At 35.0% G+C, this 142,911-nt stretch overlaps 14 protein-coding genes and 1 long non-coding RNA gene across 30 annotated transcripts; 7 read left to right on the top strand and 8 right to left on the bottom strand.

Annotated features, from left to right (window-relative positions):
• The first annotated feature begins 2,370 nt into the window (after window positions 1-2,370).
• On the top strand, window positions 2,371-12,089 carry LOC132313633 (uncharacterized). Of its 10 annotated transcripts, none has more exons than XM_059812499.1 (10): window positions 2,372-2,756; window positions 3,185-3,248; window positions 5,647-5,707; window positions 6,067-6,900; window positions 6,989-7,283; window positions 7,582-7,791; window positions 7,960-8,133; window positions 10,239-10,439; window positions 10,531-10,644; window positions 11,477-12,089. In XM_059812499.1, coding segments are annotated over exons 3-10 (2,166 nt in total). In that variant the 5' UTR covers window positions 2,372-2,756; window positions 3,185-3,248; window positions 5,647-5,705; the 3' UTR covers window positions 11,813-12,089. The 10 variants fall into 10 exon arrangements, with proteins under 10 accessions (XP_059668478.1, XP_059668479.1, XP_059668476.1 ...); XM_059812502.1 differs by lacking the exon at window positions 3,185-3,248 and adding an exon at window positions 5,795-5,816; XM_059812495.1 differs by having other exon boundaries at window positions 2,371-2,756; window positions 5,647-6,900.
• A 976-nt stretch (window positions 12,090-13,065) lies between these two features.
• On the top strand, window positions 13,066-17,767 carry LOC132313636 (uncharacterized). The gene is made up of 5 exons (XM_059812505.1): window positions 13,066-13,968; window positions 15,510-15,594; window positions 15,705-15,874; window positions 16,584-16,858; window positions 17,467-17,767. Exons 1-5 carry the CDS (start codon window positions 13,593-13,595, stop codon window positions 17,641-17,643), a joined length of 1,083 nt encoding a protein of 360 aa, XP_059668488.1. The 5' UTR covers window positions 13,066-13,592; the 3' UTR covers window positions 17,644-17,767.
• Window positions 17,768-18,352: 585 nt separating this feature from the next.
• LOC132314758 (bZIP transcription factor TGA10-like) lies at window positions 18,353-32,935 on the bottom strand. The gene is made up of 13 exons (XM_059813580.1): window positions 32,787-32,935; window positions 32,195-32,440; window positions 31,913-32,007; window positions 31,239-31,315; window positions 31,006-31,131; window positions 30,784-30,852; window positions 30,426-30,485; window positions 30,235-30,312; window positions 30,054-30,129; window positions 29,665-29,936; window positions 28,496-28,738; window positions 27,459-27,598; window positions 18,353-18,395 (listed from the first exon to the last, which is right to left on the bottom strand). The coding sequence occupies exons 1-13, from the start codon at window positions 32,933-32,935 to the stop codon at window positions 18,353-18,355; spliced, it is 1,674 nt and encodes a 557-aa protein (XP_059669563.1).
• Window positions 19,037-26,416, bottom strand: LOC132313637 (uncharacterized). The gene is made up of 2 exons (XR_009483449.1): window positions 25,489-26,416; window positions 19,037-20,095 (listed from the first exon to the last, which is right to left on the bottom strand). It is a non-coding gene; the product is annotated as an uncharacterized LOC132313637 (long non-coding RNA).
• On the top strand, window positions 20,665-23,895 carry LOC132313635 (FT-interacting protein 1-like). Its single transcript, XM_059812504.1, has 2 exons — window positions 20,665-20,947; window positions 21,204-23,895. The coding sequence occupies exon 2, from the start codon at window positions 21,383-21,385 to the stop codon at window positions 23,786-23,788; it is 2,406 nt and encodes an 801-aa protein (XP_059668487.1). The 5' UTR covers window positions 20,665-20,947; window positions 21,204-21,382; the 3' UTR covers window positions 23,789-23,895.
• Window positions 32,936-40,859: 7,924 nt separating the features above from the next.
• On the top strand, window positions 40,860-52,503 carry LOC132313638 (uncharacterized). Of its 2 annotated transcripts, XM_059812506.1 has the most exons (9): window positions 40,862-41,457; window positions 42,485-42,625; window positions 45,112-45,492; window positions 47,611-47,715; window positions 48,474-48,614; window positions 50,783-50,986; window positions 51,275-51,367; window positions 51,529-51,640; window positions 51,822-52,503. In XM_059812506.1, the coding sequence occupies exons 1-9, from the start codon at window positions 40,969-40,971 to the stop codon at window positions 51,863-51,865; spliced, it is 1,710 nt and encodes a 569-aa protein (XP_059668489.1). In that variant the 5' UTR covers window positions 40,862-40,968; the 3' UTR covers window positions 51,866-52,503. The 2 variants fall into 2 exon arrangements, with proteins under 2 accessions (XP_059668490.1, XP_059668489.1); XM_059812507.1 differs by lacking the exon at window positions 48,474-48,614 and having other exon boundaries at window positions 40,860-41,457.
• A 1,634-nt stretch (window positions 52,504-54,137) lies between these two features.
• Window positions 54,138-59,172, bottom strand: LOC132313642 (outer envelope pore protein 16-3, chloroplastic/mitochondrial). The gene is made up of 3 exons (XM_059812512.1): window positions 59,022-59,172; window positions 57,606-57,959; window positions 54,138-54,502 (listed from the first exon to the last, which is right to left on the bottom strand). The coding sequence occupies exons 2-3, from the start codon at window positions 57,934-57,936 to the stop codon at window positions 54,354-54,356; spliced, it is 480 nt and encodes a 159-aa protein (XP_059668495.1). The 5' UTR covers window positions 57,937-57,959; window positions 59,022-59,172; the 3' UTR covers window positions 54,138-54,353.
• Window positions 59,173-60,454: 1,282 nt separating this feature from the next.
• Window positions 60,455-66,529, top strand: LOC132313639 (CDK5RAP3-like protein). The gene is made up of 10 exons (XM_059812509.1): window positions 60,455-60,593; window positions 60,727-60,861; window positions 62,811-62,905; window positions 63,004-63,098; window positions 63,214-63,349; window positions 63,456-63,608; window positions 63,762-64,292; window positions 64,514-64,722; window positions 65,283-65,415; window positions 66,009-66,529. Exons 1-10 carry the CDS (start codon window positions 60,533-60,535, stop codon window positions 66,138-66,140), a joined length of 1,680 nt encoding a protein of 559 aa, XP_059668492.1. The 5' UTR covers window positions 60,455-60,532; the 3' UTR covers window positions 66,141-66,529.
• Window positions 66,530-67,346: 817 nt separating this feature from the next.
• Window positions 67,347-70,743, top strand: LOC132313641 (uncharacterized). The gene is made up of 4 exons (XM_059812511.1): window positions 67,347-67,682; window positions 67,793-68,323; window positions 69,806-69,871; window positions 70,120-70,743. The coding sequence occupies exons 1-4, from the start codon at window positions 67,440-67,442 to the stop codon at window positions 70,177-70,179; spliced, it is 900 nt and encodes a 299-aa protein (XP_059668494.1). The 5' UTR covers window positions 67,347-67,439; the 3' UTR covers window positions 70,180-70,743.
• A 551-nt stretch (window positions 70,744-71,294) lies between these two features.
• Window positions 71,295-75,287, bottom strand: LOC132313640 (squamosa promoter-binding-like protein 9). The gene is made up of 3 exons (XM_059812510.1): window positions 74,749-75,287; window positions 72,258-72,397; window positions 71,295-72,113 (listed from the first exon to the last, which is right to left on the bottom strand). Exons 1-3 carry the CDS (start codon window positions 75,084-75,086, stop codon window positions 71,542-71,544), a joined length of 1,050 nt encoding a protein of 349 aa, XP_059668493.1. The 5' UTR covers window positions 75,087-75,287; the 3' UTR covers window positions 71,295-71,541.
• A 6,980-nt stretch (window positions 75,288-82,267) lies between these two features.
• Window positions 82,268-84,108, bottom strand: LOC132313643 (protein HEAT INTOLERANT 4). The gene is made up of 2 exons (XM_059812513.1): window positions 83,783-84,108; window positions 82,268-83,047 (listed from the first exon to the last, which is right to left on the bottom strand). The coding sequence occupies exon 2, from the start codon at window positions 83,001-83,003 to the stop codon at window positions 82,566-82,568; it is 438 nt and encodes a 145-aa protein (XP_059668496.1). The 5' UTR covers window positions 83,004-83,047; window positions 83,783-84,108; the 3' UTR covers window positions 82,268-82,565.
• Window positions 84,109-87,876: 3,768 nt separating this feature from the next.
• On the bottom strand, window positions 87,877-95,998 carry LOC132313644 (UBP1-associated protein 2A-like). Its single transcript, XM_059812514.1, has 6 exons — window positions 95,801-95,998; window positions 91,763-91,883; window positions 91,440-91,583; window positions 89,730-89,926; window positions 89,510-89,585; window positions 87,877-88,380 (listed from the first exon to the last, which is right to left on the bottom strand). The coding sequence occupies exons 1-6, from the start codon at window positions 95,935-95,937 to the stop codon at window positions 88,036-88,038; spliced, it is 1,020 nt and encodes a 339-aa protein (XP_059668497.1). The 5' UTR covers window positions 95,938-95,998; the 3' UTR covers window positions 87,877-88,035.
• Window positions 95,999-116,967: 20,969 nt separating this feature from the next.
• LOC132313645 (myb family transcription factor PHL5-like) lies at window positions 116,968-120,227 on the bottom strand. Of its 2 annotated transcripts, none has more exons than XM_059812515.1 (7): window positions 119,429-120,227; window positions 119,146-119,341; window positions 118,993-119,069; window positions 118,856-118,895; window positions 118,185-118,239; window positions 117,937-118,009; window positions 116,968-117,593 (listed from the first exon to the last, which is right to left on the bottom strand). In XM_059812515.1, the coding sequence occupies exons 1-7, from the start codon at window positions 120,062-120,064 to the stop codon at window positions 117,384-117,386; spliced, it is 1,287 nt and encodes a 428-aa protein (XP_059668498.1). In that variant the 5' UTR covers window positions 120,065-120,227; the 3' UTR covers window positions 116,968-117,383. The 2 variants fall into 2 exon arrangements, with proteins under 2 accessions (XP_059668498.1, XP_059668499.1); XM_059812516.1 differs by having other exon boundaries at window positions 117,937-118,006; window positions 119,429-120,224.
• Window positions 120,228-129,033: 8,806 nt separating this feature from the next.
• On the bottom strand, window positions 129,034-130,873 carry LOC132315100 (myb family transcription factor PHL5-like). The gene is made up of 4 exons (XM_059813858.1): window positions 130,500-130,873; window positions 130,347-130,390; window positions 129,766-129,839; window positions 129,034-129,411 (listed from the first exon to the last, which is right to left on the bottom strand). Exons 2-4 carry the CDS (start codon window positions 130,363-130,365, stop codon window positions 129,274-129,276), a joined length of 231 nt encoding a protein of 76 aa, XP_059669841.1. The 5' UTR covers window positions 130,366-130,390; window positions 130,500-130,873; the 3' UTR covers window positions 129,034-129,273.
• Window positions 130,874-138,486: 7,613 nt separating this feature from the next.
• Window positions 138,487-142,563, top strand: LOC132313647 (uncharacterized). Of its 5 annotated transcripts, none has more exons than XM_059812517.1 (4): window positions 138,487-141,798; window positions 141,887-141,967; window positions 142,059-142,120; window positions 142,218-142,563. In XM_059812517.1, exon 1 carries the CDS (start codon window positions 139,557-139,559, stop codon window positions 140,805-140,807), a length of 1,251 nt encoding a protein of 416 aa, XP_059668500.1. In that variant the 5' UTR covers window positions 138,487-139,556; the 3' UTR covers window positions 140,808-141,798; window positions 141,887-141,967; window positions 142,059-142,120; window positions 142,218-142,563. The 5 variants fall into 5 exon arrangements, with proteins under 5 accessions (XP_059668500.1, XP_059668503.1, XP_059668502.1 ...); XM_059812520.1 differs by having other exon boundaries at window positions 138,487-141,787; XM_059812519.1 differs by lacking the exon at window positions 142,059-142,120 and having other exon boundaries at window positions 138,487-138,664; window positions 139,576-141,798.
• The last annotated feature ends 348 nt before the right edge of the window (window positions 142,564-142,911 follow it).

The following is a 142,911-nucleotide window of genomic DNA, read 5'->3' on the forward strand; positions in this document are numbered from 1 at the left end:
GTTTCAAATTTTCAATCAATCGGATTAGACATTAAATTGATTGGCAAAGAAAGTAACATGTTAAAAATTAATAAATAAATTATTTTTATTAAATTTTAATATTTATTTATTTCGTAAATATTTTATGACAAATATTTTACATTCAAACAAACTAATTTAACAACTAACCTTAGATGAGTAGTGAACGGAGTCATAATTTTTTTTTTAGAGGCATATCGTAGACTAAATACGTATAAAATATATATAGACATTGATATTTTTTAAAACTGAGTCGTGATACTTAGACAATAAATTTAGACCCATTTGTTAGGCAAAATATATATGGCACAGAAAGACAAATAATATTTAGCAATGGATCATGCTGTCTCATTACAAAGCTAATTTCTAATTTTATTTTCGATCCTCTAACTGTTGGTCTTCTATTAAAAATTTAATTCCTTCTTTAATTATCTCCATTTTATTTTCTATAAATATCTCTGCATTAACTGTTAGGAATTTAATTCCTTCTTTAATTATCTTCAATTTTTTCTCCATAAACATTTCATATTTTGTCCGTGTAGACTTAAGAAAGGAAAAAAAAAAAAAACTTATGAGCTACTTATGCGTTTGATAGGTTTAATTGATTGTAAAATAAGAGATATTATCAAATAGAGTAAAGATAATACAAATATATGCAGATGATTTTATTAACATTCAGACTTCATTAACATCCATTTTCTACCATACAATTTAATTTTTTATTAAGATGATTTTATCATAAAAAATTATACAGAGAGTCTCAACAACCACTTTGGACTCCATTAACATTCATTCTCTATAATACAATTTGATTTTATTAAAATTTTATAATTAGGTATCATCACTAACAATTAATCAAATCTCTCTTTGCAATTACATGAAGGTATATGGTGTGTGAGGTCGGTAAGGAAGGTGGTATGAGATGAGTAGAGAAAAATTGAAGAGAGAGAGAAAAAAGAAAAAAAAAGGGGGGAGAGATTTTGGATAAGAAAAGTTATCACTTTAAATATTGTAACTTGACATATCTACATAAACAGCCACATGAATTAGGTTAGAGAAATTTGTTTATTTTTTCGATGCAAGTATCATTTTTTTTTTTGAAATAAAAAACATTTAAGGAAACATATATAGTAAGAATTTTCAGAAGGGGCATGTTTTACACATTTTCAAAAAACATATACATCTTATAGAAAAATATATATATAAAATAAGGGAAGGAAAAAAAAAAAAATTTCAAGAGGCGTGTGCCCCGGTCCTATACCGGCTAAAATTAGTTTTATATTCTTTCAATAAATTTTGACCATTTTAACATTTAAAAAAATAATAATATTTGATGAGAAATTAGTTGAATTATTATAGATAGAAAATAAGATTCAATTAAATTTGATGGAATGAAAAAATAATGATAGGAATAATTCATTTTGGAAGTAAAAAGGTATAGAAAATTATAAATTTTGATTCCATCATTTACTTGTGGTACACAAGAGTGACACGACATTAGTTGTTGACATGAGTGTATTGCATAAATGTTCATCAAAACACAAATTCAGAGCCAAAAAAAAAAAAAAAAAAAAAATCAAAACTGATAATTACGTATCTCTAATAAATTAAAAACATCCCTGTCCCGTTAATAAAAATCAGTTGGGCCCATTAGATAAAGTTGTTGAATCAAAATCATAACCATGACCAATTGAATGCTTTTGAAGACTTTAAGTACATTTTTCACCCAGCTTGGTATAGTATTACTACTTTATTACAAATGACAGTGATTTAGGTAAAATGCATACACATACAGCACCATCACTTGGAATAGACGTATTGATAATTACAGATTCCGCCAACGGTATAGACTTGATGACTTCCACCTAATACACATATCATATATGTCAAATAAAGATAAAAATATTAAAACATTGTAATTTTTGCTTAAGTTGGAATAAATGTAGGACCATAAGTGACTATTAATGTTTAGTATTCTGATTATTCAATGTTTAATCATTTTGTGAATTTCACAAAGTTTTTTTTTTTTTACCAATTGAATAACGGTTAAATTTTAGTTCTCATCAAACGCGTTTAAACAGTTAACGAACGTTGTATAATGGTACAATTAGTAAAAGACTAAAAATAATGATCGTGGTTTAGGTGGTATGCTTAAAATTAAAATTACTGTAGAAACTAACATTACTCGTGACGCGTAACGTAACCGGCAATTCCCGGTCATTGTCTCTCACCGACAACCACTTCCGGTCACCCCCACACACTCGAACCGTACGTACAGCTAATAATGACGCCCTCAAAATAACCGTTTTAAATGTAATCTTCGAGCACACTGGGAAACTGCCAAAAATATCATACCAATTAGTGAGCAAATACATCTCATTACCATCCCTGTAGAGGGAGAAAAACGCGCTGCTTGTCTAGAGAGAGAAAGTGACTGCTCAAAGCGAAACACACCCTATCAGTGAGATTTACTTTACACAGAGAGAGTGCGTGTTTATATATAGAGTTCGAATTTCGAGGACTGTGACTAGTCTACGGAGAGAGTCCACTCACTGGTGAGACTAGAGAGGAAGGAGAGTGTTTTTATATATATATATGTATAAGTTTGGATTTCGATGAATGTGATTAGATCAGAAGAAACTACGATAAACTTTTGGCTGATTGAAAATGGCGGAACACGAGGCTAGCGTCTGAGGCTTCTTCGATCTTTCGAAATTCCAAGTAGAGGAAAAGCTTTGGTAAGTTCAAGTTCTTTCTATGTATATTGCAGCTTTCCGATGCACTTTTTTTCTTTGTACTATACTCCAGTTATATATATATATATATATATATATTTTCTTTTTTTCTTTGTACTATACTTCATATCTATTTTTGTCGTCGAGTCTTATTTGGTCTTTTTCTTGGCGGTTTTGGTATCTAAGGATCGATAACATGAAATGCATTGTTTTTGGCTTGAAAATTTTATGATCTGGAATCAATTTCATGCCTAATTTGTCGTTTTCTCTAGAATTTTCGTTTTCTTTGCTTGGTTTTGTTCTCAATTTTGTCTCTCTCTCTCTCTCTTGCATACGTGTTCTGTTGCTGATGAATTTCAGGTTCATTTTGTTTATTTATTTTAATTGAGCTCATTAGCAGTTCTATTTTCCATTGATTACTTTGTTAATAGTTGCTTTTGGGGAGATCTGGTTTTTGTTGCCGTTCATTTGGGCCAGCATCAGAAAAGTCTGAAGGTAGGGGCTCTTCTGGTTGAGATTCAGATTTTTCCGTGTGTGAGAGTTTTGAGCTTGAGCTTGAATTTTCTCAAGTGGAATTAGATGCTTGTAGTTGGTTTCATTTATTGGCACGTGACCAGCACTTCAATATATTCATAACTCTATTAATGGTATGCATTGGAGTTACCTCTCAGCGCTTCCCATGTTGGCACCAATTGATATATTCTGTGGTTGGATCTGAGTAAGTGGCTCTGTAATTCTCTAAACCAATTGTTCTTCCATTGAATGGAAGGTCTCTTCTATAGGTTAGAAGGAAAAACTATTTAAATTGTATAAATATGAAATGAGCATAAATCTTTTAGTCGGTTATATATTCTTTTATTCATCTCCTCTTGTTGTACTGAGATATCCCAATTAATTCATTCCATTTGGGTGATTGATAAACTTGGATGGTTCTCTACTCTGTTCTGTTTTGTCTTATTTTTTTGCTATAGACGGTTTATCTTTTGTAATTGTAAAGTCTTAAAGTCTTCCTATATTAACTCGATTACCCATTTTTCTCTTCACATTCAATAACGATTTTTGTCATTCTTGGAAGATCCTTTATTTTCATAGATGGAATTTTGGAATGAAGTAACATACTCTATTTGACTCTCTGAACCCTTATTGAACACCTTTAATGCAAAAGAGTTCTGTATTTCACATTGTGGTGAACAAATTATTGTAGCTACTGGCCTCTCTATGTACCTTAGATGAGAAGAGATGCATTTTTATGCTTGCATGGACTTTTCATGAATTTTTATCGGATATATTAGGACTTTTTATGCTTGCATTGACTTATCATGAAATTTATCAGATATTATAGGACTAGAAGAGCATTTCAACTCTTGTTAAATAAGATTCTTGATTTAGTTAGGAGACAGGCAGTAAAAATTGGTAGAATATCTTTGATCTAGGGCTGTAAATGATTATGAGTTATGAGCCAAGCTCGAAATATTAACGAGCTTGTAACTGAGATTTAACATCGCTAGTGTATCTAGTGGATGATATAGAATGAGCTGATCTAGTCCCCATCTGCTACTTGATTCATCTTTGAAATCCAAGTGCTCATCATGACCTTATTGACCTAGTTCAAAGCTCAATGAAAAAGCTAATAAACTCCAAAATGGAGCGAGCTTGGTTTGTTAACTTCTTATATGTTGAACAAACCTTAAGTCAAGTCAATCTTGATCCAAGCTCGCGTAAACTGATTCGCCTTGAAGTAGTGAGTGAGTGGATTAGAGAGGAGTGTTGGGCACGGAGTGTTGTTATCTAGTTCCATGATTTTTTTATTTTATTTTAAAAAAAGTAGACTACAACACATGGAATGGTTTACCTGAACACATGCGACGAACCCTTGTTAACCAACCATTACATGATTGTGAAATATCCATTTAGTATTTCTTATGTATGCTTGTGATTTTTATTGTTGATTAAAAAGTCCATCATTTTAGCAAAGACCTTCCTTCCTTATTAGAGGTAAGAAACTCGAACAATCCAAGTAGTTAAGAAGATCCCAAGATGGGGATGTCTGTAATCTGTATGTCCATGGAGTTGTTGATATTGTTGAGTATGTGCCCTAAATCTATTACATATTCATGTATCAGTAATCATCCTGGTATTGAGGGGGTTATTGCTTGTCAAAATCATCTATTTGGTCTGGCATTTTTGTTCTCAAGAGTGTATTGGATTTGACTAGAAGTACATTTGGTATTTTCTTGTCATTCTTGCTCCAGATTATCTGTATTCGTTTTGGCACAAGCTTATTGGGTCTTAATGTTTTTTTCCATTTTTTTTTTTTTTTGGGGGGGGGGGGGGGGGGGGGGGGGGGGGGGCCTAAGTTATTGGGTTTTAATCTGCAATTTGAAATTTACATAATGGAAGCCTTCTCATCATCTTGTCCTTTCCATTTGTCATTTTGCTCTCTGAGCTGCATGAACACTCGTTTGTTTCCTGCTTGTGGCTCTTTATTTGTTGATTTTTTTTCCATAGTTGCTACTCATAGTCCCCTCCAAGGAATAGTTGAATTGTTTATTTGTTGATTTTTATCTATGTATTTTAAGGTGTAGTTGATGCTTGATGTGTTTCGGCAGAATTGTTTCAATGTATTGTTATTCTTGATATCACACTAATATGAGTTGAACCTTCAACAACCATGGTCTCTCTAATATGATTTGTACCTTCAACAACCATGGTCTCTTTTACTTACTTTCGGATGTCCGGTCTTTCCTCTATTAGCTTACACAACTATGAAATTGATACCAATTTGTATATGATATGATTAATGATCATTGACCTGCTATTCTGTTTCTGTTATATTTTATTTTTTTGCAGAACAAGCCTCTTTTTGTTGACCCCAAATGATTTTTTATTGCAGATTTATTAATTATATTGACATTTGTTTCGAGGACCAGAGGAAATTGTTCTGCCTGTTGAATGTGAGATTGGCCTCTCCTTCAAGGGCATTTTAAGAATTGTTGATTGTTGCTTTTCTTCCTTATCAAAGAATCTTCGTTTAATTGCAGTTCAAAAGGTGAAATATTTAAGGTATGAAGGATATTGACAAGAAGAAAAATCCAAACAATAATCAAATAAAACGTTCTGGTAGATCTGAAAGAAGAGATCATAAACTTCAACAAGAGGATAAACGCAAAAATTTGAATGCAAAAGAAAGTAAATCTAAAACTTCAAATGCTAAATCAGACTACAGTGTCTTAGTAAGTGATTCAAACACTGGCACAGAGCCCTCTGAAGTTTATCAAAACATGGTTATACATTACGCAGATGATGTCTACAGGTTTGAGGAGGCATCTCAAAATTCAAAAACCCATGAAATGGTTGACAAAGAGACTAAGGATGAAATAAATGATCATTCTAGTGATTCGGAGAAAGAACCTAAACAAGGAAGGGAAGAAGAATCTGAGGCTGAGACGGTAAAAGATTCTGCATCATCTCAAGGGGATTCACAAACAGCTGAGGAAGAGAATAATTCAAGAATTCCCAAAAGGCTTGCAAAAAAGGATTCCTCTGAGCGCCGTCCCCATTCATCAAGAGTGAACTCTGATCGGGGAACAAATAATTCACATATCAAGGCATCACATAACACTCCAAAGAAGGCCTCAAAAATCAATAGTGGGTCCTCTAAAGCAACTGCAAGTAATATACCTGATAACAGCTCAAGAAATATGGAAGTCCCTCCAAAACCTTCATCAGAATCCTCTGAAGGGTTAGATGACAAGCCTCTTGAAGAGGCAAAGGAAGTAGATATTTTGGATGGGGCCTCAACTGGTGCTCGGAGTGTTGGAAGTGACAACGAAACAGCCAATGCGGAAGAAAATGGTGAGCATGAAGACAAGGAAGCTGTAGATCAAAAGATTGAAGAAATGGAAACAAGAATTGGGAAACTTGAAGAGGAGTTGAGAGAAGTTGCTGCTCTTGAAATTTCACTCTATTCTGTGGTACCAGAGCATGGTAGCTCAGCACATAAGGTGCACACTCCTGCCAGGCGCCTTTCTAGACTTTATATTCATGCTTGCAAATATTGGTCTCAAGACAAGCGGGCCACAGTTGCTAGAAACACTGTATCAGGGCTTGTGTTGATTGCCAAGTCTTGTGGCAATGATGTTCCAAGGTAAGAAAAATATCATGACTTTGGGTGGAGGTTTTTGTTTTAGTTTTCTTTTGTTGTACTGATATGTATTTTCTTTCTGTTGATCAAGGTTGACTTTCTGGTTGTCAAACGCTGTTGTACTGAGGGAAATTATCTCTCTAGCATTTGGCAATTCATGTCAATCAAATTCTGTTACAAGGATTTTTGAAGTAAATGGCGGAGAAAAGAAAGACTTAGGGAAACCTTCACTGAAATGGAAGGGTGGTTATGGCAGTAGACAAACAACTAAAAAAGGTTTTATGCAGTTCATTGATGATTGGCAAGAGACGAGAACCTTCACAGCTGCACTCGAGAAAGTTGAATCCTGGATTTTCTCTCGGATAGTCGAGTCAATATGGTGGCAGGTGAACAACATTATAATTTCATTAGATTCAAATAATTAAATGATAAGGCCCACGATGTCGTGGTTAAAATGAAATATGTAGGTATTTAAGATATATAACCCTGATCAATTTATTAACTTCAAAAGTGAAATAAAATTCGAAAAGTTCAATATGCTACAGGTTTATTTAAGGTTAAATCTTCATATAAATTTTTTACTACAGGTTTATGTTAGGTTGAATTTTCACATATAATTTTTACTATGTGTGGCTTGCTGTGATTTCCTTTTTTGTGCTGACTAACTTCTTCTGCTCGGTTCAGACCTTAACTCCTAATATGCAATCTCCGGATGAGGATTTGAATACTAATAAAACCCCTTCGAGGTTACTGGGACCTGCGTTGGGTGATCAGCAGCAAGGCAGCTTTTCTATTAACCTATGGAGAGATGCTTTCCAAGATGCTTTTAAAAGACTTTGTCCTGTTCGAGCAGGGGGGCACGAATGTGGTTGCTTGCCTATTTTGGCAAGAATGGTATGCAATATTCAACTTCTCATCCACTGTTTTCAGCTTCAATTTGTTTTGCATATGGAAGATTAGCTCAATCACCAAAAAAATTCCATATTTTTTTTCTTTTAGCAGGTTATTAGTTCATCACTTTTTTCGTTCTGTTGTTAAATTAAATCTTTTATCTGTAATTAGGTCATGGAACAGTGTGTTACCAGACTTGATGTGGCCATGTTCAATGCTATTCTGCGTGAGTCCGTCCATGAAATCCCAACTGATCCTGTATCAGATCCTATACTCGATTCCAGGGTTTTGCCTATTCCGGCTGGTGATTTGAGCTTCGGATCTGGTGCACAGCTAAAAAATTCTGTATGTAACATACTCAACTTCTGGGCATAAATGAAACATATTCACTTCATTGTCATTAGTCCTCTCATTTTATTAGAAAGCCTAAATGAAATTGTTTCTACTTAATTTGTGAATAATCTAGCCATCTCACCTACGGCTTTTATAGAGGGGGCAGGAAAATATAGTTTCAGTTGAAATGTTGAATTATCAGGTCCTGGAAAGTCATTATGAGGTATGGCTACAAATTCCAGTTGCATTGTTATACATTATACACTATTCATTTTGGACAAAAATGGAGGAAGCAACTCCCAAAAAAAGAAAAATAAAATAAAAAAATCTGCTGGCACATATGAAGAACAAGACTTATTTAGGGGGAAAATTATTCCCTCTGGAACAGTTGGAAAAAAATTAGGCTGCAGATCATGTACGTTGGAGATCATCATTTCCCTCCATTTTACATAGCCAATTGAACCAGAAACTATCAAGTTGGAATGAATTCCAACTTAACAAATGGAGCCTTGTATGAGTTAGGGAAAAAAAATGTCGAATGGGGAATAACTTCTAGATGGTCTTCATTTGTTTCTAGGAAAGTCATTTTGTGCCTAAAATTGAAAGTTATTTTCCTTGCAGTAAAGCAACCATATTATTCGATATGTGTCATTGTCCTTTTAAATTTTGCAAAATCACATCAGAGTTTTCCATTTTCTTTCCCAACATGCAGAGAAGCATATCAACCACTTTAGCTTGTCATTGTTAATGGACTTCATCTCTGTCACATATAGCAGCTAGAGGAAGTATTTTATCATATTTTCCGGTGCACAAACCAATAAGGAGAAATAATTCATCACATCATGCACATGGTTAGACTGTAAAGTGTAAATTGAACACAAATCACCATGCCATGAGTTTCTTCTGCAGGTAGGTTGTTGGGTCTCCTCATGAGCAAGGTATATATTACAGGGGAAGTCCAGCATTTAGTTATTTAGTGCTAGTGTAGTACTATTGTCAAATCAGTTTTACAGTGGTGCAACAGAGCTCCCTTTTGCATGATGTAATAACTTCTACTGAATTATTATTATTCTTGCTTAACTTGCTTCCTAACAATCATCTGTCTTCTTTTTTAGTTTCTTAAATGCTTATACCTTTACATGTTAAAGCAAAATATTTTTTTAGGGAAACAAATTTGTAAAAAAAAAAAAAAAAAGCTTTTTGCCTCCTCTCCTCCCACTTTTAGGAGGAAAGAATATGGTCAAAAGTTAGCTCCCCCACACCAACCCCGGGGAAAAAAAAAAAAAAAAAAAAAAAAAAAAAAAAGGAAAAAAGCTCTTCCAAAGAACTATGGAAATACCATCTTTCCCTCCTCTTCTTTGTCCACTCGTTGGATCTCATATGGTCAAAGTCGTCATACTATGAAATGTAAATTGATAATACATGCACCATGTCGTGAGTTTCTTCAGTAAGGTAGGTGGTTGTTTTCCTCATGAGTGGGGTAGATATGTCCAAGCTCTCTTCGATTTGAAGGATTGAAGAGTCATTCCTGGGTAACCTAAAACTCTTCCCTCCTACTGGTAAAATCAAAAGGAGGCATCTGGATTTTCAAAGATGATATTTGTTCAATTATTGTCTACTATAAGGTACCTGTTCATGCATTAAATGTGGTTTAAAAGAGGGGGCTTTCTCCCCCAGCCTACCCCAAAGATTTTTTTTTTTTTGGGGGGGGGGGGGGGGGGGGGGGGGGGGGAGAAACAGCAACAGGAACAAAGAAATAAGAATCATGGCTCCTAATGGAAGTTCCCCCTTTATTATGTAGCAAATCCAAAAATTTATTCCACACATTCATGCCAATATCCAATCCATACCCATTTAAGTGGCAATGGTTCAGATATGACCCTTCAAATGCGATATTAGAAAAATGGAGAATGAACTCATTACTGTGATGATTTCTGAATACATCATCAATTGTAGGTCTTATCAAACTCAGTAAAAATGTAGAAAAAGTTGGGTGTTCAAAGCTGACCTTGACCAAGATACCCTATGACATTGAAATGATATTGGGATATTGATACTTTTGTATTTGTAGTCATGCGTACAAGTGTTATAACACAAGGAAGCTACTACCTTTGCAGGTTGGCAATTGGTCTAGATGGCTTACTGATCTGTTTGGCATGGATGCTGATGATGCTCTGAAAGAGGGTGAGCACAGCGGGGAGGATGCTGACAAGCAGGGTGGAGATGCTGAACCAAAATGCTTCCATCTTCTTAATGCCCTGAGTGATCTTTTGATGCTTCCAAAAGACATGCTCATTGACCGGTCAATCAGAGCAGAGGTCCACTTGATAATTTCAACACATTTATGTTAAAACACATGGCATTCATGTTCCCTTGGCAATCCTCTGATTTCATTCATCATGTTTGTAGGTATGTCCATCAATTAGTCTTCCGCTGATTAAACGTATACTCTGCAACTTTACTCCAGATGAGTTTTGCCCAGATCCTGTCCCCGGCGCTGTGCTAGAGGCAGTAAATGCTGAGGTATTACCTTTGTTACCTTTCAAACCTCTCTCAACTGTGATAAAAATGTACAATATCATTTCAGCTTTGCACTTATCTTAGTAGGTTCTAGAGCTTTTCAACTTAGGTCACTGTCCACTAGAGGAAAAAAACTTTTGCTGGGAATGTTGGAAATATATGTCAGTTCAGTGATAACATAAAGTATGTCAATTAAGGAAAGCCTTAGATCCCAATAAAGCCACTTGGTGCAAATAAACCCAAATACTAGGTTCAATATAGTCTATCCCTCCCAGCATCCTTGAAGGGTCATTCCACATCTCCATAAAGCAATATCTGGAGCGATATTAAAAATTACTTCTCTTAGAAGAACATGAATGCTTCTGATATTTAGTTTTATCTATGTTTTATCATATTCTCTTAGAAGAATATGATAGGCATCATTTGTTTGATCAAAATGATCTGATCATGTTAGCTTTTCTCAGTGTAGTTCTATTAAGTGTGATCTGTTTTTATGGCAATAGATTCCGATATGTAGTTAGCAATGTGTGTACAGGGTAGAGATGCTTATAGAGGCTCAAATATGCAGAGTTGAAATTTTCCTCATAAATGACATGCTCAATGACATGGTACCAAATAACAACGAATTTTTTTTTTTTTTCGAGGTTCATGCCTAACCTCTATTATTATACTGGCGAAATCTTGTATTATGTAACAGTGAAATAATGAAGAAAATACAAATAATGGCCTTCTGAATGGAAACGTAATAGACTTGTATTAAATATATCCTCATGGAAATTTTAAGATATGGAATACTGCTTTTAAACTCCGAGGTATGTTTTTTCCATTTGTTCAGTGTATTATAGAGCGCAGATTGTCGGGAGTCTCCTCCAGTAGCTTCCCTTATAATGCTGCTCCGGTTGTCTACACCCCTCCTTCACCTTCGGATGTGGCAGAGAAAGTTGCTGATGCAGGAGGGAAATCTCATTTGGCTAGGAATGCATCTGTTATTCAGAGGAAGGGATATACCAGTGATGAAGAACTGGAGGAATTGGATTCTCCTCTAACATCCATCATCGACAAGTTGCCATCATCTCCAACTCTAGCTGCCAATGGAAATGGGAAACACAGGGACCAAACAAGTTACATTGGTGCAAATGCAAGGTATGAACTCCTCCGCGAAGTCTGGTAGCATGAACTCCTTGAAGTATGGTTAGTGTTAGTGCTACTGCCAATTTTATGTATATCAATGGTTTTTGTATGAAAGAAAAAGTGAATAGGAGGTGAAGAATAGTGAAAATTGCAAGGAAAAAAAAATGAGGGACAGTTTTAGCATATTCTCAAATATTGCCCAAAGCTATAAGTTCTCTTGTATATTTTATTGTCTGTATTGACAGTTGAAAAAACTCCATTGCTTGTAATAAATGTATTCTCATTTTCTGAAGGCAGTATGATTTCTTTCTTTCCCACTTCTCTGTCAAACTATCCAAACACTCCATGATTTGCTTATTAGTTAATTATTCAGATATGTGTAAGCGAATGTTTTAGATTCCTAACTCAACGATTTGTTTGTTGAGCTTCAATTAATCACAACCCTTAATTATTATAGGCTTTACCTTGGGTGTTTTGGCCTTCACAAGACGGGTAGATACAACGGAAAATGAGTCGACAGTGGAATGATTTTGTAACGCCGAATGCGCAAGCACAAACATTTGCACTATATTTGCAAAAGTTACCTGACGAAATGTAACATGGTGAAATATATAATTGTTGCATAAGCAATGTAAAGACACGGAAAGAGCACACCATGATCCGGTTCGTTTTCAATGAGCTACATGTCGAGTATTCTCATATCATCAAATTCTGGATCGTGCGTTAATATTTAAACACGCGGTTAACAATTTCGTGGATAATCATATAGAATAATAGAAACAAAGAAATTTTGTTGGGTGAGACTTGGACTCACGACTATGGGTTTAGTTAACGGGCTTAGGCCCAAACGTATAACAATTATTGGTTGAGACGATAATTGTTAAAACATTATTTATCACTTTTTGTTCTTTTTTTTTTTTTTTTTTTTTTTTTTTTTTTTTTTTTTTCAATTACGCATTTACCAAACAATCTTACAAAAACCAAAAGGCATACCACCTCTACAAATATTTAACATAACTATATATAACAAAATATGTAGAATTATTGAAACAATTAGCATAATATATATAAGAGTACTATCTTTGATAAAAATTATTCGTAGAAGTCTTAATATAGTGAATTGGGGGAGTTAATTGTCTGGAAAAAGGATAAAAAAAAAAAAAAATCCTCACAAGTTTAGAGGACTTTATATAATCTTTAAAAGTGACTGTGACACGCAGAAACAAAATCTTATCCTCTATTTTTGGGCCAACCTATCATTGTACTAAAATAATAGTAAAAGGGTTTTCCGAGGTGGCACAATCCACCGTGTCACAGCAGTTTCTTTCTCTTCTCCGCCCACAGTTCTTTTTAATTGGTTTGAGAAATTGAGATGCCAATGCTCTCTCTCTCATGTATATCGACCCTCTTCTATTCGCACACCTACTCTTCTTCTGTTCATCTTTGTAATCATTTTATCCCAGTATTGTAATGATTTTTGAATGTTCATCAATCTTTTTTTTCTTTACCCATGTTTAAATCTTTTAGAGCGACTATGTCTCATCAGATCTAATTGGTCATTGCAAATCAATATTCTTGTCCGCTTCTTTTTTTTGCTACCGTTGAAGAATTCGATCTAATTTTCCTTCTTGGATCATTGGGACTCTGGGTTTTTGTGCACAAATTAGGATTGTCGTTTTTGGGTGAAAATTATATCTCTATACAGCTTTATCTACTATATTCTTATCTGGGTTTCTTTCAACTTGATACAAAAACTGATTGAAAATCCCAATTTTTTTCTGTGATTTTTGGGTGTTTGATTTGGGGTGTCTGTCTGAAATATGGTTACAGTGAATGTTGGGATGCTCCATTATGTGTTGGATCATGTATATGGTGCATTTGTTCACAGAACAAAGATAACTCCGCCATTCTTTTCAAGAGGATGGGGTGGTTCAAAGCTCGATCTATTGGAGAGATTGATCAAGCAGCTATTCCCTGATTTTGAAGGCCAAAGCTGGCCACCCAATTTGGTCCAACCCACCTGGAGAACAGTCTGGGAAACCAAGACTGCTTGTTTGAAAGAAGGTGTTTTTAGGACTCCTTGTGATGAACAGCTTCTCAGTGCATTGCCTCCTGAGAGTCACAATGCTAGGGTTGCTTTCCTCGTCCCTAAATTTGTGCCGCCGCAGAAGATGGCCTGCGTGGTTCATCTTGCAGGTAACACGGTAAATCTTTAGATTATAGCTGCATTGGAAATTGGATTATTTTTGTACTTTCATTTATTTATTTTTTAGATCTGCTATATTGTAAGTCAACTAATTGATAGATAGATACTCAGAATTTGGGCTTTTTACTTACTCTGCATTATCATGGGAATTTGATTGAGGTAGGTGTTTGTATTGTTTGTTCGTGAATTTGTTTCTTAAAAGGAGTTTAATGTTAATTCGTTATATTGTAAATGATCTATTTCTATCTGTTTTATAAGTTGGTGTTTTAGAATATTTAGATTTTCATACAAACGGTTGAAAATTTGAAGTTCGGGATTAATTTTCTGTCTGCAGGTTTTATGTGATAATTTAACTGAGGCGTTCATTTATTATTAGCTTGCTTATTTGCCTGGACAGAAATTCAAATTTTGATGTGTAACATGGTAAAGCATTAGCTTCTACCAGTCTTGATAGATTGTTTCTAAACTAAGGTCTGGATTATCATTCCATAATTATAAAATTGAAGTTCCAACAAAATGAATGTAAGCATTGAAACTTTTATTACCTATTTATTTTCAACAGGGAGCTCAAATGAGTTTATTAGTTTTTGTGTAATTTGTTAGCTTTACTTGTTGGACCTTGGTAGAAAGATGGGGAAATTAGTAAATCTTTAGCATCTCTCCTGTTTGAGAGGTGGATTTATAAATTGGTCGTATTTCGTACCTTTTTTTTGGGAAGACAAAGTTGATTGCCAGTCGATTGTTAGAAAATGAATGACTTACAAATTTTCAGTATAAGTTTATTGTTTCTGGTTTCTCTAGTTTGTAATGAGTCAATGACTTAAACTCAGTCCCTTCATGTTCAGCGTGTTAATTTTTTTCACATAATTGGTGCCTAGAGAATGCATGTTAACTACACTGAGAGCAAGGGTTAACTAAGAATCTAAGATGATCCTTGAAATCAACATGCCATATTGGTAAGTGAGATGTTATGAGTGCTAACATGGGATGAGGTTATTAATAATGATTTTAAAATTTTAAATATAGTAGGTGAACTAGCATGTAGTAGTAAAGTTTCAAGAGAGATAATTTATGTGGCCAACCCCAATTATGCAGGATTAAGGCAAGGATGATGATGATGTTATGAGTGCTAAGTTGTATGACCTAAAACTGAAGGCCATATTCAAATAGATTCCATTTACATAGCTAGGCATTAAAATTTGTTCAATCTATCTCCAATTATGTTTTAGCCCTTTGATGTGTGGAAATTAAATTGTCCCATTGCTTTTTTTTTTTTTAGAATGTTGGGGGCATAATACCTAGTATAAAGGGTAACTTGCATGAGCTCCTACCCAGTCGGAAGCAAAGATTGCTTATAAATGAAAATGAACATGGAGATTGGGAAGCTTTGTAGCAAGATTGATAAATTTTTAAGCATGATAGCTTCTACAACTATTTATTACATCAAATTTGCAATCTCAAGTTTTAAGATATTGCTCTCTACAATGTCAAGCTAAAGCAATTTTGATACAATAAAGAGCTCTTCTTTCAGGCACCGGGGACCATACGTTTGAGCGGAGATTGCGTCTTGGTGGACCATTGTTGAAGGAAAACATAGCAACCATGGTGCTTGAGAGGTGAGGGGCCAATTTTACAATGTTAGCTGCTTTTTCAAGGTCAAAGCAACTTCTAATATACTCCATGTAATCTTTGTGGTTTCTGATTTAAAATTGGATACATTTTGCAGTCCTTTTTACGGACGAAGGCGTCCAGTGCTGCAGCGTGGTTGTAAACTCTTGTGTGTTAGTGACTTGCTGTTATTGGGAAGAGTTACCATTGAAGAGGCTCGTAGTCTTTTGTATTGGTTAGACTCCGAGGCAGGTTTTGGCAAGATGGGTGTTTGCGGACTTAGCATGGGTAAAAACTCAAACCTTCTCCTTGATTGTAAAGGCCAATTAAAAAAAAAATGGAGTTATTTCTGCAACTTGAAATCTGGATTTTACATGCGTGCTTCTCGTTGCTCCAGAAATGGATTTGCTTTAAAAGCTAAACCTATATATATATATATATATGAATTTCAACTCTCAATATTTTCTTCTTGAATGGAATTACAACTTTTCATATATATATTTTTTTCTTAAATGCAATTATTAATGGAGTTAGAATCATGTTCCAATCAGTGAAGCTCATACATATATGACTATTAATTATTTGTTTGGTAAAGTGAAAGACATATGCAACCTTTTAGAAAGAGGGAGGTTGGTTTAAATGGTGCCTCATTTGGCAATGATCTTTGCTAATAGGAGCTCTCTCTCTTGAGCAGTTTTGTGAATTGCATGCCAACATAGGTCTTCGTGGTAGTTTTGTCTAGGTTTGAGTTCTGCTAGATGGTTGTCTTAGATTTTCCCTCTGTTGCTATTCTTTCTTTGGATGGAGTCTCCTCCTCTACATCTATTCTCTTTCCTTGTGATATATATATATATGTATATACTCTTTTGTTAATTAGGGAATAGAAATGGTAAAGATGCAGAAAGTGAAATGTGGATATTTTTGTCATATACAAGCATTTTAACACATGCGCAGAATAAATTTTACTCCCAAAATTTGATGCTTCTATGGTATTTAGGCGGAGTACATGCTGCTATGGTTGGATCTCTGCACCCCACCCCTATTGCTACTCTCCCATTTCTCTCTCCCCACTCTGCTGTTGTGGCATTCTGTGAAGGGATATTAAAGCATGCCACTGCATGGGAGGCATTGAGAGAGGATCTTACCCTGCAGGAGGCTGCAATGACGCTCGAGGAAGTAAAAGAGCGGATGCGAAATGTGTTGTCTCTCACAGATGTCACACGCTTTCCAATTCCCAAAAATCCCCAGGCTGTTATATTTGTTGCTGCTACTGTAAGTACCAGATTACAGTTTATCATAAGAATTTTAATTGGAGAAGAATAATAGTTGTTGGACAGTTTATCTATAACCATTTATACCAAAATTCTATTTTCTTTAATAATTTTGATGCTACCATTATTTCATTATTGTAAAAAAATGCATATTCTTAAAGTTGGTTTGAGTTACACTCCTCAATTCTTCCACACACACAAAACATTTTTTGAACTTAAATTTCACTAACTTCTAACAGTTTTTTATGTAATGCATGGAAAGAAATCGTCCAAATGTTTCTTGGAGAGACCGATTTTCTCTTCTTATATTTAACTTTGTTAATTGTGATTTGTTCTATTAAAGTCTCCTATCTGAGCTTTAGGCTCTCAAAATCATGTGATTTATACTTTATGGACAATGAAGGATCTTTTAAGGGCACTATACTTTTCTCTACATTAAACTCCTATGTTAATTGAGTGAGTGTTTTGCCAGTGTGGACTGGTATTTTGTTGATAAACCAAGTATTTCATTTGGACTCGGATGCGATGTCTGCCCGTTTTCCCTTTATCAAAAATTCTGTTTTGTAACAAAGACTTTATAATTGTTGTTTAACAACAATGTTTTTTCAGGATGATGGATACATCCCAAAACACTCTGTGCTGGAGCTTCAAAGAGCTTGGCCAGGCTCGGAAGTGAGGTGGGTCACTGGCGGGCACGTCTCATCATTCCTCCTCCACAATGGTGAGTTCCGCAAGGCAATTGTCGACGGGCTCAACAGATTACAGTGGAAGGAGTCTCCCTTGTGAAGAAGTGACGCATTAACTCGCTTGGTATTCTTTTTCACCTCTAATTATTTTCACTTCAATCTGTAGAGTGGATTATTGCTGATGTCTCAAAAAAAAAAAAAAAAAAAAAAAAAAAAAAAAACAACCCCAAATAAGAAATGAGAAAAGGGGTTGTGTAACTTTCTGCATGTTCATTCTTTTCTAAACTTGGTTGGCTTTAACGGTAGTTACGGATTCAATTGCTGCAGCTCATAAAATGGTTCACTCATTTTAGCATATATGTTAAGTGAAAGAGCACTTGTATTCTTTATATGGTTTATGCCAAGTGCTCTTAGCATGGAACAGTTAATTTTTTAAGTGCAATAATTAGCATAACGGTATGGTTGCGTTGCTCTGTTGGGACTTGGTTCAAAACAGGAGGAAACAGCCTCCACGTATGTGGAGATGAAACTGCGTTCATCTTACCCTATTTTAGATTCTGCAATGAAGAGAATCTCATGCACTTGACTAAAACATTTTTTAGTTGATATAAACTATGATAAGCTACCTGGCATCTACAGTTACTTTTTTACTTGGTGGAAGTTGATATCAAGTTCATAAGCATGTATAAAAAGAGGGTTTAGGACGTAATCAGTAATTGCTTCATAGAAAGGCTTTTTGCGAAAACAATGGCATTTTGTAAACCATTTTCGAAGTGCTATAGCAGACAATTTCTTCTTTTCCTAATTGCTTAAAATTGCAAGCAAATTGTACTTGCTGATATCAAAGTTTGACTGCACAATCCAAGTTTAATGGCCTAGTATGCTCTCATCTTTTCTCAACAGAAAAATTACCGTCTAAGTTATAATATTCTCTTTTCTCGATAGTTTTTCCATCCATCAGCAAACTAAAATTTGATTCAAACCTTTGGCAATTGGCGCTTATCAAAGAGACGTGACTTACTTGATCGTTTGTACAAGTCTTCCCAAAGCACCCTAGGAGTTTTTTTTCCCCTATTTTGGAAGTTGACATTAAATTGATACAATGTCTTTGAAACTCATATATTTCCTAGTTGTTGATAATTTTACAAATTGAGCAAAAGTGTGTTTATTTATTGGCTCCACAATTCAAAACTTCTTGTCATGCTGTAGTTAGTTTTACTAATTGAATACTTCATTCGTGGGATAAAAAGAAAGAAAGGTGGTTCTTCAAAGATTTGTCTAATTTTCCTTGACATTTTACTATCAATTCAAAGAAAGCCTATAGAGCCACTATCAAAAGCAAAATCGCATTAATAGAAAAAAGTTACTTATAATGACTAATGAGAGTGCTTTAACATGAAATAAAGGAATGAGCAGAAAGAGCAGGGGGGCATTATTGGGTGGGTAACACATCAAACCACTGCACATAAGCAAAACATTATAGGGCGGACGTGGATCACAAATCAATGTTGATATTGTATAATATAGTTGTTGATGGTTGCCACAAAGCAATCATGTCAACATGTTTAACTATGAGAATCTAATTTTGGTCGGTTAAACCTTGGGCAATGAATTTTTTATTTTTATTTTTATTTTACAAGAAGCTTTGGTGCAACTCGCATGCAATGCTAAGACTGCATCTTTTCCAGACCCCGCAATGACCTTGTGCACTGGATTTGCCCTTACTCGGCAAGAAGCTCACACATCCTTCATCTTATGCCATGAGTTCATTGGCTCCATTCTGACTCCTACTAACTGAGAATTTGTAATAGAGAGAATACTTCTGGTATGGCCGACTAAAATCAATCATTTTTTTACAAAAACCACCTAATTGAAAAAATTAACAATAGCCGACATTTCTAATTCATGGCACATTTCATCATTACTCACAGTATCCATAGTAAAGATGCTCTACATATACAAAAGAAAATACTTTTTTCAAAACATCAGAGAAAGTAAATGGGATCCATATTTTTTTTTTCAAGATTTCAAAAAGAAACAAACAATATTTCACTCAAAAAAAAGGTCAGTGATGAACAGTTTGAGCGTGACTCGTTTAGATCTCAAATCATGTCGCTTTGATCTGAACTCAACTTAATTTTGGATATAAAGGAGCGCAAACAATCTTCTACTTCACTAATGTAGACTTGTGTGTAGAAGATTGTTCATGTATGTTTACAAACTTGGGGCTCATATATATGCCCTAGTTTTAAGTGCGGCAAAACATACACAGATTTCTGACCTCATCCATTTGCCATCCTAGAGGAAATTGCATTTCTAAAGAAGCATCTCAGAAAGTTCAGTTTTGGTGAAGAAAGCAGTTTTGACATTTGGAAATTTGATTAAAGGAGAGAATAAAGATGGTGCATGAAGATCAAAAGTGTCTTTATAGGCATGGTCACTTACCCTTAAGCTTTCTGTATTTGCTTTTGCTTTTCTTTAAGCACCACTACAGTTTGCTTTAGCATTTAGTAGTTCCTTTTCTATGCCACCTGCTTTCCTTCACAATAGCTCTGCAGATGAACAAAAAATAAATTAAAAAGAAAAAGGCATGTCTAGACCAAGCAAGATCAAGTTATGTAGTTCAAAGGAAATGACTTGAATACCCTAACTTTAAATGCAAAAATCTACAGAAACAGTAAGGACAGAGGAAGGGAAAAGAGGGTTAAAATAAGTTGTAAAATAAATCCATGAAAGAAAGGAACATAAGAAATCAAAACACAATTGATTTAAAAGTCTGGAAGACTATCTTGTTCTCTGAGATAAGGCATCAATCAACTTTTGCCATAATATGGAATGTTAGGAGCTAAACCACTTGTTTTTTTCTTCTATATTTTCAGGAAAAATACTAAAGGTTGCCTTTTGAGATAATGCGTTTAAACAACGCAAATGACTTTATTCCTGCTATTCCTACTGAAAATAAGTCTTCGAGAACTCTCTTGAGAACAGTTTCCATACTCTAACAAAAACTATTCTCAAAAAACTGAAGCAAAGATAATTGAACCAAATGGACCCACATGTTTCTTTCTGAAAAACTTAACCATTTTTTTTTTTTTTTTTTTCCCATCTGTTTAACATATATGTCACAGTAAGAGTCTCAGGTTTCTCTGGTGTAAACTGGTGGTGGTGGAAGTCCACAATCAACTGCCTTGACACAAAGAAGGATCATCTAGCCTCTTTGAAGAAGACAACTCCGAAAACCAGATATCAAAACTCTTAACTGCACACAGCTACTTCAACCCCATTTGGAATGAGAAGCCCCTCTTCAACCTTGACAAGCCCAAGAGTCTAGAAAACTTTGACATCAAAAAATCTGTGTCTACAACGAGAAAAGATCATTTCCAGGCTGCAGCTTTCTTTAAAAGGTAAGAATTCACAGCTCAAATAGACTACTCAAGAAAAGAAGATAAAGCTTATTAACAAATTCAACTAGAAAATATATATATATATATATATATATATATATATATATATATATTTCCATCTTTTTTCACTTGCATATGTCAAAAGTAGTAATATTGGCTCGACAGTTCTATATCTCACCAAAGTGCAAGCACAAATTTTTTCCATCTTCTACGTGGCCCCTTATAGTTTCTGATGAAATAAATGTTCCTCCAACAGATATACTTGGCTGTTTTTTCAACACTGCTGCATGAGCTTTAGCTGATACTTCAACTGCTAAAGCCCCTACGTCTGAGACCTATTGCTCCTGCAGTAGCTGAAGACATATATTCAAACAGCAAGTTTGACAAATTTCAGTGAAGAGAAGGAAAAAAAAAGGGCCAGAAGTGCATTTAATCATGCACCCAATGAATCAGCAAGGACATGCTAATCCCCAAGACGAGTATAAATTAAAAGACACCAAGCCCCAGCTCGGGGAGCGCTGGCCACATGGAGGAGGAATACGTGGCGTAGGCGGATGGATTACCAGCGAAAGAGTTTCAAGCACTTATGATCTTGTGGAACAGATGTATTATGTATATGTTCGAGTTGTGAAAGCCAAAGATCTTCCACCACACCATCTAAGTGGAAGCTGTGACCCATATGTAAAAGTGAAACTCGGGAATTATAAAGGAGAAACACAGCACTTTGAGAAGAAAACAAACCCCGAGTGGAACCAGGTGTTCGCATTCTCAAAAGAGAAGATTCAGTCCTCAGTTGTTGAGGTTTTTGTCAGAGATAGAGCAGTGGTGACAAGAGATAACTATATAGGGAAGGTGGTCTTCGACATGAATGAAGTGCCAACCAGGGTTCCACCAGACAGCCCTTTGGCTCCTCAGTGGTATAGACTAGAGCACCGCCAGGGGGATCAGAGTAAGGTGAAAGGAGAGATTATGCTTGCAGTATGGATAGGAACGCAAGCTGATGAAGCTTTTCCAGAATCATGGCACTCGGATGCAACTTCAGTCGAAGGAGAAGGTGTGTTCAGTGTCAGATCAAAAGTTTATGTTTCACCAAAACTGTGGTATCTCAGAGTTAATGTGATTGAAGCTCAGGATGTCGAATCACATGACAAAAGCCAACCCCCACAGGTTTTCATAAAGGCTCAAGTTGGAAACCAGATACTTAAGACCAAGACGTGTCCAACTCGAACCACTAACCCATTCTGGAATGAAGATCTAATATTTGTAGCAGCTGAACCTTTTGAGGAACAATTGGTGCTTCTAGTTGAAAATAAATTGAGCGCTTCTAAAGATGAAATTGTTGGGAGAGCAACTTTGCCACTGCACCTCTTTGAGAGACGACTGGATCACCGGCCAGTTCATTCTCGCTGGTTCAATCTTGAAAAATTTGGGTTTGGTGCTCTGGAGGCAGATAAGAGGAAGGAACATAAATTTTCGACCAGGATTCATCTTAGAGTGTGTCTTGAGGGTGCTTACCATGTACTGGATGAATCAACCATGTACATAAGTGACCAACGGCCCACAGCTCGGCAGTTATGGAAGCAGCCAATTGGAATCCTTGAAGTGGGTATCCTAAGTGCACAAGGGCTTCTCCCAATGAAGACAAAGGATGGCCGAGGAAACACATGTGCTTATTGTGTGGCTAAGTATGGACAGAAGTGGGTAAGAACCAGAACCATAGTTGAAAGCTTCAGTCCAAAATGGAACGAGCAATACACTTGGGAAGTTTATGACCCTTGTACAGTGATCACATTGGGAGTTTTTGACAACTGCCACTTGGGATGGAAGGACAAAGCAGCCGCTGGCGGTGGAGCTGGAAGGGACTCAATAATCGGAAAGGTAAGAATCCGGCTATCAAGTCTGGAGACTGATCGAATTTATACACACTCTTACCCACTTCTTGTTCTGCAACCATCTGGACTGAAGAAGATGGGTGAGCTTCAACTAGCCTTTAGATTTACTTGCTTGTCTATGGCGCACATGATATATCTCTATGGCTACCCCTTACTGCCGAAAATGCATTATCTGCATCCTTTTACTGTAAACCAATTAGATAGTTTAAGGTATCAGGCAATGAACATTGTAGCAGTGAGGCTAGGCCGAGCTGAGCCACCACTAAGGAAAGAGGTGGTGGAGTATATGTTGGATGTGGATTCCCATATGTGGAGCATGAGAAGAAGCAAAGCTAACTTTTTTAGAATTGTTTCACTCTTTTCTGGCCTAATCTCTATGAGCAGGTGGCTTGGTGAAGTTTGTCACTGGAAAAACCCAATGACTTCAATTCTATTTCATGTCCTTTTCGTCATATTGATCTGCTATCCCGAACTGATACTCCCAACCATCTTCCTCTACATGTTTCTTATTGGGATATGGAACTATCGGTTCCGGCCAAGGCATCCTCCTCACATGGATCCGAAACTTTCATGGGCAGAAGCAGTTCACTCAGATGAACTAGATGAAGAGTTTGACACATTCCCTACATCTAAACCACAAAATGTAGTGCAAATGAGATATGACAGACTTCGAAGTGTGGCAGGAAGAATTCAAACCGTGGTTGGAGACATGGCAACACAGGGGGAAAGATTTCAGGCTCTGCTTAGCTGGAGAGACCCCAGAGCAACCAGCCTCTTCATAGTTTTCTGCCTTGTTATGGCAGTGGTGCTTTATGTGACACCCTTTAGAATGGTGGCTATGGTTGCAGGCTTATATTTACTTAGGCATCCAAAGTTCAGAAGCAAGATGCCTTCAGTTCCAAGCAATTTCTTCAGGAGATTGCCGGCTCGAGCTGATAGCATGCTCTGAATGGAGGATACTTAACAAGTGTGTTCTGAACATTATGATATCAATTCTATTTCTGTATCTTTAAACCTTTAGTTCTAAAAAATTGACACGGCTTTTCTGTTCTTCTACATCCTAATTTATATTTAATTGAAATATAAATGACTATAGAACATAAGCAAGAATCAGACTCCGAGACTGAAGCTTCCTACAGTGAAGTTCATGCCACAAATTTCTACCAAGCGTCTTTCTCTTCAATCACCATAACATCCAAAGACCCACTACTAGCTAATCCAAGGCAAACTCAAGATACACATCATTGCAAAAAAAAAAAAGCTTTTAGTCATAACTATGCTACCACTACATAAACCAATAGGACTACAGGTAGACAGTGACAGTAAAGCCCCAAAACAATTAGACAAATGGATATGAGCATAAGGCGCTATGATAATACAGGAAAGCGAAAGGCGATCGTGAGAGAAGAAAGAAAAGAATTCTCCCTAGCTTACAATTTAGTAAAGAGAATAAATATGCCTTATATTAAGTCATTTATGTATCCTCCCTAGAAAGGCTTTATTGACTCGAAGCTTTATTGTGAAAGAAACTTTGTTGAATTGAGTTAAGTAACCTCCAAAATCAGATGAGAAGCATTGCTGAACAAGACAAACCAATTCTTTTATCATTCTTCTCCTTCTATTTAGGAGTAAAAGGTAGAAGGCATTCATTCAAATTCAGAGTATATGACTCAAACTCAACGAAAGAGGACAGAAAATAAAAGATACTGCTGTAAGAATAACATCTATGAGCACAACACTGACCGAATTCCTGTGACAATATTATTCTCCAAGGTGCAAAAAAAATCGCAGTCCGGGTTCTGGAAGTGAGTAAAATCAAACAATGACAGACTGGAAAATAAAAAAGAAGGATTGGATGCTGAATGAAAACGAAGGAGCATGATCATTAGAACGAGGACGTCCAAAACCCGAGTAAGAGGCAAATAAAACTATATGAGAAGAATTTAGCATAAAAAAATGTGTGCAGCTAAAAAAAAAAAAACACACCCTTTTGTTTCACTTTTAAACACACAACACACACAAAGAGGGATTATACAGAAATACATGGATAGATAGATAGGTAAATAGGCGGATGGTGACAGCTTCTTTACTCTAGATTAATAAACAACATATTTACAATGACTCCTAAGTATTGCCTGCAGGCACTAAGTAAAAGACTTGATGAATAAAGGCTTTCAACAGTTTCATCATTCCTAAACTCTAAGAAGTCTCAACCTTCGTAAATGTTAATTAGCAAAAAAGAAAATTGAAATGAACAAGAAGTTGTAATCCCATCACTGATGTTCTTTGTTGACTCTCAACTAAATCAACTGGTAATTATATAATACTCGTTAAGGGCAACGTGGTAAATTTACACCCACTCTTAATAACCAAAATGTCTAGGCAAAGGCCAGTGTAATTTCTGAATCAACAGAGGAGGCCATGTAATTATGCTGTAAAAAACAGCATTACCAGAGAATTAAAATTTCAGCTCAGAATTATACATGGTTCCGACAATGTGTTTCTACAAGTCCGAGTAATTCAAAATCTAAAATAATAGATAATTTGAAGTAAAAAAGCAACAAACAGAAATGGGCATTTTAGATTTATCCAAATATATATATATATATATATATATATATATCAAACAACAAACCGAAACAAACTCACCGGTGATCGGAAGCAACCCAGATGGAAGTTGTTCCAGAAAACAACTATCTTCCCCTTAAACTTGCAATCAATATATTCAAAACAGTTTCTTTCAGGTGTACTCTTTTTGCCAAATCGATTACCCAAAGACCACACTTGTGCTATCTTTACAACTTTCCGACGCTCTGATTCGAACCTGGGCTTTTCTTGCCTTCGTCGCCATTGATCACAAGAGGTTTGTAGCTAGCTATCTTTGTGCTCATTACAGTATGAAGATTTAATTTTAATATAAGGAAAACTTCCAAGGCTGCATTTACTATTTAGACCCTCAAATTACATTTATATGAGAAATCATTATTGGACTAAAACCAAAAAATTAATTGCACAAAACCTCCATGAACTAAAAATTAATTGCACAAAATCATTATTGACTCAAAGTTTTTTTTTTTTTTTCAAGAAACAGACACACCAGTTTTTTTTTACTTGTGTAAACTTAAATCTCAACAACCAAGAGTTTTGTGGCCTAATAATACCTTCTCTACCTTTCAAAATGAATGGTGATAATTTAAGTCTCTGACAAAGTAAAGTGAATGTGTGTGAATTTCTTGCCACCAACTATCAAAAAAAAAAACCAAAAAAAAAAAAAAACTTAAATCTCAACCTTTTAATTAAAAAAGTAAAAAAATTTCTCTAGGGACCCTTATTTTATAAAATATTTTTTTAAGAAAATAAGTCTCCTAAATCTTTAAATGTATGCAAATAGGACCAATAGGCTCAACGTCACTAAATGGATTGTTACTTTTATTTTTTTTTCCCCCTCACTTGTATAAAATTCCCTTTTTGAATTTTAATAAAGAATAATATTGACAACGCGCAAAAACTCTTCGAATTTGATTTGGCTAAGTTAGTCAAACTTAAAAAAGAAAAAATCTCCTCTTACATGTGTGTGTGTGTATATATATATATATAGTTTTCTCTTTTCCCTCACAAAAAAATAAAATAAATAAAAAACTCTCTAAATTGAATATATAAAATGTTTCTCCTCAAGTTGTAAAATTATTCTATATCCCTATTTTTTCTCTAAAAGACAAATATATTTTGTAGAACTTTAATAGGATGAATAAATTATAGATTAAAAATTCCTTAATATAAGTTTTAAAACAATTTTGGAAGTTTTATGCCATTAATTCCAAAAAGTTAAAATAGGGCCATTTATTTTTTTTAATTAAGTCACAAATCAAAACAAAAGTTTAAACTCAAGTTTCATTATACCAAATTGGTCAACAACCTTATGTAGACATCTCAGTTTTTTTCTATGTTTGATTTACATTGGTCATGTTGCCTTAACTAGCAATAGTGGCTACTTTATAATGGGTTGGGCTTTTGTCATTGTTTTTAAATATTTTATGTAGGCTCATCTTGGGCTTGTCCCTATTTGGCGTTGTACTGTTCTTAATTATTATTAATACAATTAACTTTACTGTTTTTAAAAAATAGATGTTAGTGTCAAACGCAAGATCATTACGATGATAAGAGAAAAATAAAGAGATTATTAAATCAGCGTAAGTGTCATTATTTCTGATTATTGCAATGTATATCATGATCGATCAAATTTTTTTTTTTATCCAATGTAAAAGTTAGTAAGCATGCATCAAATGTCATCTAAATGTCGACGCCACACAGTAACACAAATGCCTGATGGACAATTCAATTTCTGACACGGTTTCATTGCTGGGCTATAAACCCGACACATTTTATGTCTTTTTCTCTTACTAAAATACAAACAACGAAATAAACATACAAACCTCAAAATTAACCACCACCTCCTTCTTCCATGTCGTTCTTCTTTGCCCTCACCTCTATTTCAATGTTAGATCTTAGTACCATATATGTCTATGTCCAACAACAACATATGACAGAGATAGTTAGTTTTACAGCTATATAACCTAAACTATTTATTGTATTGGGTTTTTCTAAAAAATTATTCTTGCCGGGGCCGTGCTAACCAGAGAGAACTGAGAGCTCGGAGGCGATGGAAGTATTCAGCAATGGCCAGAAAATACCTCGCCGTTTGACGAATAGTCAGAATTTGATCGAGCCGATGAAACATTTGCTGCCTCAGATTATCAGCCTGTAAGTTTTTTTTTTTTCAATAAAAGAAATTAAATAATTTAAATATATAGTACGAATCATGCATATTGTAAAATGGGCTAAATAATGTAAATAAGATTTAGATCAAAATAAATCAATATCACTTCACTTAACCCACATCTGGTTACTTGGTTGGGAAAAGAATATTCAAAGAGTGATTGGTATAATACTCTTTCATCTTGGAAGTTGTTGGCTACATATGAATGTCTAATTATTCTCTAAACATTTACAAGTCTATAAAACTCTTTAATTTTATAGAATTTTGTTTGCTTTTTATAAAATATCTACAATATCTTCAACATTTTAAAAAATTTCAAACTCTTTCTGCGAAACTTCAATATTCGCCTATTCAAGAACCATTTTTTTTTTTTTTTTTTTTTTTTTTTTACGATTTCGAAAGGTAGGCAAGATCAGACCTTCACGCCAAGAAGCAGGTGGTTACGTACGGGAGTAGAAAACAATCATTAACACGCGCGTGTTATTTGCGTTGTAGGTGAGACGGGTGAGTATGTCATTCATTGGAGATTAGTGTTATGTGTGCTCTTAGATCAAAATAAACGTAAGGGATGGAACTGTGACCAAAATCATCAACAGTCAACTGTGACACTAGCTAGGACTTCTAATACTGTAAAGCTTTTTTCAAAGAAAATATACTGTATTATTTAATCATGTCACCCTATGAGCTGGAGGAGTAGGTGATCAATGAGAGCAGGTATGAGCAGATTCCTATTCTATAATGAAGCCACGTGGAAGATACCAAAATTACATGCATACATACTTGTTAAATACATTTTTAATATTAAGGACTCTCAATAAAAATAAAAACCATATCATTAATTCCAACAAAAAAAAAAAAAAGGAACAAAAAATGACGCACCTGTCTTACAAAACCTTGGAGGGTGGTGAGCTTTTTAATGGCCAATGCCATCTGGCCCATGTAGCTGGACATGTTAGGAGGGCATGAGCTTAGTGCATCAGAAACAATGGTGTCTGAGAGAGACTGATTCAGAGCTTCAAGCCCTTGAGACAGTGCTTCTTCACCCTCTTGTGTTGACTGTTGTAGCTCACAAATCAACAATACCTGTTGCTCCGTCAATGGCTCTATTTGATTCAGAATTATCTAACAAACAAACACACACATACAATATTAACATTTATTCTAATATACGAACAAAACTATATATTCAACATTAATTATATAGTCAAAGGAGACATACATAACTTGTAAGCCCACACACAAAGAGTAAAATGTTAGAACTTGGTTTCGAATGTATGTGCAAGTAATTAAACCTAAAAATTAGGTTTATATACAGTATACTCTCCCAACACTCTTGATTTCTGGATACAAAATTTTTTACAAATATATAACTTATAATTATACATTCATGTGCACAAACACACACACATAGATATGTCCATGCATATATACATATATATACATAAATTGTATGCATACGTAGACTTTCCAAATCAACTTGGTTATTATTTACCTTAAAAGTTGTAGATGGTTGGTTTATTCATTTACTACAAACCAAATGGAATAGATGAGCATGAGAACAAGAGTTGTGTTTCAATCAATGTGAGAGAGATAGAAGCCGTGCAAGCAAGAATTCTCTCTCTCAAAAATTTGTAGAACTAACAGACATGGCTTTATGGCTCAGTGTGGAATAATACCTAACTCAATATCTATAATAGAAACCTTCACGATATATTTCGTCATTCCACTCATTGATGTTCATTATGTGATATGCACACACACACACACACACACTAGTGCACCATGCAATTAACTGTCTCACACACACACAACCCTCGTGCAAGACCTCATCATATCACTGCACATCTCATCAAAATTATCCTTTTCTTCCTTAACCATATTGCATAAAGCTCATCTTTTATGACTACATTGACTAGCTAGTGCTTAGCTAGTTATTTGTACCTAATCTATATATATTGCTGTACCTAATCTCAATGTGTTGAAAGAATACGTACTATATCATTACCATAACTAATTAACTACATATATGGTTTTGGATACGTACGTACCTTGATGAGGTTGGACGGCCGGAATCCTCCAATCCACAGGAAGCATCTCTCCGCCGGAGTCATCCACATGCCAGAAACAAGATGAAATGCGTCAGATTTGGCCACCATGCCTTTCAGATTCATCAACTCATTATAGTGTGCTAAGCAATTGTCCACAAACAGCCGAAGCTCGTTTTCTGGTAAATGCTCTTGAACCGCGGCTCGGAGCTCACACATGATACGATGGTGTTCCTCAATCCATCTTGCATACTCCATATCGAATACTGCAGCCTCTACACAAATTGGGTGTAGCCATGCATGAAACACAGATATCACATTATGCATATACGAATATATATACACACACACACATACACATATAGTTAGCCTTGGAATATATAGCTTCATACCTGAGCTTATGTTGTTAATAACAGTAGGAAGACCTTGTTCTTCTCCTACAAGAGCACCTCCACCAAAAAACATACCCTAAAGAAAACTTCATTAGATTTTTAATAAAAATAAAGGTGTTTTATATTAAATTTGAACACTTTATCAAGACAATTCTATAGATGATCGAGCTTAATTAATTACTTGAGCTCTAGCCCTTTGTAGTTCTTGTTCTAGTTGACTCAGCTTGATCCTACTTGATTCTAGCTGCTGAACATAAGCCTGCAATAGAAACACGTACACAAGGTAATGAAATTATAGAATAATCATATAAATACATACACTTAATATAGTATGCTACTATGCTTGCTTGTACAGTAAGATTAATAACTAACCTTTTTTCTAAGCCTGCTTTTCCTAGCTGCTTCTCTATTCTGAGCAAGTCTCCTCAATATCTGCTCATAAATCCATATATATCAAAATTAATCATATATATATATATGTATGTATGTATATGGTAAAGAATGAGGGTTGTGATTAAAACACACAACGTCCACCGATGTACAACATTAGGATGTCTAGCAGACGATGTCAATTCCTCCTCCTGCTATTGTGCTACACGGCATCCGTGGATGACATGACCTTGCATGTGTGCGCCATTTTGGACACCAAAATTGGAAAGAGGGGATCCAAGTCCTCGATCTATATATACACTAACATACAACCATATACATAGGTCAAATATATATGCACCTTAGGGTCTGGTGTTTTGGGTCCTTCCTGCTCTGAATTGGATGTTGGACCCCTGCGGTTTCCTTCGCGCTGCACAGGCAACAACAATCAGATCATCAAACACTTGATAAAACGAAAACAAAATAGAATTGTTATATTTACATATGTGCTATTGATTTGTATTATATTTATATACTACTACTGATATGTATGTAAGTGTTATATTATTACATTAATTATTACCTTGAGAGCTTTTGCTACTGGTTCAGAAGCAGAGGCAATATTGGTTTTTGGATTTGACAACTCCATGGACGGTTCAGATGGTCTCTTTGAACCGCTGGTTGGAGGAGAAACTAATCCAACACTTGTCTACCAAATACAAAACAACCCCATTTACAACAATGATATAAAAATTTTATCAACTCACAACCAAATGAAAACTCATAATGACAATATATATATATATATATATATACCTTGATTGATGATGGCTCAACGTGCATAGGCTCAGAAGGAAAAATGTTGAGAGTTGGAGGCCTCATCCCAGAATTCTCTGCGCATAGGAATTCACACAAAGCATTATTTCGTGGAGAGAAACACTAAGAGGTGATGAGAAAGATATCATCATCATCCTTCTCTTATATATATATATATATATATATATATATATATATATATATATATATATATGTATATATATATTAACTACTAAAAGAGTCATTGAAACGGTCATGCATTAATTTGTTCCTGCAACCAAAAAGGAAAAGGAAGAACCAGCAAGAAAAAAGCTGAAACGAACCCATCCTTATTTCGTACACTTTTCAGTACAATCAAAATTCCCGAGAGCAAAATAATATGATCACAGGTTTGTTAGATGTCATATTTCAAACTCCAAAATGATAAGAAACACTAAAAATTAAAAGAATAGAAAAACAATCTTCTCGTCTGCAAGGATTCGATCAAAGTAATTTACTATAATCAGATTTTAATCCGTTGAACATATATATTAGAATATCAACAAAATAAAGATAAATCAAAAAACAAAACACCTTTTATTTTCTAAGTAGAGAAAAATTAAACAAGATATATATATATCTGTATTTATGTATATATAGAGAGAGAGAGGGAGAGGGAGAAGAAATCAGCTCACGTCTTTGCTCTTGGACAGTGGAGTGGTCGACCTGTCCATCAAGATATAAAAAAAGCGCCTGATCTAATTCGTCGTAAGCTCCCGTATCTTTGCTTCTGCTCACCCACCCCCCCACACACACACACAAAACACCCAAAAAAGGCAAAAAGAAAATCAAATACAAGCAAAATAAGTGAATTGGACAATAAAAAACATGTCTAGGAGAAAATCTAAGGTAAAAGGAGATATGAGGTTAATTTTGTGGGTTTGCTTTATATATTAATTCGGTATGTAGAATATTACATGAAGTCACCAGGATTAATAGTTGATGATGATGTTGAAGATGATTGCATTATTCCGTAAGAAATTTGATGATATTGGTGATGATGAGGATGAGGATGGTTCTGGTTTTGCTCTAATTCCTGTTGTTGATGGTGATGATGTTGGTCTAGTAGTAATTGGGTTTGGTGGTCGGCAACTTTATGGATATCCATGAAAATAGTCACAGCAACAAGCTTGCCTTCTTGCTTTGCTTCTTCAAACACAGCTCTTCAAAACTCCATTAATGGTGAAACTGAATATTTATAATGCTATATATTTTTGTAATAAAGATCTTCATCATAAATGCAGAAATGGGTGTAGAGGAGAGTCGGTTATAATTGAAGAGAGAGGTTTTAAAGTGGGATAGAAAGAAGGTGAGAAGAGGGAGGTGAGAGACTGAAATTGAATGCAAAAGAGGGAAAAGACAAAGCTTTTTCAAGCTCTCATCTTTCTCTTTCAAAGAACCAGACGACTTTGTCTAAACCAAATTTTCAGATAAAGCGGTCTCCAGCTATCCTCTTGTTGCCTCTAGGGACACTCTCTCTCTTATGTTTTCTCTCACTAAACTCTGTACTCTCCCTCCCTCTCTCTCTTTCTCACTCTAAAACCGTTCCACTCGGCAGAAGCACCGAAGACCTGGAAGAAACCGCTTGCTAAAATGACTAAAATATTATTCGAGTGTCCATGGAAACCGCCTATGGCTTTCTTGTGAGACAATCCCATTCACTTGATTGAAATGACTGTAAAGCCCTTATCATTATCAAACAATTATTATTATTATTATTATTATTATTATTATTTGGGAAGTACTAGTGATATTTTTATAAATGTAACTTTGAATTTCAATACCAACAGTTTGTAGTTTAATGCTACTTTTTCATCCTTTCAAATAGAAGATTTAGTGTTTAAATATTTATAGAGACAAAATAGATATATGAATATTTCTTGCCAATTCAAGCCCAAAAATGGCAAAAAAATAAACTTTTGAATTTACACACAGTTTGAACTAAAAGGAAACAAGTTATTTTCAAACCATTTGAGTTCCGCCTACTCAATTTAAAATATATAAATACACAAGTTTACAACTCAAGCTAAATTTCAAGGTCAAGTTGGATTAAGTTATCTATTAACAAATGAAGCTAACACAAACAGTGGAAAGCTCCCACAAGTTACATGAAAAAAAAAAAAAGCAAAAACAAAAAAAAGAGAGTAGTGATACTCACAATTCAAACTTGTAGTGAATTGTGTAATCGAATAATTTTTAATTAGTTATTTATACCAAATACAATTAAGTAAAGGCTCCACTTCCTTATCTGTTTCATAATTAACCAATTAAAAGAGTAAGTCTAATAATTCACTGCAACTATTTGGTGCAAGACACCGAACACTTCTAGTGAATTGTGCAACCGAATAATTTTTAATTAATTATTTATACCAAATATAATTAAGTGAGGGCTCTATTTCTTTATCTGTTTCATAATTGATCAATTAAAAAAGTAGGTGCTCATAAGTCACTGAAATTATTTTTGTGCCACAATCATTTTTCGAAAAAAAAGAAAAGAAAATGATGCTATGAATTCAAGCTAAACAAAAGTAATTAAACTTAAACAAAATGCAAATGGAGGAGTTGCAAATCTCATATATTGGACATGCAAACCAAGACCACATGAGATCGAGAATTTAGGAACAAAATTGTATATAATCTTACAACATATATACGCTGGCGTACCTATAACCTATGAATGAATATAGGGTATGTCGAATTAAGGTGGCGTTGACCTAATGTTCATTGAAAAATTGATGAATTTGTTAAGCAAATTAAATGAAAATGTACACATGTTTGACTTCGCTACAGTCAACCCATATAAAATTTGACACGCCTAGAGTTTTTTTTTTTCGGAAGTTGACACGTCTAGAGTTCACCATTAAGTAATGAACCATGGGAGCATCTAGCTTTTGCACCGGATCTTCAGGGGCTTTGAAGAATTATTAGGGGCAGCTGTGAACCAAGGGGAGAAGGTTAGATCGTTGACTAAAAGGACACGTGTCAGACCACAGTCCTATAAGCATTGGAGGAGTTTAGATCGTTCGGGACGGTTAATGCAAATACATGAAGGATCATACAGCTAAGAGCTTAGGATCACCAAGTCTATTCAAAGGTAGGGTCCAAGATCAGCACCGTATTTCCCGCGATTTTTTCAATCTCAGTTCTTCAACTACTCCTATAAGGATTGTCAGCTAACTACAAAGAAAAGGATACAAAACTATTTAACACAAATATCGATTATGGGAATGGATTTCTCTAGTTACTACGTAGTTACTCAAGTACTCATACTCCGTATAATTTTATTTACTTGTCTTGCATAATTAGTTGGTTAAGAGTATTGTTTCTTATTTGGACATTCTTTGTCAAATAAGTTTTTAATTATATTTAAATTATTTGTACAGAAAGATCGAGGAGAAAAATGAACATAAAAATCTCTATATTTTATGAAAGTAAGATCTTAGTTATATATATATATATATATATATTCTTGGTGAACCCCACTTCATGCAACATCCCTCCCTCCAGAGAGAAGGACCTTTTTGTGAATAAAAATAAAAGACAAACATATCATTTGGATTAGGTGTATCAGAACACAACCATATGATTTAGGTCTTATTATATGAGGCAAATTATCCAACTAAGATTCAAACCAAACTACTCCTATTGGCTGATTCGTATTTTTCAACCAGAGAACGACAATAGACACCAAGCAAAACCCTAGCTAATTACATTTTAGACATGTGCCGTGATTTACTCTGCTTTTGTAAAACAAATTTTAACGTGTCCACAATTGTCATTTTCCTTCTACTTTAATGCTAGTAGCCCGATAATCATTTTTATATATCAAGGGTCGGTAAAAATATTAAAAATTATTTAACTTTTATTTGTTATTTACTTATTTTCAGCTTGACTGAAGTGACTGTTTACCAACATAACCAGCAGATTCAATGTACCAGAATTCTTTGCTTTGAAATATATGCTTATATATATATATATGCTCAGTAGTTTGTACCATCCTTTGAATGCAAGCCACCACTATTATTATTACAGTATTATTATTGTTATTTTATTTTTATTTTTTGTTGTTGACTATCTATATATACAATTGAGCATTTTTTTTGTTGTTGACTATTTATATAATTGAGCATTTGGTCAACCATGGATACACAAAAACACTAGTTGTATAATAGATAATTTCTATCAAGACTTTCTTTAAAGATGTTCTAATTTAAGGAAAGACAATAAACAAGAAACAGTCTTTAATGTAGGGAAATGAACCATTTAATCTGGTGCATGTTTACTTTTGAAATTAAAGTTTTTTTTTTTTTTTTGGAAGGTACCCTTAGAATATTGTTGTTTAACAGTATCATAACCAAAGAGGTATGAGGTAAACACACACACATGCTAGATTGCTGCTAGGCCTCTTTTCGAGTTGTTACAATATGCCCTCCGATCAGCTGATCGTCCCAATAATTTAAGGGCATGCAACCCAGAAATACCTATATAAATTTTGTGTATGGTTTCTTAAGTCCATTTAGTAGGTACAATATTCCTGAATTACCTTATCATTATCATGTGTTTAGCCATTGACTTTCTCCTATAATTAAATAACATACCTACAAAATTAACAATGCATATATATATATATAGATATTTTACTATATGCATGAAAAAAATATGAGGATTTTGTTTGATTCAATGATAAAATTAAGTTTATATGGACAAATTCGTAGTCACGAGTTCAAATAATATGAACATTTTTTAACAACAATTGTCGTTTGTATGGACGAACTGATCATGAAAGGAAGTCCATTCAAATCAAACCAAGTCCCCATGTTAATCTATCCATTTACTGTATGCTAAACAACTTGAGAATTAAAGTAGAAGAGGAAACAATTAAAGGGAGGTTTGGCATACATTTTTTGAAATGATGGAGAGCCATATATATGTAAGAGATGGACACATCCAATTATTCAATTAAACACCTGTATTTGTTGTACGGAGTACATATGAAAAGGGGCAAAAGGAGTTTGAAAGATCATGCTTGAGGTTTTTCGTTCAATTGGGTTAGTTTTAGGGGAGGGAGCAAGTGGTCCTCATTTAACCCAAATCAATAATGTCCAATTTCAGACAGTGGAGCCCATGAGCCTTTTTATTGGGTTTTCTATATATAGTAAATTTTGATCTTATGAGACAAGCTTTTCTACTAGGGGGTCTGTTTCGGGCCACATAGAAATTCAATGCGGGTTCCATTCTGTTTGGCGTGACCATTATATATTCCCCATGTTTCCATTCATTTAATTCTGTGGTACCACTCACTCTCTTAACCTACACACCATTAAAAAGGTCTATAGCTTAACAGTATAATTTTTCCTAGAAGGGTTCGAGTTGGAAGGTGGCTTTATCATTTAGAAAAAATATATATATATAAATAAAAATATAAATTCCAACTTAGACACGAAGTTTGGTAACTTGGTGATTTTTTTAGTTTGTGGGAACTCTTGTCCCACATCGAATCGGAATGGAAAAGTAATTGGGTATAAATGGGTGGGTATACAACACTACCCAATAACTTGAATTTTTTGATAAATGAGCAAACGTTAGGAATGACAACGGGGGCAGTTTTGGGCCGATATACCCTCCCTCACTCCCACAACTATTTAGAAACTCCCGCCTAAACGAGAGATCTTCCACCCCATCCCCCTCCCCATTTACTTTTTTTACCCCCACCCGTCCCACCCCGTTTAGTTCCAGAATTTCTCCTAATTTTTTAATTTTTTTTTCTTTAAATATAATTATATGACTATTGAAAAAAATAATTAAAAAATGAGTAATCAATAATTTAACATAAAATTTAAGGGTACGAGTGTTCTTAGTTTGTAAGGCTCTGTCATTCACTAAGGGCCTATTTATTAACAGGAAGTAATTTATGTTTTTTACTGTCAACTCTGAAAAAACAGAAATAAAAGTAAAATTATGTTCAATAAAATTGATTTTGATTTCTAAAAAGAGAAAGTGAAATCAGTTTTAATGAAGAAAGTGAAAAGTAACTTTTTGATGCTTTCTATACTTTCTGCACTGTAGCGGGAAATTGATTCCTACACTGTTACCACACGGGCCACTGTTCATCCAAAATAAGTTGTGCGTGAGTTGTTGTCTCGTTTATGACATCTTCTCTCTTCTCTATATGCTGGCCACTCTTATCTTCTCTACACTTTCTTCGAACCATATCTCATCCCTGAATCCACCATGGATGACACAACCGAAGGCTTATGGTTGTTCTTCAAAGCTTCTCAATTCGAACCCACCATATCTCCATCTGCCTAAACTCTTCTACCCATCAAATTTAAGCCTTTGCGTTTCTATTACTAATCACCATAATCGAACCCAGATCAAGGCAAGCCACTTCTGTAACACCCACAGTGGAATCTTCAATTTCTTTGACGAGGCTGAGGTCCACGATTTCGGCATCGGAAGAGAGAGATGATTCACTAACAGGAACTAATGGATTTTGTTTTGGTTGTTCGATGGATTTTTGGTTTGGAAATGGTCTGTCTATAGGGGTGAATATCAGCCTTGTCAATCTTTCTTTATACTTTTTCTAGAGACCAATGGAGATACAGATGTGAATTCAACTAGAATCACACCTATATACAGAGGTTGTATACATACATACATATATATATATATATGTGTGTGTGTTTGTAATCATTTGTGTTTGTGTGTATACTAATTTCAGAATCGAGAAGCTACATGACTTTGTTACCCATCTCTTACACACAAGATTAGGAAAGCAAAATTAAAATTAAAATTATTAAACTTATTTTATATTTTTTACTTTCAAAATATTGAAAGTAAAAGAAATTATTGAACATTATGTTACTTTCTATTTTAGTTCAAGAAATCAAAAACATGATTTTAGAGAAAGTAAAAATAAGAAAGTGAAATCGTTAGTAAACGGCCCATAAAACGATTGAGAAAGTAAGTAAATGTGATTTAAAATTTCTACAGCTAACTATATATACTAAGAAAATAAAGGTGATTTACCTACTTAAATGGGGCGGGGCGGGGTGATCTCCCCCAGTTCCCGCCCCGAACCCGCGCAGGTTTTCATTAATAAAAATCATCCCCACTCAAATAAGCTAAACTGTTTTTCAAAATCATTATAAAAGGGGCGGGGTAGGGCGGGTACCCGTCCCCGCAGGGCAAATTGCCATCCCTAGCAAGCACCTATCCATTACCGTTGGTATCAGAGGCAAACCAAATCCTTAATTCAGTGTCACACCAAGTGCTCGGCCCGGAGGGCGTCAAGGTTTGCAATCCGGGTAGGCATGGTGGCCCGAGTCACAATGAGGGCGTTGTGAGTTTAAGTGGGGGAGAATGTAATAAGAGTCATTTATCTCATATCGAATTCCGATGGAAAAGTGATTGGGTATAAATAGGTGTGTATGTAGTACTAACCAATAGTTTGAACTTTTTGATAAATGAGTACGTAACTGCCCACCCGTTACACGGATTCCCTCATCCTTAGTTCTTTTTAAACTAGGCAAAAAGAAAAGAAAAAAAAAAAAAAAAAAAAAATTTGTTACACGCATTTACTCCAGTGGAGCATAGTCTTGGCTCCAAATTATTCCAAGTACATAAATAGATTTAATGCACTATTTGATTAGAAAGCTATTAAAAAGAATAATATTCGCTTGTGGAAATTGTAAATTGTATTTGATTTTTTGATAAATTACACTGACCTTTTTAAAAATTTAGATAAATTATATATGTAGATTGTTTAACATGAGATTTGTACGGTGCAAATATATGTCAACTAAATTTTATAAAATGATAATTTTGTCATTTCTTTATATAAAATGTAATATTATATATTATTATTATTATTATTATAATAATAATAATAATAAGAGTGTCATGTTTATTAATGTATAATTTGTCCAAACTTAATTAAGCAGTGATGATCTTCCCATTATCCCGTATTTTCGTGTGTTCATCTGAGCTTTTAATGAAGAAAAGGTCATCTATAGAGCAAGAAAACTCTTGGAATCCAAGGAGAGGGTCTAGAATGTTTGGTTCAAAATATAAAGTCAGTTCAGACCCGGTGCAAAGTCTAAGAACACTGCTGTTGGAAGTTTGAACTAGGGCTTTGGTTGGCCTTCTTTGACTAGGCTAGGGCTTCACATGTTTTGGTAGCATGAAATTGAGTGAAAATTGGCTCATTTGTGTAAGGGCCTCAAGAAAATTTATTCGCCTTATTTTTCATACAAGGAATGCTAAATCTCAGTTAATTTGGCATATGTTATATATATATTTTTTTAGAGAAATTTGGCATATGGACATTATCTAGTTGCTTAAATTGGTAAAGCCCTCAGTTTCTCGAGCAGGTATGGATGTGTTCGAATCCCTCTCCCTAGTTTACTAAGAAAAAGAAAAGAATAAAAAAATAAATTCGGCATATCAAGGCCCAAGCTCAGCCCAAAACGAATAACCATGACCTGAAGTTCCGTCAGTTTGTTCTAATTTTATTATGAGACCCAAACCCAGGCCACCTACTGTTAACCGTACTCCAACTCTAGCCCAGAAAACTGAACAATTCAATGGACCAATTAAGGCCCAGGCCAAGACAATGCGGCTTGGACAAGCCTGAATTTGTAAGCCCACTTGATTTCTCCCAAGTATCCAAGCCCAGAGAGACTCATGCGCCTCATTGGTGGCAAATGAAAATTATTGTAACAATTAATGGAGAGTAGTTTTCATACTTTTCATAAATAAATAGGACCAATTTAATAAAATAATATATTTTTTATTGCTCGGACATACTGATAATGTATGGTATGCATGGCAGGGCAACTGGAAGGGTTGGAATTTGGAACTTGGTAGAACGAAAGAGTTAATTATAAAAAATAATAATAAATAAATAAAATCTTGATTGGATTACAAATTCAATTTTCAGTAAAAACAATCTTCCAATATTATACAGTATCTGAATGGGTTAAAGAGACTAAAAGGTTAAAAATATGTCATAAAACTTGCATATAGTATTTTAAATTTCATTTTTAAAAAAAAATAAAAATAAGGGTAAAAACAGTGAACCTTATCATAATGTTTAATTTTATTCTGTTCATATAATAAGGGTAAAAACAGTGAACCTTATCATAATGTTTAATTTTATTCTATTCATTTTTTTTTATCTTCATTTCAAAATTTTTTATCAACCACATTATTATTATTTCCCTAGGTTATGCGTTACCCGGTGTGTGTTTTTTTTTTTTTTTTTTTATCAAACCAAATTAATCTTAAAATATGAAAAATTATTACATAATCTTCAATTATTGATTTAGGGCCAATCAACAAGCAAATAATTGAATATAAATGTGTTGAAAAAAATTTAACTTTTTATTTACTGTTCTTTGGCCTAACAATCTAAATATTTCTCCTACATTTGATGATATTCTGCACAATCTTGTTACAAATTATTTTTTTTAATCCGATCATTGGATTGAACACAAATGTGATTTTTTTAACCTACAAATGTCGATTTTTTAGGACCATCTAGAAATTGACCTATCTTGACCACATGGTATGCTCCTGAACTCTATCCCTTCAGATCATTACCCTCTATCTCTCTCCCCGTTTTCTGAAGATCTGTTACCCTCGTTTCTTCACACCCTCTCTCTCTCACTCTATCTCTGTCTCTCTAGCTATGACCGACTGTACGGAGCCATCAACGCCTTCAACATCATCAACAACAGGTACAAGAGAATCAGTATATATACACCCAAGAAGAGAGCCATTTGAGCACGGACTCATCCCCATTCCCAAGCTCATCTTCACCGATGGAACACAAACCCTAGCTCCCCTCAAGGACCGTCTCGTCCACCAATCTGCACCCACTCACCGAGTTAACTCGCTCGCCGTCTCTGAAGCCCTCCAGATCTCTCCCGACCACGCCCGCCTCGTCCTCGACACGCTTGCCTCCATCCTCCACTCCGATTCCGACCCGCTTGTCACCGCTAAGCCCTCCGAGATCGACTCAGTTGGAGTCGATGTGAATGATTTGATATTGTTCTTGTATACACAGTCGTATAAGCGGTTGCTTCCGAAGGGACACAAGGACTCGGCGGCGGTGGCTGATGTGTGGCCGACTACTTCGGCGTTTGATGGCTTTTTATCAGCCCTATCGCCGTTACAGGTAATTAAATTATGCTTATGTTTGATAGATTGAAAATGTTGGAGGTGAGATTTTAGTTGATTATCTAAACTGGAGTTTTGATTGGGAAGGCATTGATGTGTTTGGGAGGGGTATATGGGAGGATGTGTGAAAAAGGTTCATTTGAATTTTATTTATTTATTTATTTATTTGTTGATTATGTCGCATTGTGGAAATTATGATGAGTTTGTGTTTCTGAAATGGCAACATAGACAATTTTTAATTGGCAATGTCAATATTTTTCTCTTTAATCTTTTCTGCTTTTCTTTTCTTTCCCCCCCCTTTGCGTGTGTGTTTGTGTTTTGAAGTGGCATTATGAAAGCAATTGTTGTTAAAGAAATGGTGTTATGGCAAATGAAAAGCATTTCATTTGTAATCACTATGCAGGTTCAGCGCATGGTGGACCCTGATATGTTCTTCAGGTTATGATTGATTATAACCATTTTATTGAAAATTTGGATGGAATCAGTATACTGCAAAGGGTTGTAGGGGATTGCAATTTTGATTTATTTTATGCATTGGACTTAGAATTCTAGCTCTTTAAAGAGGGTTCTTCATGAATGTTCAATTTTTGAGCGTTTGTGTAACTCTCTTATTGGATTGTGTTAAGTAGCCACTTTAAATCACCTGTTTCTACAAAATATATCAGTCAGTTATATTAGACCAATTTTTGGATTGTAAACATAAGTTCACAACGCACAGAAACGATGGATGTTGTAGGCAGAACAGAGTGGCAAGAACTAATTTATTTGACCAACCCCATTCAGCAGAGATGGGTTATTTTCTTTGGTTTTTGCTAGATTGTTTCCCTCTTTCTTCTTCATTGAGTCCAATATTGACAGTAGCATTTGATTTGTGTAAGGACATATTATATACTTTATTCACAATATTTACTGCTAATTTTGACTTTCCTTGCTCTAATAAACTTTTGTATTTGGTAAGAACTTTATACAGTGTTCTGGTGTGGATAATGAGTTTACCAATAAGCTTTGTTTTCCATTTAGTGCAGCTTGTTCGCAGCAACAGCCGTCGATTTATACCATCACAGGCAGATGAAGAGGCTCACCAGTTGTCCTATCTACAGAAGCATTTGGGCAACATTCTCTCTCTTTTGTCAGAGCCCTTGGAAGGGGAAGGCGAAGAATCTTTGGTTTGTAAAATTCATGCATTCATTATTATACTTATTTTCCTTAGTGTGTTGAAGACTTGAAGTGTTAATGTCATTAGTTTTGTATCATGAAAAATGATTGCCCGTCAGATAAAGGAAAATACAAGACTAGCATAATTTCTGATGTTCTTTTCTGGTTCTATTCACACTTTGTATATCTATTGCATCTCAATTTTATTCTATGTATGTAATTATAATTTTTGGGCTTTTGTAGTTACTATATAGGATGCATTAAAATTTTTTGCTTTTTGGATGTTATTTTCTGAGGTTTTGCATATCAGTCTTGCTGAATCATCACTGTCACAATATCACCTTGTTACCTGGTATTGGTGACTCAACTTGTTAATTCTTAACGGTTTTGTTATATAAATATGATGAATGGGAAAACTATATAATTGTTAAAAATTACTTATAATAGTTTGATAGCAGAAATTAGGTATGTGAAATGAATATATTGTACAATGTCTGTATGTCATGCATTACTTGGTCAGTGACGTCAGTCCACTGCATTAGATTTAAATAACGATAATTCAGTTATTTTACTTACATGATAAAGTAAATGACAATTAACTGTACTACACTGATTTTATTTTTCTGTAATCTCTGAGAATTCAATTCACATTTTTTATTCAATTTGTTTGGACAGTCATTGATGCTTGCAACTGTTGCAGAATAAGATTATTGATCATATTATGTAGCATTATGCACCACTGATCTCTATGCGACTGTTATTATGTATTACCAAGGAACGGAATTGATGAATGTATCACAATCGCGAGAATATAAAATTATTGATAGATTATTCTCAATAATATATTTAATAATAATTTTTTAAAAATGAAGAGTGTGAATTGCAAATGATAAATACCGCAAATAAAACTTTGGGTTTTGTTGCTAGAAGTACTAATGCATTATTTAGAGTCATAATTTTTATATTTGACAAGAATAGGGTCATGAAAACAAAAAGACAATGTTATAATTTTGACAAGAAAATAAAATTGAAGAAACTTTTGAAAAATACAAATATGCAGTGAAAGTGGTAAAACGGAGTAAGAGAAGTTAATAACATAGTATATAATGATTTGCATTCAGAGAAAGTAGTAAAATGTTGTGAGAGAAGTTAAGAACATGGTATATAATGATTTGCAAATACTTATTTAATATATATATATATATATATATATATATATATATATATATAATGATTTGCAAATAAATAATGTACAAAAGATTGGTTGGGGAGTAGAATATATATAAACTTGCAAAGTTAATGGAGAGGGAAGCCAGCAGTGACGGACCCAGAAAATTTCGTGAGGGGGGGCGGCCTTTTAATTTGTAGGGGTAAACTTATAGAGTGGGGTCTATTTTTGTAATTTTAGTGGGTCATCTTCATAAATTCTCAAAAGTATGAAGTATAAAGTGCAAAACAAATAAAATCCAGTGGGGGCGAACTGTAATTTTAATCGGGGCATCTTCATAAATTTTAAAAAATTTGAAGTATAAAATGCAAAAATAAAAAATCCAGGGGGGGCGTCCTATTGTGCGTCCGTGCCTGGAAGCCAGTGCGAAAGATGATGGAGGAAAATGTGAAATAAAATAATAAATCACTTGAATAGCTTGTTAAATGAAAATCATATTGGAAGCTAGTTTTTAAAGGATATGATAACTGTATGGAGATTAGAGAAAACACTTTTTTAATTTGAGTTTTACTTTCACTTAAAATTATATGTATTTGTTTCATTACACTTATAGTCCATGTCACCTTGACTTGCCACTTTATCCTAGAGTACCCCGTACCCGTGTCAACAAGACACGACATGGACATGGTGCAAGATATGAGTTCGACTCGGCTGCTCATCTAGAAGAAGAAGAAGGAAAAAAGAAGAAGGAAAAAAGACTAACCAATTCACACAGTTCATCTTTGTCAGAGGCAAAAATGTTTTCGAATGCTTTATCAATGTCTTCCCACTTGAAAATCATCCCTATCGTAGTCGGAAAAGGTTGCCAGGACGATAAACAAGGGGTTTTATTTGCTGATTGAACTACTAGGGTTTTGCAGAGACTTGAATGAGCAGCGGCGAGAATGAAACTGAAGCCATACTTCGTATTTGTATAATATTAAAAAGTTATAATTGTAGCTCTACTCCAAAATTTCTATGACTACATAATTACCTAAAAATTAATGCCCATTATAACAATTGCCCAAATATTATATGTTCTTTTTTAATTTTTCCTTTTCTCCTAATTCATCATTTTAAACCGTTTCTTTAACAATTATTTCATGGACTTTTTGACTTATTATCCATATCCACATATCCTAAATTTTAAGAAACCGACACCTAGATAACACCCTTGTCTGAAACCCATACCCGAGTTTGGGTAGCACAGCTTATAGTTTGTTTGTGCTTGAAAGTTTTGCTGATTTCTTATTCATCCTTTGACAAGCTAATTTACCTCCATTTTACCAGGTTTTGACCATGGAAAAGTTTGAGCACCTTGAGTTTCTGATTTACTTTGGTGAAAAAGGATCTGAAAGAATTCCTTTGAGCCAGGCCTCTCCATTTTTTGCAAACTCAGATCCCGACATGCCTGCTGTTCCTGTTCCTGCAGCACAAGTTCATGATTGGCTGCTTCAGAGCATAGCTTCTGCTTTGGAGCATAGTTCTGAAAGAGTTTCTGCCAAAGAAAATGGGCCACCCAGTGCTTCTGATCAGGATGTCCCAATGGCTGATGCCTGCACAAGTTCAGTCAAGGCTTCAACCAGTTCCGGAGGTCCAAGTTTTATTGAGGGGATCTCTAAATCATCATACTTAAAACAAGCATCTGATCTTAACTGTTCTTCTTTAAAGGTTAGGTCGATTGTAAATAGTTTAACTTGCTTTGTGCTTAACTATAGATCTTGAAACATTACATGTCAATGATGTCATTTTCTGTCTGAATAATATCTTCTTCTGTATGCAGTATGCTCCATGTTTATGAGGGTTGTGCCCCCTCTTTTGATGAACAAACTACACCCCTTTCAAAATAAATAAATAGTAAACCAAAAAAAAAAAAAGAATTGATTCAATTGATATCTGATTAAATATTTACTGTGCTACCTATAAGTCCTAAGCTTGTTGCCAAATAGTCCAAGTGCTTAAATATAATCCCCCCATCTCTCCCCCCCCAAACACACACACACACACAGACACCACCACCACCACCACCACACGCACACATTTAAGCACACATAAAATTCTCACACGCTCTAGGCTAAAATAAGCATGCCTCTATTCACACACACACACACATTTCAGCACACATAAAATTCTCACATGCTCTTGTTAACAAGTTCTAGGCTAAAATAAGCATGCCTCTATTTTTTAATTTTCATTCATCTCTTGATTCAGTTGACCCTTCTAATTGATGGTCCAAGAAATCTTCTTCTTCTTTTTTTTTTACTAGTTTTGTATTACATACATTGATTTAGCCAGTGAACTGATGTGCTGAAAATTTTCCTATTGTGACGTTCACTAGTTTTTCTTGCATATTATATATATATATATATATATATATATATATATATATATTCAATTATAATTATATGTATGTACATTCATATCAGACATAGACTTTAATTCGTTCAAACTCTAGTTATAAAAGGCTCAAAGCGTACTAAGGTGCCAAGGTATCCTAGAGCAGTAGAACCTAAGCGCAAGGTGCAACTTAAGGTGAGTGCCTGATTGAAGTAAGGCACACAAATGAAAAAGCAGTAAATATTAAGTATAGGAAAAGGTTTAATAAATGCAACAAAACTAGTCAATATCAAAATAAAGAAAGTTTTGAGCCGATCAATTCAATGGATTAGCTAAATCAAAATAGATATATATTTTTGTTTGCATTTAAATTCAATTAAATCAATGTAGGATCGAAGCAGTTCAAGATATGCAACATAATTAATCAGAAGTTTTTTTAAAATGGAATTTTTGACATATAAACTTAGAGAATTACTTAATTCAATGTGCATAAATACTTTATTTATTGCTATTTGGAAAGTATCCTAACCATTAATAAAAACTAAATGCTTATCTTGCGCTTAACAGAACTCCTTCACCAACCATCTTAAGTGATGTCTCAAGATAGGGGCAATTGCTCTTAAATGTGATCTTTTGTACTTAAAAAAATCCTGATAACATTTTTACGATTTATATTTCTTTTGGGCTGTCGAATTGTTTTATTATCGAATATAAGTAATTCACTATATCACAATATACAGTTCAGTTGCATTATATGTCATCCATGCATTTGAGGATGGTGATATTTACTGCAGCATGTCTATTATAAACACCTCATGTAGGCAGGGCTTAAACTAATTATTGTAAGGAGTCCAAATTTAGTGTAAATTTTTATTGGACTATACATCTTTACAGGTGTTTTATGTCTCCTAGTGTATTTTTCAAGCCCTTGTACCAAGAACAAGCACTTTGTAGCATTGAAGGCACTATATATATATATATATATATATTGGCTTATTGTTATGATTCTTATGTAACAACAAATGGTTAAGATAGCATTGCAAGAGAGAAAAATCGTATGCCATATGAGGAAGAGAAGAGAGTTGGTGCATGTCTCTTACCTCCCATGGGATTGATTCTTTGTTCGGGTAACTCTTAGCGGTTTAACTCCTCTTTGGACCTTTGATGACTCTTGACAATACTAGAATTTAACAGACCCAAGTTGTAGCCTGGTATAAACTTTGTTAATCTTTCAACAGCCTGAGTCAAGTTGTCACCCCATAGCTTTGTCACAATTGTTGCAATGTCTTGCCATAAGCACTCGAAATATTTGTGACCTTCCGGTTTAGTTCTTTTCCGTACTTTGTTCTTTCATGCTCTGTGCATACTATTGCAGCTTGAAGTTCCCATTTGCTCACTGCAAGAAGTTTCTTTAGCTCTTGTCACTTCTAATATAGTGTTGTATATTTGCAGGTTGTGAATTGCCATGATTCTGTCATTTACATTTTAGCACCTTTAAGATATGCCACCATCTATGGATGCTCTGATGCAACTGTTGTTCTTGGAGCTGTTGGCAAGGTAGTTATAAAAGTGTAGGAATGTTATACGTTTGTTCTAAACATTGCAATAATTTCCTGATTTCCCTAGAATAACTGGATACAGCATCCCTATGCTTGAAAAGTGAAAATATTTCTCCTGTTGTTATCAATTGGAATTGCATAATTCGATTTCTGTGCTCTTACCTAAATCTTGGTATGGACATTATGATTATGAGAATGATTGCTGTAATAGGAGGTCAAGTTTTTATCTATCACGCTTGAATTCCATAGCCTTAGTTCCAAGTTCCAACTATCCCAATTATTGTCCAGTAAATGCAAGTTGCACTCCTTTGAAAGAAATTGGTCACATGTCATCTTTGTGTAGGTATCTGACTCCACCACTTCGTTATTCCCATTGACAGCATCTCTACATTATTCCATGCAATCCTTACAGTTTTACAAGTGGCATGTCCCCAGGAACAGTATCCTAGTTGGATTTTTTCCCATTGTTTTGAATTATTTTTACCCTTATAAAAACAAAAATACTCTTATTGCCTAATTTAGTGGGGCTTATGTCATCAAAAAAAAGGAATTTTATGTTTAATTGATTGGATCGGTTCATGCAATTTTGCATCTTTTAGACAGTAAACATGTCCCGGATCTGTTAGGTTTTTAGCTTCTTTATAATAATTTGTAATTTATTCTAAGAGAACCCATTGTATTAGTTTATTTATGATGTAATTGCATATTGTAATGTCAAATGATTCCGTCTTCTATTAATTTTGATGTGTTCTCCAGGCTGTAAGAGTCGAACACTGTGAGCGAGTTCATGTGGTTACAGCAGCAAAACGAATATGTATTGCCAATTGTCGTGAGTGTGTATTTTTTTTGGGGGTAAACCAACGGCCCCTTGTTGTAGGCGATAATCATAAGCTGCAGGTGAGTGTGTCGTTCCCGTGCAAAGCACAAATTTATGCCAGCACTACCACATTTTTTTTCTTCTTTTGTAACTTGTGGTTTATAATGTTCCCCAGGAAATGTTATGCTTTTTAAGCACATGGATTACCTTGAAATTGTAATACTCGATTTATGATTAAAACCATGTATATGACTATGGTTCGCTATAAATCAATATAGTCGTAGGGTGAATTTGTTGTCCTGATGTTTCAATCTTTTTTAACACTGTATGTCATTAACCATTTTACAATCACACTTTTGTTTTGTCTTATATAACTTGAAAAATGTGATCAAAGGCACAAGTTCATGGGTTTATATGACCGTGTGACTGGAAATATGACACAAGCAAACCACTTAGTTCCCTAACGGCTTCGAGTTGAGTGTACCATTGTGGTACTTGATTTAGTCGATTAAAAATGTAAAAATGTCTAGGTTTCTCTTTAGTAAGAAGTGTGGTGTTACACGCACGGACAAGGTAGCTTCTCTGTTAATTGAGTCAAAATTTATGCACTTTTTAGGCATTATTATGTTCTTACCAAGCACAAACTGAACTAGAGTAAAAGAAAAAGAAAGTGAAGAGGTTCTTTCCTGTTCTTTCTTCTTTTCTTTTCTTTCCCCCCCTCCTCTCTCTAAAATAAAGCATTAGTTATGAAAGTATGTTAAGACCATAGTTTTAGCAGCACATATAGGCAGCACAGCAGGAGCATTTCTCCTTTTCTTTTCTTTCCCCTCCTCCTCTCTCTAAAATAAAGCATTAGTTATGAAAGTATGTTAAGATTATAGTTTTAGCAGCATATATAGGCAGCACAGCAAGAGCAGACATTAGAATTCACATTACTTTTTCTTTTTAACCATCTTGATTGACTGGAATTTCTTTTTCTAAAAAGTCACAAGGCCAGGTGTCTAGGTGTCTCGTTAGTAAGAAGTGTGGTGTTACACGCACGGACAAGGTAGCTTCTCTGTTAATTGAGTCAAAATTTATGCACTTTTTAGGCATTATTATGTTCTTACCAAGCACAAACTGAACTAGAGTAAAAGAAAAAGAAAGTGAAGAGGTTCTTTCCTGTTCTTTCTCCTTTTTTTTTCTTTCCCCCCCTCCTCTCTCTAAAATAAAGCTTTAGTTATGAAAGTATGTAATATATAGGCAGCACAGCAAGAGCAGACATTAGAATTCACATTACTTTTTCTTTTTAACCATCTTGATTGACTGGAATTTCTTTTTCTAAAAAGTGACAAGGCCAGGGAAATGACTCTCGGTGTGATAAACAATAGCATCAAATTGACAGCCTCTCTTTCTCTCTCTCACACACACACACACACTATCTGTCTCAGTGGCCTGTGTTTTTGCAATATTGTTCTTTCCTCTATCCAGAGCTTGTTTTTCTGCATGAAAGCTGCTTTGTTAAGTCTTTGTCTAGTCTTTGTCTAGTTGATTGATCGCACCATATATTCGTTTGCACAAAGTTTAAGGAACTCAATTAATGGTGTTCGCATGTCCCTTGGTACTGTATTAAATCACTTAATAAGTGTGATTTGGATTGAGTTGTGTTTTTTTATGCAATACTGGAGCAGAGAATAAATATATCTTTCATAGTTTCTTAAGTTGCCTTAAAAGGCAGTGTAGGATATCAAATTCATGTATATTTTATTTTGGTTCCCGTGGTAATTTTGTTATTCCAGTACTAAGTACTCGTATCAATCAAATGCCATGTAAATGTAATGTAGTTGTCAACTATTTTGGGGCAGCCAAAGCCCCATAAGTCTATATTCATGCATCTTTCTCGTCTAACTTGTTCAGCTTACTGCGGTTGAGGTGCTTCCAGGGGCAACTTGGTGCGGTTCCACACTTCATACATATATTTGTTAAAGTTTTACCCACTGGAAACTGTGTTCCGATCACCTCTAAATGACAACGCCTTTGAAAATTACCTGTGAATTGATCTTAAGGCTAATGTAACTATGGTCTTAGGTAAATCTAGTTTTAGTTCTGAAGCTGGTAATAAATACCAATAATATTATTTGGGTTGTAAGGTTGCTATCTTGTAATGAAAATAATTCACTGTTATCATCAATTATTTCTCTTCTTACCTTTAATGCTTTTGAGATTGATGGTTGGAATATCCTTTTTCATTCTATTTAATTTTAATCAGGTGGCACCATATAATACATTTTACTCGCAATTGGAGGAGCACATGAGTCAAGTTGGTATTGAAGCAACTATCAACAGATGGGACGAGCCTGTGGCACTAGGAGTGGTTGATCCACATGATTCATTATCTCATTCAGCAGGAATCTCTGATGCTCAAGCTGAATCTGCTACACGTCTAGACCCTGATCAATTCACAAATTTTTTGGTATGTTCTACACTTTTTGTAGGCTGCTTGACAAGGGGGTGTGAAATAATTTGATTTTGTGTTGTTGGACTTGAATATATTTATCTTTTCATGCTTCAAATGTTTGTTTCTCAAGTTCTGCCTAATCTTTATCTTAAACTCACTTTTAGTTCAAATCTGTACAATATTCAGATGTTTTGTTACTCTGCTCTCTCCCTTCAGGAGGCTGAGGGAGTTTAATTTTAATCTACATGCCTTAATTATTAAAGTTGTGTTGCATACCAACATACAAGTCTTATTTATGTACAGATTCCCAACTGGTTTGGAGGTGAATCCTCCGGGTCCACAAAAGATAATCCATTTCCATTGCCAGATGTATATATGGCATCTCAGCAGAGAAATGTATGTGCTCCAAACCCTACTGATTATTGTAAGATCATTTCGTCTTTGTTTGTAGTAATAGGGTCGGCTTGTTCTTAATGTATTGCGAGTGACGTGCCGGTTTGCAATTAGTCTTAACTAAATAAGCAAATGTTTGATTAAGTGACATCTTTTTATACCAGCATTCAAATTTAGTGGAGATTAAGCAAAATTTGAGGGAAACACAGCTTGAAGAGAGTAAGAAACGAGAAGTATCAAGTGCACTCCACGTATACTTCAAAGACTGGTTGTATGGTAATTGTCTTACTCAAATCTTCTGTTGCCTTTCTTTATAACATATGTATGTTGTGTTTACTGGAGATCACATGTTTTGGGAATTTAATATGCATACCCTGTTGAATATTTCTACATCTTATGTTGTAGAATCTGGTAACACATCACATATTAGTAAGATAAAGTTTTAATGCTTTGACAGCCTCGGGAAATATCCGGCAGCTTTACTGCCTACAAGGTGATTGAAACTGTCTGATGATGGAACCCAGCTCCTCTGCATTGCAGCAATGTACTGCAGTGGATGGCTGAGATCAATTCACACACTACTGTTTGAATTGATCTCAGCTGTGTATGATGTTGTGGTACAATCAACGAATAGAACAAAAGGGGAACTTTCTTGTTTTTCTTCTCTTTTCAAGTTTGAGTGGGGCAAGTTCCTTTTGCCATCTCTGTTGGTACTGCTGGCGGGTAAGATTCTATGCAATTTGCAATGATGAACGTACTAATGCACTGAGATTGTTGTGCAGAATGGAATCAGAAAACAGTTTCTTACTGTAATTTTTTCCCTATGAAAAGATTCTTCTTGTATCATTGTGAAATCCAAAATATTGGATTTTCATTAAACACTGTGTTTTAGCTGTTCTGTTGTCAGAAATATGTATTTTTATTTTTTATTTCTTTGTAAGTTCTGCTTTTCTTTAGTCGATTAGCTCCTGATCTCCAATGAGTTGAAATGGGAATGTTGCTGGAAGAGTCGAGAGTTTGATTGGATTTGGATAAAAGAAAAGGCAACGGTTAGACGTATAAATTGTCATGGTTTGTGTCTGGATTTGTTGGAGACCACTCCAAACTCTTGGTTGAATCGATTTTTAAGTTTCTTCAAATTTGTGAGTCGAATCAGAGTAATAATCTTTATTTCTGTTCAAAAGATCATTTATGCTGAGGTAACTTTACCGATACAAACAAGAATTATTAACAATGTTTTGGGGATGTTTTTCGAAGATTATTTCAGCATCTTTGTGAAAGTTATTAGCTGCAAGCCTGCAACCATTGAGTATTAGCTTAATTTCCAACTGGAGGTAGACTGTTTGATTCCCAAAGACAGTGGATGAGAGCAATTTCCATATATATATATATATATATATAAAATTTAAAAAGCCATTAGAGTAGGTTTATGAAAACAAAAAGTAAGTGAAAACAAAAAGTAAGTGAAAAAAACCTTTACCAAGTGTTGGAAAGGATAATTGTATGAAAGTGACTACTAATGATCTTACATAGTGAATGGTAGAAAGTCTAAACCTGCTCAAAACACCACATAAGAAGTCTGTGACATAGGTCAACAGCATCCACCAGCTAAAGATACACAGATGGGATTCTTATCGGCCATCTTTTGCTGTTTTTATCGCTCTTCCCGTGTATCAGAGGCTACTAGAACTCAGCCTAGAAGAGATGAAGAAGTGGTCAACATAGAACCTGAAGCTGCTATTTTAGTTCCACACTTCCCCGTGAGTTCAAATCTATCTCGTTTATAGCCATCAAGCGATCAAAGAACATTCCCAGTCTGCAACCAACAAATATATGCAATTATATGGTGCTTAATTAGGTTTTTTTCTATTTTGCTTTTCTTTTCTTTTCCCCGAGTACTGAATTAGTTTTGTAATTCACCAAAAACGAAGCAGAATATATTTTAGATGGTATCGGAATGTCAATTACAATAACTGAGCACAATCAAATTATGTATCTGTTGTGTTTGAGGTTGTGGAAGTTGCTGCAGGTCTTTTCCCATCTTTCATAGAGAATAAAGCAGCTTTAATCTCTCAGGATGAATGTCTTTTTAATTCTGCCCTTTATTCAAGTAGTTGTAGTTTTTTCGTCGCCAAATTGCCCCCGAGTCCCAATCGTGAATGTTTGCGAGTCATACCCGTGCTCTTTTTCTCGTAGCCTTCAAGTAATGTAGGAGGGAGAAAAAGGCTTTGAAAAGAAACACAGTTGCTTGACAGATCAAATCGACTTATTCAATCAGCTTTAAAAGGTTATCCTATTTACCATTTTACTAATTATTTTTAGATCAATCATACAAGTCCTTAAAATTAAATATATAAGACCAAGCATGGCTTCATGTTGTCTTCAGGGGAGTTTGCTTGTTTATTCTCCTCTTAACTCCAATTCCATTCCAACCAGTTATATGACTAGTCACATAGAAACTGCGTTACAGGTTTCCTTTCCTTTACTACTTTTTTCCTTTTCTATTTTCTTTTCCTCACTAAACAACAAAGCAGAACCTAAATGCATTCATAAAGAATCCCTTATTGTTTCATTCAGTTTACTAAATATAGTTTTCAATAACTTTGAAAAATGCTTCGGATTCTGAACAGACACTTTTCAAGTCAGTTTTCTAAACTTGCAATTTTTTGCTATATTGGAGAGCCATAATATCAGAGAGCACCGGTAAAAAGTCCATGCTTAGAGAGGTAGGGCAGAATCTTAACTCCATCAGCAGAGAGATTGAGGCAACAGGTTAGGTGAATCTTAACTCATAGCTGAATTTAACAGTATTTATTTGGATAGTCCTTTCCAACAGGAAGAACTGAAAATAAGAAACACTAACCAAAGATAACCCAAGAGTATGGTCACATCTCCAAATACAACATACAAACAGGTTAAAGAAAAGTGATCAGTTCTCTCACATAAACATGCCAATGTCTTCTTCCTTTTTAACGGAAGCATAGAGTGATCAGTTATTGACATTGGGCCTCTTCTTGGTGGTGTAAGGGTAGTACTCCTTACCATTGTCGATTCTCGCGGTCTGACCTCCAGCATCAATCAGTGCAGAAGTTACTGCCAGGGCAGCTCCTGCAGAAAGTGCTGTTGGAATGCTCCTTCCTGTAAAAGAGGCACTGTGTTAGCCAAAACAAAACCCAATAATGTTTGCTGAAGTGAAGCGGAGGCTGACATGATAAACATGGATTAGAGAATTAATCCCTATTTATGCACACCCATTCATATAGCATTCAGTCAAGGATGATGATGATGCACCCATATGGGACCCATAAAAGTTCCTCTTGCAACCTTCGCAATGATTTAATTTTAAATAATGAACTAAAAATAAGGTGATATCTTAACTCTGATATGCTTTTGCATGTCTTCAATATGTTCTAATTCATCGCCACTAGAGTGAAAATTAGCATAAATGATGATGATGTATGATTATTAATGTATCTGCTGTCCCTCAATGCAGCATAAAAAAAGGAAGCTTGTGAAATTAGGAAAATTCCAGCTTCAAAAATGAATTTGACAATCAAATCTGTTGTTTCTAATCGAGTACGAGGTCTAAAGTTGTGTCACTGTCAAACACAATGACCTACATAATTTGAAGATTTTTCTTCGAACATGAACTAAATCCAGTGTCTCACAACACAAACCTGGATCAATTTTTGGAGCACAACATAGAGTATGACTAGGTCAAATGCTATGTTAAATGGACTCATATATGTTCGTCGTTTGTCAGGGCCCAGGGGTGGATACCATCTAGCCATAAAATTTATCAAATATCTAAAACCAAGGAAACAGAAGGATTATATGATCCTTCATTTTTCAGCGTAAAATTGTTTTATTACATAACATAGTGCTTTCAACATGGGCACTTCACTAGTTTTGGAACAATGATGTAACAAAAGGAGCATCATAAAAGATTTTACGCACAATTATGTTAGTAGTAGAATTCTCATATCTGCATACTAGGTGTCCGACAAAACATGCGGGATACGTATCACATATCCTGATTTCTTATGTCCAATAGGGGTATTTCATGCATTTAACAAATAATTATTAATTTTCGACAAGCTAAACCATATTTTCAAAAACTCAGAACTCCTTTTATGGTCAAAATGAAAAAATGAGACTCAGTAACACATATTTTCAGTAATTGGGAAAAGGATTGGTGGTGGTGGTGGTTGTAGTGATGCATATTTTCAAAAAACATAAAAATCCTTCAAAGGCCAAAATGAAAAGACAATATGCGTCTAAGATAATATATAGATGGTTTATTCATAACAAAAGAACAATACGGAACCCGGGTCAGGTTAATACCAATTAGATATAGCAAACTATACTTAGAAGAAATAATAAAATCGGAGCAACTCATGAGACACCGCACAAGTGAAAACTTTTCTATTACATCATCCTCCACATTAAATTCATAAATTTTATGGTGGTGATGACATAAATAACCTCTTCCTATTAAACAGCGGAGACACTGAATGAATCATCCGTAGAAAGGACCCTACACATACACTCTTAACCTCTGACAAGAGTGGAACAGTCTTTTTGATAGCTTACTATGTTGTTTTCTATTTTTTTTTTTTAAGTAACTATGTTGTTTTCTATTTGTATGTAAAAATTTGATGCTCTATACCAATTAACTTGTAAATAATTTGGATGTTTGTTATTTGATATGCATTATCCATTATGTCATATTCGCGATGTATAATAGTTGTTGAAACTTCATAACATGATGGAGTTGCAAATTACTTAGTTGTTAGAGAAATTGTTGAGGATTTCAGCTTGGATTGGGTAATTGATGATTTTTATTTACTAAAAGATTGTCGGGCATAGCTTCTATAGTAGAAATTTGATTTTTCTACTCTTGTTCCCTTTTGTAAATATCAATGTCATACTTGACTACATGTATGACATTGTTAATTTTTTTCGTCCATTTTTGTACATAACTATACCAAAATTGGCTCGATGTATTTTTGTATATAGCAAGAAGTAGTATACAATGTCATTAATGGGTTAAAAAAAGCTTCTGATTTTAAAATAATCTTATTTTAGATCTTCTTTAATATTTATTAAAACTTTAGTGGTAAAGAAAATTTTAGCACAATTTATTCTTTTTTAAAATTTATTTTTATACTATTAGTACGACCTTCCAAGTGAATTTTTTGGGTCTGGCAGTCTGCCCTTGCTCATAGCTTATCAATCACCATGAATATACTTTAGGGTTACCATTAAAAAAGAGACCTGTGGTCCCTGGAGGTCTTATTGTTCCCAGCTGCTGGTCCCAACATTTTGGAGTCTCAAACTTTAAGAAGACGACATGATGATAATTCCATTTGAGAACACCTCAAAAAGGACACAGGGTTTCCCAATAACATGCATCAACTGCCTCTTCACTTAGGAATTTAAATGAATTGCTGTCGCATGTAGCTATTATACTTTCAAAATGTCCAGTGGTGGTGGCTATATGTAGTTGCTAAAGAACGCCTTTTATACTATCTGGGGTTTCTTACAAACCATAGCATTTAAACAGCAGGCCTTAATAAGCATCTTGATAAAATCAAGCAAACACGAATTTTATCGCGAAGAACAGAGTCCTAAATTATGCAAGAGGTATAATATCTAATGGGCATATATCTTTAAACAACTCATTAGCTCAAAAAGTAACTGAAGTTTTTTAATCTCATTGTAAGCTCCAACCTTACTACATGTCTATAATTGAAGAGCAAAAACTGACCAAGAACCATCACAATTATCATCCAAAGAACAGGAGCCACATTCCTTTTTTTTGGACAAGTAAAAATAAGGATTCAAAACCAACATCAACCATGAGCAAGATTAAAATAACACAAACAGGTGCCAAATTGGCGACAGTTGGTCTTGTAACAGATGCAGGTTGTAATGGAATGACTTAATGCCTTAATGGTAATAGCTGCCAGATCCATGAATTGTTTTAACCTCCCTAACTCTCATTAAAGCAAGTAAAAAAATTAGAAAATAATTCAAAAAAGTTATAAAATCACTGAAATATTTACAGTAAAGAACAAATCCATCAATATCAAAACAAAACCAGCTTTCTCACAACTTAATGCCACATGATAAAGTCAACAGCAATAACTCAATTGCATTAAGCCTCAAAACATATTGAAAAAGAATAATATCTCTATATTACTTATCAAAAATAAATAAATTAATAATAATATCTCACCTTTGTAACCCAGAACAGTAGCACCAGCAATAAAACCACCAACAGCTCCATTGACAAAATCTCTCTTCATTCTATAATTCTGCATCAACTGTTCTACGCCAATGTAAACACCCCCAATAGCAGCAAAAGTCATCCCGTAGTTACCCATCATCTTCAGGGTCCTTACGAGCCCTGGAAGTGCAACACTTCTCTCGACACGAGGCACATCATACCAAGTAGCAACAATAGTTCCCCAAATGGTTCCGGCAACTAGACCTGAAGTTGCACCCTTTATTGTTTTCATTGTCGGAGTATCATCATCTTCCAAGTACCTAAGTTCTGAAGGATCCATAGTTTCTTCTAATTGGATTATGCCTAAAGTTGTAAATAAATCCAATTCTTAGTAATAGCACAACAATCCACACATGAAGGGAAATTTAATATGCCAATCAATCTTGAGAGGGTACAGGCCAAAAGAAAAACCCGAAACATTAAAAAACATGGGCCTGCTTGGTTTGTCATTTGAAAAACAGTTTTTAAGAACTTAGAAAATATAAAACTGAATTTTCAGAAAACAGTTCTCAGAAACTATTTATCAAGCAGGTTTTTTGTACAGTTTTCTAATTTTCAGTTCTTCAAAAACAGAAAACTGAACCAAGCACACCCATGGTTTTGCATTTCTTTTTATATATATATCTCAAACTTGGTAAATTTAACCACTATAATTGATAATTGTGTGGATATTGGGAAAAGAAATTCTCTAAAAAGAGCAATCCACACATTCTATAAACTGAAAAGAAAGTGATTAAAAAACAGAAAACTGAACCAAGCACACCCGTGGTTTTGCATTTCTTTTTTTATTTTTTATTTTTTAATATATATAACTTGAACTTGGTAAATTTAACCACTATAATAGATACTTGTGTGGATATTCTGAATAGAAATTCTCTAAAAAGAGGAATCCACACATTCTATAAACTGAAAAGAAAGTGATTATGCCAAGAAAATCTTTACTCTTTAGCACTACATGGCATCTATCAAAGGAAAACAACATATATATACACAGCACCACATAGCAAAACGCAAGATTGTGGGAAATGAAAAGCTCCGAACCGTGAAAGAAAGCATTGTCTCGCTTTGTTTGTTTATGTCTTAAATAAATTTCGATTTGGGAAAATTACTAAGCCAGCTGAATAAAGCAGTTGATGAACTAAAATAAAATCAAATATATAGAGATACATATACATGAATCGAAATCGAACGGCCTTCCTCCCGATTCAAGCCCTAAAATCTATTTAGAAAAATGTCAGGTCGTTGTTACATCCAAGCCCTAAAATCTAATTCTAAGAGAAGCCGGCATATGCAAATGCATAAATATATGTATGTATATGTATACGCATATATGTATAGACAGAAAGAGAGAGAGAAAGTTCTTACCAGAGACAGGCTGATCAGACGTGTGAGAAGAAGAAGAAGAAGAAGAAGACACTACTGATCTTGCCTCGGTGTGATTGAGAGAGAAAATGAGAGAGAGTAGAGAGGTTAATGTTGTTTCAGTTGAGCCCGTTCACATTCGAACCCAAAGTCTAAGTGCTCATAAATTTTGACCGTGTTTGGTTCAGAGTTTAGGCTCGAACTCGTTCTGAGCTAAAACTTTTCGGAACCGCTCTCACACGTGTCCATGGCACGTCATATGAACGTGCAGTTTGTTTTTTCCAAGGAAGGGAAAATTCTCTCGTTTTCGCACTAATTATTATTACTAGATGCATTATCAAATTGTTAGAGATGGAGGTTCGTCTCCTTTATTAAATTCCGAATAATAAATTATTTTTTTCAAACACAACGCGGGTTGAATTTTTATTTTTTATTTTATTTTATTTTATTTTTTATGAAATATGCATTCTTTTATAAAGATTTGAACATGTTATATGAGTAATGGTACTTATTCTTAATATATTGCTTTAAATTTTATAATCAAATGTGACAAAAAAATATTAGAGGCTGGTTTGAGTAGCTTTTCGTAACACTCAAACGGGCTTGCAAGCCCAAGAATCACTTTCTACAAATAAAATTGGTATTTTGTGCCATTTTATCAAATGGAATTTCTCATTTACTTTTATGAAAATTCTTTTTGAGGTATTACTAGACCACAACTTTGGGAATAACTATAAATAATTCATGAACAACTCATGTGAAAGAATTTATAATGTTTTTTTAATTATCAATTCAAATATTTGCATATAAAATAAATTTATCAAGAAAGTGTGAAATCATTTTTATTTCTTTTAATTATCATGATCACTGAACAAAAATTATTTCTATATCTAATCTTAACGGAATTAATATAATTTGAGATTTACTGACAATATGAAAAATCGATTTGGAATTGAATAAGATTATTCTTTAGTTAACATGAACAAGATTTTCTCAAATTTAAACCTAGAATGATCATTAGAAACAATACTTGTCATTTATATGAAATAATCTAATAGCAAGATTCTCAAGAAAATTTTGAATTTATTTAAAATCACTTATAAGGATCGATAATAACTTAGTACATATTAGACAAAGAATTCCATATGCTTAGTGGTAAATGATAGGATACAATATTACCATCGTCCACGAAAACATATAAAAAAATAATATATATTGCGACCCAAACTTGGCAATGTTTGGAATTTCCTTGATTTAATTTGTATATATATATTTTTGTAGCAATTTAATTTGCAATTATATATGGCCTGGAGACTGATGGGCTGATCAATCTGTAATTACCTTGTTGGACGTCCAACCCAATGCATCTGGTCCATCATTACCTGGGCTTAGTCTTAGATGCTGGGATATTAATCAACACACAATGACATACATTTTGTACCACTCTATGATTGTTCTCATAATCTGAAACCACTGTATAAAATTTATCGAATGAGAAAACATTTTCCGGGAAAATGCAGAACCAGGACGACATTCGCAACCTCCCTATCGACATAGCATTTGCTCGTCTCGGAGGTACAATTTTTTTTCTCTATATATGTATTTCTTCATGTAATTTGACTCGAACTCTCTTGTTTGCAATTTGACAATTGGATTTCTTTTTCTTTTTTAATTTGACAATTGGATTTGATGTTGTGTGATGACAAAGAATGGTTGGTTGATCGGAAGAGAATACCATTCGATTGGCGAAAACGATTGACCGCAGTGAGAGCTAAGATATCGACGGTCTTTCCCTCGCTGCCGAAGGACACTGATCCTTTCTTCCTAACCCTAGACCCTGAAGGTTAGTTTTTATAGCTCAACAGTCGTCTGATACTTTGTTTATATTTCTTGTATTTATATATCTGTAATCTAATTATGAAAAATGAGCACACACAGACACAATTGATATATTTATACTATATAAATCTTAACTGCATTTTTATTTTTCATATGTAGTTTTTAATGAAAATTTGGTCCTAAATTTACTTTCTTTCAATACTATTGTTCTAACAAGTGTCCTTGAACCTTTTTTATTCTATTTGGAGAACTAATCCATATTTACCTTGTTTCAAATCAATTATTTAATTTATTTATTTTTTTCTGGATAAAATTCAAATCAATTAATCTAATATTTAATTATTTTACTTAAGCAGTTTCATCTTTAGATAATCTGAAGTCCTTTTCTAATTCTCCTAAACACGGATAGCACTTGCAGTTTTACTTGTGTAGATTTATATGTGCATGTATGTATTTAACCAACTTCTGTCACCAGTACTACTGCTGCCAGTAATCTGTCCACGAGTGATGTTTCATATTTCTCAGCTTAGTATATTTTAAATAATGGTTGATGAATTTTTTGGTCCTTGGGGTTGTGTGATAGAACATTGGGGTTGGGTTAAAAAAGATGAGTCAAAAGCATTCTTGTAACTATGATCTGCGCATATAATGGATTCTTCCTCCATCCATTCATGGATGTATGCATATCTTATTGTGTTGTGTGCTTGATGATCTATTTTCTTTGCTACATATATGATTGGTTCTCGTGCTTTGGTGATTGAGTATCTAGGCAACAATAGGATGCATAGATACACCTACGTGGCTATGTATCCTTCTTGTGAATTAACTCTATTGAACATAAATCTATTTGTAAGAACCACAATATTAAAATAACGAAGAAACTTAATTGGGAATGGATATTATTTTAGCAAATATAATGATTTTCTTCTTGATTTCATTTGTGTATATAGGCGAGGCCCAAAAATCTCACATGGTCATACATCTTGCTTTATTTGTGTAGTTTATCGAGTTGCTTGATTGTTGCATTTGTTTTTTCGATCTTGTGCCATGATTTTCTAGCATGAAGCCAGTAATAATGCTCAAGAATGTCCACACATGTTTGTTTGTGAAGGTAAATGTTTGCGTTGTATTTTCTGATGTAAGTCTTGTAGCCATGGAGATTAAAATAATGAAGAAGTTTATAACCCTATTTAGTTCCTGTAGCAAGAAGGCATAGTGCAGTTTTTGTGTATGTATATACCTTTTGCATGTGGATATTGGCAGATTTTCGCAAGTCTCAAAGTAAATGTTCACTGATGCAGATTCTTGTGTGCAATGTGTAAACTTTCAAAAAAAAAAAAAAAAAAAATGAAAAGAAAAAAAAGAAAAAGTTTAAACTCACTAATTGTCTACAGAAAGATGTGTGTTACAAATCATCACTGAGGGATTTTGGTCTTGTCTCAGGTTCACAGAGATTTCTAAGACATGCATGTGATGCAACAAGGACTTGCAGTCTGGTACTATAATGTCTTAAGGAATAGTGGGCAATCTAGAATATGAATTGAAACTGTTCAAAATAATTTATTTAGTTATTTAACCAGGGAAAATATGGCACAAATAAAATGGATCAGGAATTCGGTCTGAATATTGATGATGGATGATGTTCTATACCTCTCTACAAACCTGAAATCATCCTACGGGTGGTGGGGGGTTGTCAAACTTTATTCATCATAGTCGTGTTTGAGGATAATACTAATGAAGTCCTTTAAGAATATAAGGGTTAGTATAGTTGTTGGCTTTGGATGTCTATGCATTGTGGCGATAATAGAATTTGAGAATTTTTATAATAATTGAGAAATGAGATATTATTAATTTGTTCAATTGAAGCTTGTAGGAGCTATGTTCTGCAGCGTGACTGTTGATTTTTATTTTTACAATTTCCTTCTTTTATGATGATTCACATACTTATTCCAGGAATTGGTTACTTAGAAGCCAAGCAAATATATGACATTCTTCTGAAGTCCACTCCAGAAAGCCGTAATATTTTTGGGCGGCTTTCGGGTGCTGCTGTAAGTTTTACAAATACAATGCCGCTCTCCCTCCCCATTCTCTGCTAACCACTTTATATATATATATATAGTTTGTTAATTGTATCAATTTTGGGCAGGGTGTTTGGGAGGCCATTGTGCGAGCTTTTGAGAAAGATTACATTTTCCTTGGGGAGGCTGCTCAGATAATGGTCCAAAATGTTAATTATGAAATGTAAGTGATCAAATGACTGTCGTGTACTTGTTTAATCTGAAATAGTACCTTAAAATATTTGTTTAATGTTAGTAACTCAAACTGTTGATCAAAATTGTGTTTTTCATATTTGAAGTCCATATCAGAAAAAACAGGTGCAAAGGACTCAACAACAACTTGTGGAACTAGAACGCAAGGAAGCTGATATCAAAAGAAATGCAGCTCTTTCAGCTGCAAAATATGCAGAGGCTTGTCAAGAACTGGGACTGCAGGTTTTGGAACTGGGCTACTCGGCAGATTTTCTTAGAAATTGGTTTGTTGTTTTTTCCTTTCTGGAAGACTGAAATTCAACATACCGTTTGTTGTTTTGCTTTGCAGGGAGTAAATGTGAGGTCAGAACTGTTAGAAGCTGCGACAAAGTTGCTTCCAGACACATTTAGTAGGATTCTGGAAGTTCTGAATGGTGATTCTGTGTCGCGGGCTATTGAGTTTTATGCAAACATTGTCAGAGATGCTCACACTGAAAAGGATGTAAGGCCTAGTTTCATTTGGTTTGTCTTGGGTTTATAGCTATATGCGTAATATATACTGCCAACGCATAGTGTACTTCGTTGGCGTTCAGATGGAGGTTGGTTTGCTATGATGCATGCCATCAGTAACTTTAGTTTTTTGTTGTGATTGCAGAAAGCTACAGGGACTGTGTTACCTAATCTAAGGGACATTCTTAAAAACCCTCCTTCTCTGAATGTTTCCCTAGGCTCTGAAGTTCCTGATTCTGTAAACGTTCCAGCACATATCAATGAATCAAACTATGCGACTGGGGACATGGACGTTGCAGCTGATAGTATTGACTGGGATATTACTTTGGAGAGCTCTCAGATTGATTGGGATGTTGGTACTGTTGAAGAAACTGAAGATACTGGCAATGGATTAGGTCCTTATGAAATTGTTAATGCCAGTGAGGTTTTACAAAACTCTTCACCTAGCGATGGCGTGGGTAAAGAGGAAAATGGCTTGGGGACAGGTATTTCTGCATCAGAGATATCTTGGGATATTAGTGTTGAGAGTCATCAAGTTGATTTAATTGAAGATGCTGGTCCAGAGCCACATTCATCTGTTCCAAATACTTCAACTAAAACCCAGGAAATTTCAAAAGACAGGAGTCTGCTCTTGGAGACGGAGTACAGAAAAAAGATTCTTGATGATTTATTTGAGGTATTTAGCTTACTTATCTTGCTGATACATCTGGTTATCCCCTTTTTTGCATTGTTTTTCTAATTTTTGTTTGCTTGTTAATATATAAAATTTTCAGTTTTGTGGATAAAACATGAGAGTACAAATATTGCCTCAAATAAAATTGTTTTGGTTTTGACTTTTCTAATCAGATGACGCATTTTGGAATCCGCTGATATTGGCTATTGTTATTCTATTATCAGATTAAAGCATTTTTGAATCAACGGTTAATGGAGTTGACGAATGAAGAAACTTTGTCCTTACAACATCAAGTCCAGGCAGTTGCTCCCTTTGTGTTGCAGCAATATGTTTCTGATGCAATTCAGGAGATGCTATCTGATGTTTCCTCGGCCATTTCTTTGCTGACAAATAGGAAAACACGGGATTTGATTATGATTCTCAACTCTAAAAGGTGCTACTAGATTGTTAACACTGGTTTTATACCTCGTCTTTCCCTTATCAATCATTCTTTCCTCCCTATTTTCATGTCAACATTCTTATGTTTGCACCTTTTGGTCTACAATAGTAGTTAAATCAGGACAATGGAGGTTAGTTATGTTGAGTCTCCATTTCTGATTAATTTTAACCCCATGCACATGTGACTGAAGAACATCTTTCCTTTGAGAATTGAATTAATTGCCGTATATCACAAGATGACTTGTGATATGCGATTCGACTGATGTGATTAATTCGCAATATGTATCACCAGTCGCAGCTGACTTGGTGTAACAAGGACTCCTCTTGCAAACCATTACAATATGAGTCAAGCAACACGTCGTGTCACGTATCAAATCCCTTGAAATCCAAGTTGACTTGGCCAAGTCATCTAAAATAAAATTGGCCGAGAATTAGAAGCATTATGCTACTTCTTGTTTGTTTTTTGTTTTGTTTACCTCAATTTATCCCTGCCTTCTACCTTGATAAGTTGAAATAATGTCTAAGTATTGGTTTTAATATTGATCTGAATTCCAGATTTCTAGATAGGCTCGTAAGTACATTGGAGGAAAAGAAGCGTCATGAAGTGAAGTTAAGAGAGGGCTTGAAGGACTTGTCTATCAAACGCATGGAGCTGCAGAATTCGTTATCTTCATCGTGGCCAAAACAAGTGAGTTCATTCTGTTCTCTTATTCGTTAAGAAATTGATATTTGTTCTTTCTAGGAAATATGTATATCCATAAACGGGATCTGCTCCCTAAGACATGCCAATCATGGCATTTTATATGGAAAAGAATGTGTAAGAGTTGTAAGCTGGAAATATTGTTATCGAACTCTCTGGTTCTTTTATCATAGAAAGTTTCATGGTGGAGAGTTGTTCACAGAATAATGAACTGCCTGTGGTAAAACCTTTATTAATCAGATGATGAATTCCAAATGATGAAAATGTGATTTTGATATCAATGGACTTGTTTTCTGTCATTTTTGCATTTAGTTAATAGAAGTTGTACATTAAGTTGACATCAATTACTCAGCTAATTGTCAAATTATTGGTTTTTTTTTTTTTTTTTTTTTTTTTTTTTTTTTTTTTTTTTTTTTTTTTTTTTCTAATTTGGTCCTATTTCTGCACTCTTCCAAATGTAGATGTATTAGAAGCAACTTTTCAGTTCTATACTTGAAAAATACCCCCACCCTCTCCCAAAAGGTCATTTGGGGGTTGAATATCTGATACTGAGTGATGATAGATGCTTTTTTGATTTGCAGGAAGCAGCTCTGGCGAAAACTAGGGAACTGAAAAGGCTTTGCGAGAGTACATTATCGTCTATGTTTGATGGAAGACCTGTCAATATTATCGGAGAGATCAATACCCTGTTGAGTAGTGGTGTCAGTTCATAAACTCTTTAAGCAACTTTGCGTTACTTGAAGCTGTTTTGTGCTTCTTATTCTCACACAGAAGTAACAGGTTTACTTGGCAGTTAAATGCTGTTGTTGCAAGCAATTATCAGTTGATGACCAAAATACACAGTTTCATAGTGCAAGCAATTATCAGTTGATGACCAAAATACACAGTTTCATAGTGCCCTTTGGCATTTCCTTGTTAGCATCTTGAGTAGCTTAGTTCTAATGTAACACTGTTGTCACTAGAAATCTGTTGCCATCCATAAAAAATAATCATTGCTTATGAAAAACAATGATTGTATCTAGCACACTGAAGATTTTCTGAAGTTATTTCAGCATCTAAAGGTGGCATTTTATAGGATGGAGCTCTCAATTTGTTCTTTTAACCCAGCAATGCAATCTTAGTTATTTCCGATTAGAAACTGAGCATCATTCGGAAACTAATTTAAGGATTGTCCCCCATGTTTTAGAGGAAAATAAGTAGAGTACAGGGAACCAATTGGCATATTGGAAGCATATGATAGATTAATGGCATGAGAAGGAGTTTCCTATTTACACTGCAAATTGATAAACAAGGTTTAGTTTGCTATACTGTGCAAGTAGTACCATGAATTGTTGGACATGTAGTATTAAAGTTATTGTTAATGATGATCAAAATTAGAGAAACTGTGAAGTGGTAAATGGGGGGTGCGTGGGTGTGTGTTATGTACACTTGATGTATATCTTGACATGGTTTGGCGAGGGATGATGAAGAAATTCAACAAAGCATGCAATGGCCTCTGAAGGCGGCTAATTGATACGGAGCATTGCAATGGTCCCTACGGATGCTCACGCAATGTGATTTTTGCCCAGTGCTCTGTATGTAAAAATGAAGAAATTTAATAAAGCGGTAAATGGTGGGAGTAAGTACGACTCTCTTGGGATAGCCAAATGCTTCGTCATTGACGCGCATGAATGGATTAACTAGATTCTATTGTTCTGTCTATTGAATTGTGCGATGGATACTGTAAGTGACAGAGTGGTCTTACTGTTACGATCCGATTCACTAATATTCAAACAACGTGTGGGCTCTCTGTCCAGCCCTTCTTTAAAGACGGAGCAAAGAGAATCATCATTGATGATAGATGAGTGAGAAAATAATAATAATAAATAAATAATCTTATTTTTACAAAATAAAATATAATAAAAAAAAAACTTAATTTTAGACTCAAATACAAGTTCTAAAAATTAATAAACTATTTCAAACCCAAAAGGCCCAAAACTGAACCGAATTTAAAACCAAACTCAATACTGTAGATGCTAAGAAATTCTCATTCAAATGATTTTAGAAAACCTTTTTATTTTATTTTTATTTATTGGTCAGTAAGAAAGATTGTAAAGACGAGAGCCAATATTCTTTTCAATTTCTTCAAGCTCTCACCAATGGCGGAAACAACTAACGTGAACCAATCGACCGATGAAGAAGAAGATTACATGGGCGATCTCTCTCAATTTTTACCCCCCGAAACCTCCCAGCCTCCAAATCCTTCTTCCACAAAGGTCAGTTTTCCAATATCTATATATAAATATATTATATGTATGTATGTCTGTATATAGCTTCTTTTTCCCTACCATGGTAACTCCTAAAACCCCAATTTCTCGTTCTTCAGGTCTCCAAAAACAATACCCTGATTTCCCAATCCTCGAACAAGAAACCCAAAACCGTGAACTGGAAAGAACAACGTAAGCTCAAGAGAGAACAAAAGCAAGAAGAAGAGGACAAACGAACCCTAGTCAACTTAGAATCAGCAATTCCGCAGTCGAATATTGGGTTCAAGATGTTGAAACAAATGGGTTACACTCCAGGCTCGGCATTGGGGAAGGAGGGTTTGGGCCGTGCCCAGCCAGTGGGACTCGAGATTCGGAGGGGTCGAGCCGGGATAGGCCGGGAGGACCCTAGGAAGGAGAAGTTGAGGATAGAGGAGGAGAGGGTTGAGAGGAAGAGGAGGAATGAGGAGGAGATGATGGCGGAGTTCGGCTGTCGCCAGAAGGAACAGTGGCGGCACCGGAGAATTGTAGTGAATTTTCATAAGGCAAAGGCGGTGTTGGCGCAGTTGGAGAATAAGGAGGTTGTGGAAGAGGAGAAGAGCGAAGAGGACGGTGAAGATGAAGATGAAGAAGAGGAAGAGATCACTGAAGAGGTATTGTTTCTCAAATTATTATTATTATTATTATTATTATTATTATTATTTTTTTTTTTTTTTTTTTTTTTCTTTATGTAATATATATGCATATATATTTTTATCTATGTATTTGCCATTGTATGTCTATCTTCATGTATGTGCTTTAGCTAATTTTGGCTCTTGTTGGGGAAAGTTGGAGTTGTTTTGATCATTGGGATGGAACAAATTGTGCATGATCTTTGATCCATTTTGGTGGTTAACATTTAAATTTAGTTAACTAACAGGGTGTGATTCTCTTTCAGTTAGCTACTTGTATATGAAATATGCTGATTTAATAATTGAAATGAAGTTGGAACGTATATTTTTATCGATTGATTGTCAGTGTATTTAGCTGCCGATTTAATAATTGAAATGAAGTTGGAACATATATTTTTATCGATTGATTGTCAGTGTATTTTGCTGCTTAACATGATAGACCAAAAGATGTTTTGAGTCATTTTATTTTATGTAGCTCTGGCTCTTAATATAGAATCAGTATAACTTTAAATCGTATCAAACTAGCATGTTATTGATGAACTACCAACTGAATTTCAATTTTTGTCATAGTTGATGATTAGCATTAATAAGAAGTTTGCAATTGTACAGATCTTTTCTGTTTTAGCTAGTCCTGGATCCAAAAATGAAAACTGTAGCATCTCTTATTATTGATTGTCAGCGTATTCGGCAATTGAATTATGGTTTCAAAGCATGTTGGTTGATAACTTGAAAACTTTTGTAGAATAGGTTAGACTGAACATATATATATATATATATATATATATATATATTGAGAAGTAGGGTAGACTGAAGATTTGCCACTTGGCACTTACCAAAAAAGTGGTTTTAGCTTGATTTTTTCACGCAAATGAAGATTAACGTTTTGGTAATTGAGATTGATAAAATTGTTTAACATTTTATTGATTAATTGTTAACAATAATTGTAAGCTAATGGAAAACGTTATTAGGTGCCATTCTGTTTTAGCAATCTGTTGTTCTTATGGAAGTATCTTGAAATGGAGTGCTTGACATCTTATTGATGATTTGCTGATGAAATTTCAATTCTCAAGGTGCATTAACCTTATGCTGTATAATTAGATTGGAATGAAGTGTCACGGTGGGTGTTTTTAAATAACTGGTAGACTATGCCTTGTGTTAGCCAAAAAATGTGGGGATAAGAGAGAGTAGATTAGCTTTTATATTGTACAGGTTTGGAATTGGATTCGATAAACATTCTGAAGAGTAGGATGGATGACTTGTGGTACTTTTTCTTGTAGTGAAAGGAGATAGTTACCACACAGTTGCTCATTAGTTCCGAACTACTGATATATTCACTGCCTTAGATAACCTGGGAGTTGGGTTTTTTTATGTCTTACAGATTGACCCTCGGACATACATCTGTATAGTTGAATTTTGGTTGCACTTGGAAATATCTGGTGGGTAATTATTGCTCACTGAATGCAGGATTTACAAGATATACTGATGAAGCTGAGGGATGAATACCGATACTGCCTCTTCTGTGGATGTTCGGTACGTATAAGATATCGATACTTACTACTTTAAGATTGCTGAAGATTTAGAAATATTTTTCAGATTGGAAGTTGAAGCTTGGAATGTTTACATTAAAAATGCACACTGATTGCCAATGAAAAAAAAAAAAAAAAAAAAAATGGACACTTAACACATTCCATGTAAAAGTGGTTATGATAATTTTTATTTTGGTAATCCCCACAGAAATAATTACATTTTTTGTTTATTCATTTTTTATGTTATTCCAGTATGAATCGATGGAGGCACTTCTATCCAACTGCCCTGGAATTAACGAAGATGACCACTAACAAGACTCCAGAAGAAAGACAGCTCTTATCAGAAATCCACCAGACTGTGTGGAATGGACATGAATATATATTCTCACTTTTGGCATGAAAAAACAGGATACGAGCTGTAAAACGTTCTTTACAGAACTGAGACACCCCATCGGATCAAAGTCTGTCATTTCAGGAAAAAGGGCACCACATGGTTTCTCAGTTGAACTGTTTCCAATCAACAGGGATCGGAAATTGATGTGCATCCATTCATAGAACTAGCAATTGACGCCCAACAGTGGAGAACTAGTTCTGAGCTTCTGCAGTTGTAGATTTTGCACACATGTGCTATATGTATTATGTGGAAGCTAAAAAGTTCACCAACATTGGACATTAGCAGATAATGACAACAGTAATGATGGCTCTAAATAGTTTTGCTAGTCCTCCAACTAGGAATACATGTAGGCCAAGCTGTATTACATTCATATAGTAGTTGTCTTACAGCCATCCTTTGATGAAATGTCTCTTCTGTAAGTCGAATTAATAAAAGTTACTTGCTAATTGGTTATGGCATCATTTCTGTTTTGGGTCGTTGAAGTTTTTGCCTTCATAATTTTGCTGTTTGAAATTAGGCTTAGTTGCTGAAGTATATTGTTTGCTACAGCATTGTCTTATAGCCGCTTGGGCCAGCCAAGCTTGTGTTAAATCCACCGTTCCGAGGGTTCACAACCCTAATACACTTTTAACTCCAAAACTAGTCCGGGTGTTGTGAAAGAAAGATCAGAGCAGAGAATTTTTTTTCTTCATTTTTTTTTTTTTTGCTTGCAGAGTGACCACACTCTTACTCGAACTCACATACTCAAGTCCATGAACCCACCAAGCTAACAGTTATCCCTTTCAAAACTAAACCCCTGCCATCATCACAAGTTGTAATATGACCTGCCATGTCTGCTGATACAATGGAATGCAGGTATTTGCTACTCAGTATAAACGAATGAGAGTTGAGCGTTGTTCATTCAAAAAATTGATATATACCAAAAGCTTAAACAACAAAGTTTCCAGTCCTGGATTGATGACTGAATGCTGAGCAAGACTTCCAGTTTCAGAAGTCATTTTCCCGAGTCCCATCAAGCACCCAACTGACCCAATTTGCACAAAATGACTTCTTCATTCTTACCATCAAGTGATTCAAAACAAACAGCACTTGAATACTAAGTAGCTAGAACAAGGCAGGAGGACCCTGCTAGTCAGTTTGACAAAGTTAAAGCAAAATACAGATCTGATACTAATCCTAGATTAATCCCGTCAGAAGCACAAACAGAGACTGACAGAATATATGCATTTACAGTTCAGGTCACTAAAGTGGCCACACAAATCAGAGAGAAAAACACATGCTTAAAGTGACCAGTCCATATATTGCCTTACACTCTGTCGAGCCAGATCGACCTGATTATAATACGGAGCACTGGCAGGATGTGAAATTCGACCAAGCCCTAGATCAGGAGTCGCATCTTGCAAACTGCTGCTAGCTTTATTACTCTCGCAACCCCATGGAGTGCTTGAAAAGTGATTGACAGCAGCACCAGGAAGAGCTGTTGGTTGCTGATTCATGGGTGCTCCATCAGCATTCAGCAAGTTAACCACCCCCGGACTTGATGGACGGTTTCTTGAGCCCCAGGGCTGATTTGACAGAAGAGAGAGAGCACGGGTGGAGTCAGATGAGATTCCTGAAAAACATTCCCCTGAAGGAATTCTGGAACCACGATCGTCAGTCCCACTTGCTGAAACTGGTAGAAAGAAATCAAGTGGAGGGTTATCTGAGCAGCTATGCCGTGGATGTGGAATAAACTTCCCTGTGGAAGGTGGTTGAATACCCAACACACTCTCAGATGCTCTTGTAGTTGGCCAAGGGTCCTTCCCTGCAGTGAAGTCCATCAGAAAGCTCCCACCAGCTCTGTTGTTGCTTTCTGTCAATGCAAGTTGCAAACATGCGGATTCAATCTTAGCAAAACAATAAAGCAAAATCCTAACACTAGTTATATTCGTGACAGTTCCATGGCAAGTGAAGAAGATCTAAATAAAAAAAGGAGTTTCTATTGGTGATGTCTAACCAAAGATAGATGAAGAGAGAAGCCTGTAGTGTGAGGACAGTAGAGATCCAGGTGGGGGCTTCCTCCGGCGTTCATTATGGCCAGCTAGACGTCTGCGGCAACTTCGTTTTCCTTGGTCAAATTCAGGAAGCTGATGGAATCTGGCAGAGACTACCCAAGAGCTATTAATTCTTATTACATATGGAGAACGACACCTAATCATCATTAATTTGCTAGAAAAGAATTCCAAAAAGACAAGAAAGATGAAAGATACATATGTATCAAGGTTTATGTGATTTTGCAAGTCCTCTATTATATCCAATTCAAAACAAGGTGATCCTTGAAATACTAAAACAGCTCCCTGAAGAAATTTACCACTCAGTCACATGAATGGCCTTTTGACACTAGCAAGAGATACTGCCACAAATAAGATATATGCTGGCTGGGTGTCAGCTGACTCCAAACTAACAACTGATATGCATCAGTCCATCACGTCCCATGACACATCTTCCCTGCCAGGTATGAAATCAGTAACACAAACCACTGGTGCCAATGCGCCCATTGTTACACTCTTCAAATAAACAGGGAATATTATAATTTTTTTTCCTTCCTTATTTCTTGTCTTAGTATTTCAAGAGTTGGGCGAATGCACTACTCATACCCATATCTATGAAACATAGGTTTTCCTTGATCTATATAAAAATTGAGGGGTGAAAACAATAATGAAATTGTGACAAGAACCTACTACTAATTGCACAACACAAATGCATTCATGGTGAGAAGAAACACACATGGTTCATTGCAGTCACTGCCTTTTCAAACTCCATAGCTAGACTTCTAGTAAAATTCCGGAATCATAAAAAGTGAATACCAATTTTATTTCGATACTTCAAATTTTAGTCAAACAACTAAGAAGAAACTCGACTTGAGCTTTATAACCACATGTCACAAAGTCAGTACCCCATTCCACAAACACCAAATCATTAAATTCATAAACATCAACAACCTAAACTCAAAGACAGACAGTAACTACTAAAACATTGCTCCTTATCAGTATGGAATGAGAACCCCATCACCATAACAGAACCAAAAATACCCCTCCAAAAAGGAAAAAGAGAAAATCAAGTCTAGCCTAATTCCCAATAATAAGTACCACTATACCACAAGGACCAACAAACTCACTAAGACATTTTATTTTATTGTAGTTATTATTTTTTACTTTTTGGGGTGGGGGAAGAGGTGAAAGACCCCCATCAAAAACAAAGAAAACATAATTGAACAAACCAATAAATTAACACGTTACTCATACCCATAACCAAGGTACTTGCACCATGAACCAAATCCACATATAATTCACGGAGACATAAAGGCTAGCAACGTCATTTTAGATTCAGAATTCCATGCAAAAGTTGCTGATTTTGGATTTGCCAGTCTTATACCAGATGGAGTCACTCACTTGACCACAAGAGTGAAGGGAAAACTTGGGTATTTGGTTAAATCTTGGGTATTAAACAGGGGATCTTCCTTTTTTTTTTTTTTTTTTTTTTTTTTTTTTTTAATTTCTTGTTGCAGTATTAAGACTTTTGAGAGTTGGCTGGCTGAACACACTACTCATACCCATATCTATACAAATCATTTATTTAAAATTGATGGGTGGAAACAATAAATGAAATCGTGACAAGAAACCACTACTAATTGCACAACACAATTCGATTTATGTAGAGGCACAACGCACAACACAAGATGCATACATGGTGAGAAGAAACAAGCATGAACCATTGCAGTCACTGCTTTTTCGAAAACCATACCTAGACTTCTAGTAGAATTTAAAAATTGAATACCAATTATATCATGACTTGCAAATTATAGTCAAACAATTAAGGAGAAACTCGACTTGAGCTCTAAAACCACAAGGCACAAAATCAATACCCCAATCCACACATGCCAAATCGTCAAATTCATAAACATCAACAACCTAAACTCAAAGTCAGATAGTAATAACTACTAAAACATCATTCTTTATCACCATGAATTGAGAAGATCACCAAAACAGCACAAAAAATACCCCTCCAAAAAGGAGTATGAGATGATCAAGTCTAGCATATCATCCAAACATAACAAAACAAAAGTATAAACCCCTATAACAAGTACTGATATGGAATAATCCCAATAATAAGTACCACAAGTACCAACAAACTCACCAAGACCTTTTTTATTTTATTATATATATATATATATATATATATATATATATATATATATAATAATTATTATTTATGTGGGTCGGGTGGGGGAAGAGCTGTGTGACCCCCCATCAAGAACAAAGAGAACTAAATTGATCAAAGCAATTAATTAACATAATAAATCCAAAAGAAGTTAAACAAACCATCTTAAATGAGAAAAGGGACAACACCACAACCAGAATAAGTAAGAAAGCAAACCCAATAACATAATTAACAGTCATCAAATAAATGTGTGTGCGTATAGTATTATAAAGGAAAATCTGGTTGACCTGCTACACTGCTGGCAAAACCTCTGCTCAAGGCCTCCAACAATGACCTTAGGTGACTTTGAGTGCATACCACAGACTTTGTGCCTCAAATAGTAAGCTTTAGCATCACTCAGATCCACTTTACATCCTTCTACCTGGCACCTGGGTGGCCGTCCACCATGAACAACCCCATTCCTCCCCTTCTTGGGCGGCGTCAACGGTGGCGCAACCGATGACGACGACCCACTACCGGATTTGGCCGGAACTCCGATACCCACATCCTCAAAGTAGATTTTCTGGCCGAATTTCAAGCAGTTGAGTGAATCGGATGAGTTGGATGAAGAAGAGCTCGAAGCCATTTCCGTGAGCTGTGTCTAGAGTCCATCCATTGCTTTCTTTCTTGTGGTGTGGGTCGAATCTTGAGAGAAAGCGACTGTATATAGAGAGAGACGAGAAAAGAGGTGTTTGGTGTGAATATGCACCTGACACGGAGCCATGCCAAAGTGGGGTATGGTACTGTCAAATAATGGAGAAGTAACATAGGAGAGAGAGAGATGGGGCAGCACTTTTGGGAGTTCTTGAAGAGAAGCCCTCCTTTACAAGGCTCCTTTTCCTGTCACCAACTCAACTGTCATTGTTGAAATATTTTTCTCTCTCTCTCTCATTCATGTAATCTTGTGAAGTTTGTTTGAGTGCGCCCTCATACTGTGTTGATAATTGGGGGCGCAGACTGAACTGTGAAAATAATGGAATCCAACCAAAACGGATGGGAAAAAAATTATTTAGTTGGATTATAGGGTTGATTAAGCTAAAAATAAAAAAAATTATGATTCTGTATATTAATAAGTTATTACTTAGTATATAGTATATAAATATATATTTATATAACTGTCCGATTTCGTCCAACAGAATTGAATTATTTATAAACATTTATATTCAAACCTGTAAAAAAAAAGTCTAAATTGAACCGTTGGGTTTACAGTTGAATTAGTTTTTTGTGGCGCAATTTGAAAGAGTTTGTATGGTAAAATAGTGATGATCACAAAAAAAAAAATTTCTTATTTATATAGTATATAAATATATATTTATATAACTGTCCGATTTCGTCCAACAGAATTGAATTGTTTATAAACATTTATATTCAAACCTGTAAAAAAAAAGTCTAAATTGAACCGTTGGGTTTACAGTTGAATTAGTTTTTTGTGGCGCAATTTGAAAGAGTTTGTATGGTAAAATAGTGATGATCACAAAAAAAAAAAAATTTCTTATTTAAAATTAATTTTTTAAACTAAATTTTGACAAAACAAATGAATTTTAATTTATTTTCTGCTATTTAGTTCGACGAGGACATAACTTAATTCATCTACTTAAGACATTTTATAAACTCATCTACTGTCGGCGACAAAGGCCAGTTCACAGTGCATCTTGTCTTTCGGAAAAAACAAGAAATCATTTTCATCTCTCTGCCACTTTTCTTTGGGTAAAGTGCACGAAACCCACTTGTTACATAAAAATTATGTACAAAAAAACGACCCTGTTTAGTATACGCATCTAATCTGTCAACATTAAAAAAAATGTGTGCATACTTCTTAGAATTCATCAATTTTCTACTATTAATCAACTTTGATCAAATTATTTAATTTAAGAAAATATTCTTATTTGTACGAAAAATACACATTTATATATATATATATATATGGCACATTATATATATAAAAATAATAATAATAATTATTATTATTTTGACACTTAACCTCTATTCTTTGCGATTTTGACGTTCATTGGGGCTTGACGTGACATTTTTTGGGGAGTTACGGCTTTCGCATTTTATATGTTGAATTGTATAGTTATATATATATATGGCAATTCCTTCCGATAGACTTTAGCATCACAAACATAAAATAATGCCACCGATTTTTATTTTTTCACATTCCACTAAAAGTATAAGTTACTCCAATTAGTCATTATCAGTGAAGTAGTAGTCGTACATATAAAAAATATAAAAAAAATAGGTTTGTTGCACTTTGGCTGTCTGGTTTGGTTATGATTTGGTTAGAATTTGTTGTATGGAATTTCTCCTTTTCTCCCTGTCAAGGTCATTAGGTCCATTATTGAAAATTGTCCCTATCTTGCTCCAAAAATAGAATGGGACACCAAAATCCATCAACCCAAATGAACATGTTAATGCAGCTCTGATATCCATTAGAGGTGATGGACCAAAGATCTACCATAGAAATCTTACCAAATTTCTATCAAGCATGCCTCAAAATAGGGAGAAATTCACTTAACTATCATATGTCTAGGCATATCCGCCCTCTCCACATCAATGCATTCTAAGGAGTCGTTTTCTCATATCATGATACTTTATAATTGTTGATACTAGTTTTTGATAAGTTGAGGAGTTTTCACGTCTGTCTGAGAATGCTGAGATCAAAGGCTGAATAGAACTCCAAACTGACACGAGATTCTCCATAGAAGAGATTAAGAGAAAGAAGGTAGATTTGTTTAACATTCTATCATAGCTCGAGTCCTAGAAGACAATTCTTTATGGTTTGGGTTGTGGTGGTGTATATGTATTCCAACCCCCCTAAATGATGAGAGTTCATTCCTATTTATACTACTTTCATTTGGGTAAGAACCCTTGGTCATAAGAGTTAACTCCCTCTTTATGTAATGGTCACTTTACCTAGGTTAGGATCATTGGTTATGAGGGTAGCTCTTTCTTTATCTAATGGTCATTCTAGGTTAGGATCATTGGTTACGAGGGTAGCTCTCTCTTTATCTAATGGTCATTCTACCTAATCTTTAACACATTGGACATCTAACAGGCAGCCGGAGGCACACTGCTGCCCCTTTTTGAGGTGGTGATGATGGCATGCATTAAATCAGTCAATCGACATATATTTAATATATTACGTGGTTTCTAATACTACTCGAACTCAGCTATTGGATATTCAACATCCCCCCCCCCCCGGCGCCGCCGCCGCCGCCGTGTAGACCTCAATATGAGGCGAATCCTTGGAATTCGGTCATCTAACCACTGATACTCAGATTCCTGCGATCATAAAGGAAAAAAAAGAGACTAATTGAGGGCTTGCCTTCCGAAACCTCGGTCTTTCGTTTCCTATTCGCACCTCGAGCCCTCATTTTCACAAAAGTTTGCTCGAGGCAAGAACTCTCTTCTAATGAATATACAAGAAATTTCTTCTGTAGAAGAGAGTTTCATACAGGGGTTTGGTGAAATCCATCAGACTAGAGCGGGGCATCACCACATGAGGGCGAAGGGTAGCAACCCCTTGCCCTTGCCATTTCAACATTCACCAGAGACCTAGTAGCTTGAGACTACTGGTTTTGCCAGAGAGGTGCCAATTAGGACTAGATATGGTCCTATCAGAATTGGCCAGATGTATTTTCAATAATAAATAGTGCCACATGGCGCGATCATCCATATTTATAATAAATAGTGCCTCATGACATATGGCGTGGCATGATCATCTAGAGTAATATATTAATACACTCTTATAGAGTCATTTTCTTGATCAGAGTGTATGTATTTAACTGGTCCAACAAGTCTCAATGGTCATGGACCAACTAATAATTTTTCCAAAATAGAAGGCTATAATGCTAATTAATAAATAGGTTGTTACAAAATGACATCAAGTTTGTCAGAGAACTGGATCACATATATAAGCCCCCGCATTAAATTCCAAACATAATTTTGTGCCTGGCCTAATAATCCTAAATCCACTTGAATGATGATTGATTTATTTTTTATTTGTTCAACTTTCATGTTTCAACCCAACCCAACCCAAATTGAGAGACCATTTAGAGCACCAGTTAGCCCCTATTCCAAATCTGTTTTTACTAGAAAACAAGGGGACTTAAAAGAAGTGAATGGCTATATACTGTGAATCAAGTTAAAAAGTGCCAAAATTCCAATGGCAAATAAAGCCACTGCCACTGACAGGTTACCAAAGTCCACACAAGTGTCATGAAAAGCCAATCACAATGCCTCAAGTAAGTACAGTTAATCACAACTCGACAAGTAAAATAAATGTGTCGGGTAATGGATTAAATCCGACAATTTGTCCATGAGCTCTTTCCATGTACCTAAGGCATTGAACCATCCTCATTTAAAGTTTGGAACACAAACAATTACGCAGATAGTACCCACTGCAGGATTAAAAGAAACTTCACAGCTTGGCACTATAGAATCTACATCAACCAACAAACACTATGTAATACTATTATATGGGTACAAATTTTTATCTTTTATTTTTGAATAGTTACTATTATTATTAGGTACAAATCAATATATCAAAAGAAGATTGGAAGACAGATGTATCATAAACAGAACTAAAAGTAACGTGTTGACATCATTGACCACATGTGAAGCATGGAAAAAATGTCATAGCAACATCACTTTTTTCTCTACTAAGAAATTGCCAAAAGGCTTGAAAATCAATGGTGAATTGGTGATTGTAACTTCTTGCAAATCTAATGCTCAAAAGTCACATTCTTACATCCAACTAAGATCATTTCATGCGATTGAAAGAAGAAAAGGACCTCTCATTTGCAAAAATGAATCTGCTGTCACTAAGGGGTTACAAAAGTGAAATAAATCTATAAAGTAGCCTCATATTGGTATGGTTTTAGTAATAAGATACAATAAACCACCTCTTTGATCTTTTTGCACATTGTAGAGATTTAAAGCAGACAAAATTGAACACCAAACACTTAATTTTCTAGTTCTAGACAGGTGCAACTTGCTCATTCCAGTAGCCAGTGCGACCGCAAGGCTACTGGGGGAGCCAACATGTAACTCACCAAACCAAAAATAAAATAATAACTCAAGCATGATTCAGTTTTCAAACATGCCTATACCTCCATAAAATTATTTTCAATATGAGATGGAAACCGATGAGATCATGAGAACATCAATAAAAAAAAAAAATCAAGTCATTCATCGACAAAATAACAAAAAACATCATGTCTCTAACATATAGGATACAAGGCAGACAATACTTTATGACTGAAGGAACTTGGTCTCACTCAAAAGTTATAAGAGAAGATGTCTAATTTGTCAACCAGTTCAAGTGTGTACACTATTACCTGGTAATAGTCTAAATCACCAAGTGACTTCATAAAAACAAAAAGGGGAAAGAAGGGGGATATAAAACATAAAGTCACCACCAACAAAATAATAATAATAATAATAGTGCTAATGATTTATGCAAGTACGATCTATTTGTCAATCATTTTAGGTTTTCACATACGTAAAAAGAACTGTCCAAATTTGAAAGTCTCTCTAAAGTCTAAGTATGCACAAATGCATTGCCACTCATTAAATCATAAGATGTATTGCAATACTGACTACTTCTTCCATTTACATTTTCTAAGGCTATATTGTATGCCATTTCATGCTTGCAGGCTCCACTATAATCTAACACCCACTCAGCCACTTTAACAAGAACAGTAAAGCACAGAGACATTAATTCTGTCCTCCCATCTTCTAAACCCCAACAACTCTGACCCTGCATTCTATTTTCTAGACATATTTTGGTTTACTAAATCCTTCAACTAACACAATATTTTCCTGCTCATTGGTCGCTGGTGTGTCCAGTGATGTTTAATGCACTTAAGAAACATTCTTACTAATTTAGTTTCACCAGCCAAAAATATTATCAGTGCCTATTTTTCTATTCTAACTTCCAATTCCAACATTTATGTTTTAATTCCAATGCCAATAGTATTTAAGATGAGATCAAATGCTTTTGCAAATCAAATTCTTACATTAAGCATTCGTTTCTTTACATTTCCTTTGTATGGAAAAGAAATTACCATTGAACGGCTACAGAAAAGATAACCTATGACAGGCAGCACCACTACAATCCTTCACAGTCCCATACTGACAAACCTAGAAAAAATATCAAGTCAAAAACTACCTTCGCTATGATGCAACCACTTTTGAAATCACATTTGCAACTTTCCAGGTACATGCTATAAAAAAATCAAAACAAGATATAATATCTAAATAATGTTTTGACCATGCTAGAGGCCACGTTGCCAAGAAAACGGTCACCCATTCCTGTTGCCCAGACAATTAGGTATCCTGTTTGTTGCTTTTCCATTGTGCTAAAGCCTAAACATACCACTGCAGGACAGTGCTTAAGCATCTCTTCAGATATAACCTGCAGTTGCTCATCCTATGTCATCCTTATCTCATCCATCAGAAGTTATAGACTATACCTCACAATATGAATGTTTTTTTTAAACAACTGTCTAGCTAGAACATGCACTAGAAGCGACCTGGATTGGTGATCACGAAAACTAAACTGAACTCATGGCCTAGAACAATCTAATAACCTACCAAACCTGAATCCTGAACAATTCATCCAACCCAAGAACCAAACTGATCCAACCAATAGTGACAAAAGACAAGGCAGGTCAACCAAGTTTCTGTCTGTAGTAGATATTGGTAGTGGTGGATGAGGTACTGAACAGACTATATGATGGGGATTGTGGTGTGAGAGACATAGGCGGTCTTTTGACGGTGTGGAAGCACGGATTGGGAGCTGAAACTTTTTATTTTGAGTTCTTTATTTTTCTAGGAAAGGGAGAGTAGTAGTTTGTTGATTTTTTGGATAGCTTGAGGGTATACTGATGTTTTCTTTTGTGCAGTAGTTTCTCGGGATGCGCTCCCTTTTTTTACTTGTTAAAAAGTTTCCGTCTGCACAGACTCAAGTTGGACCTCAACTTCCATCAATTATACCAGATTTAGTTGCACCCTTATAGTTTAGGTCCCTCGGTAGAAATTAATTCAGCACATGTGCAACGGTAATATTGAACTAATCCAAGACCCAGAAGCATCATATCAGTAAAATGGATAGTACATTTTTGTTTCTCAATAGCTTTCATTTGTAAACCATGCTTTCATTTATTTAACAGCAGGCAAGTAAACAAAAAACAATGAAAATCTTTAAGGACTAAAACAGGCATGACCAACCAGAACAAGGTATAGTTGCACCAAAAATCAAACCTATCTATTACAAATTCACTCTCTCTTTTACAACAAAGGGCCAATTTATTCCTCTAACAATGGCATCAGAACACCCTACACTTCCTAATCATTTTGACTGGCAATAAAACTTCCATTTTCCTATAATGGCAACACAAAGAAGCATAGACACCAAAGAATGTGCTGCTCTCGTTACTCATCAGAATTATTCTGAAGAAACAGCATCTTGAATAGTCAGTTCAATATGAGTATATCATTGAATATGCTTCCATTTAAAGAATGCCCCAGCTTTCCATTGTCAGGAGCCATGTCTCTAGTAGAAGCTTGTATTCAGTAATGTTAATGCAATATTAATCCACTCTTTCTCAGTCTCCAATTCCACTCTTTGAATCCTCAACTTACATCAAATCTCACTACCGAGCTTTCTTATTTTGCTACCAATTTAGGTGAATTTCATTAAATGAAAAGTATTAAATTCTTCTGAAGGAAAAACTACAAGAAATTCATTAAATCAAATGGACGAAGCTCGAAGCTAATTAGTACAATTGCAACAAAAAAATATGTGATAATGAAAAACTTTTACCAGGTAAAAGAAGTTTCTGCTTACTTACTGATAGTGAACAATACAAAAAAAAAAAACCGCAGAAATATTTAATGGTGATAGCTTGAGAGAAGATTCTAGCAGTATAATCTGTTTCAAAACTCCCAATAGAAACCACCCATTTGATTGAAAGCAACATTTGGGCAGGACACCAGATTACCAAAAAGAAAAAACATATGACAAAATAAGGTAGAGTCACATTGACGGCCAACCTGAATCTCATTTGCACTTCACACCTACTTCAGCAGCCCGTCGAGGCTTGTTTTTCCGCCTGCTCCCATTTTGTCTGAATCCATTAAACCTAATTGAGTCGTCAGTGCTAGTTTTGGTCCCCGCGCCGTTCTCCTCTTTGATGGGATTTGGATTCCCCTTGACCTGTGAAGACCTCTTCCTCTTCCTTCCATTCTCCGCAGCATCCTGATTTTTCAGGTCTTTGTTAGAGAGAGAACTTTTTGTGTTCTCACCGTTTTCTTCTTCGTCTTCCTCTTCTTCTTCTAACTTCTGGGCTTCTTCTTCTTCCTCAATTTCATCCTTCAAAGGTTTCTGTGGCCTTCCTCTTCTCCTGTATGTCGGAATCTTTTCTTCCTCACCAGTGCCAGCGTCCTCACGAGCAGTAGTAGCATTCTGTTTCTTCCCTTTTCCTCTACCTCTACCCATAATAGGAACACCTCTTGTAATAAATCTCAAACTTATAAATATATCTGTAGAAGCAGATATAGAAAATAAGAAGCCTGTAAAATATTAAGCTATTCCATGAATCCCAAAAACACCAAGTGGACTGAAAATATCATAAAACAAAAGAAACACAACATAGACCTTATCTTCACAACCCCCTTCCCCTCTCCCCCCCCCCCCCCCCCCAAACAAAAAAAAAAAATTAACAACAGTTTAGATCATGACAACATCCAAGAAAAGAGAAAATAAAATGGAAATCAATGGAGACAACATTTATAACTAAAGGGCACCAACTGAAACAAACTAAAAAGAATACAAACAAAACCGAACTTTGTTTCATCACAAATTTACAAATCGATATTCACTTTCTATGATTCATAGGGAAGCACAGGACAAACATTAGAAACTGAATTTTTTTTCATGAAACAAAAAAATAGAATCAAGGAAAACAATCAAAACCCCAAACCATCCTCTCGAATACTCTAAAACTTCCCATATAAATGAAATCCACCCTTTTATCAACAAAACAAAACAAAACAAAAAAAAATCCATGGCTTCTATGCTATTAACAATCACAAAGAAAGGAACAAAACCCATATCAACAAATGGTTTTTAGGACTGAATACGCCATCAAACTGTCAAAAAAAAAAAAAAAAACCTTTTTTCCTAGAAACCCAATACATCACACAGGAATATAGCAATATATATATATATAATGAATTGGACCATTGGAAAGAGAAAGAGAAGCATAAGAATGACACCTCATAAGAAACAGCCACCATTTGCATCTCCAATAGAAAACCCAAATAGCAGATAAGTTGACATATATCGATGGTTGCAATAGTAGTGAGAGTAGATAATCAGAGACTAAAGTGAGTGGCTTTAACTATGATCTGAGTATGAACAAATGAAGACCCAGATCAGAGAACAATACATATAAATAAATAAATTGAGATTTGAAGAAACTAGTATCTGCTTTTGGAAGTTAAATAGCTAAGCGAAAGAGTAAAAGGCGGAGGTAGAGGCAGAGAGGACTGCATAGAAGAAGTGTAGAGAAGAAACAGGGCATTGAGAAAGTGGTGAAAAGATATTTTATCTTTTTTATTTTTATTTTTATTTTTTAATTTTTTTAAGGCCGTTTAGGAAAATTAGGGAAAACACGTACTACATATGTCATATATTGTCACATGCTTCAAAACTGAATGGTTAATGAGGAAAATATTATTTTGCACCTGCAAATCCTTTAATTAAGTGAAATTATGAAGATATTTTGTATGTATTTAAAAATTAATACTTTTGCTAGATTTGAGATTTATAATTTGATCACACATAATCATAAAAAATTGTTTACACCAACAAAATATATGTTTAAAATGTTATTAATAGAACTGTGACATTTTATTGATATATTATAAACTATAAAGTAGATCTGTGTATTGAATATATAGGAGAAGTTCCTATTATTTTTTTAACTAAATCAAATTTACTCTTAAGAGTTAAAAGACTCATACGAAGAAAGGATACATGGCAGTAAGGCACATGCAGAATGACACTGGGCCCTACTTAAGTTTGACTACTTCAAACTTCAAACTTCAAACATAAACACCAAACATTTGAAGAAATCTTCCTCACAAAGATAAGGAAACAAATAACGATAGTATATAATAATACTGAGACTTTAACTTAACTGATACCTTGGGAATATATATATATATATATATATATATATAAACTTGACAGAGAAAATTCATTCAAACAGAAACATTATCTTTAAAGTGACTTGAATCATAGACTTTTTAATTTAGAAGATAAAACAATATTACCACATACCTCTAAATAACAATTCTGGAGAAAAAAAAGTCTTTTGAGTATACCAATTGTGCCAACTAGTGTGCGGACTTATTTACAAAGGGAGAAAAAAATCGTGAAAATATGCCTGATTTCAGTCTCTAGAAAGAAAATAAAATATCATTGATTTTTGGCCTAACTTTCTCAAAAACACATGTAAAGTCATAGGCATTATATACTTATTATTAGTACAGGATAGATGAGAATATTTTTAGCCTGTGTAGTGTGAGGAAAGAGAGGATGGATAAATATGTTTACTGAAAATAATTAAGTAAAAGAAAATTAGAGGACAGAGAAAAAGAAGTTAGAAAGGATGAGACATTTCTTTGAGTTTTTCGATTTGAAAATTCTATACTTATTTAGATTTGTCGGTCGAAAATAGAGATATGAAGTGTGAACTATTGTGATGGCCCTCGCACCCGTCTCATGACATGGTTCTTCTCAATTTGCTTGCATTCAAAACTTTAGTGAAATGGAGGAGTGGAGGAGGGCATCAAATTGGGTTTGGCAACACCTTGTGTTTGGTCGGTAGAGAATCACCTCCGGTATTACATTAACCAATTTTTTTCTTTTTGAAATAAGTGGCTGGAAAAGTGCCACGTCGATTAAAAATAGAGTAACTAATTTTTCACCATCACTCTTTAAGTTGTATTTCACATATATATGTGTATATATATAAACTTTAAACATTAATTTCAAAATACTGTATAATTTATTTTAATAGAGAACGGTTGTATTTTATTTTGGTGCTTCCAGTGAAATTCATTTTATTATTGCCAAATTTGTTCTTTTTGTTTAAACAATTTGTTGGCTAATTCCAAATTCATGTTGTTTATTTGTGATAATAGTCAAAAAAATTTCACTTTGTATAAAAATTGTTAGTTCATTGATTCATAATTTCTGTTTTGGTGTTGCTTTCTCTATCTCTTCATCTTTGTTCCTGATCCTTCTCTTACTTAATTACGGATTGTATGTATAACATAACATGAAATAAATTATGTACCACTTATAAATTATAATTTGAACTAGTATTTCTCTGAAATTGCTTGGGATATTTAACGTATACAAATAATTAAACAAAAAGCCATTCCAGTCTCTAACATATTTGAAAGTGCTCTGCAAATCTTTGTATCTAAGATTATAACCAAACAATTTACTCATGGACCAAACAAATAAATGGATGATTAATTTCCTTTTTCCCGGTCGTCCACTTATCTCCCTTATTTCTTCCAAAAAAAAAATTATACGATTTTATTTGGAAATAAAATATAAAATTTAGAAATAATACTTTCTAGTTTCTGTTTTGATGTTACTATGTTAATTTGGAATAAAATGACCATGAAGAAAGGGAATAAGAAATTTATGGAAATAAAGGAATGGAAATAGAGCCGTGATTCGTTTTGAATGACCTAGTATGAAGAAAGGGAATAAGAAATTTATGGAAACAAATGAATGGAAATAGAGCCGTGATTCATTTTGTGATTCGTTTTGGAAACAAATCAAAATATGTTTATATTGGGAGAGAACAAAGTAAACCGGATATAATTAAAATATAAATTTTAACCTTCCATAATTTTTACTATTCATTTACTCCGAGAAACTGGATGCATTATGCAACTAGAGAGGATCTTGATCTGTATTTGATCCACAATTGAACCTTAATAGGCCAGGTTAGCAGAAAATTAAAGTTAATTATTTTATGAATTATTACCTTGAGCATTCACATGGGAAGAACCTTTCTTGCATATTTCAGTTTTTAAGTAGATCTTTATTTACCAGTGTAATCAATAGTTGTCTAGGGTGCATAAATTCTCATTTATCATGTATCAAGATAAATGAAGAGTTTTTATGACCGTTGAGCGGAAATACATGTAATAATATATACTTTATCATCTTCAAGAGATGATTCTAATAATTTGATTCACTTTCGATGGTCAATAATTCAATTTAAAAATAGCAAAATGATGCATTATTACTATGTTACTAGTAGATCTTAGAAGGAAAAAAAAAAAAAAAAAAAAAATCATTGTTGATTAGGAAGCAGAGCAAAATTTCATGTAGATCATAAAACTAGATTAAGACTTTATTTATATTTAAGTCTAATTATTATCTAACCTATAAAATTAAACCAATCCATATTGTTCTTTCATAATTCAAATTGGTTTGTTTAGCTTATCCTATGAGATTCATTTTAATCATCTAAAACTGAATCGAGTTGAATCATGTACAACCCTAATTGTTTGACTAGATCATTAGTTATTATATGCTTTCATGCACGCAAATGTTGACTAGTTTGTATGTCCCATAGATTTAAGGTTACGGCTCTTTTGTTTCGATATAAAATATTCTTTTTATTTTATTTTTATTTTGTCAGTATTTGACAAAGACCTAAATCGAGGTTGAGGTCAAGTAGTCCATAAGGCGAGACATGTAAAATAATTTGTCAAAAATTAATGAATAATTTATTTTTATTAAAATTTAATTTTTTTTTTTATTCGTAAATATTTTACAATAACCAAACATCAGAAAATAAAAAAAATATATTTTCTTTACTTTGGTGGATATATATCAAACAATAGTGCAGCATTTGATTGATTAATAGAATCTCAATTCAAAAGAATCAAGATAAATGAGAAGATATAAATTGAATTCAATTCATACTGTGTTAAAATTGCGACAGGGACGAACTTCCATCAATTACAAATAATTTGGAGGTTGGATTGAGAACATCATCAAATACACAAAAACCATCAATCCTTATTTTGGCGCCCTCTCTCCCCAACACTTCGAAAAAAAAAAATAAACAAATAAAAAATCCCTGAAAGCAGCAAGGAAAAACAAATATTACGAATTTCTTTTTTTGGGTCATGAACGAAGAGAACCTTCCTTCAGACTATAATGAGCATGTCTTAGCAACTTGTGAGCAGAAATTTAAAAAAAAAAAAAACTACCATTGATTCTGCTAGTAAACATCTTCACTATCTTAGCTAACTAAAAAACACCTGCAAAAGTCAAATGATAACTAGTAAATGACAAACAAAAAATAATAGTACATAGCAGTGGTGGTGATGGCGGTGCTGAGTTAATACAGTAGAAGGAAAATGAAAAGAAGTGGGGGTGGAGGTTAAATACCACCATACCATGCTTCTTTTGTACTCCGTATATTTCATTGTTTTGGAATGTAACATAGGTACCCACCTGACCCTGCAGGTGTTGCTGGTGTAGGTCCAAGTGAATCTTTATTCACTGCAAACGAGGGGTATGAAATCCGAGGTTGGGTTGCGTAAGGAGCAGCTGCTGCGGGAGGACTCTGGTAAGCAGAAGTAGGATATGTCGCCCCAGATTGAGGGTATGTGTAGGCAACAAGGGCAGTGCTGGAATATGCTCTTCCAGCTTGTGGGTATCCAGATGCCAGGGGTACAGGTACCGGAACAATTGATGATGATGGTATCTGTGTTTGCGCTACTCTGCCTCTGTGGTTATCAGCAAGCTTCACAGTAATTGTCCTCCCCTGCAACCAAACAGGAAACTTCATAATATTAGAAAAATATCATCTGATAATCTTACTCCTACAATCAGACATGCCAAACATTTTCCTGTAAGAAAATTTGTCAAAGAAAATGAGGATTCTTAATTTGATTAATAATTAGAAAATATAAAAAATTAAATGCATAAAATGTGACAAAATGGAACAAAGGTGTTTGTTAATTTCGATGCATTTCACATAACTAATAAACTAATCAATAACATCAACGAACCAGCAATAATGACTTCAGCACGATTTCCAGCTCCCCCTGTGCATGATTTCTTTTCCAAGTAAAAAGATTTTATGTCCACCACTTAAATAACTATTTATTCATCAATAAAAAGAGTTTATGCTTGGTTCAATTGCAATTCCTTACTGACCATGCCTGACTACCACCCCATTTCTCATCATGGAAATATAATTTCCTTTTTGAATGATTTTTTTTGGCAACTTAGTATAAACTGTTTCAATTAGGCATATCTATTAATAGTTAATGTACTTGATTTTGAAAGCTACAGTAGTCAGTCCATAATAGATAGCGAAAGTTCAAATTTGAATACAATTATCCATTGAGATATTTTCAACGTGATGCACTGTGAAACCCATATTAATCATATGAAATTAAATAGAAGCTCATGCAACATAAGTGAACATCAGGCTTATCATTTTCTTACCCCAACTTTACACCATTTAAAAGAAAAATTAACCAAGATATTCCATCTTTTCAATTGATGCATTAGACACACATATTGCAAATCATACTTGATTATCGGGGACAATCCTTCTATTGACATGAACAAGTTTTGGATTTTAATTTAAATAAATTCAATAGTGCCTATCTATTTATCTTTAACTAAGGTTTTTATTTTTATTTTTTTTTAAAAATCAGTTATATTAACTGAATTACAATTTCTTTCTCACAATGTGAACATACATTTCTTGATTTGACAAGCAATAGTATTCGGTTTTTAATAGGTGCACATCTTCAACCTGAATAATCTACAGCAAGCTTGATTTTTCCCGTGATGCATTGTGCAATCTATACTTATCACCACAACTGCATAAAAAGCTCATGCAACATAAAGTATCCATACAAGGCATATCATTTCCTTACCCCAAGGGTCTTTTGTGGATCATCTATAGCCTTCTTTGCTGCTTCCAACGTCTTGTATGTAACGAAGCCAAAACCACTTAATATGAAACAAGCAAAAAGATAAGGTCTTTACATATGGCAGCGTTGTGAACAATAAAAGCAACAGCAAAACTAACAGTTTATCATTATCTTTATTAGTATTATTGCAGTTTTGTTAGAGTAGCACTGCTATGTTGTGTACCGTGATTTGTTTGTCTCTTTGTCATATGCAACTGAACCCTCTTCTATCTCGCCATGCCTTCCAAAGAAAAAGAGTAGCATCTCACTTGTAGTATCCGGTGACAAGCGCCCAACATAAAGCTTTCGCTGCGCTATATCAGGTGTAACACTTGTGCTGCTTAAGCCCTCGCAAGCTAGGTTACAAGCAGCCAAACGACCCTGAAACATATATATCTAAGCAACATAAATAACAACAACAACAATAATATAATAAAGCGCTTCAATGGACAAAAGATGTTGTGAACGGTCACAAAACTTTAATTAGAAAAAAGTGTAATGTTTATCAATACTATTTCACTTCACTTCATCAATTCTTTCATTTTCTTATTGGGTTATCTTCACGGGGAGATTCTTCAGAGTCCGGGATCCCAAAAATTTGAATTTGAAGCAATGGATACTTTCTAATCTATTTCTTGCTTTTTCACCTCCCCTTATTGGTGCATATGTAAGCAGTGCCCTCTTCCATCGCTCCATATAAAGAACAACTCCCAACTCAAGAAGGTAAGGAATAATCTCTAACTAGCGATGTAAACGGGCCAAGGGTGCCTCCCATTAAGGAATAAAGTGAGGGTAGAAGCACTTGTCAGGCCGCTTTCTTCTTATGTGTCTTGGCGACAGCTACCTCTTCCTGTGGCATCACCGGTGGGAGGCAAAGGGATAAGAGGACATCCTAGCCTCAGCCTTCCATCTTACCGTGGCTACTAGTCATTGACTCGCTTGCGAAGCATATCATCGCTTCATGTTGTTCCCATAATACAATGTAGTACAAGAAGGAGAGGTTGCTAAAAAGTTTCAAGGCATACCCTGAAACATCAAGGACAAATAAGAACCAATTAGATTGTACGGATGCTAAAGACAGGTGGCTAAGGGCATGTAGGATAGATAGAGTCCCAACAATCAAAATGAAGGGTCATTTCGGATAAAACTTGTGGAGGTCGACCAAAAGATTCTCAATCTAAAGGCCGAAAGGTAGAGGAAACCGAAACATTGACTTTCAGTAGCCACAACTACTAATTCACACTTGGGCATAGACGACTGAGCTTAGGATTTCCTCCTGTCAAGTAATCTAAGGTAATATTAATTAATATCTGGTAGTAAAACATCTTCTCTTGCTCTCCTTCTTGAGCTCTCTAATCAAGAAAAGCCTTAAAAAAAATAAATAAATAAAAAAGATGCATTTCCGTTAAGAGAAAAAAGGAAAGACAATCACCTCTCGAGTATTCCAAACTACGGCAACACATTTTCAATAAGCAATTAAAATTTGTGTGTACTAGTCATATTATATTGAAAGTTTGGGGCATCAATATCTGTTACACATATCAAAATTACCCATGCTCTAATTGATATGAATAGGATGCGACCAAGGGAGACTGACATGAAAAGAATGCAACATACGTATTACAAATACATATATATATATAGAGAGAGAGAGAGAGTTTTGTCAATGTGATCACTCCAGGACAAACAGCATTTACATCATTTTTAAATTAGATTATATGAATTTTCAAGAGAAACATCATACTACACTGGTAATTTCAGTAGGGTAGGGGTTGGAAAGAGAGGGGAGAGAGAGAGTTATCTCATCTTCTGATCTTCGAAATAAAATGGAAAATGTGGAGGCATATATTAAAATAAGGTAGAACTTTAAGGGTATAAGGATACATATGCTTACATCAATCAATTTGCTGGGTGCCGTCAGTGCATTTTGAGCCGACTCTATATCTTTGTAGGTAATGAAACCATAACCACGTGATTTTCCTGTTGCTTTGTCAATGATCACAGCCCCCTCTTCTATTTCTCCATGCACTTGAAATGCCTATATGGAGACAAACCCTTAAGAAGTTGAGAATCTTAGATATAAGATCAAGACAAAATGTAAGATTTAAAAGAGAACCGCACAAAAATAATTGTTTTTCTATATGTGAATTATTATGGCCAGAACATATATTCCCTGACAACACACAAAACTCAACCAGCAGTCAGCAACACACTCACAGCACACAAGGTTTCTGAGGTAGTATTCCAGGCCAAGCCACGAACAAAAAGCTTTCGATGGGCTGGATCTGCACTCGCAAGACTTCCAATTTCTTCAGCAATAGAAGGATATTGGCAACCTCTTCATGCAACAACATGCAAATAAGCACACACGCACAGTCAATTCATATAGCATACAATCAGGGACGACATCATACGGTCCGCTCTCACTTGACCCAAGCTCAACACATTTGCATGTTATGATAACAATTATGCATGCATACGTACATGCGTAAACAGATCTATACATGCACAGAGACATATAAATGAATACGGAAACAAATATGAAGCATGCAGTGACACAATCAAATACATCCATGCACACAAATCCAGGTGAAAATACATGTGCTAGGACAGGATTACAAGGCACTTATTTTTTTTTTTGATAAGTCAGGATTAAAAAGGCACTTGAAATGTTTTGAAATGCACAAGGCTTATGCCTTAACACTAGGCTAAATGAAGATGATTTCTTGCCTGAATTTTTAGATGCATATCCATACACATCAAATAGATACACGCACAGACACGTATACATAAATACAGAAACAAACATGAAGCATGCAATGACACACCAAATACATCCATGCACACATGAACAAATCCAGGTGAAAATACATGTAATAGGACAGGATTACAAGGCCCTTTTTTTTTTTTTTTGACAAGTCAGGATTACAAAGCACTTGAAATATTTTGAAATGCACAAGGCTTATGCCTTAACGCTAGGCTAAACGAAGATGATTTATTGCCCAAATTTTTAGATGCATGATTCTTACACATCAAATAGATCCACACACGCACAGACACATATACATGAATACAGAAAAAACATGAGCATGCAATGAAACAACAAAATACATCCATGCACGTGTGCACAAATCCAGGTGAAAATACATGTGCTAGGACAGGATTACAAGGCACCTTTTTTTTTTTTTAAAAAATAAGTCAGTATTACAAGGCACTTGGAATGTTTTGAAATACACAAGGCTTAAAATTTGAAAGGCAAATTTTAATTTCTTGTCCGAATTTTTAGATGCATGATTCATACACATCATATTAAAATTTGCCTTTTGTGCAATATGCACAGTGCAGGTAAGTCTTAACAGGTTCTTTCTATGATACCTCATTTCTCTCATAAGGTCTACCTTAATGGGGCATGCCCTGTTTTGGCTTCATCAATTATGACAAACTGGAATGAGAAAAGGAAAATCCGGAGTTACTGATAGTTGAGACTAAAAGACAGGAGTTGTAAAATATATCCTTGTCTCCAGTTTGAGGAAATAACAAAAGCTATCGGCCTATATCGAGTGAAACTACTTGCTCCTTTCTCCTTGTCCAGCCCTTTAATTTTCTAAAATAGACTTGACCTCAATTCGCTTAATGTAAGCATTAGGAATCACTACTACAACAGAAGGAAAAAATAACTTCCATGCAATATAATCTAACATTAATTATCACCTCTGTGTTCATTAGTGATTAACAAAGAGAAGTTAAAAGGAGCTCAAAACCAAATTTATTCAAGATGTATCAATAGGCTGCAACGATGAAGTTTTTTTCTTTTTTTCTCAATTAACGTGTTGTGGTGGGGAAACATGAACCATGTTTATGGCAAAGTTTTGAAAGGCAAAAGAGTGACTCCTTGTGCTCTTAATTCCAACAAGGAGTTGTGAGCCCCAGCAGTTTACGCTTGAACAAATGAATAAAGAACAATAACTACAGGATAGAAGCTTTAGACTGCAAAGAAAGCATATCATGAATTGTGTTCCAAGTGTGAAAAAGGAATTTCACAACTAAAATGTTTTGTAGTGGAAGTAATTGCAATTTTTTTGGATCTACAATGTGAAAGCAATCAAGATAAATGTTCCAAAGAAATTGAAAGGCCATAATGACATGACATGTGGATTGTTTGTACCCAATGAGCCTTCTTTATGTAATATCTCAACCTTTGGGCTTAGCCGTGCCTTTTGACAAGTCTAGAATTACGTGCCTAGAAAAACAATTGGTCTTAGAACCATTTTTCCTTCTCTCTTGTTCTTCCTTTCTTGTTCTCTTTATTCGTTCCTCTTATTATTATTTTTTACACCCCCACATCTTATAGGAGTTCTCATGGATTTTTTTCTTCTTTTTTCTTTTCCTTTTCCTTTTTCTGCTTCTCTTTTTTTTTTTTTTTCCTTGATCTCTCTCTCTCTTTTGAAAAAAGAAGGAAAATAAAGAAAACAGATACAAGGGGAAAAAAAGTGTAAACAAAAATGTAAAGGAAATAAAAAGAAAAAGAAAAACCTATTCTCTTTCTAGAAGCACAATCCTAGACTTGTTGAAAGGGATGGATTAAAGAAAGTAAGACAGTCACCTGCAGAATACTCCCCAACCTTTGTGGTTGGAGATCCCATGAAGAATGTTCAATTGGTACCAGCACTCCTACAGTCAATCACATAATAATGTCACAGGGAGAGCATGATTTGAGAAATCTCCTTTAGAGAATATGCCAATGAGTCACGATACCTACCTTGAATGAGCCAAAAATGGGAATATGACATAGACATCTCATGCATCTTTGAATGACTAGCCTAAGTGGGAGCTATGCGAGTGTGCAGTTATGAGAATTGGGCTATTGTCTAGTTTTTGTCATGAGAATCAAAATACTATGGTTGTTAATAGTGGTAACCAGCAAAACCAAATAGTCCAAATCTATAGTCAATATTAGGTGTGTGATAAGTTGAAGTTTGCTTTAAGGGCAAAATTCAAGACATAGTACACTCATGACCATCAGATGGTGTATGTTCAAATCTGATAAACACCAATTCCTATTATGTGGTAAAAAGTTGTACGGTTAAATTTATTTCCTGATTATTTAAAATAGATGGGAAATCGGGGATCGTTGGGAATATTTTATAAAAACCATCATTTTTTATTATTTTGATTTAAATTATATTTTGTATGATTTTCTATGCTTTAATATAATCTTGAATCTTAAGTTTTGTAATATAATGGTAACATCCTACACCCTACAAAAAGAGGCTTCTTCAATTTCTAATATATTCCTCGTTAGACTCATTTTCCTCTCAATTTTGTATTATATATATCTTTACACTACTTTACGGATTTTGATAAAGATAGCAAGAATCGGTGACCAATTTTCTTGTGAGCATGCTAATAAAGGAGATACTGTTGAGATTTTTGGGTTGTATCTTGAAGTTATTGTATAACATTAGCAACTGAACTTAGGAAGGATAAAACGAATTTAGAAAAGTGTGTCTTCACGGGACTCTCCAAATCACAGGCCATCTTTTTGTTTATTAAATTATACGAAGTATTGTTTTATTTGATTACCATAATATATCTAATTATATGTTATACAAACAAATCTATGTCAAATTAGGAAAATAAATTAATAAAATATTTACAAATTTTCACAACAGCTACAATCCAAATCACTTATTTTTATTTTACCTTGACAAGAAACACACCCACTTGCCCCTAGGGACTTGAACCCGACCTTCTAGGCTTCTACCTTGAAAGGCGAAGAGGTATCATTAAGCTACAGCTTTAGTCGTAAATCACTTAAAAATTCAAGAGTACGGTTTTCCATTCAGATAGGGACCTGAATATTCATAACATGATTACATATCAAGATTTATAAAACTCAGAAATATAAAACGAAATTCACCCAAAAACTGAAATGCCAAATGAACTGGAATATTTGACAAATTTTACAAGATCATTCCGTACACCTTACTGCCACTGTTCATGACTATCAAAACTTTTCGTGTCAACTAAAAAAAACTAGCAACTGCTCGAATTTGTGCAAATCGAATTTGTGCAATACGTGCAATATCAATACATGCAAATCGAATTTGTGCTTTTCCTAGATTTTTTAGTACCAACTGCTCGACGCATATATCAATACCTTACAAGACTAATTCAAAGCAGAACAAAAAAATCTAATTTTAAAATACGAATTGAAAACAAACCCATGAATAAATGTAGTTAATTGAAACGTACAGTTTTGCGAGGAGATCGACCAACTGGGCTTTGGCGAGGGGGTCAAGCAGCGAACGCAACTGTTCTTCTGAAAGGTTCGACGAAAATTGATCGTTGCCCGTTTCATCGTCAAGCTTTCTCTTCTTCAAATCCTCCATCTTCTTCTCTCTCTTTCCTCTTTGATAGTGTTACGAACCTCTCTCTCTCTTCTCTGTAAAAATTATTGTTTCGGGCTTTTTAAGCCCAATTGTTATAAGGGATGAAACTTGGACATGTCAACTTGAATTTATCTCAAGGCCCATCTAGGTTTTGGACAGGCTTTTTAGAGTATACTTTTTGTGGCCTAGGGTATATTTTTAACCACATAGTACTATATTTTAGAATTTCACTGATTTCCATTTTTTAAAATAATTACAAAACTATCCAACAATATTTAAAATAATAAATTAAGAAAGAAAAGAAGAAGTAAAAAAATAAAAATCAAATTCCAAAACACCGTAACTGTGGCGAACACATTTCTGACTCAATTTCACTGTGTGTTGGTGCCTGACGCCCACGTTAGAGGGCTAAAAGTATCAAATAACCGGATAGGACTTGAATCATCAATTTCTTTTTTTATAGAATAATGACATGGAGACTAATGAATTAACTCCTAATAAATATCGAATACGTGTTTTTGTCCACTTTATATACTTAAACAGTTTTAAAAAATAATTGTTTAACATGTGATAACAATGATTAATCACGTCAAATTCGATACTAAAATAATTGTTTAACACGTGATAACAATGACTAATCACGTCAAATTCGATACTAATTCGGTAATTCTTTTTTAGTTTCCCTATCATTACTTTATTATTATTACTAATATAATTAGTATTCCAGTTTAAGTTCATCAAACCATTTTTTTTTGGGCTCATCAAACCAAACTAACTTGAATCTAACCCAACTTATTGAACTCTCCTCAAGTACAGAATAATAAATTTGGGCTTGACTCATTTGGATTTAGTTGAATGTTTAATATTTCGTAATTTTATACCTTGTTTAAAAAATAAATTGAACCATTAACTCGTACAACCCAAAATTTTAACCACTCAACATATGCCATGCACAAAAAGAAAAATAACAATAAACAATCCTAAATTAGGGAGAAAAGGATTAATAGATAATATTATTTTGAAAATTGAATTATTTCGTATTAGTTTATATCCCGACAAGAAACTCACACATGCACAATATGGAGCCAAAGAGGGTCCCGTGGAGGCAACTGCCCTTATTGAACTTTCTTATTATTTTCACTATGTATTTAGATTTTTAATTAATTCTATAAGTACTCTCACTAAATTCTTAAAAAAAGCGTAAAAGAGACTCATTTTACCAAGTCAAGGTTCAAAAAGACCCATACATATTCTCTTGGACCTCACAATATTTAGAAAAAACTTTAAAATCATTAAACATTTCACCTTTCTTGAGAGTGAGAGAGTTCTAGACCAAAAAGAGAAATAGGAGGGGGTGATTTCGGCAACTAGTGACAATACAAATAATAGGTATGTGAATCATGCTAATTAATTTGTATTTTTATTGTCTTTCATTATTACTTGATTAGTCAACAATTAATTAGAGAGGTTAATTAGTATTTGGATGATTTTAGCAAATTTGCTCTGGAAATCTCGTGCTTTGGGTTTGCTATTTTTTAATTATTAAATGAACCCAATTTTTAGACTGTGGTATAAAATATAATCACATTAATATTTTATTTTTTTATTTATCATATTGGTTTGTTTTTATTATTATTTTTATTTATTTTTATTTTATTTTTATTTTTTTTACGCTACTGTCTAAAGGTTACCCCAAAGGAAATTTTTGGCTCCGCCATTGCTTATGAGGACTTGAATTCTCAACTTTTGATTTTAAAAAATAAGAAAATACAATTGAACTACTATATTATTGCGAGTGTTACATGAAAGGCAGCACAAGAATAAGTGTCGGTTTTTTTATTATTATTATTTCGACAATAATGATGTTGGACCTCGCAGAGTATTTACATAATTTATCGCTAAGCACATGCAATCCTCCCGTTTTACATGTATTAGACAATTATCAAAAATTCTTTGTGGTGGCCCTAAGACGAAAATAACCATTTCATTCAAAACTAATGTCAACAACTAGATTGTCCTCAGTTTTCTCTCGCAGCATCATGTGTAGACGGGACCAACAATAATGCTTCACAGATACAGATATGATACGAATATGACATGATATGGATACCGTTAAACAACAAATCAAAAAATATAGGATAAAAATACGGCATAGATACGTCAAAAATAATAATATAATATATATGTTATATATATATATATATATACACACACACACACACACACACACACATTGAGGAAATTTGTTTATCTGATGCTGAAGAAATTGCAGTATAAGTTTTTTGAAGGGGAGGAAAAACTGGTTGTTGGGATTGTAAGTATGTTTGGATGGGGTCATACTGGATTGGGGACATGTCTATGACATATTGGGGAATTGTGGTTAGGGCTGAAAACTGGTTTGTAATTATTGTTGATAATGAACTATGAGAGAAACAGAATATTGAAAAGGTTAAATAATCAACGAAATAATGAAATAAAATATGGAAATATGCAAGATAATAATAGACAACAGAACATGAATAACTTTGAAGAACTTTTGATTAAAACATGGAACTTACAACTTTGATCTTTTGGATACAATACTTTTGTTCTGAGCCGAGCTCCTTGGATGAAGTAAAACTAAAAACTTAAACTTAAAAATTACAATTTTGAACTGAGAACTTTTGAAATGGAAACTAAGAACCAAACTTGAAAAAATGAGCCTCTCTCCAATGTCTTGAGGAGCTGTTATTTATAGGGCCTCGAAGGAGCCTTGGGGAGCTTTGGATTCCTTGGTGATAAGGATGCAGCATGAGGCCATGTACAAAGCCTGAAAGGCTGATTTGAGGTGATGTCTTCTGAATGATGCTGGAGGCCATGTGCAAAGCCTGAAAGGCTGAATTGAGGTGATGGTCACTGACTTGCCTTGGATTCCTTTTTTGAAATGCTTGTCTGTCATGAACACCGAAAGGTGCTAAAAGCCTGAAAATGGAAAACTGTTGAATAAAATTTTAAACTGTAGATTTTTTTTTTTTTTGTCGCTATGCAGCGGCATTGAATGACCGAGGTCAGAAGCTTTATTGAAATGAAATGATGATTTTTGAGAATATTGTTTACTGGAGCTGTTGGGTAAAAATACCAAAACAGTCATCTTCATTGGGTTGGGCCAGATCTGTTTGGGAACCATGGAAAGAACCTGAGCCTTCACTTCTGTTGGAGCCCATTTTTGAGAAGGCTATGGGATTGACTTGGGCTAAAGCTTCCATGAGGAAGGCTTCATACTCAACTTGGGATTTTGCTGAAGAAAGCTTTGCTTGGGCCTGGCTTTTGGATAGGAGGAAAACTGAAGACTCTCATAAGCCAAAACATGATATTGCAGGGTGCTTTGAAAACCATTCTGAAATTGCTTCTGGGGTAACATCTTTGATAGAAAATTGGTCCCACCAGTTGACTTTGAAAATCTTTCCTAGAAAAGGAAGATTAGAAGGGGTTTTGAGGATTTGGAATTGCCATAGAACTATCCATGATGATGCGAAATTTGCAAAAAATAAGAATGATTTGGGAAATTCAGAAAGCTCAGGAGGAGCTTGGAATTTTTCATTGAAAATTGAGAATCCCTTGGACACCATTTCAGGGATAATTTCTTGGCAGGGACCAAACATATGCCACCAGTCAATGAACCATCTGGGGACATTTAGATTGAAATTCTTTTGGAAAAGGATAAGCTAGGAATGGCTATAATCCTGATTTTGGAAATAAAAGGTATTGTACCAGGCATCTTGATAGTCCCAGTAATTGAAAGTTTGAGGGTTGCGAGGCTGAGAAAATTGCCTCAGAGCATTGATGTTTTTACCCCAAGCTGCCGGAGTAAGGACTTTTTGAATGGTACATGTGGTGTGAGAAATGAAGGACTCATCACCTGGTTTTGAATGAGTTTGAATTTTGATGGAATCAGTGTCCACTAAAATAAACTCATAAAAATTTTGTGTTTTCCGAAAATCTGATGATGGATAATGAAAACCTTTGACAAAATGGTTTTGAGAAAGTAAAATTGGGTTTTGGTTAAAAAGTTCTTTTTCAACCACACAAATGGTTGATGAATTTGGTTTTTGAAAATAACGAGATTTTTTGAGAGTGGGATTGTTGACCACCACTTGCTGTGAAACAGATCTTGAGGAAATTTGTTTATCTGATGCTGAAGAAATTGCAGCATAAGTTTTTTGAAGGGAAGAAAAAACTGGTTGTTGGGATTGTAAGTATGTTTGGATGGTGTCATACTGGATTGGGGACATGTCTATGACATGTTGGGGAATTGTGGTTAGGGCTGAAAACTGGTTTGTAATTAATGGAGATGGACTAGCACACATAGCTTCTTCATTTTCCTCGACTTTATCATATCAGGTTTTTTTGGAAGGGTTCTGAGAAGAGGATGATTGTGCATATGCATCTTTTGTTTTGTGGGGTTTTGTGCTTGCAACTGAGGCTCCTATACCCGTCTTGGGAGGCATGGTAACCGCCCTTAAGCTCCTGTTTTTCCTTGCAAAAATTCCCTGGTGAGAAAATCAGGAAGAGAATTGTTTTCTCCTTTTATATATTCAATATCAAAGTCAAATACAGAAAAAATAGCTTGCCATCTGACAAAAATTTGTTTTGAGGCTATGTTATGAACACCTTTCTTTAAAACAGTTTTTGTAGATTGGCAATCAACACGAACTAAAAATTTTTGATTTAGTAAGTCACTTTGAAATTTTGAAATGCATAAAATTATAGATAAAATTTCCTTTTTGACTGTATAGTAATTTTGTTGTGCTTGGTTCCATGTGCCAGAGGCGAACTGAACTAGTTGTTCCTTGTCACCTGTTTTTTGTTTTAGGATACCTCCATATCCTAATTCAGAGACATCAGTTTCCACAATTTTGAAGGCTTCTGGATCAGCAATAGATAGGCAAGGAAGGTTTTTTGCTTTGCTTTTAAGGATTCTGACTGTTTTTGTATGCTCATCGGACCATGGGGGAGGGGACTTTTTTAATCTTTGGCGTAGTGGAGCACAAAGAAGAGAAAGATCCTTGAAAAACTCAGAGAGATAATTTAGGCATCCTAAAAATCTTTGAAGCTAGGTTTTGTCTTTAATTTCATCAGGGAATTTATCAGCAAATTGGATGGATCTATTGATTGGGATAACAGTTCCTTGGTGGATCTGGAAACCTAAGAACCTAATCTTGGTCTGAAACAAGGTTAACTTTGATAAAGAAAGGACTAATCCATTATGCTTGATGGTTTGAGCAAATACATTGAGATGTTTCCAATGAGCATCTATAGAAGAAGAAAATATTAGTATATCATTAATATAAACAATTGAAAAATTCGTAAGATGAACAAAAATATCATTCATAATTTTTTAGAATTCTGAAGGGGCATTTTTTAATCCGAAAGGCATCACATTCCATTTGTAATGGCCAAAAGGAACCGTGAAAGCTGTTTTGTAGCTATCTTTTTCAGCAATTTGGATTTGCCAAAATCCTGACTTGATATCAAACTTTGTAAAAATGGTTGCATGAACGAGACGTTGGATTAAGTCCTTTTTATTGGGCAGGGGATACCTGATCCATTGAAGAACTTCATTGAGGGGCTTGTAATTGATGACTAATCTGGGAACACCTCTTTCTATTTCAGCATTCTTTTGGACATAGAAAGCGGCACAGCTCCATGGGGAATGACTTTTTCGGATGAGGGATTTGTTCAATAATTCCTGTACTTCCTTCATACAGTAATCAAGAAGTTCTTGACTCATTTGGCTAGGATGGGCTTTGGTAGGGATATCCTTTTCATTGAAAGATTTTTCATAAGGTAATTCAACAATGTGTTGTCTTCTGTGCCAAAAAGCATTTGGGAAATCAGAGCAAACCTGACTTTCAAGTCTTAATCTGAACCTTTGAATAGGGTCTTGGAGACTTTTTTGACTGAGTCGTTCATCAATTTGTTTGAAAATTAGTTCTTGTTTGAGAAAGTCTAAATGCTTTGTTTTGCTTTCAATCCTGTTGACAGTAGAGACTTGAGTAACATAGGAATCTTTAATGGTATTGAGATCCTTGGTGTCTATAGGATGAGCAAAAGGAAAGCAAATTTCTTGTCCAACTAAACTTGTTGAAATGCCTTGGCTATCAACTTTGAACGGGTAAAGAAGAAAAATAAATGGAGTTCCCAAAATAACAGGGGTATTGAGGTCTTTGACAAGGATGAAAGGTGTTTTGACACAAAGACCCTGATTATAAACATGGGCTTTGGTTAACTTGTACTGAACAGTGAGTCGTGAACCATTAGCACTTTGAAGCCGTTCTGTGGTTTTCTCAAAGTATTTCGTAGGGACAAGTCATTCATTGATACAATTGAGATCAGCACCGGAGTCAATGAGAGCCACTGTATGAATGGTATAGTCTTCGTTGATGACAATTTTTAGATTAACATGCCATTTCTGAAATGTTATCTGGGTCAGAAGGTTGATGTAAGTCTCATTGTCCTTGGTGGGATTTTCAGAAACTTGTTGTTCAAGTTTTGCAGAGGACCTAGGTAGTAAGGCGTCTATCTAGGATTGTTGAAAAAGAATTTGGCTTCTGAGGGTAAAAATATCATGAGTAGTGGAATCTTTCAAAGCCTTGCCCTCTTGCTTTAGGAGTGAAATCTCTTGCTTGGTTTGTTTGATTTCTTTATGGAGATCTTGAATTGTAATTGGCATCTGGGGTTATGTACCAAATCTTTCAAAGATATCAGTAAGGTTATAAGTATTTGGTATAACAAAGGGAGCTTTGTCATTTCTTTGGCTAATGCTGTTGGTGAATTTAATCAAGCATTCCTTGCGTTGATCAAGATCTTCTATTTTGTCAATGAGTTCCAACATGAATTCTTGGTCCTAAGCAATCATACAGATGCATTTGGTTTTGATAGGTTGGTCATCCAAAGATGGGTTGGAAGAATCAGAATCATAATCTGTATCAGCATGATAGTCATCTTCTTGAATACCATTGATATCATGTTCGGATTCTTCATCTGAAGAGTTTAAAAGAATTTGCATCAGTTGGCTCCTGACGGTTTCAGGGAGATCGAGCTCATTGATCTTCTGTTTGGCTCTGCAATCGCGTTTGTAGTGACCCATCTTGCCACAGTTGAAGCATTTTATATCTGCTTTTGAGGTGGCAGGTTTCTTTTGAAAATGTTTTGGAGGAGGGGTATTTTTCTGTCTATTTTTCTCAGAGGAGAGATATTTATCTGCAAAGGAGGGTTTGCTCTTATTATAACGTGACCTGTTTTCGTATCTCTTGGGAAAAGGCTTTCGGTAGCGGGTGTGACTTTTTCGTTTGGAATGAGGGGTTAGGTTTTCGAAGCTGAATTGTTGGCAAAAAGTTTCCAATTCCTTTCGGCTAGTGGCATTCTCATGCTTGATTTGTTGTTGGAGTTTGAAATCGGTGCAGAGAGTAATTCCTTCAGCTGTGATGGTACTGATGATGTCACCATAGGTGAGGGAGTCATAAGGAATATGGCCATTGTGTTTTGATCTGAAATGCTTGCGAATTCTCTCAGCAAAAAGATTGGGGAGTCCAGCAATGAACTTTTCTTTCCAAAAGGCTTAGTTACAATCAAACCTGGTGAGGACCTTTGAGAGGAAGACATCCTTGTACCATCTAAAATCCTGAAGTTTGCGACATCGAATGTTGGCTAGAATTTCTGAGGTCTTGTCTTTAACAATTGAGAGGTCACCGAGGAACTGTTTGGCGATAGAGAAAATAAGAGTAGCAACTGCATCTTCTATATCTACACCTTCTTCTGTTTTGATAATTGTTCCTTCAGGAGTTGTTTTGACAGAGTTAAGAATGGCTTGTCGTTTATCTGGAGTGAGGATGTTGTCCCACCATCCTTTGAGTTGGCCTGTGAATCCTCCTACTAGGAGTTGTGCTATAGCATGATTAGAAGAGTTATTTTTGGTTTTGTAAGCAGTGCTGACCATTGTCATTTCTTGAAGTGTATTGAGAATATGATACTCAGTTTTGCCATCTATGTTCCATTCATAAATGGTACCACCATGATAAACAGCTTGGGAAAACTGGCCTGGTTCTTCGATCTGGAGGTCAGGGAAAGTTGGCCTGGGATAATAGTTTCGGGAAGAAGTTGGTTTTAAAGTATTGACGTATTGGTTCTGGAAGACCTCAGTAATTTCATCAATTTCAGTATCAGTACCAATTTCTTGGTCAAGAGTGTTGATGGCTCTAATAGGTCTTTCAGGCGTATCAGGAATCGTAGTTGTGGAGGTCATAAGGGATTCGATATACTTAATCATGTCCTGTGCTTCTTCAATGGCACTACGTTTTGATAGTTGTTTAGACAAGTGTAAGGGGATTTCATGGGGTATGAAAAGGGGAGCATTATCAAATGGAATGGGGATAATTTGTTCTTTCTGAAGTAAGGTTTCCACATGAGAAAGCTGATCGCCAAGTGTCAGGAGGTGTTGGTTTGTGTAGTTATTTTGTTCCATGATGCTTCGGACATCACGGGTCGTGGATATGGTATTGTTATTGGCGACTGCTTTTGTCTTGAAAGGAGAAGCAGTAAGTGTGACTGTGCCTGACGCCTTTGTCTTGAATTCAATTGCCTCGGCTGGGGGATGGATGGCTTCAAGAGCCTCACCACGTGATGTTTGCCAAGTAATGGTGGATTTGGTTGTGACATTTAAGGATTTGATTGTGGAGAAAGGAAAATCAATATTGTTGTCGAGACAATATTTTTCAAACCATGTGAAGAAAGGGGTTGAGAACTTGTGTTGTATGCAGAAAGCATACCACTCTTCTCTAATAAGGATGGTTTTTTAAGCTGAAAAGGTTTGGAAATACCATTGTCTTTTGGAATCATTGATCGCAGAGTAGAAATCTTTGCGTAAGAAGTCTTTATCGATCTCATAAACCTTTTCGATCATGTAGAGCTGATGAAGCTGATGATCGGGATCTTCAAATTAAGAATCATTTGGGGATGGAGGGGAATCATGATGATCTTCGTTTAGGGGAGGGTTTTGCAGATCTTTGTTTTGAGAACTAATTTGGGTAGGTAAAGGAGTGCTGCGAAGAGGATGGATGTCTTCTTTTTCAGTCTGTATGCTAACATTGTCCTGGTAAACTAGGTTAGTAACTTCTTTGTTTTTGACACCAACGAGGTTTGGATACCTTGTAGGCATTCTTGAAAATGATTTTCGGGAAGGGGCTTTTGAATAGTTTGAGGAAGTAGCATGAGAAAAAGAGGATCTAGGTTTTTCTATTTCTTGGATAGAAGGTCTAGATCTTTCTATTTCTTGGATAGTAAGTCTATTGGGCCTGTTAGAATTAAATCTAACCTTTACCGTGCCATCAGAAAATTGAGATATTTGTTCCAACCTTTTATTCTCGATCTTTGAAGGAGGAGCTGCATGCTCGAGAGTCCACTCTCCCGGAAAGGTGACTTCATTCCAAGTGATGGTCCTCGGAACATAAGTTTGTGAATTTTCGTCACTAGCATGAAGAAGAAGGGTTTCTCCTTTGGGAGACTCACGAAGAGCATGGGGGCTGACTTGGGTTGTATAGACTTTGTAGTGGATTCTATAGACAACATTGAAGGGTATTGTAATACCCCTAATTTTAAAAGGGATATTTCTGGTATTTAATGGTATTTAATTTATTATTTAAGTGCATTTTATTTGATTATGTGTCATTATTTTTTTTTATTAGGTGCTTAATTGTTTTCTTTTGTGGTGATTTAATTTATTTAAATGATATTTATTTTTAGTTATTTGATTGGAATTACTTGTTAGTGTTTTAATTATTTAATTGGCATTAATGGTTTAAGAGTAATTGGTTTAGTTATTTGATTGAAATTACTTGTTAGTGTTTTAATTATTTAATTGGCATTAATGGTTTAAGTGTAATTGGTTTAATTATTCTATGTGTGTCTTATTTTATGTGTGTCTTATTTGGTTTAATTGGGTTTACTAATTATTATTTTGTTCAATTAGATTATTTGTTAAGTATTTAATGGTGAAAAGGGTAATTAGGTAAATACATCTAACTAGGGTTTTAATTACAGTATAAATTAGGGTTTTATATTATAGCCGTCGTAGGTTTCTACGTTAATTGGATGGGCCGGTTAGGATTGTGAGTTGGACTTAAATGAACCTAGGGTTTAGGAAAACTCTATAAGTATAAGGTAGACGTCTGTGTAGGGTTTTTTTTAAACAAAGCACACGTTTTGTGGAAGTGGAGAAGGAAAAACGCAGTTTTTCACATTCTGCCAAGGTTTGATCAAAGCTCCGATTTGGCTTCGTCCGTGGTCCGATCGAGCTGAATTTTGGAGGAAAGGTTCACGACTCAGTGACACACAATCTGAACGGTGGAGATCGGAGTTTGACCTCGGGAACAGTGATTCGTACTCGTGAACAGTAACTGGGTCGCACAGGTTTTTTTCCATCCTGCCCAGATTTCATCAAACATCTGATCCTGCTTCGTCCGTGGTCCGATCGAGTTGAATTTTGGAGGAGAGGTTCATGACTCAGTGACGCACAATCTGAATGGTGGAGATCAGAGTTTGATCTCAGGAACAGTGATTCGTACTTATGAACAGTAACTGGGTCGCACAGGTTTTTTTCCATTCTGCCCAGATTTTATCAAACATCCGATCCTGCTTCGTCCGTGGTCCGATCGAGTTGAAATTTGGAGGATAGGTTCATGACTCAGTGTCGCACAATCTGAACGGTGAAGATTAGATTTTGAGTTCGGGAATAGTGTTTCGTACCCATGAATAGTAACCGGGTTTTGGAACTCGCCGGGATTTTTTAAGACAACGACGTTGAAACTTTGAAGAAAAGTTTCTGAGGCAAGATTCTATCCTTACTCTTTCCCTTAGGCTTCATACTCTTTGCACTCTTAAATGATTCCAGGATTTATGAAGATTAAAGCAAACTAAAATGATATCTGTTTTGCTATGAAACTGGTAGTTACAGTAGTGTTGTATGCTTGTTCAACCTAGACTAAGCATGTTTGTGGATGCATTGTGGTTCTGTGGTTCACGTTTTTCCTTACCACTGCTAGTATAAATTATTGGAAGGATGGGTCTAGATGATAGCTATCTTAACTTCTGTAATAGCAACTGTTGGAACTTTAATACTAGGAGGATTTAAGTTTAACACTAGATCGGTTTCGTGGAACACTATAATTTGAGCATGTCTACATACATACTGTGAATATTGTTTTGATGCTTACATTATCACAGTTAGTATCAACTGTGGAGGTTAGGATTTTATGATACATACCCTACATATCTGTGTGTCATTTGTAAGGTGTTAAATGGAAGTTTTAATTAATTCTGTCTTTATATCAGACTAAAGGGAACAACTTAAATTGGGCATGTATATGTTGTTGTTGTGTCCCTGTTTATCAATGCTTATTTTATCACTGCTAACATTGAATGTTGGATGTTGGAATTTAGTTGATATATACTTGATTTATTGGTATTATTGACTACTGGAGGATTGGAAAGTAGGCATCGGTATGGGACGGTGGCATACTAAGGATGGGTTTGGTTTTTAAATCAATACAATTACCCACCTACTTGGAATAAGAATGGGATTAACTAAAAGTTAAGTCCCGTGGATTTGTATTGTCATGGCAACTACTTGTTTAGCAGCAATACCAGGGATTTTGGATGGATTTTATATATGTACTGTTATGGTGCCTCGGTATGAGCTTGAGCCTCAGGACCGATGGTTAGGGAGCGTATATGCATCGGAATGTGTAACTGGCTACGATGGTTGGAGGTGTACCCTGTTTAGGTATAGGTACATATGCCCACTTCGTGTGCGTTTTAGCATGTTACCTCTATTCAGGTTGAGACCGGCCTGTAGTCCAGTGAGAGTCCTTTAGTGTGACTATATATATATTTACGGACTATTAGCTATTGTTGAATTGTTTAGGATGTACATGCCGTATCGGGCCTCTGATTGGATTGTACTAGTATAGAACTTGCGCGTGGACCTGACCCACTTCTATTTTTCAGGTACACGACAGTTCCAGGCTTAGACGTGTTCGTGTTGAGCAGAGGTCTCTATTCACTCTTCCGACGATGTAGGGCTCTCTCTATAGTTTTATTTCTGGACGTTTATTATATTTGTTCTATCTTCTGTTTGGATGTTTAATAGGGGTCCACTAGAGATGGATTCCCAAGTTGTAAACTGATGGAGTTTTGGAGTTTGGGTTTGATGGATTTTAATAATTATAATATTTTGCGGATTCTATTTTTAGTTCCTTCCAGCTTTAATTTCATTTCTTAATTTATTTTGTATTCCGTGTTCATTATAAAATATTAATTATTTGATATTCCCTTGGGTTTGGGCCTGGGCCTGATCAACCCGTGTCTCGAATTCGAGGAGTATCTCAGTTGGTATCAGAGCACTCCAGGTTCAAGTGTCTCTAGGATGTTTCGTATTAAGTCTTCCGCGTAGTGTTTTCTCTTGAATAGTGCTTAAGTTAGGATTCATTGTATTCCTTATGGTTCGTATAGAAAGGGTACTGACGTCTGTCTTTTCGTGTTAACAGATGGTTAACGGTAGAAATGGACAGAACATGCAAGGAACTAGGAAGGAAAGGAGAACGGCACGTAGGCAACAATATCTCCTACGGCGTCAGCAAATGGAGGAAGAGCAGCAAAGGCTTGGGTTTCAAGATGACATGGATCAGTTTCAGGAGGAACAGGAGAATGTTCAACAGACTCTGGACCAGGTCAGAGATCCAAAGATTCCTCCTCACCTCAATGACCTCGTTGCTCGGGTTATAGAGGTTGGGGTAACAGCTGCACTTCGGAATCAGCCTCAGGTACAGCCGGCACCTGTACCAGCACCAGTGGTTCAGACGGATTCTTGGGGAAAGGCTAGGAACTCTTTCACAAAGAGGAGTCCACCTGTGTTCTCAGGCTCAATCGATGCAAGAGCAGCTCACCAGTGGAAATAGGACATTGAGCGTCATCTTCGTTTGGTTCAGTGCACGGAGGTTCAGAAGCAGATGCTTGCTACTTTCAAGCTAGTTGGGGATGCACTACAGTGGTGGGAGTCAGTTACCACCTTAGAGGAGAGGATGACATTGTCTTATGATGAGTTCAGTACTCGCTTTGATGAGAAATATTTTCCCTATGCAGTCACGGCAGCTATGAAGACCGAGTTTCTAAGTCTGCAGCAGGGAAACATGACAGTGGCGGAGTATGAACAGCAGTTCACACGCTTATCTCTCTTTGCATCGGAGGAGGTGGATACTGAGGAGAAGAAGCGCAATAGTTTTGTCAAGGGACTGATGTGGTCTATCAAGAGAGCTATTACAGGTAGTCCAGCCTATACTACCTATGCTCAGGTGGTAGACGCCGTTTTACAACAGTATCAGTTAACTGTGGACATCAGACAGGCTCGTGGTGAGAAGCGGGGAGATAAAGACTCTACTAATCAGTCAGCTGAAAAGGGGAATGGCAATGGTCACCGGCAGAATGACAAAGGCAAGTTCCAAGGACAACAGCCTTGGGAGAAGCACAAAGGTGGTTCAGATGCTCACCGGAATGGGGCATCTATTCAGAGGCAACAGAATGGGGGACCACAGGCAGGACAGGGTCAGCCACAGGCTAACAGACAGAGGAGGCCATTTGGTACTTTCCAGGGTAGTTGTTACACTTGTGGAGAGTATGGTCATACCACCAGGCAGTGTCCTAAAGCAGGACAAGGACAGGGACAGAGACAGTATGTGCAGTAGGGACAGAGGGCGCCAGTGCCTCTACCAGCTCCACAGGTTCCACGGATTCAGGGACAGACACATCTGGCTTTATCGGCACCGCCGCAGACTCAGGGACAGGCACCATAGCAGTTGCACTATGGCAGGGTGTATAACCCTATGCCACAGGATGTTCAGGCACCTCAGACTATTGAGGGTAAGTTTCTTATTCATGGTTTGCATGGACGTGTTTTATTTGATACGGGTGCTACACACTCATTTGTAGCTAGGACTTTTGTTGCTTTGTCTTGGATGAGGACGAGGGTATGCACTAGACCTCAGGGTATTTCTACACCATTGGGTGATACAGCTATATTACATGAGAGTGATGGGCCTGTGACACTAGATATTGGCAGACTCAGATTTCTAGCCAATCTATTGGTCCTGGACATGCATACTTATGATGTGATACTTGGGATGGATTAGTTGTCTCACTATCATGGCCAAGTTGTTTGTTTTGATAGATCTATTATTTTTACCATACCTGGTCAGGATATATATGTAGTAGCTATGCCACGTTCTAAAGGGGGCGGTAGCACCTATTTGTTCCATGTGGAGGAAGAAAATGAGGAGGGGATTACTGTGTCATTGGATAATATACCGATTGTACAGGATTTCCCGGATGTATTTCAGGAGATTCTAGGGTTGCCACCTAGTCACGAGATCGATTTTGTGATAGACTTAGCTCCAGGCACTGCGCCTATTGCTAGGGCACCCTATAGGATGGCACCGGTAGAGATGAGAGAGCTGAGGGATCAGATTCAGCAGTTACTCAGCCAGGGTTTTATTCGTAGGAGTACATCACCTTGGGGAGCACCGGTTCTATTTGTAAAGAAGAAGGATGGTTCGCTTTGTCTGTGTATAGATTACAGGGAGTTGAACAAGGTTACGATTCGTAACAAGTATCCTTTGCCCAGGATTGATGACTTGTTTGATCAGTTAAGGGGAGCCACATATTTCTCCAAGATTGATCTGCGTTCTGGGTATCATCAGCTGAGGGTCAGGGAGCAGGATGTTCCTAAGACAACATTTCTCACGCGATATGGTTCTTATGAGTTTCGAGTTATGCCGTTTGGGACGACTAATGCGCCTGCAGTATTCATGGACTTAATGAATAGAGTCTTCCGGGCTTATTTGGATTAGTTTGTTATTGTCTTTATTGATGACATCTTGATCTATTCTCGGTCGGAGGACGATCATGCTAGACTTCTTCGCATAATCTTGCAGATGCTTCGCAAGCACCAGTTATATGCCAAGTTCGAGAAGTGTGAATTTTGGCAGCGGGAGGTGAAATTTCTGGGTCACGTGGTGTCAGAAAAGGGGATAGCAGTGGATCCGGCCAAGGTTTCAGGGGTGGTTGAGTGGGGACAGCCTACATTACCTACTGAGATTCGGAGTTTTCTCGGTCTGGCAGGATATTACAGGAGATTCATCCAGGGGTTCTCCAAGATAGCAGGACCACTCACTTATCTGACCAAGAAGGGTGTACAGTTCGTGTGGGATGAACACTGTCAGCGAGCTTTTGATGAGCTGAAAAGGAAGCTGACTTCTGCACCGGTTCTGGCTACTCCGCAGAGCGGGATAGAGTAACTTGTTTACACGGATGCTTCGTTGCAGGGTCTTGGATGTGTATTGATGCAGGAGGAGCGACCGATTTCTTATGGATCTCGGAAACTTAAGTCTCATGAGCTTAATTATCTAACACATGATTTGGAGTTGGCAGCAGTGGTCTTTGCCTTGCGTATTTGGAGGCATTATCTGTTGGGTGAGTCCTTCTGATTATTCAGTGATCACAAGAGTCTGCAGTACTTGTTCACTCAGCGGGAGCTAAATATGAGACAGCGCAAGTGGTTGGAGTTTGTAAAAGACTATCATTTTTCTATACAGTACCATTCAGGGAAAGCGAATGTAGTGGCGGATGCACTCAGTCGCCGACCTGTTGGTAGTCTTTTTGCTCTATTCACTACTGAGTGGAATGCTTTAAAGAGTGTGGATGAGTTATCGGATGCTTTTATGGCTTGCATGGTGGTTACACCTTCCATCATTCGCAAGGTTTTACAAGCACAACTCACCGATCAACAGTGTGTTGACAAGGTCGCAGAGATAGCTTCCGGAGAGGTTCCATTCTACTATGTTGGGGCTGATGGAGGTTTAAGGTACAAGGGACGGTTAGTGGTACCTTCTGCTGATAATTTGAGGAAGGATGTGATGACTGAGACTCATCACTCTGAGTTCTCTGTTCATCCAGGAGGCGATAAAATGTATCAAGATATGAAGCGGCAGTTTTGGTGGGTAAGTATGAAGAGGGACATTGCTCTTTTTGTTTCTCAATGTAGTACTTGTCAGATGGTTAAGATTGATCATCAGAGGCCGCCAGGAGCTCTACAGCCACTACCAATTTCGGATTGGAAATGGGAGAGCATATCTATGGATTTTGTGGAAGGGTTGCCAAATTCTTTCAAGGGGCATAATTCCATATGGGTCATTGTGGATAGGTTGACCAAGTCAGCTCATTTCTTGCCTATTTGCACTGACTACACTTCGGAACAGTTGGCGAGGCTTTACATTTCAGAGATTGTGAAGCTACATGGCATTCCATTGTCTATTATATCGGACAGGGATTCGAGCTTTGTATCTGGATTTTGGAAGAGTTTTCAGCAGGCTTTAGGTACGGAGTTACACCTTAGTACTACTTATCATCATCAGATTGACGGACAGACTGAGAGGGAAAATCAGATTATGGAAGATATGCTTCGGTCGTGTGTTCTGGATTTTAAGGGCCACTGGGAGGAATATTTGCCACTTGTGGAGTTTGCTTATAACAATAGTTTCCAGAAGACTATTGGTATGGCACCATTTGAGGCATTGTACGATCGACCGTGTCGGTCACCTGTTTGTTGGATGGAGGTTGGAGAGAATCGATTCTTAGGTCCTGAGTTCATCAAGGATACCTCTGAAAAGATTGCTCTTATTCGAGATCGCATGCGTACTACCCAAAGTAGGCAGAAGAGCTATGCTGATCGTCGTACTCAGGCTTTGGAGTTTCAGGTTGGGGATCAGGTTCTACTCAAAGTGTCTCCTATGAAGGGTGTATGCGTTTTGGGAAGAAAGGGAAGTTGTCACCGCGATTTGTTGGTCCATTCATGATTACGGATCGCATTGGAGCTGTTGCTTATCGGTTGGCACTTCCGGATACTTTGGATCGCGTCCACAACGTGTTTCATGTTTCCATGTTGCGGAATTTTCTTTGAGATGAGGATCGGTATCAGCATATCGATGTTGGGGAGATTGCGTTGCAGCAGATGCAACTTATTTAGAGCCACCGTGTCGTATTGTCGACCGACGAGATCAGATTCTTCGTAATAAGGTTATTCCTTTGGTTCGTGTTCAGTGGAGTCATCACAATGAGTCTGAGTCCACTTGGGAACGAGAGGATGTCATTCGCTCACGGTTTCCTGAAATATTGGAAGAAGGTAAGAGTGAATTCCGAGGACGGAATTCCTTTTGTTAGCGGGGAAGAATGTAATACCCCTAATTTTAAAAAGGATATTCCTGGTATTTAATGGTATTTAATTTATTATTTAAGTGCATTTTATTTGATTATGTGTCATTATTTTTTTTTTTTATTAGGTGCTTAATTGTTTTCTTTTGTGGTGATTTAATTTATTTAAATGATATTTATTTTTAGTTATTTGATTGGAATTACTTGTTAGTGTTTTAATTATTTAATTGGCATTAATGGTTTAAGAGTAATTGGTTTAGTTATTTGATTGGAATTACTTGTTAGTATTTTAATTATTTAATTGGCATTAGTGGTTTAAGTGTAATTGGTTTAATTATTCTATGTGTGTCTTATTTTATGTGTGTCTTATTTGGTTTAATTGAGTTTACTAATTATTATTTTGTTCAATTAGATTATTTGTTAAGTATTTAATGGTGATTAGGGTAATTAGGTAAATACATCTAACTAGGGTTTTAATTACAGTATAAATTAAGGTTTTATATTATAACCGTCGTAGGTTTCTACGTTAATTGGATGGGCCGGTTAGGATTGTGAGTTGGACTTAAATGAACCTAGGGTTTAGGAAAACTCTATAAGTATAAGGTAGACGTCTGTGTAGGGTTTTTTTTAAACAAAGCACACGTTTTGTGGAAGTGGAGAAGGAAAAACGCAGTTTTTCACATTCTGCCAAGGTCTGATCAAAGATCCGATTTGGCTTCGTCTGTGGTCCGATCGAGCTGAATTTTGGAGGAGAGGTTCACGACTTAGTAACGCACAATCTGAACGGTGGAGATCAGAGTTTGACCTCGGGAACAGTGATTCGTACTCGTGAACAGTAACTGGGTCGCACAGGTTTTTTTTCCATTCTGCCCAGATTTCATCAAACATCCAATCCCGCTTCGTCCGTGGTCCGATCGAGCTGAATTTTAGAAGAGAGGTTCACGACTCAGTGACGCATAATCTGAATGGTGGGGATCAGAGTTTGACCTCGGGAACAGTGATTCGTACTCATGAACAGTAACTGGGTCGCACAGGTTTTTTTCCATTCTGCCCAGATTTCATCAAACATCCGATCCTACTTCGTTCGTGGTCCGATCGAGCTGAAATTTGGAGGATAGGTTCATGACTCAGTGTCGCACAATCTGAACGGTGGAGATCAGATTTTGAGTTCGGGAATAGTGTTTCGTGCCCGTGAACAGTAATTGGGTTTTGGAACTCGCCGGGATTTTTTAAGAAGACAACGTTGAAACTTTGAACAAAAGTTTCTGAGGCAAGATTCTATCCTTACTCTTTCCCTTAGGCTTCATACTCTTTGCACTCTTAAATGATTCCAGGATTCATGAAGATTAAACCAAACTAAAATGATATCTGTTTTGCTATGAAACTGGTAGTTACAGTAGTGTTGTATGCTTGTTCAACCTAGACTAAGCATGTTTGTGGATGCATTGTGGTTCTGTGGTTCACGTTTTTCCTTACCACTGCTAGTATAAATTATTGGAAGGATGGGTCTAGATGATAGCTATCTTAACTTCTGTAATAGCAACTGTTGGAACTTTAATACTAGGAGGATTTGAGTTTAACACTAGATCGGTTTTGTGGAACACTATAATTTGAGCATGTCTACATACATACTGTGAATATTGTTTTGATGCTTACATTATCACAGTTAGTATCAACTGTGGAGGTTAGGATTTTGTGATACATACCCTACATATCTGTATATCATTTGTAAGGTGTTAAATGGAAGTTTTAATTAATTCTGTCTTTATATCAGACTAAAGGGAACAACTTAAATTGGGCATGTATATGTTGTTGTTGTGACCCTGTTTATCAATGCTTATTTTATCACTGCTAACATTGAATGTTGGATGTTGGAAATTAGTTGATATATACTTGATTTATTGGTATTATTGACTACTGGAGGATTGGAAAGTAGGCACCGGTATGGGACGGTGGCATACTAAGGATGGGTTTGGTTTTTAAATCAATACCATTACCCACCTACTTGGAATAAGAATGGGATTAACTAAAAGTTTAAGTCCCGTGGATTTGTATTGTCATGGCAACTACTTATTGAGCGACAATACCAGGGATTTTGGATGGATTTTATATATGTACTGTTATGGTGCCTCGGTATGAGCTTGAGCCTCAGGACCGATGGCTAGGGAGCGTATATGCATCGGGATGTGTAGCTGGCTACGATGGTTGGAGGTGTACCCTGTTTAGGTATAGGTACATATGCCCACTTCGTGTGCGTTTTAGCATGTTACCTCTATTCAGGTTGAGACCGGCCTGTAGTCCAGTGAGAGTCCTTTAGTGTGACTATATATATATTTACGGACTATTAGCTATTGTTGAATTGTTTAGGATGTACATGAGTATCGGGCCTCTGTTTGGATTGTAGTAGTATAAAACTTGTGCGTGGGCCTGACCCACTTCTATTTTTCAGGTACACGACAGTTCCAGGCTTAGACGTGTTCGTGCTAAGCAGAGGTCTCTATTCACTCTTCCGACGATGTAGGGCTCTCTCTATAGTTTTATTTCTGGACGTTTATTACATTTGTTCTATCTTCCGTTTGGATGTTTAATAGGGGTCCACTAGAGATGGATTCCCAAGTTGTAAACTAATGGGGTTTTGGAGTTTGGGTTTGATGGATTTTAATAATTATAATATTTTGCGGATTCTATTTTTAGTTCCTTCCAGTTTTAATTTCATTTCTTAATTTATTTTGTATTCCGTGTTCATTATAAAATATTAATTGTTTGATATTCCCTCGGGTTTGGGCCTGGGCCTGATCAACCCGTGTCTCGAATCCGAGGGGTATCTCAGGTATGGCTCCATCCATCCTTTTATAACCACAACTTGAAACATTGAGGGTTAAAGTATGGAGGATTGTTGGATCATTAAGAGTTACTGAATAATTTGGAAAACAATTGAAGTATTGTAGGCCATCAAAAAGACTAGTTTGGCAAACTCCTAACAAAGAGGTTTCAAAATCGAGATGCCTACAATCCCTTAGAGTAAGCATGATACCAGTGTTAAATCCCCTTGAGGTAAGAGGTTTAACTGCAACTTGGACAAGCCCTATATGAAGGAATTTGTACTTCTTTTTGTGTTCTACTATGGCTCTTTTTTGCAAAAGTTGGATGACTTCAAAAAGGTTTTTTAGAGAAATAGTTTGTTCAACAGTTTTGATGGAGTACCCTATTTTGAGGTTGAAAGTCGAAGATTTGTAAATATCCCTAATGGGAACCTTGGGTATATTCCAAGTATCCCACTAATCATTCTGACCACTATCAATATGTTGTTCTTCTTGGTTAACTATCACTCTTCCTCCAAGAGGAGTTGACGATGTCGAAGACATGCTACGGTTGAAAAAATAATTACTAAACTACTTCTGAAAGTGTCCAAAACATATCATTATTATGTCTTTCAAGATATTTTTAGGCATATCTGACACGTGTCTTAATCATTTTAGTGTATCCCACAAGTATCCGAATATCCGACACCCTTAGAAAAAGAAGTGTCCATGCTTCCTAGTAATGCTCTTTATTTGTTGTCCACTTATACAAGTACAAAGCTTTCAAATTTGATGAGATTTGTCCGGCACCCTCAGAAAAGAAGTGTCCATGCTTCCTAGGTAATGTTCTTTATTTGTTGTCCACTTATGCAAGTACAAAGCTTTCAAATTTGATGAGATTTTCAATTCATTGAAGTTCGAAGACAAATAGAGGTCAGAAACGTAAAGAAAACATTCCCTTTAAGAAGAAAAACCAGAACAGGAGGAATGGGAAAAAAACCAAACCAAGTACACTGTTTCCATTTGAAGCCATTATTCTTACATTGTCACAAAACCTTTAACTGAACACTAAGACCTATGCAATACACTGTATCCCCAAGGCAAGTATAAGATGAAGTGAGTTATAGCTAGTTGGTATTATGTATGAGTGCCACTCAATTGTTTGTCTCATTTGAGTCTAAAATACATTCATCAGATTTGCTCTAGGATTGGAGTAAATACATTTCTTTACTTTTCTTGACCAAGCAGCAAGTGTGGTTCTTGATAATGTCGTTGGGAGTGAGCTCTTGTCAGAACCCAATGACTGCTTTATGTTTATGAAAATAGATCAGCTGTGATGCTATATGGCAGCTAACTTATCTTGGATGGGAATAGACTATTTCCTGAATCTTCTGTATTCAGTACTTGTAAATCTTCAACACTGGTTGGTGGATCATCTGGCCATTCGATATTCGAATCCTGAATATCAAAGTGGCTCTTATTTGTTTGTAGTTGTTGGTCGAACATCATCTTGAGTTGCCTCCCTTGTTCCTCAATCCTCAACTGCAAGTTTCGCTGTGTCTGTCCCAAAAAAATACACATAACCACTTCGATAAATTCCAGTAGAAGATTAAAAATCAATTTTATAAAATCTGAGTATTTCTAAATCTAAGAGCTTAAGCCAATTTAGAGGGGGGAAAATGTAGATAGTTTGACAATTTTGAACTGGTAGAAGAGGAAGACTGATAGAATTAAGCCATTTTGCGTTTGTTTTTCTCATTGCTAGTAATATGAATTGAACCAATTTCAGGATTGTATACAGTATGAAAGATCGTATGGATGACATTCCTCTGCTCACAGATCAAATGACAGATCTTGATACTTCCATGCTTTCATCGTTTTATTGAAGAGTTAAGAGTGATACCTCTAATTGCTCGTGAAGACGCCTCTGGACATCCAGCTGCATTTGAAGTGCCTCCTTGATTTGGATGCCACTGCTAGACAATTTGAAAGACTTGTTGTCACTTGTCAGATGAAGTGCTAATGTTAAGAGCATAGGGTTTGCCAAACATGAATGGGCATAAAAACAATGCCAATTTTACTAGTCACAAAAAAGTTGACAGAGGAGTTAAAATCACAATCAAGGTCATACAAATTTATCACAAAGCTTACGTTTTTATGCCAATCTGTGCTACATCATTAGAAATAGTCCTTTTATCAGATTTTGCTGCAAAATAAAAAGGAAAGAATTCAGATCAGAATCAATTTGTTACTACCAATCTGTAAATTAGCGAATACACTTTTTGAAAGGTATTATTTGCACAATTAGTTGACAAAGTTGTGTAAACCTAAACAAAGCACTCTGTTTTATCACTAGTAATATTTGAATTGAAATATGATTTTCTTTTGGAGTTGTATCAGAAAATCAAGTTCCTTCGCATCTAAAATATACATATTTGTTTAATTTGGTGAATATGCATTAGGGAATCCAAATTATAAGTGTTTATCAAGGTGTAATGAGTGTGGGATGAAAGTAACTACCCAAAATGGTGCAAGACCATATTATTTATGATCTTTTATATTCTTCTCTATAAATATACAATCATGTGAAACTCATACAATTCAGAGCTCTAAAGCATCAATGGAGACCATACGATACAACCCAAAGTTTTAATATTGATCAAACTTTGAGCATTCATATACGCCATATAAATCAATTGCTCAAACTCTGTATAACTATTGTTCGTGGTTGCACCTCACCAAGTTCAAGCAGATTAGGATCAAACATATCAAACACAGTATTCTGTCTTCAAGAACTTTGAAAACTAATTACAAGGATTTACCTTCAGCAGATTCTGGCATGTATTTTGCGGTTCGATATTTCTACAAAGAAGATCAAAAAAACAAATTCAAATTTCTATAAAGAAAAATCCAAAAATGGTTCAAACAACAAAGCTTTTTATATAGCATTAGTACCTACCTGCAAATGACTTTTCACATGAAATATAGTCAATCCATCAGAGTCCATAAGCTTCAGTATTGCTTTGGGTGTTGCCTCTACAAGTGAAAGGAGTTGTCAAAAAATAATGGGTTTTTTCTTTGGACAAATTAAGGCTCATATCAAGATACTTACTCTCAGCACCACCAAGGCGACTCACACACTCAACAAACCGATCATGAAGATCTTGAGTCCACCTAATTCGTGTTTTACATGAGTTAACAGCTCCGGTAGGAACAGAGTCACCAGAAGCAATTGGAACACTTGCAGAAGGTCTTGCAGGCTGTCTCATCTGTCCAAATGAAGTAACACCATACATATCACTACAAACCTGCAGAGAAGATAACAAGTATATATGATCATAAAAAGTCCCATCATGTGAAGAAGAATATACAAGTCGTTGATAAGAAAGGCTTACTCTAGGATCCTGAGTTTGAACAAACTGAATTGAAGGGTGCCTCCTATCTGAATTTTCAAGATTGCCTCGCAACTCTCTCTTGTGCTGCAAAACACGTTCGCTCTCAGGATGATCCACACGAGGAATTTTGTAGGATCCTCCATAAGAATTGCAGTGCTGGTTGCTATAGAGTTGAGATTTAACAGATGGTTGGTGCAGGGCAGTCTGGGATTGAAAGCTTTGGTCTACTTGCTCTCGCGAATCAATATAAAATTCGTCCGCGGAAGATTGATAAGAAGGAATTTGGTGCTGCAGATCATAGTTCTTGGAGACTTGGGGGCTCAAATAGGAACTACCAACTTGATCATCATACTGTGGAAACCCCATGTACCTTTCAGTTGCATAGAAAGCAGAAGCTGGTGAGCCGATACGGCTCACAATGGTACTAGAGGAGTTAGGAGGAGGACCAAAGTTTTGCTGTTGTGAACCTCCTCCCTCCTCCATTGCTAGTGTCTGACTGCAAATTCCCATTTGAGAAGGCTGTTGGGGAGTAGCAAAGAACTGAGAAGATTGGGTATTACATTGAAAACTATTATCATTCACCAATCCAAGGTTTTGCTGACCTCTGTCTTGGCAAAAAATCTTATAGGTGTTCATTTAGAAAATGATCAAAATTGCAAGCAAACTAAGATGAGCTCTGTTGAATTTACTCCACAAATAAGGAAATAACAAACCAAACTGTATCAAACTTCATACTACTCTTTATTATTGCATTCCTTTAGAAAGTATGAACCACGCAAACTACGCGTAGAATCAGAATAAGGAAGATAAAGTGATGAGAGAGAGATAAATCACAAAAAAAAAAAAAAAAAAAAAAAAAAAAAAAAAAAAAAAATTGATATGTTGTTGAAATTCAAATTTTCTGCAGCAAAATTCCTTCCTATATGCTCCAAGACTTGATATATAAGATACATCAACAATATATATGTCCACAATCCTATATATGCATGGCTTTTTATTATTCATGTGGATAGATATGAACAATGATCTTTTTTGACAATACCAATGTTAAAAAAATCATTTAGAAAAAGACAAATCTTTCATAGACAACTACTTTAAGAAAGTTTTGTCTTTTCCATAAACACAAGTTTCAACAGCTACCTTTAACTAAAAAAAAAAAAAAAAGTTTCAACAGCTATATATGCTGTGCCTTATTACCCCGCCCCCAGCCTACAACAGATGGGATGGAGAGAGTAATGAAAATTCCAATGACTGAGGTAATGAGGTCTACTAATTAACAATGTTACCTAGAGTTGAATTTTATAAATTCAAAGTGTTCTTTACAAGCTCGAATAATGGAGAAGGGTTGTGTTAGGTACTCGACGTAAATTATTTATGAATATGAATCATATGAATACACGAGTAAGTGATCGGATATGTATTATAAGTGACATGTTGTGTTAACTTCCGAATGCTTCAAAAAACGGGTAAGAGGCACTGTATTGACGTTCTAGTGCATTGACAGAGTGTATGGCCTTAAATATGACTGGAATGAAAACATATGATTCATATAATCGACCCCAACTTAATTAGAAAAAAATTAGTTGTATTATTGTAGTATTGTAATTAAAGTTGACCTTAATGTGTCATCATAAATGGAGAATATAGTATTGAGCATATGTAGCTTAATAATTCATGTGAGATACTGGTGGCATATATTCACCATCCCAACAGATCTTCATTTATTCCTTGTATTGATATGGATGAAAATAACTTTAGCCACTATAAATTCATAAACTAATTGACACACTAAAACAACCATGTCTAAATGTCATGTTTCCCGGCCACAACTTGCATCCACCAGAGAGGGTATCTGAAAAGCATTATCATAAACGTTTATGGGATGTTAGATTGATCTGAAAACGAAACAGAATTGGAATCTTTAAGATTCCTAAACATGTTCAAAAAAGAAATGGAAAGGACCAATTCCATGTTCACATGGGAGAAATTGAAATTCATTAATCACCTCTCAAAACATTGTACGTGGGTGATTAAAATGTTAATATCTTTTTATTCCCAAAAAAATAAAAATAATAAAAAAGCTCCCCCCACCTTGAGAGTAGTGGGTCTATTGTGGACTTGGGCTATAAATTCCATCTTATCTAACGGTTGAAACGACAAAAAAAATTAGTCACAACCATCTAAAACATAAAAATAAAATACTAATTATGATTAACCATTGATGGTGTTTGTTCTCTACTACTATAAATATATAAGACACAAAGAAGATTATGGTTGGTTTGTTTTGTACTTGCATGGAATGTCACAATCGAAGATGTTGCTGGAATCAATGCATTTTAGTATAGAAAAATACTGTAATATGGAGACTTGAAAGCTTCAATTCTTTGTTGAATTTCATTATCTGATGGTAACAACTAACAAGAGAATAATTAGGTGGCTCTTGGGACCCACCACACCAGTCAAAAAAGTACATCAACTTTTGTTTTGATCTTCAAGTCATTGCTTTCAACCACCAATGTTCAGTCCAGAATTTTTGAGACATCACAGATGTGTACAACTGTTCATGGATCACGATGACACAGTTGTAGAGATTGAGAAACACAGTGTCTGTACCGGAACACAACCCCAATTGCAAGGTCCTAATTGGTGGTAGGAAATCCAATCCCAATGACTCCGTACTAAAAAAAATTATTTATTTACTTTTGTAAACCAAGGTCTTAAACCTACCAAGGACTAAAGGTCACAAATTCTTTTTTGTTTTTTTTTTTTTTTTTTCTTGGCCAAAAAAAGTATATGCCATTGCCGATTTGCCGTTCATGGGAAATGAAGAATTTTTGGTATACATTGCAGTTATCGGTTGATGAGTTGGGAATGATACTGCATCGTCCAGTCTACGAGGATGAAAAATTTATTATATGATAGAAAATTTAGTTACGGTTAAGTGCAAAAAACCTCCCTGATATATAGACTTTGTGCTGAACAATTTTCTATTTTTTAAAAAAGTACATGCAAGTCCACAAAATTCAAAAAGGGTGTATAACCGATCCCTTTGACAACTTTTTACAAAAAGTAAAACTTAAAACCCCATTTTACCCTTTTGTTTCCCATTTTGCCCCTCACCATTTGTGTATAAAAGTCCCTCAGCATTGTGCATAAAAGGCCCCCAGCACCTAATCCTAATTCGTCCCTCTCTCTCTGTTACAAAGTAAAAGCTGGCTACAAGAAAAAAACTCAAGAAACCCAAATTTCATGACATCAGTGAGGAAATCCACTCTTAAAGGAATTTGATTGTAGAACTATCCAATACTGGCTCCAGGAATTTCAAGACATTTACATCAAATATTGGAATGAAATTGTCAACGATTCTGCATCCTTTGCAGCAAAATCATCATGTGGGATTAGCCTTAAGCAAAGTGTGTTGTTTAGAAAAATCTCGTTAGGCATTTTGATTGGATATTCTACTGGCATTAATGAAGATGGATGTAAGCTGCTGCTGCATTATGTTGTAACTGGTTCCATACTGTAGTTGATAGAAACTTAGACTGCTGGATTGAACCATCGAAAATGGATTGCTGGAGAGCAGGAAGACTTTGAAAAGTGTAATTATTGGGTAATCGGGATGATATTCACCTTGTACCATGTTAGACACACACACACACACACACACACACACACACACACACACACATATAAGTATAAAATGGTGCATCCCTATTGTGTGTGTATTTAACTAAAGTCAGCCGCAAAAAAGAAGAGGATGGCCGTCGCGGAGAGATGGTCGTCGAAGAGAATGGCCGTCATAGAGGCCCTCATCGCCGCCGATCCAAGGATGGCAGTCGGTAAGTTTGGAGCTCACCTGAATTGGGTCACCCAAGGCTCGCCGGAACTGTGCTCTGTACTCTTCACCGGACTGATACAAAGGGAAGCTCGTCGAACTGTACACTGAAATTCTTCACTCGTTTTGGGTTTTCAATGGTGTTCACCGGAGATAGAGCTAAAACACACCGGAAAAGACCTATTCACAATGATCGCCTGAACTGATTACTAAGCCATGGTCGCCAAAGCTCTATAATCTCGTCGGAGTTGATCTCTAAAATTTTCTATGTTCCTACCGGCGACCTAACCAAGAAGATGTGTTAAAATTTTGAGGAACAGTTGGCTGAATATGGTTGTTACGGGCTTAAAAGTTTTCATCCAAACACAATTTGAGCTTAAATCGAACTGATGCTAGAAATAGCTTACAGAGAAAATCTTTACACAGAGACAAAAATCCAATTGTCAGTTATTGTTTTCACACACATCAAACCATGATCGGATGATGTTGGGCCTCAATTTTGATTCCTTTCATCTTCCTTATAAAATCCTTACATTTCTTGTTCAGTTCCTCTGCACTCAACAACCCAATTCCTTCTCCCTCTTATTCCATATCATGAAACTTTGCTTCATCTTCATCTTGTGTAGTCAAGAGCCCATTTTCATCACACTTTGCCATAACCGAAATTCCATTTTCACTTCCATGATCTTCTTCATCTTCCACAATAACAACTTCATTAACTAATGCTTTTGGTTCAAAAATTCAAGCACTATTGATCGTCGATCTTCGCCGTCCTTCTTGATGTGTTTGCCATCAACATCACTACCCAGTTGAGGGTTAGTGATCAGGCCAGAGCTGGTGATCATAAAAATAAGAATTCCATTGCAGAGGAGGAATATGTAGTTCCTGTGAATGGTAAAGGAAACTGTTTGGATGAAAAATGGAGTAACATCATGATTGAAGGAATGGAGAAGGAAAGGAAGTGGTGAGTAGTAAGAAAACAGGAAGGAAAATAGTGAGAATGAGAGTAGAATTGGGATGGCTTTCTTCAAGAACTGGAATTGGCTGAATTCACTCATAGCCATGGAGGTGGAGGCTGAAATGATTTGCCCTAAAACCCATAGATTTGTCCTAATAATATATGGTGTGTGCATATATATATATTACAAATTTATTTATATTTCAAAATATGAAAGGGCATGTTTGGTTTTAGATTTAATTATATTCAGGTTTAGGTTATTCCAATTTTATATAATTTGAGGTTTATATTATCCTCCTGCCAAACAAACCCCATTTTATACAAATTTGGACAAAAAAGTCATTTTACATGGCCTGTATTTATAATCATTAATTTATTTAACTAAGTGAGGGTATTATCGTCATTTTACACCACCAGGGACCCAATCGTACCAAATTGATAGTATAGGGGGATTTTTTACCACACAGGGACTGATATGCACTATATCGATAGTAGATAGGGGTTTTTTGCACTTAACCCATTTAGTTATTCTTAATTTTCTGTTCAATTAATGTTCAATACGCTAAGGTGTGATTAATCAAAATTATTATTTTAAACCATATTATGATTAATTTTAGTTGTAGCTAGACTGCAATATATAGAGAGAGTAAGGACATGTTGAAAGCAGCTATATGGACAGTTTGATTCAAGCAGCAAATAGGAGTTAATTTGTTAGTGGACATGCATATAGACCTGTTAATGGAGCAAATTCTTATTTGAATTCGATCTGATTAGTTGGATATGGATTGAATAAAAAAATCTGATAATCCAATCTGATTAAAATTATAACTACATTTAATAATCTGATCCGATCCGATCCGATTAAAATTATACATATAAATATATATATATACACACACATCAATACTCCTATTAGAATTGTAATAGAGGTAACCCAAAAATTAAAAAATTAAAAAAAAATCATAATATTATATATACAATTCATCCACATGCTAATAAATCTCTTAATATACATACTAATAATATCATACTCTTTATTCATTAAGAAAGAGTAATTAATTTTTTTTTTTTCCTTTTCCTTTCATATTAGAGTAAATATATGTATTTTCTTTTCCTTTCACATTTTACTTATCTTTGTTTTATATCTTTTTCTTATAATCATTGCTTTTCTTTTTCTTTTCTTTTTTTAATTCTCTTTTGACATTAATTTATATTTTTTTTCTTTTTTCTTTTTCTTCTTTTTTTTTTTTTTTTTTTTTTTTTATATATATAAAAAACTTACATTTTTATCATATCAGATCGGATTATCGAATCAAATATCCATTTATTAACAAATTGGATTCGGATTAACTTACAAAATATCCTTCGAATTATCAAATCGGATCTACTAAAATGTTTATCGGAATCGGATTCGGATCGGATCAGACCTGATCTGGTCAGAATCCTATCCATTTACAGGTCTACATGCATATGGTTAAACATAGGGGTGGCAAAATGGGTCACAACCCATCAATCCGCCCATATCCGCTCGCTTTTAAATGATTTTGGATGAACCATATTTAAAATGGGTCAAAAATGGGTTGAGTAATTTTTAACCATTTAATTTGAGGGTCAAGATGTGTTGAATATGAATACTCATATTTAACTTATATTTCACCCATCACGGCATCACATAATAGACACACAACGCACATTTATTTTATATTGCGTTTAACTCATTTCTCTCTCTAAAAGTCTCTCACTTACTATTATCTCTTTCTAAATTTGTCTCTCATCAATCCCCTCTCTTTAAGTTTCTCTCTCTAAAAATTTATTCTTTTTCCTTCGCTTCTCCCTCTAAAACGAGTCGACAAATATTGCTGACTTTGAGATTATTTTTTTATTTGTTATTAAATAAATTTTAAAACTTTCTGGAATAAATAATTAAAAAAATAAATAATTAAATAATAATTAATAATTAATAATTAAAAAATAAAAAAATAATAATAATTAATGGATCCACGGGTCATAACGGGTTGACTTTATACATTTTTTACCCGTCTATTTTTAATCCGTTCTGAACGAGTTGAATATAAGTCTTGACCTATATTTGACCCGTTCATTTTTAATCCAACCCAAACCCGACCTAAATCCCCATTTGCGGCCCCTAGTCCAACTCATTAAAAGTATAGAAAGCTGTCCAGGTCAATGTAGTAGTAATATAAGGCTTGCAGATTAGCTAATCCAAATGTAGTGAGCCGAATCACAAAAGCACAAAACTTCTTTTAGAAGTTAACGAAGGTAATTAATTAAGTTTGAACCCTCCATTGTAAAACCTCCAAAATATCAAGATAATATTAATAAATAAGCTGCTGTGTTTTTTTGTATTTAATGCATCTTACCAGTTAGCTAGTTTGAATGAAAATTCTCTTTCCTTTTCTTAAATATTGGGACGGACAAATTATCAAATGATTTTCACTAGATTAATTAATCCAAATTTTTTTAATTACTTCTTAATTTTTGTGATATTTTTCTTTGATAAATCAAAATTGTTTTTTTGTATACGTGCATTTAGTTAAGTGTATCACACAATTGGCAGTTTGTACTTGAGGGTACAAAGAATCACGTTACTGTAAAGCTTTTGCATGTGAAAAATTCATTTAGAATACAGCATATTATGGTCTGCCGACCTTTTGTCTTCACCAAGGAGAACAAAATAAAATAAAATAAAATTGACAAATGTCATACTTATATATATATATATATATATATATAATCTACTCAGATAAATAACAGTCACGTTTTTCAAAATTATTCGATTTTTCCAATGCCATCAAGAATTGCAGCTAATAAATAAATGTATCTTTTTATTGGGACTTTATCCAGCAAAACTGTCCCTTGCAGTGTTGTAAGGACAAATTAATTCTAACAAATAAATTATTAGATGGTATATCTCTATTTATATGTGGTGGAGCAGTTAAATTCGTATCATGAGATTTTTTTGTATTATATTAATACACTCTTGTGACCATTTTTTGAATCAAAAGTTTGAATTAAATTAGTACACTAATTAAATTAGTACACTAAGTATTTATGAATCATTTAATAATTTCTCAATTCTAACAGTGTCTTGGCCTGTCTGTGTTTTTGAAGGGTGTCCCAATTATGTACAAACCAATATCTCTCCAGTGTAATAGTAGTTTAGTTCAATTAGGGAAGTACTGTACAAAAAATTTTGATCCTCAGCCCACTCCATAATTTTATTTAGGTTATTTCACTAACTAGATGGAATCGAAATTGGAGAGAATTTTGTTCCGCCCAATCACCAAATACAATACCCCTGATAGAATTGTTTTTATTTTTTTCTTCTTTTGTGGTAAGAAACTTATATACTCATCTAATCTTACAAAGATTTGAACTCTCACATTTCATTTTAAAAGATAGAAGATATATTATCAAATTAAAACTTTTAAGTGTAAGGATAGAAGAGACAATACTAAGTTACAACTTCTAACTTTTGAAGTGTCTGGATAACTTATTCTAGACTTGTAAATTCATGAGTTCTGCTCCAAACTAGGTGGATAAATTTTTAATATTTTGTGAGATCGAGAATCTTTCTTGGTATATATTTTGTGCAAATGGACAAGTAAAAATATTATTACACGGATTAATTTAACACCCCAAATGAAAAGCCACAGAGAAAATTTGTCATTTCTCTCCACTCTCCCTGAATCTTCTTTCGGCCAAATGGGGCCTCAATCCCAATTGTTTCTCCATCCTCAGACCGAGCTACAAAAAGAAGATAGAAGAATAGTTGGAATGGTACATTGCCAATTCCAAAGACTGGCCCTATTCAATGTAGCATTACTCTAGGAGAATTGGATGCCAGCACCAAAATTCTTAACAATTCGAATCAAATAAATGCTTTCTTTTTTATTAAAAATTTCAATTAAATTTCGACAAGAGGAATATTTAAAGAAAATTCGATGATTCATATTCCCTAATAGTAGTCTCATAATGAGAACGTACTAATTTTTAGATGTCAAACGACATCAAATTGTGCTATCAAAGGAAGAACTGAAAGAAAAAGTTTTCCAAACACTTTTGATGTTCTAGATTGGATCGTTATATCTAGAAAATAGGTTTTGGACTGGCTTTTTAGACAATTCCTTTTGGGGCATGACTTGTTTTTAACTAACCTTTACTCAAATTAGAATTTATGGCAGGAAAAAAAAAAAAAAAAAATCTTCAAAATGCCAAATTCATCTGGTGTGTGTTTTTTTGTCAATAAATAAAAATTTTGGCTGGTGATTTTATTATAACCGTGGTTGAATAAGTTGAATTTTAACACATACAGCATGCACAAAAAGATAACAATAAACAATGATAAATTAGGGACAAAAAATTATTACTAGAAAATGTTACTATTTAATTTTTTTTTTTTGAATGGTTTCATATTAGCATTGTAAATGAAATTACTAGATACTTTGATCAAGTTATTGCGTGAAAATTTAGTGTCGACAAATGTGAGAATAGGAGTTGTATTTTTTTTTTACCCGTGACCGTCAAATCTCTTAGAATATCTCATAATTTATTATCATAAGGGTATAATATTCTCATCCACATGATGTAATTGTACCATAAAAATTCCTTCAAAATGACACAAAAGTCAAAACAACCATTCCTTATGCTTTCCACCCATCCAAGTATAAAGCTTTCATAATAGATGAGATTCTTAATACATTGCTAGTTTGAACATAAAACTATATAAGAGAAGATTAAATCCAACCCAACACACCTAGACTTGGTTGGAAATCTTTAGCACAAACCGCAAGTAAAAATCTTCATTAATAAGTAAAATCAGAACAGAAAAGGGCAAAACCCAAGTACACTGTTTCCATTTGAAGTCATTATTCTTACATTGTCACAAAACCTTTATGTTTATGAAAGTCTGATCAGTTGTGATGCTATGACAGCTAATTAACTTATATCTTGAAGACTGGTTGGTGGTGTTGGGATGCATTTCAAAATCCTTGAAGATTGCAGAGTGCTAAAGAAGTTCGACGAGTCGCACTAATTCTGAGAAGTGCGATCAGTCGCACTATCAACAGGTGGATCATCTGGCCATTCGATATTCGAATCCTGAATATCAAACATCATCTTGAGTTGCCTCCCTTGTTCCTCAATCCTCAACTGCAAGTTTCGCTGTATCTGTGACCCAAAAGAATACACAAAACCACTTCAATAAATTCCAGCAGAAGATTAAAAACCAATTTTATAAAATCTGAGTATTTCTAAATCTAAAAGCTTAAGCCATTTTAGTGGGAGGGAAAATGTAGATAGTTTGACAATTTTGAACTAGTAGAAGAGGAAGACTGATAAAATTAAGCCATTTTTGCGTTTGTTTTTCTCATTGCTAGTCATATGTATTGAACCAATTTCAGGACTTGATACAGTATGAAAGATCCATATAGATGACATTCCTCTGCTCACAGATCAAAGGACAGATCTTGATCCTTTTATGCTTTCATCATTTCGTTTTATTGAAAGAGTTAAGAGTGATACCTCTAATTGCTCGTGAAGACGCCTCTGGACATCCAGCTGCACTTGAAGTGCCTCCTTGATTTGCATGCCACTTGCTACACAATTTGAAAGAATTGTCGATTTTCATTTTTCAGAAGAAGTGCTAATGTTAGAGAATAGCGTGCATGTGTCAAACATGGATGAGGAATTAAAAGAATTCCAATTTTATCACAAAGCTTACTACGATTTTATGCCGATCTGTGCAGCATCATTAGAAATGGTCATTTTATCTGATTTTGCTCAATATTAGACAAAGAAGAAAAAAAAATTTAAAAATAAAAAATAAAAAGAGAAAAGAATTCAGATCATAATCAATCTGTAAATTATGTGATACACTGCTTCATTGTTTTGATCGAAATGTATTGCTAGCACAATTAGCTGATCAGAGAGTTAAGCAAACGTAAACAAACCAATCTATCTCTCATCACAAGTAATATAATTTGAACCGAGATATGATTTTTCTTATGGAGTTGTATCTGAAAATGAACTTCCTTTACATCTAAAATATACATATTTGTACAATTTTTGGTGAACATGCTCGGTATTGGTTATAAGGATTTTACCTTCGCCAGATTCTGCCATGTATGTATTTTTCAGTTCGATATTTCTACAAAAACAAATCAAAAAAACTAAAGGATAAACAATTGATTCAGATTCTATGCAGAAAATTCCACAAATTAAGAAATAACAACCAAAAACTGTATCAAAGTTCATACTGCTTTTTATTGCATTCCTTAGAAAGTACGAAGAGGAAAACTACGCATGGAATCAGGAAAAGGAGGAAGATTGATCGGCCGGATAGATAAACAACAAAAATATGTTGAAATTTGAATTTTCTGTAGCAAAATTCCTTCCTATATGCTCCAAGACTTAGATGTATATATCCACAGGCTTATGCATGCCTTTTAATTATTCTTTTAGGTGGATATATAGATTATATGAACAATTAATGATGTTTTTGACAAAACCAATGTTAAAAAAAATAATTACATTCAGAAAAAGACAAATCTTTCATAGATAACTACTAGCTTTAAGAAAATTTTGTCTTTTCTTTTAACATAAGTTTCAACAGCTATGCTTTGTCTAATGACCCCCACCCCACAAAGGAGAAAGACACAGAGAGTAAGAAAAAAAATCAAATGACCGGGTAATGACTAATGAGGTCTTACTAATTAACAGTGTTATCTAAAGTTGAGCTTTATGTGTCAGCAGATATATGGAGTATATAGTTATGATCATATGTATATATTCATCATCCAAACAGATCTTCATTTATTCCTTTTACCGATATCTATGGATGAAACAAACTTCAGCCACTAGAAATTAATAAACTACTGTAATTGACAACACTAAAACTACCATGTCCAAATGTCATCCTTCCACAAGTTGCACCCACCAAAAAGGGCATCTGGAAAGCATTACCATGAACGTCTATGTAATGTTAAATTGACCTGAAATCGAAACAATCATTTGGCATGCCTAGTTATGTTTTTGGTCAATATCAAATCAACCGTTTTGTTGTAGGAGTGTTTTGGGTAGAAATTCGTAACAAGTTTGGTAATGAAAATTTGTTTTGAGAAATTCAAAATTTTACTTTAGTTTCTCCGCTATAATACCAAAACACACAATATCACTAATTTAGTAATATAGGTTTAAGTAAAAAAATTTGATATGTTGTGAACTATATATTCCAAACCAATATATGTCATTTCAAACATGATATGAGTCTAAATTTAAATACCAATATAAGAAAAACAATATCATAACGCATGTCAAACGAGCCCTAGGATTTCAAAACATGTTCCAAAAAGAAAAGAAATGGAAAGGACCAGTTCCATGTTCACATGGGAGACATGTAAATTAATTAAACAGCTCTTAGAACATTGTGGGTGATTAAAATGTTAAAATCTATTTACCCACAAATTTTTATTTTTATTTTTAATGAGAGGTTTGAATTAAAAATGACTTATTCAAAGTATGTTTGAAGGTCACGAGAGTATTTTAATGTATAAAGTTAGAAACTTTAAAAGAAAATAAGAATTTTAATTTAAAAATGACAAGGTATTTGGAAGTCAAGACAATGTTTTAATATATGAAGTTAGAAACTTTGAAAGCAAATAAGAGTTTTAAGGACATATTAAAATTCCAAAGGTGCCATGGCCGGCCAGTTGGTGTTTTAAAAGGGGCATTCCAATCAGCAACCACAATACCCCCTTGATGAGGTGACCCCATGTAATGTAGTGCCACTGCAACTTGTTGGTTTTCGCTTAAACATGAATGATTGATCATTTAGATAAATATATGGATGGTCAAATACAAACCTTATTTTTACTTTAAATAAAAAAATAAAAAATAAACCATTTGTTTTTTTTTTTTACATGGGTAAGATTTGAGATTTAAATACAATTTGTTCTTCATTAGAAGAAATACACTTACACTCCCAAATACTTGTACGACGATTTTAATTTTCAATCTTCAATTTTAAAAATGAGAAAATATGTTAAGCTACAACTTTTGGTATAGGTTAAATACTATTTTTATTTTTTAAAGTAGTATAGGTTAAATACTTACAGTTAACCCCAATTGGGTAACCAATTTGGCATCTGGCTTACTTCCCAGATGTCTTGGTTTCGACTACTACCCCAATTGCTTCTACAAAAAGAAGATAGAAAAAAAGTTGGAATTGTACATTTGCCAATTCCAAAAAAGGGCCCCTATTCAATGTACAGTGTACACTCTACGAGAATTGGATCCCATCTCTAAAAAACTTAGCAAATCGAATAAAAGAAATGTTATTCTTTTGTATTACAAGAGCTACTAAAAATTTCAATTAAATCTGGACAAGAGGAATATTTTAAGAAAATTAGTTGCATTATGGATTCATATTCACTAAGAGGCGTCTAAGACCATACTTAATTCTAGATGTCAAAGGGCATCAAATTATGCGCATCATGACAAAGATGATCTGCAATCACCCAATCCATTGGCACAAGCTGTTGACTCAGGACAAACAAACACTACATTTTACAATGCAACCGAATGTATGTGCACTGCCACTATGTCCCAACGCATCAGAAAACCAAGTGTGTGTATACAAAAGTGATATGGAATGGAATACAAGATAAGTGTGGGTTTGATACCTCTCCCAACTCATGGAATGATTTCTTAGTATGGGCATCCTCCAACTGGAAATAAAAATTGGAAAAAAGAGTAGTTTTATGTTTATGAAAATAGATTTGTTGTGAAATATTGTGATGTTATGGCAGCTATATATATGTTGGATGGGAATGGGGTATTTCATGTATCACTCGTTTTAAATCTTCAAGACTGGTTGGTGGAATTGTTGGGAAACGTGCAAATTTTAAAAACTTTTCGAATGATTTTTATTCACAGATCTTGATTCATCACATAGAGACAAGTTCTATGCAAAAATAAAATATGATGTATCATTCAATTAACAGATTGAATACTTATATCAATTGTCTGAGTAAACCTTTAAATCTTTCCTTTAAACTGAATGTTCTCACTTATTGTAAATCCCTTAGCAAGATGCCTTCTCCTTGAATCTCCATCTTCTTGGTAATTGTTTTGCCTTTAGGAATCACTTATAAACCTCCATGAATGACCTTGGAAAACTAGGCTTATGTGTAGCCTCCATTAGATGAGAAAGCAAACCCTAAAATCAAGAGAGAGAAAAAATATATTCATTTTTCTTTTTCCAAAAGTCTCTCCTAAAATATACTAGGTATGCAAACAGTTGATGGCAAACAGTTGATGGCAAACATAATTTTACATTCAAAACACAACTTTTCTATATAACATATGTCAACATTCAGAAATACAACATCACATCTTTCACCTAACATATTGTGACGTTCCGAATTTTCACAAACCCAGATAGTCAATGCGACCCAAAAGTTGACCCGATAACGGATTCGAAATGCGAAAGTAAAAGGGTGAAAATAGACCAAGTATGCCTCCAAGGGCAAAATGGTCATTTCACATGCAAACAAAGTCTCAAGAGATGTACGTCATCGCTAAGACACCAACATGGTTTCTCATAAAGTCATGGAACTTAAAAGAAAATAAAATGCGGAAACGAAATTTTAAAAACGGACAAGTTTAGTCCTATTGGCAAAATCATAATTTTCAGAAAGTTATGGGTGCTACCGAGCACACCTTGGATAGATAACGATAAATTAACAAAGTTAATTTATGTGGATATATTAGGTGAAAGATATAATAATGTATTTATAAAAGTGTTGATATATGTTATATAAATCTTGTGCTGTGATTGTAAAATTATGTTTTTCACCAATTGTTTGTAACTGTAGTGTACAATTGAAGTATATTAGATGTATTTGTTATGGCAATATATACCACATGTTAGAAAATGAATGCATGAATGGTAATGCATTATAGTAGTGTAGAAGTAATTTTTATGTGAATATGTTAGGTGAAATATGTGATTCTGTATTTATGAAATTGGTGATATATATTATAGAAAAGTTATACTGTGAAAGTAAAATTATGTTTGGCACCAATTATTTGCATATCTAGTGTAAACTTGAAGTATGTTACATGTATTTAATCTGACAACATATGCCACGTGTTAGGACATGGATGCATGAATGATAATGCATTATAGTAGTGTAGAAGTATATTTTATGTGGATATGTTAGGTAATATATGTGATGTTGTATTTATGAAAGTGTTGAAATATGTTATAGAAAAGTTGTGTTGTAAATGTAAAAATATGTTTGCCACCAATTGTCATCGGCAGAGTCTCTATCACTTTCTTCATCATCAGTTTCCTCATTGTCACCATCACTTTCTTCATCTTCAACTTCTTCATCCTCAACTTTATCCCCACCTGATTCCTCAATACGGTCACTATCTTCATCATTACCATCTGGATCACTTGGTTGCCCACCCAACCCATCATTATTTTCTTTGTTGTCCCTTGAGAGTCTTGCTTTGTTTTGCATGTCTAGTTTCTTGAAAGCAGATAACATTTTTTATATACTTCTCTTGAATTTTAAAAGATTTAATTCAGCTATTTGTATTTCGATCCGCACTTTGTTTATGTAACTCTGAGTAAAATAAGGATAGTTAATTCACATAACTTTTTCAAACATATCCTGTAAATAGAGAAAATGTATTTTACAACCCGATTACCTCCACATCCGAGTCAGAAAAATGATAATCATCAAAATCCATGTTTAAAAAACGACCCAAACCATCTTTGGTTGGCACATCATTACCACTACTACTGCTACTACATGTCTTCTGCTTTAGATAAATCAACTATTTCCATTCCATATTTAAATAACACTAGTCTATCATTAAATTATAATATATATATATATATATATATATATATATATATATATATATATTCAATAATACAAAATAGTATTCATAAATATACTTGTCCATACATAACAAAAATAATAACCTGTCCATGTCCAAAACCTCCATTACCTATCTCCCATCTGATGCGTGATCGTACAACCTCTGATGTCCAAAAACTAAAGCTTTTCATATCTCCCTCAGGATAAACTCAGTATTACGTATCACAACGCATCAAATAAAGTAGCTGATTTAAAAGACCAATAATTAAAGTAAATATTACTTCTGTTTCATAAAATTAATATGTAATTCACACCCATTTTAAAGACAAATATATACAAATCATAACCAAGGATACCTACAAAAAACCCTAAATTCTTAAATAAATTTGTAAACCCTAAAACTGATACATAATCAATATTTATCTATACATTAAGAACACTGTGGGAGGCGAGTTTACCAAATTCTGCTCACCATCGGAAATACCAACACTGCTTCGTCCTTTATGTGAGGTTTATCCTTCATGTGAGACGTTTTCTGTTCTTGCGTTATTGGTAGACATTGTCTTCTTCTTAGGTAATTGGAACGTACGTTTTTTCGTTTTCTTCCTTGCTATAGATTTTAACCTAGCCATTAAATTTTGAAATATCCCAAATTTGAAATTTCGAAGTTCAGACGAAGACGAAGAAGAGAGTACATGAGACAGATTGGAAGGAAAAAGAACAGTGGAAGATTCAGATGACAAAGACAAAGAAGAGAGTAGAGGATAGAGATTACGGATTTGTAATTTTACCCAAAGGTAAAGTTAAATGTAATTGTATATCGTGTATTTTTATACATGTAATGTATAAGTGCATTATGTATTAGTATAAGTGTCTGGGGTATTCGTATATGTTGTAAATGAAATAGTACATCAGTAACTTTATTGTGTAAGATGCTGATTGGACGATGATGTGACAAATGGGCTGAGGTGAGGTTCACCTCAGCCCTTGGATCCGCACTGTATCTGCTCGAGTGAGAGGTGCACTGGAGCAGATTCGCGTCCAAAATCCAGACCATATCACCTGCAGTCCAAAGTTCCAATAGCAGTAGTTACTTCCCTACTATGGCTAATTGGCTTGAACTATATAAGCAAAGAATAAGAACATGTACAGGAAACAAAATTGGTCAAGGAAATTAGAAAAAGTACAGGAAACAAAATCGGCACAACTACAAGGACACACCAATCAGTGAGGTAATACAACACACCAATCAGTGTGAACAAATTGGGGCATAAATAATTTCCAAAAAATAAATAGCAAAATATCCAATATTAGTTCCTAAACAAACATCATCTAAAATAATGTGAAATACATCTCAGGAGTAACATACCTATTTTCCGGCACTACTCAATCCAAAAAACTTTTATATGTTTATAAACAACCTTGCATTAATACAATTAAGGAGAAAATAATAAGAAACATTAATTAGTCTTATTACCAAGGTTGTAATTTTTTTTTTTTAATTGATACTCGCACACTACCTCCAAAAATATATAGAATATATATTTTTGTTTGTAAGGAACCAAAACAATTTCAAAAATGGTGGCCTAAACCTCTACCACCAAGATGAATATAAATAATGTGCCATTGGAACAAAATAAGATGTTAACATATAATAATATATATATATATATATATATACACTCATGTTAACATATATAGAAAACACAACAAAACAAACTAACATTCCTGCAAGAAGAAGCAAGATAAGAGATAGAGTTACCTGATGACTGAGGCGACATCTTCAGAATCAGACCCCTTGAATAGAGATCAAAGCCCAATCTTAACTTCAAAATACAGAAAATTGTTCCTTTGGAAAGAACGGCCTAGCAAAATATTTCCCTATATATATTATGTTATTCCAATGACAAAAAAAAAATAATAATAATAAATAAATAAATAAATATTGGACTGCATGGATATTCTAGTATAATAAAAAGAGTGGGCCTTGACTAATCTATTAATGTCCTGTTCGGTAGGAAGGAAGAAAGAGGGGTGAAAAAAAACAGGAGGGAATAATCAAAATTCCTTCGTTCGGTAGGAAGGAGACACGGAAGGAAAGGATTATAGGAGGGATGTCTTATCCCTCCTTCTTTACAAAATTTCATCCGCCCAAATATGGACAGAAGACAAGAGAGAAAATAAGTGTAGCTACTATAAAAATATTAAATTACAATATTATCCCTTTCAAATATTAAAAATTAAACCCTACACATCTCATCTCACGCAAAAAAAAAAAAAAACTATCAAGGTATGATTCATGTGTTATATATATATATATATATATATATATATATATATATCTGTGTGTGTGTGTGTGTGTGTGTGGAGTATTGTCATATATTGTAAGACTACAACTAGTGGTGCAAATAATTTTGAGTGTTCAACGCAAATGGCTGAAAATAAGAATTTTAGTTTGGCATGACTCTACTAGGATAATATTTATCAACGAAGTATGTAGATAGTGGGATACATTTTTTTATATTATTATTTTTCATGATGAAATATGATTGGTAAATAGCCATCATATTTACTACTCATTTAAACAGTATCATTAAATAATGAAGGGTATAATGATAAAAATAATTTTAAATTCTCTCTTCCTTCTCTTGCAACGAATAAAGGAATTTGGTAGGTTCTTCTCTTCTCTTCCATCCAACCGAACAAAACGAGGGAAGTCCATAACTCTTCTTTAGAGATGTCTCATCCTTCCCTTCTTCTCTCCATTCCATCCAATTTACTTCCTTCCTAACGAACAGAGACTAAAGTTTGAACTTACAAAAGGATTATACACACACACAAATATATATATCATAAAATCTTTCAGGTTGATGTGCACTTAAGCCTGTATTAGGAAGAGAGAGATGTAGAGTGAGGGGCTTGCGGTGACGGAAGGAGGAGGAGGAGAAGCACAGAGTTTCTCAGGCAAACTAGCTGAGGCAGAGAGGCAGTGGGAGATGAACAATGAAGATCCATAAAATAACAAATATATAAAGATAACAAAGAATGTGTTGATAGAGATGTCTTAGAATAAAACATAAAATTAATGATCACGTGATGGTTGGCAAGCAATAAAAATATGGGCAAACTACAATGACCTCCCCTGAGGTTTGACATAATTGCAACTAAACCTGAGGTTTGTTATTTTTTTGCAAAGACACCCCCATGTCAGATTTTGCTATGAATTTACTTATATACCCTCATTATTATATTCTAAAAAATAAACAAAAAATCTGAGCATGTCAAATGACTGTATTGCCCTTTTAACTTACAACCACACAAAGTTGCACATATCACTTCGTCTCGAATTTAGTCCCTACAAATCAACTACGTTCTCACGTTCTCATTCACAAAGCCCTTTCTCGAACAAACTAAGATCCAAGTTGCAGAGGCCTTTTCTCGCAAAATCTGTTTTACGATTGTGTTGCTCGTCATCATCTTTGACAATACTGTGTTGCTGAGGTGCAGGTGAGATCAACACTGGCCAGGTATCGTAATATTCATCTTTACATTGGATACTCATGTTCGACTTTCATCTTCATCTCCATCTTGGTTCACAAATACGTTGTCTTGGATTTTAAGGTTTATGTTGGTATTTGTTTTAGGGTTTATTTCGAAATTTTATTTACAATTTGATGAAATTGGGGTTCTGAGGTTAATAATTTTTTGGGGGTTTTTGTAGGGTTGCAATTACTTGTAATTTTTTTCATCTTAATCTTAGGGGTTTCTTTCGATTTTAGGGTTTATTTTAGGGTTACCTTTATTTCAAAATTTCTTTCTGATTTGATGCAATTAAGGTTCTATGGGTTAATAAATTTATTTTTTATGATATTAATTACGATTATTTTTATATTTTTCTTCTATCTTCGTCTTCATTTTGGGAGTTTATTTTAGATAATGTGAGATTATGGTTCTGTTAATTTAAAATTACGGTTTTTTTAGTTTTTTTTTTTCCTCTTTCCTTAGTTGATAATATTTCTGTGAATTCTTTAGTGTTAATTAATTTTCTGAATTACTGGATTTTTGTTTCTGTTTTTTAAAATTACGGTTTTTTTAGTTTTTTTTTTTTTTTTGCCCTTTTTCCTTAGTTGATAATATTTCTGTGAATTCTTTAGTGTTAATTAATTTTCTGGATTACTGGATTTTTGTTTCTGTTTTTTAATCTTCTAGGTTCTGTAATGGACTTTTTACATACTTTGTTGGTTGACTATCATGGTCACATTCATCCATTGAGTAATATAGACCCTAACATGTATAATTTCCTAGAGCTTTTTTCTGATGCATGTGAGGCTGCACTTAGTAATGTTCCTACACAGTCTGGGTTATCAATGAAGTTGTACTACCTTGATAGTAATAGAAGGAGATTTAGACGTACTTGAGATGTTTCAAATGTATGCAGGTTCTATAAACATAGATATCTTTCTAGAGGTTCATGAAATTGATGAACATTTGACTGTAATCAGAGATGATAATGTAGATGAGAATGAGGCTATTCACAATGTGAGCCCACAAAATGGAAGTGGACAGGAAAAGGGTGTAGAGAATGCAACTGCAGAGGATATGAATTCTGATGAGAGTGATGAAGACTATGTTTTCAGTGGGGATAATGAGGATGAAATTTATATTGTGGTTGATCCAGTTCACCTAGAGGTTGAGAGCCTTGATGATGACGGTGATTCTAGGCTTTCTGATTACAATTCCAATGACAGTGAGGGGAATTTTTCTGATAGTAGTCTTGAAATAGAAGGGAAAACGGTTAATATCCACAAGTATATAAAGGGTAAAAGGTTTAGGTATGGTGATAATGGTAAAATAGAGTTGGAAAAAGCTCTTTTGTTTGACGATGTGAATCATTTCAGGAAGGTGTTAAGGAAATATGCTGTCCAAAAGGGTTTTAGGCTTGTTAGAAATAAGAATGAGAAGGCTAGGGTCACTGCCCATTGTGGCAATGAAGGCTGCAATTGGCGAATTCGTGGCACCCCTTTAGTTGACAAGGTAACATATAAAATAAAAACACTTGCCCCTGACCATACTTGTGTGAGGGTGAACAAACTCAAAGATGTTACTTCAACTTGGATAGCCCAAAAGTGTGCAAAGAAGTTAAGAAACCAACCTGAAATGAATGTGAAAGCTTTACTAGAAGAAGTAAAGGAAAAATTTGGGGGTGTTAAGGTTCCTGAATACACATTATACAGGGCAAGGAACAGAGCCCAACTTGAAAGTGAGGGCTGTCATTCCGAGGCATTCCAAAAATTGCCTCTATATGCAGCTGAGGTAGAAAGAACTAATCCAAGTTGTATGGTCAGGATTAAGAGGAATCCAGACAACAGTGAGATGTTTAAGAGTATGTTTATGTCATTTTCAGCACTAAGAAGAGGGTTTATTGATGGCTGCAGGCCATACATTGGTTTGGATGGGTGTCATTTGAAAGGTCCATATGGGGGTGTTTTGTTAAGTGCAATTGCTTTGGATGGGAACAATGGCCTGTTTCCCATAGCAATTGCAATTGCTGATGGTGAGACAAAGGAATCATGGACTGATTTCTTGACAAATTTGTATGACTTGATTGGGGATAGTGCTGAGACAACACCATGGACTTTCATGAATGATGGGCAGAAAGGAATACTTTAAGCTTTAGAAGTTGTTTTTCCTTATGCACAAAAGGAGATGTTGTAGGCACATTTACAACAACTTTAAAGTGTTGTTTCCTGGGCTGAGAATGAGAAGGTTGTTTTGGAATGCAGCAAAGGCATGCACTGCCCATAATTATCAAAGAGAACTCACAAAAATCAGAAGCCATTCAGAAGGGGCATATAACTGGCTTGTAAATCACTCGTTGGAGACATGGTGTAGGCATAGGTTTGATCCAAGAGTTAAATACGATAATGTTTCAAACAATCATGTAGAGTCTTTTAATTCTTGGTTGGGAGACATCAGGATGAGATCTGTTTTGGGTATCATGGACACAATAAGAAGCAAACTAATGTGCAGGCTACAAAAGAGTTATCAGAGAGGGTTAGGTTTGGAGAACTTGACTGCAGCACCTAAGTTGAGGAAAAAATTGAATAAGGCAGTAAAGGATAGTGGGAAGATAGAAACACTCTTTTGGGCAAGGGGTACTAAATATGAGGTGACACAAGATGGATTTATATTTGTTGTGGATTTGGGCCCAAAAACTTGTTGTTGCAGGGCTTGGGAAATTTCTGGAATTCCTTGCCACCATGCCGTGGCATGCATCAATTACAGTAGGTTAAACATTGAGGATTATTGTCATAGTTACTATAGTAAAGAGAAGTACATGAAAACCTATGACAATATGATACACCCTCTGCACCATGAAACCTTGTGGCTTGAAGTACCACATGCCCCTCTTGAGCCACCTATACTGAAGAGAAATCTTGGCAGACCTAAGAGGGTTAGAAGAAGGCAGAGTGATGAACCTTTGGCTATGAAGAGGTCATCTATAGTAACTTGTAGCATTTGTAATATTGTGGGGCACAACAAAAGAGGATGCCAAAGGGCACCAACAGCAAGAGCAGCAAGAGAAGCAGCTGCAGGTCCTTCAAGAGCTGCATGTCCATCAAAAGCTACGACAAGCAGAGGGAGAGTTGGCAAGTTCAGTGTATGTCATTTCAGTATATGATTAGTTAAATATTTTTGTTTTTGTTTTTGTTGTTTCAATGCTTAAGTTCACTTTGAAAAATATGCAGGTGTCAAATGTAGGTGGTCATGGTGGCAACAGTGGCAAAGGACCTAGAGTTGGGAGAGGTGGCAACAATACTCAGTCCAGTGTATATCATTTTAGTATATAATTAGTTTGTATTTTTTTTTCTTTTTTTTTTTTTTTTTAATGGTGGCTTAAGTACATTGAAAAGCATGCAGGTACCAAATGATGCGGTGATTCCTACTGCTGAGAGTAGGAATTAAATTTCTTATTTGAACAGGTGATTGAACTGCATGTTTCACCTACTTTCTTTGTTTCGATGCTTGCTTGAATGAATTAAACTACTTACTTAAACTACTTTCTTTGACACATTGCAGGCCATTATTTTTGTTTTTTGGGACATTGACATAACCAAATTTGACCTACCAAAGTATATAGTAGCTGCTGAAGAATTGTTTAGCCCCATTGTAAGTTTTTGTTGACATGGGCAATATTGGTGATGTAATTAGGGCTAATGGTGATATGTTCAGCCCATTGTCTATTTTTGTTACTGTGGGCTATATTGGAAATGTAGTTAGGTCTAATGATGATATGTTCAGCCCATTATATGTTTTTGTTGATATGGGCTAAGGTTATGTAATTGACAATTTCAAACTATTTTAGGGCTAATGTTATGTAATCAAGGCAGGTTCTGGAATTAAGACAGTTTCAAGCTTCAGTTTATGATTATGTATTTAAAATAGATTTAGTAATTGACAATGTGACTGTTGTATTTGGGTTATGTAATAACAATGTTATGGTTATTTTTCATGACAAAGTAATGACTATGCCTAGGTTATTTGCAAGTGCTTTTTTTAATTGCAATTTTTGAAAGATTTTGTGTAACTGTTATCTTTGTGCCATTAAAATATTTGTGCCCGTTATGTGTTTTGCAGCTGAAAAATGTAGTCACTTTGCGAAAGCTAGTCATTTTTGCCTTTAATGACAAATTAAAAAATGGTTTTAAGTTTTAAGTAGTTGTTATATTATGCTAATTTTCTAATTTGTAGATGAGGTGAGAAATTGAACCAT

This window comes from Cornus florida, unplaced genomic scaffold (assembly GCF_030987335.1).
Source record: "Cornus florida cultivar Cherokee Brave unplaced genomic scaffold, ASM3098733v1 CherokeeBrave_3.0.0_Hap2_Chr06, whole genome shotgun sequence".
In the NCBI taxonomy this organism is placed as follows: Eukaryota; Viridiplantae; Streptophyta; class Magnoliopsida; order Cornales; family Cornaceae; genus Cornus; species Cornus florida.

Coding starts and splice junctions, on each gene's coding strand:
- LOC132313640 (XM_059812510.1), bottom strand. CDS start 75,086: ATGGCTTCGAGCTCTTCTTCATCCAACTCATCCGATTCACTCAACTGC. Junction 72,398..74,748: donor TTTTGCCAGCAGTGTAGCAG/GTCAACCAGATT, acceptor AGTCTCTGCCAG/ATTCCATCAGCTTCCTGAAT. Junction 72,114..72,257: donor TCTCTCTTCATCTATCTTTG/GTTAGACATCAC, acceptor TTGCATTGACAG/AAAGCAACAACAGAGCTGGT.
- LOC132314758 (XM_059813580.1), bottom strand. CDS start 32,935: ATGGGATTGTCTCACAAGAAAGCCATAGGCGGTTTCCATGGACACTCG. Junction 32,441..32,786: donor AAGAGAGAGAGGGAGGGAGA/GTACAGAGTTTA, acceptor GGAGTTTTGAAG/AGCTGTGTTTGAAGAAGCAA. Junction 31,132..31,238: donor TTGAGCCATCATCAATCAAG/GTATATATATAT, acceptor TGTATTTGGTAG/ACAAGTGTTGGATTAGTTTC.
- LOC132313647 (XM_059812517.1), top strand. CDS start 139,557: ATGTTTCAAATGTATGCAGGTTCTATAAACATAGATATCTTTCTAGAG.
- LOC132313636 (XM_059812505.1), top strand. CDS start 13,593: ATGGTTACAGTGAATGTTGGGATGCTCCATTATGTGTTGGATCATGTA. Junction 15,875..16,583: donor TGTTTGCGGACTTAGCATGG/GTAAAAACTCAA, acceptor TATGGTATTTAG/GCGGAGTACATGCTGCTATG. Junction 16,859..17,466: donor TTATATTTGTTGCTGCTACT/GTAAGTACCAGA, acceptor ATGTTTTTTCAG/GATGATGGATACATCCCAAA.
- LOC132313638 (XM_059812506.1), top strand. CDS start 40,969: ATGACCGACTGTACGGAGCCATCAACGCCTTCAACATCATCAACAACA. Junction 42,626..45,111: donor GGGAAGGCGAAGAATCTTTG/GTTTGTAAAATT, acceptor CCATTTTACCAG/GTTTTGACCATGGAAAAGTT. Junction 51,368..51,528: donor TGGCATCTCAGCAGAGAAAT/GTATGTGCTCCA, acceptor TTTTTATACCAG/CATTCAAATTTAGTGGAGAT.
- LOC132313633 (XM_059812495.1), top strand. CDS start 5,819: ATGAAGGATATTGACAAGAAGAAAAATCCAAACAATAATCAAATAAAA. Junction 8,134..10,238: donor GTGCACAGCTAAAAAATTCT/GTATGTAACATA, acceptor CTACCTTTGCAG/GTTGGCAATTGGTCTAGATG. Junction 10,440..10,530: donor ACCGGTCAATCAGAGCAGAG/GTCCACTTGATA, acceptor TCATGTTTGTAG/GTATGTCCATCAATTAGTCT.
- LOC132313645 (XM_059812515.1), bottom strand. CDS start 120,064: ATGAACACCTATAAGATTTTTTGCCAAGACAGAGGTCAGCAAAACCTT. Junction 118,240..118,855: donor CATGCCAGAATCTGCTGAAG/GTAAATCCTTGT, acceptor TTTATTTTGCAG/CAAAATCTGATAAAAGGACT. Junction 118,010..118,184: donor GCACAGATTGGCATAAAAAC/GTAAGCTTTGTG, acceptor CAAATTGTCTAG/CAGTGGCATCCAAATCAAGG.
- LOC132313642 (XM_059812512.1), bottom strand. CDS start 57,936: ATGGATCCTTCAGAACTTAGGTACTTGGAAGATGATGATACTCCGACA. Junction 54,503..57,605: donor TACTGTTCTGGGTTACAAAG/GTGAGATATTAT, acceptor CCTCTTTTACAG/GAAGGAGCATTCCAACAGCA.
- LOC132313635 (XM_059812504.1), top strand. CDS start 21,383: ATGCACCCAATGAATCAGCAAGGACATGCTAATCCCCAAGACGAGTAT.
- LOC132315100 (XM_059813858.1), bottom strand. Junction 129,412..129,765: donor GTCTTCACGAGCAATTAGAG/GTATCACTCTTA, acceptor TTTGGGTCACAG/ATACAGCGAAACTTGCAGTT.
- LOC132313643 (XM_059812513.1), bottom strand. CDS start 83,003: ATGGGTAGAGGTAGAGGAAAAGGGAAGAAACAGAATGCTACTACTGCT.
- LOC132313641 (XM_059812511.1), top strand. CDS start 67,440: ATGCTAAGAAATTCTCATTCAAATGATTTTAGAAAACCTTTTTATTTT. Junction 68,324..69,805: donor AGGAAGAGATCACTGAAGAG/GTATTGTTTCTC, acceptor CACTGAATGCAG/GATTTACAAGATATACTGAT. Junction 69,872..70,119: donor GCCTCTTCTGTGGATGTTCG/GTACGTATAAGA, acceptor ATGTTATTCCAG/TATGAATCGATGGAGGCACT.
- LOC132313644 (XM_059812514.1), bottom strand. CDS start 95,937: ATGGAGGATTTGAAGAAGAGAAAGCTTGACGATGAAACGGGCAACGAT. Junction 91,884..95,800: donor GTCGATCTCCTCGCAAAACT/GTACGTTTCAAT, acceptor TGTTGCATGAAG/AGGTTGCCAATATCCTTCTA. Junction 89,586..89,729: donor AAAGAGACAAACAAATCACG/GTACACAACATA, acceptor TTTCATATTAAG/TGGTTTTGGCTTCGTTACAT.
- LOC132313639 (XM_059812509.1), top strand. CDS start 60,533: ATGCAGAACCAGGACGACATTCGCAACCTCCCTATCGACATAGCATTT. Junction 60,862..62,810: donor CCTAACCCTAGACCCTGAAG/GTTAGTTTTTAT, acceptor TACTTATTCCAG/GAATTGGTTACTTAGAAGCC. Junction 63,350..63,455: donor GTCAAGAACTGGGACTGCAG/GTTTTGGAACTG, acceptor TTTGCTTTGCAG/GGAGTAAATGTGAGGTCAGA.